This window comes from Danio aesculapii, chromosome 7 (assembly GCF_903798145.1).
Source record: "Danio aesculapii chromosome 7, fDanAes4.1, whole genome shotgun sequence".
In the NCBI taxonomy this organism is placed as follows: Eukaryota; Metazoa; Chordata; class Actinopteri; order Cypriniformes; family Danionidae; genus Danio; species Danio aesculapii.
In genome coordinates, this window is record NC_079441.1 from 18,369,541 (window position 1) to 18,513,719 (window position 144,179).

Here is a 144,179-nt window from a genome sequence, read left to right on the forward strand (position 1 = left end):
TACTCACCCTTCTGTTTTAATTTCCTGAGACCTTAGTTTATCTTCATTTATTCATTCATTTTCTTTTCAACTTAGTCCTTTTATTAATCAGGGGTTGCCACAGCGGAATGAACCACCAACGTATCCAGCATATGTTTTACACAGCGGATGCCCCTCCATTCGCAACCCAACACTGGGAAACACCCATACACTCTTGCATTCACACACATACACTACAGCCAATTTAGCTTATTCAATTTTTCTATAGCGCATGTGTTTAGACTTGTCTGGGAAACCGGACACCTGGAGGAAACCCACGCGGGGAGAACATGCAAACTCCACAAAGAAATGCCAACTAGCCCAACCAGGGCTCGAACCAGCGACCTTCTTGCTGTGAGGTGATCGTGATACCCACTGTGCCACTGTGACGCCCTTTGTTTATCTTCAGAACACTCAATTTTAGATGAAATCCTGGAGCTCTCTGAGCCTCCATAGACAGCAATGGTCCTGAGACCTTCAAAGTATGAAAAAGCAACCAAAAACATTGTCAAAACATTTCATGACCTCAGTGGTTCAACTGTTATCATACAAAGATAATAAACTCCATAAACTCTTTTTTTCTGCTGCAAAATAATAATAATAATAAAAACTGTAAATGACTTTGTTTGCCTACACTACCTGACAAAAGTCTTGTTGTATATCCCAGTTGTAAGAGCAACAAATAATAACTTGACTTCTAGTTGATCATTTGGAAAAAGTGGCAGAAGGTCGATTTTTCTGATGAGTCATCTGTTGAACTGCATCTCCATCATCACAAATACTGCAGAAGATCTATTGGAATCCACATGGACCGAAGATTCTCAAAAAAATCAGTCAAGTTTGGTGAAGGAAAAATCATGGTTTGGGGATACATTCAGTATTGGGGCATGCAAGAGATCTGGAGAGTGGATGGCAACATCAACAACCCGAGGTATCAAGAGATTTGTGCTGCCCATTACATTACAAATTCTTCAGCAGGATAGCGCTCCTTCTCAAACTTCAGCCTCCACATTAAAGTTCCTGAAAGCAAAGAAGGTCAAGGTGCTCCAGGATTGGCCAGCCCAGTCATCAGACATGAACGTTATTGAGCATGTCTGGGGTAAATGAAGGAGGAGGCATTGAAGATGAATCCAAAGAATCTTGATGAACTCTGGGAGTCCTGCAAGAACGCTTTCTTTGCCATTCCAGATTACTTTAATTATAAGTTATTTGAGTCATTGCAGAGATGTATGGATGCAGTCCTCCAAGCTCATGTAAGTAATACACAATATTAATTCTTTTTCCACTGCACCATGACTTTATATTATATACTGTGCATTATTTCTGTTAAGTGACTAGACTTTTGTCTTAGCAAAGTCAGACCTTACTGTCCTAATTAAATAATTCAAATCAAGGCATGATCATATTTTATTTTGGTAAAATAAGCGTAATCTAGAGGCCTTTGCCTTGTATATAAGCCACTTCTGATACCAAATCATCAACTAAAAGTCAATTCATTGTTTGTTATTCCTAAATCTTGGTTAAGCTTTTTTCTTAAACAACCATGTCAGAAGATCTATCACACTGTCATATTTTAGGATGACAATACCAAGATTCACTGCACTCAAATTGTGAAATAAAGCTTAAGTTTCACATTTGAATTGACCACCAGTTGACCTAAACTGACCGGAATGAAGCAACAGACCTGAAATCTTTGAGATGTCCTGGAGCAGACAGTCCATGCCTCAGGGTTAGACAGTAGGGGTGTTCCTATTAACAATACAAATGAATGCAACTCTTGATGAAAATATGCTTTGTGGTATTGTAATAGGTTGCACACTGTAATCAAAGTTAAAGATATAAAGATGGTCACTATCTGAAAGCCTGAGGAGAATCACTCTGTTAAGTCTAATCCAGCACATCTCAAGATGTTCACTGCGGTTCCAGTGAATTGGAAAATCAATACATCAGTTTGAACCTGATAAATCTTTGTATTGGACTCCTGAATCATTGGGTATTTTTTTATGCTTACAAATAAAAATCAATACCGCAACAGTTAGATTTACAAAGATTAATTATGCTATTAATTATGCAATTGTATGAAATAAAAGATATAAGAATACAAAGCTTTAAACTGAAAGGCAAAATGTATTGCAACACCTAGCTGGCAAATGTCAGAGAAACAAAGATGAATATTAATATTAATATTTCACCTTTAATTTTATTTGGTTTAAAGGAATTTAAACTTAATTCTCAGAATAATGCTTGATGTTCTCTTTTTGTGCTGTTTTGTTTTGTATGACGTTCTGAAATATAAATGAATTAGTTTGTTTAATGGAAAACACTCACATATCATTGGCATTTTCACTTACATTACGTGTGAATGTGGCTGAATGCTGTACAACACCAGGGAGACTCATGTCCAGCATGAGCTTCTTCACAAATGATAATGAGTCCCTCTTGTGGATGATGCACATGAATACATCAGAGACCACTTCTGATTACATGGCATGTGCAGTACTTTACCTGTTTAACGAAAATATTGCATATTAAATCAGAGTTCTTTACAGATATTGACGACTGGCATCAATATTGCCAAAAACATGTGATAACCTGCACCTGATATTAGGGTTTGTGGACACATGTGTGGCAATTTGTTTAAATAGGAAACAGGTTCATTAATGATGACTTGTTAGAAATATGAAATAGGCTCAGACCTCATATCTACAGCTCAAAGAATGTGTTGTTTGTAGGGTATTGCAGAATATTAAAGGGATATTTCTCCATTATTAACTCACCTTTCACTTCCAAAACCTGTTTAAAGGTCTTTCTCCTGTTGAACACAAAATAAGATGCTTTAAAAATGCTGGTTGCTGGGTCTCACTGACTTCCTGGAATTATTTTTTTCTTATGCAATGGAAGTCGATGGGTTCACCAATGAGCATTCTTCAAAACATCTTCTTTTGTGTTCAACAGAAGAAAGAAACTCAAATAGGTTTAAAACCACATGAGGGTGAGTAAATGATGAATTTTGGTCGCTTTTTATTTTTATTTTAACAATTGCTTTTTATTCACATACTGTAAAAATAAATGAAGTCAATTAATCTAACATAATACAATTATATGATTCATATAAATGATAAAAAATCGTTCCTTTAAAATGTATGAACAAATCGTCATTGATTATATAATTATGTTTATGTAATGAATATTTGTATTTCTTCTAAGACTTCTTTTTTAAATTTGACTTATGTCCTTCAGTGTGGTGAGCAAATAGCATTTGAGGATGGGCTGAAAAGAATTTCATTGACGCTTTTGAAAAGTTTGCGTCTCCCCTCCTTAAAAAGTGAAGCCAAAATAATTCATTGCCCCTGGTGGCTGGCTGCAGTATAGGTAAAACAAATGGGATGTAAGCCAAAGTTCATCTCTATGTATCTATAGAAACAGCATATTTCTGGGTTACTGCAGTATATGCTTAAAATGCAAGGTTATTTTAACCCAGCATTAGGTAAAGCATGAACCAACTCAATGGTTGGGTTCTGTTTATAAATGGAAAAAATAAACCTCTTTTAGTGTTAATAGCCTAGTGGTTAAGTACGCTGACATATCGCACCATGGTGCTCACGGCAACCTGAGTTTGATTCCTGGCTTGAGGTCCCATGCTGATCCTTCCCCTCTCTCTATGCTCCCAATGCTTTCCTGTCTCTCCTTCACTCTCCGATCTCAATAAAAGGTTAAAAACTAAAAGTAATTATAAAAAAATTAACCCATTTATTTGTTAATACAACTATATTTATGTTTATTAATACATGCATAGATGTGAATTAAAACAATACAGAATTTTGAGAGTGTATAAAAAGTGAATACAATAAAAAGACTTCCATCATTAGCAGGCTCCAAATATGGCTTCACTTTTCTACACTCTCAGGAATAAAAGTATGTGAACTTAAAGGGTCCATATTGATACCTCAAAAGTATATATTAGTACCTAAAAATTTTAAGAGGAACACTTTTGTACTTTTTAGGTACTAATATATACCCTTGAGGTATTAATATGGACCTTTTATGTTTAATTAAATTTTTTGCCTTTATTAGATAGGACAGTATTTAGACAGGAAGCGAAGTTGGAGGGAGAGAGATGGGGGTAGGGTAGGAAAATGTCCTCAAGCCAAGATTCAAACTCGGGACGCCCTGACGTACTACTGCACCAATGCGCTAACTACTAGGCTATTGCGCTGACAATATGAATATTTTAGGTTCAAATTTGTACCTTTTGAAAAGGTACCACCCCAGTGACAGCTCACGTACCTTTATTTCTGAGAGTGTATGTGAAGAGGTGCCATCTATCTTTTTTATTTATTTAATAATCTTTTACATTCTATGGTTATAAACATCAGCTAGGCTTGCAGAGGCACTGGTGTTTACAATACCACACTCCTTCATGAATGACGATGTTGGTTAAATTCTGCATTAACTGGACGTTGCTGTGACTTTTTTCCAGAATGTGCGCTTCCAACTTCTTATAGAACATTTGAGTAGGAGGCGGGGCTTTACTTTTGCATTACAAAGTCCCTAGTTAATCGCGGGAGTTATGTTTTAAAATAGAATTCAACAGGTGAAATCCGCGAAGTATTCAGCTTTATTTTTTACAATTATTATAGATGTTTTAAGGCTGTAAAACCCCTCACTACTCTTTTCTCAGATGGGCATTACCATTTCCACACTTTTCTCTCGTTTAAACACTCGCTTAACTTCCTTCCTTTAGCATGTCCAGAAGTTCAACTTTTTGTGCGATGGTTAGCATCTTCCTCTGCCTTTTGGGTGCTACTGTGGATGCCTTTGACAGTGCAGAATGTTTAGTCAACATTATGGGGTTTGTTGGGGAAAAAACTTGCAAACATACAGTACAGCACTTCAGAGTCACACTGCTAGCGATAACAGATTTATGTAAATTTGACAATCTGAGGACATTCTGTACTATACAGGTTACATTGCACGAATGAGATTGATTGACAATGGTCTACGGCCAATCAGGATGCAGATCACAATGCGCGAATCAGGACGCAGAACTCTGCAGAACTCTCTTTTTTGCGCTGTAAAAAAAAGCATGTCAAATTGCACAAAAAAAAAATCCACAAAACCGCAAGACAGCGTGAACCACGTTAAGGCTAATTTATACTTCTGCATTGAGTGACCACCATGACCCACGGCGCCTGCCTTGCGCATAGTTGTGCATTTATACTTCTGCATGCTGTTTGTGTTGTTCTGCAATAACACTTCCGAAACACTAGCGGGCAGTAGGTTTTTATGTTCCTCTGTGTCGAGTTTCTACAAGACTGTTTTGTTTTTTCGCAGAGTTTGCGATATTTGTCATTGCAACGTGTTGTTACATTTTTGAGAGGTCAGCGTTGGCGTCAGCCATGGCAAGGGCTATGCAACTGCACAAACGCTGCGCCAGATCATACGCATGCGCTTGACTCAGAAGTATAAATCAGCCTAGTTTGCTATTTCCTCATAGCAAACTAACGGTAAGAGGGGCGTTACTAAAAATACTGAGGGCAAAGCCATCAAACTGACTTAGCAAATGTGCAAACTTGGATTAAAGATTATCAAATTAAACTTTTTTACTCCAGTGGACTAATTTGCACAGATTAATTGTTTACTTTAAAATAACAATGTGAGCAAGCAAAATAAACTTTTGTTCATTTTGATTTCACACGGACTTCGCAACGCAACAAATGGCGTAACGTGTAAAAATAACTCATAAACGAATCTTTGTAGTGAACTGATTCTGAAGATTCAAATCACTGGGATGAATCAAGAGTCCCACCGCTATCTAGTGCCACAGAAACACTCGTGTGGACTTGCCCCAATACAAGAGAGCAGCGGTGGGAAGTCCTGGGTGCCGCTCTTTCGTCACACGCCGCGCTGGCCCGAGCCGAAGAGAAGTATTTCAAACCCCCATGTGTTTTTGTAGGGGGGGATGTTGTTACAGGATAGCTGGCTGTAGGTGTGTTTTTAACATTTTAGCAAACTAAATCATGAGACTCGACTCTGTCCAAGAGACCAAAAGTTAGACACAACAGAGCAGTTTTCTTTGTTTTTGCTGGATGCTGTGGCCCGGGCAGTGTTATCGGATAGTAGTATTGTGGTCTAGACGACTTTCCTCAACCCCCTTCTCTCCGGAGCGCTGGCTAGCGTTAGCAGGATAAGTTAGCCGCTGCCTCTTCCATACTTTCGCAGAACAACGGGAAAGTTGAGCAGAGTTGAGAGACATGGCGGAGACCAAGATAATTTATCACATTGACGAAGAGGAGACGCCGTACTTGGTGAAGATTCCCATAGCGGCCGAGAAAATCACTTTGCTGGATTTTAAGCAGGTCTTGAACAAGCCGAACTACAAATTCTTCTTCAAGTCTATGGACCAGGACTTCGGGTAAGTGATTGTGGGGGCAAAAAAACTCACAAAGATGCATGAGTAGTCGAATAAAAGTGATTTTTCTTTCACTGTAGGAAAGTTACCATTGCCTAAATTTGTGTCAAAAGTTGTTGTGAAGGAGTTTTATGGGTTTTCCCCCGACAAGGACACTGGTCTGGGTGGTCTGTTATTCGTATCAAGCCATCGTCGCAAAGTAAATGTGTGTGCAAGTCCAAAAGTGTCGATTAAGTGTATCACTTTCTGCAGTCTCTGACTTTACAGTTCTGTATTTAAATAAAAACTCTAAAAAAAAGTTGTTCATAGTTGTTGTATACATGTATGACGTATGTATACATAATACGCTACTGTTTTGAATCTGGACTCATACAATCAGTATAGTCATGACATATTATGTATGTATGAACCATATTTTCTCAAAACTCTTTACTTTAATATACACCACATAAAAATAAACCTCAATTAATTATTTTATTATATTATTATAGAAACTTAATCAAAAGTGCCGTTTGTGTGTTAAATAATTTTCATTTGAAATGCAGAATAATGAAAAATAGTTACCACAAAAATATGAAGCAGCACATGTATTTCTAACAATAATAATCATAATAATAATAATAATAATATAAAAAGTTTCCTTGAGCACCAAATCAGAGCACTAGAATGATTTCTGCAGGATCATGTGACACTGAAGGCTGTAATGGCTGCTGAAAAGTTAGCATTGCCATTACATGAATAACATTGCAGTTAAGTATTAATTTTAAACTATTACTTCACAATATTACTGTTTTAGCTGAATCCTTGATTAAATACAATCTTTATAAACATTTCTTACTGACGCAAACTTTTGAATGACACTATATAGTTTGTAGCTTATTCTGTATTGTACCTAAACATCTCATATTCCCTGTGTAGTGAAATCATCATCATCCTTTCCCTCACTTGCTTGCATACAGGCCAAGTTTGTAGTGTCCCACTGCAGTCTTGCCAGACTTTTTTTTTTCATAGAGAGTGGAGTTCTTTGTCTCAGACCGCATATTTGGCCTGAATCGTCCTGCCGTGGACAGAATACCGTCCACTAAATCTCAGCCACGTACTTGTCAGTTATGCATTCTCCAGATGCTACTGGAATGTCTGTGGTAATCTTAGCAAATTAGGATGTTATCATCTGACTGTAAATAGTCCATCAGTGTGACAGCTTACATTGTAGTTCACATGGAAATGGGTTGTAGATATCGATCTAATATAATGTGTAGTAATATAGTCAAAGTGATTCAAAGACACACTATGCAGTTTTATTTCTGTTTTTATTTTGTGCCTTTAATTTTTTACGTGTTATGTGAAGTCTTGTTAATTTACAGTATTTACCTGCTAAAAACTGTAGTTTAAATCAATAGAGCAGCAGAGGTCTACATGTTCTGCTGTTTTTTATAAAGTGGAAGTAAAATGGTTTTACAGGTAAAAAGATTTACAAGTTTGTATCTTTTAATCCCACAGACAGACCATTTTGAGGGATGTAAACAAAAGCAATGGTCCCGAACATATTTCCTGGTTTACATTTTTAATTTCTATAGCTTCCAACAATCCAAAAAGAGCAACATATTAATAATGTTATGATAGCTGTTTTAACCTTAAGTTACAATTGAATTGCCTCTTGTTACAGTTATGAAATATTTGATAACAAGCAGGAAATGTTCATGGGCCAATAATGTCACCACATTGAAATGGTCTATATATCATATTGTTGTTACTGCTTTACTGGGATGTGTATATTGTAGAGCTGCACAGTTCTGGTCAGGTTGAAATTCACAATTCTTTTTGTTTTGGATATAACTCATGATTCTGAATGGTATTAGTTTACACAACTAAACAAAATAATGCATATTTACCAGAGATACTGTCAAAATTAGGTTTTATGTTCATCCCACTTAAATTTGTAAGAATTCTGGAGATTTTTTTAGATGACTTGTTTTATATACATCCCACCTAAATTTGTAAAAAATAAGTTAACTTAATTCCTTCATGTTGTCTCAACTCAAATCTCAAAGCATTTTTAGTGTGAGTTAGGGCTGGGCGATTAATCGGAAAGTAATTGAAATCGACATACATAACCTAAAGTCCATCTAATTGTTCCAGGCTTTGTGATGGGTCATTTTGTGATTTGTCATTTCAGTTGTTCAACATTGATGTTCAAATAATCATAGATAGTAGATGGTGTGTGTTTCCTTCAATTATTTTAAAATCCAGTAATACACCCTTCATTCAATCTCTCACTTGTAAAATGTGAACAAAACTTGTCAGTGAACTATGAGGGCAAAAAAAATAAATAAATAAATAAAAGAATCGTTCATTAATCGTAATCGAGTTAAAATGTTCAATTAATCGAGTTTTTGGTTTTAGGCCAGTTCGCGCGCCCTAGTGTGAGTTGAATAATAGTTTGGAAAGAATTTATGATTTTAGATTGATTAGGATGTTTATGTAGGGGAATGCAAAAAAACAAAACAAAACAATAAATAAATTCGATAAAGAAAAAGATGCAAATTAAATAAACAATGTCTTATTGTTTTCAAAGGAAGTCGAAATGTATTCAAGTACAGCAGTAATTGAATAATTAAATGCAAAATAATACTGCATAGTCTTTGTTTCATAATTAATAGTGATTAATTTTTATTTAATTGTTTTTTCAAAGTTGGTACAATTTCTTATGCCTGAATGCTTTTAAAACTCTCACACAGCCACAGGCCTCAAAAAACACTGCAAAATGATCAATTATAATCATCCAGACTCAACATTGCGTTTACTTCCGATGTGTCTTGCGAATGATCACATTGCGGTATCAATACTAAAGAAATGTATTGCGCAGCCCTAGATGTAATTAATTCTGAAGTCATGATTCCATTCGATTCATGATTTTTATTTCACGGTTTTTCTCAAGATTTTTTTTTAAACAAAATGATACCAAAGACACTTCATGAAAAGGTGTTCTTTTATTGAACCATTTGTTTGTTTCTTTGTGTAATTGAATTTAACAAAATAAATCTCTTCATATAAACCATAAGGTTTTGATTAACACATTTTAATCATGATTCAAATAAACATGCAGTTTGTAGTCTAAGTTATTTTTGGCGTTTTTGCTTGTATTGGGATAGCACAGCATTTGGACAAGAAATGATGTTGAAGAGACTGTAAAGGGTGTGATCGGGAAAGTACTTATTACGTCTGTACTTATTACTGCCCATGAGAAGGTCGGTGCTAATGGGATTTCCAAATTGGAAGGAAAAACAGTATGGTCTGATTTTGAGGCAAACAGCAGATGAGCTGTATGATAAGCAGATTCACTCTCTGCCAGCAGGCGGTGGCTATGAACAGCTATGATAATGTTTCATGGGTTTACCCCTGTAAACAAAACAGCACTCCACTTACTTGGTTCAGAGGCAAGATGAACAGAAAATACAACATAGAATTTTCTAAATACAGTCAGTTCCACCTACAGATTCAATAATATAAGACTCCAATTTGATTGAGTTTTGTTTAGCATCTCAAACGATTTGAGTTGTCACGTTTTTGAAATTATTTTTAGCAGTTCGCAGTTCATCATTACATCACAAATTAAAATATATTAATATGAATGAAGAAATAAAATAATGAAAGCTTCCCTTGTTAATATTTTTTTAATTAATTGATGATTTGTGTTTATGAAGTTAGTTTGTTGCCACCTACTGGTATAACTTTGTAATTAATGTGATTTGGTGACAACATCAATTTGCCAAACTGATAAGTGATGACATACTGTTGCATATGAGAGATACATGTGTTGGTGACACCATTAGTATAATTTATGGGCACCAGTCCCAGTTCTCTCAAATGTTAGTCTGGAGCCCTGTGCTTCTACCTGGTAATACCATAGGTTTTCAGTGATCTGATTGCAGAGATGCATTACCGTTTCCACCTGGTATTTACATGCATCTTTAGTGACCCCTTATGTATAGGTGCGTACCAAATCGCATACATATGTACTATTCTACGCCATTTTGTAGTATAAATAGTGTAAGCAGTGCATTCACACTTAAATCTCTAAACAGAATAAGTGCACTTTAAATACCCAGATGATGCACTTATTCAACGGTAATAAAGAAGTGTGGGATGTTGGTACTTCACGCACTCTATGGCCACTGCTTTGCTCACGTAGCGGAAGGTGCGGAGCTTTCGGACCCTGATGTCGGATTACTTTATTTATTTTGGATTGTGAAAGCAAAATTCTCCTACGAGAGTTATTACAGCGCCTCTTGATGGTGAATGCAGTTAAATGCACGGGAAGTGTTATTTGGTAGTTGGGTAATTTATTTCACTAATATAGCAACCGTCAAACGTCTTCAGGGAACCGGTTTGGATTTCCGCTTAGTAAAAAAAACCCATTAATGTTCCATTTGGGACAACACTACAAACAAACTACGCTGTTGAGTGTGTAAGTGCATAAGTACATATTGGATAAGGGCATAGTGTATAGTGTGCCATTTGGAACCCAGCTTTTGTGCGTCATTGAGATCCATCTCTCTTATCTTGTCCCATTCCGCTTCATTCTTTTTCACTGTGTCCTAACAACATGTGATGTGGCAAGCAATTTGTCATACCACACTTGGTATGATCTGCACTGATATGCTATAATAAACAATTGCCAATTATCGGTGTCTGATAACAGCGCTCTATGTTAGCGGGAAATGGACATTTTTAAATGTTCACTACCGAAATTCACTAGCTCTGGCTCTATAATATAATTAATGAATACTAAACCTCAATAACATTATTATTATTATATTTTTAAATAATTATTTTAATAGGGGTTTTCACCTTTATTGATAGGACAGTGTAGATTTACAGACAGGAAAGTATGGGGAGCAGAGAGAGGGGAAGGATGGGCAAAGGATCTCGAGCCGGGAATCGAACTCGGGTTGCCGCGAGCACCTGGGTGCTATATGTCGACGCACTAACCACTAGGCTATTGTCGCTTAAGTGGTGTTTTAAGTACAAATATAAAAGTTAGCTAGTTCTTTTATTTCCTAGACCGGAGGTAATCTGCTCCTGCGTTCAATAATTGTCAGATGAAATGTTATAAACTCATTCTGGTAACATTTAACACTAAATAAATCACATAATCCGCATCTGATATGATCATTTTTAAAATAAGTTTATGCTGTTCCAGCTGTGATGTTGCAGAAATAGAAACTTTGCATTTCACCACCATGGGTGATTAGGACAAAAACTCCTTTTAACATGGAAAAGCTGTAGGGCTGGGCCTATAAAATCGAATTGCGATTTAAAATTTATGTCAACAACAATGATAACCTCTGGACTTTCCTTTTTTTAACCATTTATTGATACAAGAGCAAAAATGTGCAACAATGGGAATCTAAAAGTGTGTTGATATTCGGGATTTCGGCTACCGAAGATTTATTGGCTGAAAATATGTTATGCTATTTAATGGACCCTCTAATCTTTGTGGCTTCAGTCATTGTTGTGATATTCTTTTAAATCTGGAAGCATTACCAACTGATATCGAAACATATATTTTTATCGTTTAATATAGAAAATAATTATCAAGATGGCATTTTTGCCATATGGCCAGCCCTAAAAAGATGTCTTTTATTATGTGTCGTTGCGTGTACTTTAGACACGATGTTAGATTGCTTTGGTGTGAAGTGCGAGTAATAGGCATGGGACGATAACCATTTTCAAGTGGTTTGGAAAAGGCAAGTATTTTTAAACCACCAAACTTTTCAGCTATACCTTTCCTAAGGTATGTGTAAGATTTTTTTTATTTACGTTTTTCAGGAAAACAATATCTCCAGCAGAAAAGATATCCAAAGATGCCATTTTAAATTGTGAAGAAATCTGTGTTTTAGAAACTAATGAAGACAGCAGAAGTCAATGATTCATTTGAATTATTTATCCTGACATGTTCACTGCTCCAAAATATTTAAAATGTTTCTCAAAATAAAATTTATTCTGTGCAAAAGGGGAAAAAAGTTTTACCCAGACATTAAAAAAAAAAACATATTTTAGAGATGTAATCACAATACCGTCAAATTGTGACACCGTCATATTTTTATCCAAGATTATCATACTGTCAGAAGCTTATACCAGCCTATGCCTACTACTGAATGAACAAACCCATGTTATACAACGTGTGATTGAGTGGAAAAGCATGCATATAACAGGAATGTGAATGGCAGCCACCGAAGCACGAGTACCTTGTTTTGGTGCTTTTTCTCACAACATGTCTCGTAATGGTCAAATGCAAGTAATCTTTTGTGGGTTTTGGGATACTTTCGACCCAAACATAAGTGTGTACACTACAAAAGTGATCAGAAACTGATCAAACCTTTCTGAAGGTGGCCTAAAGTTCAAAATGGTTTAGACCTCGTTTATAGCTATATTTATTGTCGACCACTCGTGATCAAATTGATAAAAATAAACCTTGAAAATACCAGGAACAATTGGTGTCAAATGAGTGTTTGAAGTGACATTATATTCGTTTAGCAAGTAATAAAGTATTTCCAGTGCTATAAAAAGGTGACATCAATGTACATTTATCAGATTTATAACTAGATCAATTTACTAATTCTGAAGCCAACATGTCTGTCTGATATGTCTATGTGGGTTTTATTGGGAATACAAAATCTGAATCCTCTTTGCTGCCGTAGATTGCATGTCTCGCCAGTTTTTGGCATTGCGGCAAAGGGTGGACGTGTGTGTGTGTTATTGTTGAACGGCATTGCATGTGAATGTAAGCTGATATGCTGGAGGAGTGAGGCGCTGTGATGCTGCTGTGTGAAGAACCAGCTGTCAGTCTGACTGTGTGTGGCAGGGGACGGGTTGGGGTTTCTGGGCCACGTTTGAGGAGGGATATGGTTGGAGGTTGGAGACGGGCCATTTGCTTAGTGTCTGGGATTGAATCAACAGAAAGAGAGTGAATGAGAGAGGGAGAGAAAGGAGCCGGGACCCCTTGGTTCTCTCTAGGGCCCCTTAACATTCTCTCTGCTTAAGAGCACAGACCTGATTTCAGGGTTGTTTTATTTCTCCTACCTTGTTCCTCTGCCTGTGTAGGCGCAAATCGTTCAAATTAAAATAAATATCCACATGCTCGCCGTGCCAAATTGTAACATAATCTGCAGATTTAGCCATCCTGAGCTCGTTCTGTTGTAAGAGCTTTTGTTTTGTTGAAATCAGGTTTTCACGAGAGGCTGTGGATTGAGTGCGTGTTTTTCTGTGGGTTGTGTTAGAGGTCAAGGGTTGTTATTCAAGTACAGTTGTTGGGCTTAATTAGCGTCATTAGAGATCTTGGGGGTGGGATTGTTTCACAAGCGTTAAAATGGAGCTTTGCTTTTGGGAAGTGCTTTTGTGAAATCGGCGTAGAGTTGCGTCATGTAGGCAAATGTGCAGTGCTGGGATTGGTTTTTACACTCAGACAATAGAAGACGAAAAAAAGTAGTTTCTAAAAACTCATTTAATATTACAGGGTGTATATATGTTATATGTTTCTTTATTTAACCAGATAAAAACCCATTGAGATTAAGATCCCGTTTACAAGGGTGACCTGGCCAAGAGGTCAGGTTATTATAAAAAATAATAATATTAATAATAAATAGAAAATTAAGATAATAGAAAAATACAGTTTAGTTGTTCAGCTATACCACTTTACAATGTTAAAAACACACACTTTGAGAAATGGACTGTTGTTGTTTGTTATAAAAGGATAGAGCGAAAAGATGTAATTGGGGTGTCCGTGGGGTCTTACAATGTATAAAAAGTTGATAAATCAATTTAGAGAAATCTTACAAAAAATCAGGCTCCACAATTTGGAGAAAAAAAAAAACGAATCGTGAATTAGCTGATCAAATTTGCGATTTTAAAATACGATTTACTTCCATTTCACAAAAGAGCTACAGATTTGATAGGGGGGTTTTAACAGCCAAGCATATCAAGCATAATCAAAGTATGCTGATTATTTAAAACTTCTTAAACATTTGATGATAGGCCGATATCCTATATAGGTTTGGTTGGTAATGTTATTTATGCCATTGTTCGCATGTTAAAATAAATCAATATTTTAAAATGTAATAGCCTTAATGTGTCAGACACAACATAGACACAGCAAATATTGTTATTTTTTATTATTAAGGGATAATTAGAATTCTAATCTGATCAGTTAGCAGTTAATGTTCAATTAACAAGCAACGGTTGTCGGTTGCTAAAATTTATTTAAATGAGCATCCCTAAAAGATATCCTTTATAAAATCTACGCAATCTTTACATTTAGATTGTTACACTTTACACATTGTTCAGAATATGTGCTTATGAACTGACAGAACTTTCAAAAACTATATGCATGTTACCGTATTTGATAGCACATCAAAATGATTGCAGCTTTTGCGAATTTGAACTAAACTAAACTCTGAAAACTGGACTGACACCATTTCAATCTACTAGAACTTCTATGTTAAGTTGCTTTGACACAATCTACATTGTAAAAACGCTATAGAAGTAAAGTTGAATTGAAAATCGCACCCTTTTAAATCACGATTTTGGTTTAAAAATGATTAATTGTGCAGGCCTATTAAAAAGTCTCTTTAAAAAGTATTAAAATGTCTTAAATGCTGTGTTACAAGGTAGTGTTATTATAAGTATCGTGTTCGGTACCAAAGTTGATACTTTTAACATCACTATGTTAGAAGGTATTACATTTTGTATTACTTTAGATTATACAATGTATAGACCATTTCAATATGGTGATGCCATTGGCTCATTGACATTTCCTGTCAAACTATTTCATAACTGTAAAAACAAAAGGCAATCCAATCAGAACTTTATGTTAAAACAGCAATCATAACATTATTTATCAATATGTCAAACTTTTTCTAATTTCTCGGAAGCTATAGAAATGAAAATTTATAACAGGAAATATGTTAGGACCATTGTTATTTTTTACATTCCTCAAAATGGTCTATTGTTTGCTAAAGGTTGCCTATTCCTGCTGTTTTATAGGTTCCACCTGTTGGATTAGCATTGCTATTCAGTATATAAATAATGTTGTAATTTAAGATTCGTTTCTTACTACCTGAATGAAGTAAATATACTGCAAATTAAAATGTTGGCAATGTTACCAATTAAAACTTAAAGCGGCGATGACGTTTTAAAAAGTAAAAAAAAAAAAAAAGAATGCATACTCGCATTAGTTACAGTTGCTTTGAACCATGCCGAAGTGCGATTGTCCCCCTCTCCCCCGACGGCCTGCCCTCACACTACATTTTGCCTTCCAAAGCTGAGCACGCTTGCGTCATGGGTGATGCGACTGTTCAGTTAAACAGGAAGAGAAGTGCTCTCGCTCAGCATAGTAAAGATTGCTTTAGTTATATTGCTTTAGTGACTGCAGTCAAATATTTTGCCGAACAGATCCACCACTTTTGAGTCTCATAAATTATCAGGAAAGTCATCGTGCTGCACGTATTAGGATGTTTGATGAAGGTGCAGCTGACGTACAGCATGGGCTTTGCGTCTTTAATAAACTATGACAGTTCGCGTTCATTGAAATGTAAGAATGATTTATAAATCCATAATAAACAGTCCCTTAAAAGTGACATTGCATCTTCAGTTTCGAACCGTGCTGTGGCACACCTCTTCCAACTGGGCCAGGGCCGGCCAACTGAACTGTGCCTGGGCCTGATTCGGAGCACTCACACTTGTCAAATTAACCGGGAATTGTGTCTGGGCACGGTTTGGATAACACAGTGTGAGTGCAGTGCACCCTTAAAAAAAGTCTTAAAAGGTATTGGATTTCACTCTCCGATTTCTGTATATACCGTGTATTATTATGAGTTAATAGTGGTAGTTCCTAAGGCCAAAATCATTATTAATTTAGCTGAAACATGTATATATTTATGTCCCTAACTCTCATTATCAATGTTTGTCAGTTGGTATCTGGCTGGTTGACAGAACTGTCACTCACCCTATTCAGGCCAGTGTTGCATGCTGAAAATTTCACATCCGTTGGGTTTGTGCATCCATTTTTATGACAAGAGATCATTCTGTGCTGTATTCTGCATTATTATGGCAGTGGGAATACTGCTGAATCTTTAACAAGATAATGTTATTTAGCTAGCTAACTAGATACTTGTGATGAGCCTTGGATACTTTTGTAAGATGTGATGTTCGTTCTCAGTACTGTACGAACAGAATCAAGTGTGGGTTTTCAGGATCCTTTTAATGAAAGTTTTTTTTTTGTAATAGAAGTATTTTGTATTTTATCCAGAAGAAATGAATTTGTTAATTATAGATATTAATAATTTAAAGAATTTGTCCTGACTGTAAACTATTAATAAGTAGTGAATGTTTTGCATTTAATGCCATCATTTTCATCAATTTTGTGCAAAGTTCAAAGTTTTCCAGCTTGCTTTTTTTATATGAAGAAATGTTGACTATTAACAAAAATAATGACATTTCAGACCCATGTCAACCAGCATTGGTAAAGCTAAATGTGAGTAAAGTAAAGAAAAGTACTGGCACAATTAGTCAACAGAAAAATAAAACATATTTATGATTGAGCCCTCTGGTTTAATGGCTTGTGTATGATATCTGTGCTATTTCTCTTAAAAGGAATGAATAATACTGTTTCTGATGTTAAAGCATTGGTATTATTTTGTCTAAACATGAATACAAGCATTGTCATTTCAACTTTTATGCTCTGAATAAATGACACCTTTTTACTTTAAATTTTGACCAATAGTCAATTTCCGTTTGCACAATGAGATGAAAATGAAGACAAATTTAAACAAATATACTATATAAATTGAAAACATTTAGAAAAAACTATAAATTGAGAATTTACAATCGGCCTCCTCATTTTGGATTTTAAAATTTGGAGAAATCATGCCTGTCAAATATGTGATCTTTAATTTTTATTCTGTTTTGCTTTGATAATTTGTGTCTCAGGGTGGTGAAGGAAGAGATCTCCGATGACAGTGCCAAGCTGCCATGCTTCAACGGAAGAGTTGTCTCCTGGGTAAGAACTATTCCTGTTCTCTCTTACTTGCATGTTTTTCCCTAAACAAATGTTTTACTGAGAGATACGCTAGCGTCATAACTGTTCTTGTTTTTTCTTTAAAGTGCAAACATTGAAACTTTTCAAAAATGCCCTCTAGTTGCATTGTTGATTGTATTCTCTACAATTCCAGCTGGTGCTAGGTCTTGAACCTGCAACCTTTTTTGAATCCCACGTCCAACTCTCTAACTCTAACCTAAAATACGCCGGGTTTGACCCACCTAAGTCCTTAGTATCAAAGGCAACCTAATGTTCAGTGTCAGTGTAAATGAAATGTTAAACAGCGCTGTTCTCGTAGTCATTGCAACCCAAATGACACCTGTCTGTTCAAACCAAAAAACAAGTTGCCTACAATATAAGTAAGCTCAGTTTGTTTTAGCTTGTTAATTTAGAAAAATGACTAGCAATAGGGGAAATATCTGGTCAGACACAAAGTAAAAAAAGTCTTATTTAATAAGAGCAGAGGAAGAAAAACCAGCAAAATGTCACGAGCATAAATGGGTTTCTATTCTTTTTTTTTTTAGAGAGACCTTGACTTCACAGTGTGTGAAGAGATAAGATGCAGGTTAGGGCCAAGCTCAAAAATCTTAAATGTTTTTGCCTATAAATAAGGAGATGCGCATTATACAAGCTTTAGTTGCAAGACAAGCCCGGTCACGTAGACTGTTCCGTTTAAATGGGTCATAATTCATTCAAATTTCTTATATAAAGACCAAATGGACTGTAGTTATCTTATGATTTTTGTTGACACTAAATTCTGTGCCTTGTAAATAAACAACTTTTGCTAAACATTTAAGCAGATGAATAAGCAAATATCTCAATACTCTCAAAAATGGAGTTAAACAAATTAGGCTACTTTAGGCTCTAAATCATTACACAGAAGTGAAATATTTTTGGTTTTGTATGTTAAGTTATTATTAATGTCTTTGTATAATTTTTTTAATATACTTCAGAAATAAATTTAAAAAATCACATTTGAGGCCTTGAGACAAAGAACCATATAATCTAAGATTTTTTTTCATTTGGATTGTGAACATTATATTAAATATTTTTATTTTACCCGAAGATGGACAACGAAAGCTTCTCAATTCTAAGGAGATCACATTTTTCAGTGTTGGCTTTTTAAAATCAAATTATTGTGATATATATTTCTCAAATGTGGAAGAACAGTATATGTCCAGTTAGTGTGGTCAGTATAACTCCAATTCATCAAATCACTTTAAACCACTAAAGATTCATGTTTTCAATTTATGTTTATTTATATAGCGCTTTTACAGTGTAGATTGTGTCAAAGTAGCTTAACATAGAAGTTCTAGTAAAGTCCAATTTTCAGAGTTTTTACAGTTCAGTTCAGTGTGGTTTAAATTTCATTGCTGAAAGTTCAAACACTGAAGAGCAAATCCATCGATGCGCAGCTCCGTAAGTCCCAAACCAAGCAAGCCAGTGGCGACAGTGGCAAGGAACAAACTTCGTTAAATGACGAAGTGAAGGAAAAAAAAACCTAGAGAGAAACCAGGCTCTGTTGGGCACGACCATTTTTTATCTGGCCAAACTTCCTGTGTGGAGCTGCAGTCTAGGTGCCGGAGGTTGGAGAACGCTGGACGTCCATCGTGGAGAACTGCAGGTGTGAGTAGGTCACTGGGGGGTGATCAGACTGCCCCACAGGATCAGTGCAGGGACTCGTCTGTCACTGTCGTCTTTCAGGAATCAGTCTCATGCACTCCCCTCCTCCATGACCACCACAGCATCAGCTCAGGATACGGCCTGGTCCAGGATTATGGATACCTTGGCATCATTTCTTCACAGGTCTTGGATCGCATCAATAGATAAACATCTGATTCCTTTGTTTTACTTTTAATACAGTAACAGAAACTGCAGTTTAATAATAAGGATATTTTTCAAGATTATTATTATTATTATTATTATATTTAAAATTCTTCCACTCACCTCTTTCGATGGATTTTTCGCTGATTTTTGTTCTCCTCTTTGATTCAAATATGGTTTCCCATCATCCTCAAATCCTTCCTTACTCTGTCCATTCCGTTTCGTTCATGTCGGCTCTCCTTTTTTTTGCAGAGGATTTGCCTTTTAATGTCTGAACAAACTGTCCAGTGAACGATAGCACGTGCTTCAAATTTAATGTCATTATGAAATGTTGTTTTTATTTATTTACTGTTATATATATTAACAGTTATTTAATATAAAAAAGCATTTGTTTTTGTGGAAACTACTTTTATAATTGTACTATTTATTTTAAGAGGTATAGTTTCCATCATTTTAATTCCGATGTAAATGCATTTATAGCACTTTAGAACCACATTAAATGGTCTGTATCATTGCTGTGGTTTTATGTCAAGTCAGGTTTGGTTTCTGTGACGCCTTTGCTGTGTAAAAATTGCTCTAGTTATAAAAGCAAAGAATGTTTTGAACAGATTATTTGAATACATTAATCAGTAAATTATATAGTTAGACGTGAAAAAAAATTAGTTAGATGTGCACGTTTAATTGAAGGTGATAGTTTGCTCATTTTGTCAGCTGAGCCAATTCTGCCTCTAGCACATGCTTTCAGATGGAGCAACATTTACTACACCAAGCCATAGTTTCCTGACAAACTACCCAAAGTCACATTCATAATTGCATATAATATATTCAGGCGATTACGAAAACATTCTGCGATAATGGCAGCTTCGTGTAAGCTCTCTGTGAACTACTGCTACATCTGAAAGTATGTTAAAATCCCACATTTAATAACATACTTTACTCCAACCTCACTCCATAAATTCATAACAGTGTTTGAAATAAATCTTTCCATAAGATGATTCCGTAGTTGTGTGATTATTAATTACGTTGAATCAATGAAAGCAATTAAATCTTTAACCCTTATGGGGACATTTTGATTCACTATGTGGTTGTGTTGAGTTTTAGTTCAGCCCCAACTTTTTCTGTTTGAGCAAATGGAACAATTTTTGGCGACAACCCTTATTTTGACACAATTTGTGAAAAGACCAGTGCTCCTAACTTCAGAAATGTAGGCGCACCAGACAAAATTTAGTCGCACCCACCAAAAATGATGAGCACTTGATGAGATATTAACAGATTTATTGCATTTGAAATCAACACTAATCAAAACTAACAAATAAACAAAAATCTGCATGCGCTCACTGGCCCTGCTTGACGTTAATGAGATGAACTGAATTAACAATAATAACTGTGCTGTTCTCACAGGTGGTGTCTGATATTGCACAGATGAAATTGACATATAACTTATTATTTGCATTCGTCATCTTAATAGCATTAACGGTCTTTTCACAAGCTGCAATATTAGTTTGCAAAGATGCTTAATGTGTGAATACCTCCTAATTCCACGCATGTGGTGAACATTTTGCTGTAAAAACTGGTCACACGACAACAATTTTATGCACAAATGCTCACAAATATATTTTGAGGTTGCATAGATTAAATTTCGGGCGCATATGCGACTAAAACGGTCGCAATTTTGATGCCTGGACTTTGAAATTTTTAAATAATACAACAAAACATTATGGGCCGATTTATTACGTTCTTGGCAGTTTTTGTCTCGCTGACTTCCATTGTAACAACATTATTTGATTGTGAAGCCTCGACACCATATAATTAAGTGTTATTGATTGTTGGTGATTTTCCCTGGGAAAAGTGTAGATTTGACACACGGCTGGCCGGAAGTGCAATATGCACATCAATATAGCAGCATTTTTGACACTGTATAACAATAATGAATATTTTTACAGTACTTTGACAGTTTGGTTTAGGGTTGGGGTGGGGGTAAACAAAAAAACCTAAAACAATTTATTGCGTAATTTAAGTAATTAAGTAAGTAATGTGTATTTTTATAGCGCATTTATCGTGTATGGCCATACACCCAAAGCGATTCACAATCATGAGTGGGGTCTCTCCACACCATCACCAGTGTGCAGCATCCACATGGATGATGCAACGGCAGCCACAGGACCAACGGCGCCAGTTCTCTCACCACACACCAGCTATAATAGGAGTGGACAGACAGTAATAGAGCCAGTTCAGTGGATGGGGATGATTTGGAGGCCATGATGGTAAGAACCCATGGAGGGAATGTGGCCAGGATACCGGTGTTACACCCCTACTATTTACGAGAAGTGCCATAGGATTTTTAATAACCACAAAGAGTCAGCACCTCGGTTTAACGTCTTATCCGAAAGATGCCGCTTACTGACAATTCACCTTACTGGGGCATTAGGACTCACACAGACTGTAGGTTGTGCACCCCCTGCTGGCCTCTCTAACACCACTTCTGACAGCAACCTAGTTTTCCCTTGTGGTCTCCCATCCAGATACCGACCAGACTCAGCCCTGCATAGCTCCAGTGAGTAACTGATCTTGGGCTGCAGGGTGATATGGCTATGGGCATTAAAGATAACATAAAAAATACTCAATACAACTGCTGTTTTTACATTGCTTTGATGGTTGGGTTTAGGGTTGGGGTGAGGGTAGACGTTAATAAAACACAATAAATGTGAAATTTATTAAATAATAGAAATAATTCTTGTTAACTTCCGGTGCAACCGTATCCAGTCTAGCAGCAACTGCGAATACTGGGAAGCTGTGTAGTTTATCAAATCATAATTTCAGCCACAACAATATCTGATCTAGCAACAACCTTTTCCCTGCTGGGAAGAGGGACAATTTCCTGGGTTTCTTCTTCATGGGTGTTTGGAGTTTCCATGCAAGAGCGCCCCCTGGCCTGCAGAGGACATTTACTACTGGTCACACAACCATGCTTTCTTGGCGTGATGTGCATGACAATAACAGCTATCGATTAATTTAATTTTGACTCATTGTACAGCTAGATTTAGTGTCATTTATTTATCCATGACAGCAGACATCCCAAGTCTCTCGAAAAAATTTTGCGGGAGAATCCCGGATGCCCGTAAACGAATGATAATCTCCCAGAAGGCGCGTGTCTTCCGCCCGGTCCTCTAATACATCGCACACCCCTCTCCACCGTATCCCTCCCTGCTTTTCAGATACGTTGCGCTCCTCCATCCCTCCAATCCCTGGTTTTCAGATACGTTGCGCCCCACACATCTCCCGCATATCATCTCTGTCTCCCCTGAAATTACTTTTCCCAACTTGGGATGTCTGTGACAAGCCTAAACCATCCGAGATCTCAATACAGAAATATGCAAGCTGTAGTTAATTCTCATTATCAAAATGCTAATATTTTGAGATTTAATTTTGATCAGTACCTTTACTTTAACCAAATCTCCACATCCTGTAGTGACGCGTAACAGGCCTGTTTTTAATTCATGTCACAGTGAATCTTTAAAGAATCCTAAGTGTGTGTGTTTGTGTGAAGCGCTTCACACGGAGACTGAAATCCAGCCTCATCTAAAAGCCCTCAAAGAAAGGCAGGTGCTTAAGTCAAAAGGCCTGGACGAAACTAGAGCCTCTGAGATGGAAACAGTAGACCACCGTCACGATGGCTCCAGGTCTCTTGAGAGAGTGGCTACAATGCAACTGAGCATACATTAGCATGAAGAAAGGCCATGCAGTGATACTGTACGCTGCCTGTTATGACACTGTTGAGGTTTCTTTCTCTTGTCAAGTACACGACTTGAACTTTAACACTGTAGCGTACTGAGATTGGGAAGATTATTGATGTTTTTTTTCCTTCTCTCATGAAGTAAACATTTCCCTTACATTTCTGTTTAAACTCCAGACAAGCCTGAATAGAGTTTTTTTGTCTGCTTTTACGTCTCCAGCTTGGTGTTGTTGATTTAATTCGTAGTTACGTAAAAACTCAGACACTTGATATGTTTGACCTGAAGCAGTGCGCGATCAGTTTTACCTTTCTCAATGAGCTTCAGGAGTATGTGATGGGGACAATATAATTTGTGTTATTACTGTCATTAGATCTTTTCCTCTTAGTTCTTTTTAGTTGCTTGTTTTTAGTGGATCATTTTCTCTCTCTCTCTCTATTTCTCTCTGTGTGTTTGTTAGCTGGTGTCCTCGGATACCCCTGCAGCAGAGCCTGTAGCTCCTCCAGTAGAGGTCCCGTCTCAGCCCTCACCTCCCCCTCCACCCCTGCCTCCACCTCCTGCTGAGAGGATGGCGGGCATTGGAGACTCCAGACCCCCTTCCTTCCAGTACGTTACTGTGAATCTCATTATGTGGTTACTGTATGAAGGTGTACTCTTGAGTTTTTAATATTATGAATGCGTGTTCCAACGGCCTTCCCTGAAGCTGCATTTGTGAGTAATTGCATTTCCAAGCAGAATGGGTGGAAATGTCCCTACTATACAATATTATCACGATACTTGTGTGATGATGCAATGTTATTGCCATATATTAATATATTCTGATATCTGCTATATATTGAAATTTATTAGCTTTTCCCAATTTATCTCTAAAGGAAAACATTGGCATCATCCTATTAAGCAAAAATCACTTCTATAAGCTGTTTAAACACTGTTCTGTGACAACATAGCCAGCCTTTAATGTTTCAAATTAATTAATACTATTTTTTATAATCTCAAGTCTGCAGAAACATTTTGATTGACATTCCCTCTTTGTACATGTTATCACAGGGGAAAATCCCACCCAATAGTGAAAATCTCTCGCTCATTAGAATAGCCCTTAGTGAGAAGCAGCCGTCTGATTTTTCATACCATACCTGCTCATGAGAATGTCAGCAATAGGCCTGTCACCATATCTGTTTTTTGTTGTGTGATATATATCGCGCCAAAATACATTGCGATAAACGATATTATTGTCATATTGACAATAAGACCATTTATGCCACTCATTATATAATGGCAAAATGACAATATAATAGTATCATAAAGCAAGTGTACTCATCCAAAGAACAAATGATATTTTATACTTAAGTATATTTAATTTAATTACAGTCATTTTAATAATTTAATATTTAGGCATTGGAATCAGAATGTGAAAACGCACATCCTAAACAAACAAATGAATAATAATAAATGTTAACAGAAAAGTTAAAAAGTAACAGAGGCTGCTATATCTGCTACCAGATCTATTTTCAGTTTGTCAGACACCCACATGAAAATATACTAAAGTAATTTATATTAAATACTATAATGTTTTTAACCATTCTGACACTCACATCTTCAATAGAAATAGAGATGTTGAACAATCAGCTAAAATGCTGCTGAATTGTTTTTTATGTATGGGCGATGTATCAGAGCATCAGAAACTTATATGCATAATAAACAAAACATTTCTCAGATTAGTTTTATTGCTGCAGTGCAAAATGGGATTGTCAAGCAGAGAAATTGAGCAACACTTTAATGAAAAGCTGTCATAATTGCTGCATGCACCTTTCCACTTTGCCTTCCACCTTTCTATGATGAGGCACCTGTATTTGACTATCTTACTGCATGATGAATATGTACAAGCACAACAAAAAAACCAACATCATCTAGTGTACTGTAAAAAAACAAAAAAACAGATTTTGTTATTAAACCAAAAGGTATAATAGAATATTGGTGGTAAAATGTTATGGGTGTCGGTGTATCAGTATAGTATTGCAACAGAAAATATTGTGATGCTATGTTGTATAGATATTTTCCTTCGCACATATCAAACAATTAAATTGTATAATAGATTATTCAAAATAAGTTAAAAAAATTGTTTTCTAGGATAAAATAAAAGTTTGCTGTAAAATATAGGTGATGCTTTCATTACCAATAAGCATTAAATAACATTTATTCATTTAATTATTTATTTTTTGCTTTTTTATGATTTTTAAGATGCGTGTAAATGGTGACCTGTATTTTGAAAGTTATAAATAAATAAAGGCAAGACTAAATGAATCCCTATTGCTCTTGAGTAGTGCAAGGATTACTGCAAAATACTGAATATTATTTCTATGATCGTCCACAAATAATGAACTTTGAAGTTTAAGGAGCAGAGGAAGGATCATGTGTTGTACAGTTCACCAAAATGGATAACCTTAAAATATTACAAAGACATGCTTTGAAATAAGATACAAAAACTTTTCTAAAAGTCTGTGGCACCTTGTGAAAGAGTAAGAAAAATATGACAGTTTAACATTGGTTAATGATAAAACAGTTGTTATAAATGATAATGTTCCTTAATACTACTGTTTAAATCCAATCAATAATGAAGCAAGACAGTGTGGTTAAATTGAATTGTCTGTGAATCTCTAAAAGGAGTTAGATTAGATTAGATTCAACTTTGTCATTTCACATGTACAAGTACAAGGCAACAAATGCAGTTTAGGTCTAACCAGGAGTGCAGTGCAGATATAGGTGTACGTTATAAAGTGCAATTATAGAAAAACTATGGTGATATTTACAGATGGATGTACTATGAACATTATTTATAGGATGTATTAACTATGTTCAGACATTTACAATAGATTCATATATGTACTGGTGCTATTAATAATCAGAAGTGTGCCGATAGATGAACTTAATTACAAATGTGTATGTACAGTGGGTATGTGCAATTCAAAATGAATTGAATGAATTGGTGCAATGTAGTTTGATGAATGTACGCTTTTTGTTTTTAATTGAAATTATCTAAGAATTAAGAGCCATATATTTTGTTAATGAAAATAAAGTCTTTTGATTATGAAGGTCATATTCGTTTTCTCCGGTGTAGCTCTCTCTAGCTCAGTTTCGTATCAGAGACTGGATTGCTAAAGACAGCTGGCTTTTAAAAATTTTAAGATCTCTCAGCATGCAAAGATGTACAGATGTGTCTTGAATGTAAATCACTGTATTGTGTGTGTGTGTGTGTGTAGTCCCAACACCACAGGCAGCCTGGAGTCTTTAGATGATCAGACAGAGACCGAGTCAGTCGTGTCTTTCAGGAGAGAAAGACCTCGACCCAGAGAGAGCTTGGAGCCACATGGTATGTTTCGCCTTGCTTGTTTGACATTACATAATTCTTTTTGAGAGCTGTTGTGTTGACAAAGCAATCCACGTTCATTTTGCTGGATCTTTTTTTTGTTTTAGGGCCACGTATGAATGGACAGTCCCGTTTGGACAGACACCTGGCTGGATATGAGAGCGCTACAACAGTGATGAGCAGTGAACTGGACACCACAAGCTTCTGCGACTCCGATGACGATGATACCATGAGCAGGTCAGAGGACATTTTGTGATGTCATTTTTTTTTTTCAAGTATCACCTTTAAATATTTGAGCCAATTTGCATTTTGTGACCCCAAAACACTGTTGTTGTGTAAATCAAAGAAAACACATTCTATTTTTCATTGAAAATCAGCCGCTGAATGCAACGAATTAGAATAAAATGTGTATACCAAAAGCCATATTTTATCATAAGTCCAAGGCACTTGAAAAGTGAAAAAATGTAAGAAGCCTTGATTAAAACGTGAAGTTTCATAAACCAATTTCGAGAGGAGCACGTGATATGATTGAGCACGTCTGGCCACTCATCTGTAATCAGTAATAATCCAATCAGAGTGATCCTAGTTTACTATAAATGGATCATTTTCTCCCTACTGTTTCTATCTTCGTTTGGAAGAATCCCCCCTTCCACCCCTTCTCCTCCTTTTCCTCCCTTTTCTAAAGGGGGAGCTCTCGAGACCTACCTGATCTCGGATCTCCTGATATGCTTATCGACCGGGCGGTAGCCCTGGGCTCAAATATCTCCGAGCTCAGGGTTCTCTCCCGGGACAGCATGCCAAACCTGCTTTATACACCAAGCATATCTAAGTGGGAACTCTTGAACTATATTTTATTGAAGCCTATACTGGCGAAATGCGTAGGTGCTGTTTTATAGAATAGCCATGTTAAAAAAGGCTTAAAAAAAAAAATTCACTTTGAGTGTCTTGGATTTCATTGTTTATCTTTTTGAACCCTTACCCAAAGAGCACCGACACATTAACTACCTCTGAAGCACTTTTGATATGATTTTGAAGCAATCTTTTATATTTTGATGACATTTTGACAGAATAGATTAAACTTTATATTAAAATCAAAATCAACTATTCTTAATTCACTTCATACTTATGCAATTTGACTATTTTTGTTATAAATTATTTGTGTGCTTGCGGTTTGCTTTATTTTAAAATTAATTTAGCTGATTCATATTCAGCAGAAGGGCGGGACAATAGCCTGTCACTCACAGCAATATCAATCCACAGCAATCCAGTCAGTTCTTGAAAAACAATATGAAATCCTGTTCAACATTTTTTTCAAGAAGCCATTTTCACTTAGATATGGTTTACACAAGATGCCATATCGGACACACAAGCCTCACTCCTAGACATTTACTTCAGAATCAGAATCAGTTTTATTGCCAAGTGTGCTTCACACACACAAGGAATTTGTTTTGGCTACAGAAGCTTCCAGTGTACATAAAGTGACAACACAAAATAAATCTGAAAAAATAAAATAATAATAATAAAAAAAGATAAACATTAAACAGATGCGGTTAGTGAAGAAACCTGGATGTTGAGTTGTATGTACAGATTGTTATAATATACAGGTTATAAGGTGCTGTGTACAAGTGCGAATGTAGAAAGTATTGCATTGTATATTGATATAAGGTGCTGTGTACAAGTGCGTATGAGAAAGTATTGCACATATTACTTATAGGAGAACCCCAAAGTGTCAATATTGCAACAGAAACTAAACTGTTGAACCCATACTTGTGGAATGCCCTATTTTTAATGTTATCAGACAACCATTTTTATCTGGAGAGACTTTAAATGAAACGCTTTATAATGTGAATCCTGTGAAAATTGTACAGTTTTTATCAAACCTAAACCCTAACCATTTGACTGTCCCTCTACCAAACGGTTTTTAACATGTTTAATTATAAACATTTTTAATTTTATTTTTTTGTAATAAATTGGTCTTACACTTACATATTTTCACATTTTTTATAGTAAATGTATTAAGCCTGGTACTTTTAACATAAACCAACATATCAACAATTTGACAGAGGCTGATATTTTAGAATTTATGGGATGTCTTGAAAAAAATCCATTCAGTGTGTTAACTAGTGACATTAGCAGTTAAGAAATGCGTTTTTTTCCAAACATTTTTTTCTTGGTGAAATAGTTAAAGGTTTAAAAACTGTTTTAGATATAAAATATCTAAAAAACTCACTATAAATATTCTTCTTATGTATTTTATCTTTTTTTATAATGTTTATCACTGTCAATGTCTTTTTGTTGTTATAATTCTTTATTATTATAGAAAATTTATATTTATAAAATGTACATTTGATCTGGTTTTGCTATAAAAAAGTTAGAGAAGCTGATAAGGCAATAAATTCCAAACTCTCTCTCTCAGTTAAATATGTACTATTACAATAGTGAAGAAAAATTCTTAGCATCTGGTTTTAATTAGACACTTATTTGTAAAAAGTTAAACATTCAATAGAAAAACTTATATTGAGCTATATTTATGCTGTTTTGCCACTTGGTATCTATTAGGATGAAATCTGGATCCTGAACCAAAAGCAAATGAAAATGTAGTATTTTAGGTTGAGCATTAGATCTGAATGTTTATTGTGCTGAATGTTTGTGATCAGGTTCAGCAGCTCCACTGAACAAAGCACAGCATCTAGATTGCTCAAACGCCACCGCAGACGCCGGAAACAGCGGCCACGACTGGAGAGGGTAAGAAACACCCATGCGATTTAACAATTCTGTCATTTCCTCATCTTCCATTTGTTACAGACCTGTTTGTGGAAAATATACTGAGAAATGTTGATAACACAGCATTTGACTTCCATAGTATTTTTTGTTTCCGCTATGGATGAGAGAGTGTCTGCTATTTTCAGCATTTTTCAGAATATCTTATTTTGTGGTCAACAGAAGAAAGCAGGGTTCCCACACTTCTTGAAAGTACTTTAATTTCTGACATGTGTATTCAAGGCCTGGAAAGTACTTAAAAACAAACACAGGTGCTTAAAAGTGCGTGGATTAAATTTGAATTACAATTTGTTTATGGTTTTATTTCAACAATTGCACTCAATTCTCAAAGAAATTCGTATTAAAAAAAAATTTTTAATCTTTTACAAGACCACTGACAAATAACGCACATTTTATTAATATTCATCCATTCATTTTCTTTTCGGCATAGTCCCTTTATTAATCTGGGGTCGCCAGAGCGGAATGAAGCGCCAACTTATCCAGCATATGTTTTACACAGCAGATGCCCTTCCAGCTGCAACCCATCACTGGGAAACATCCATATACACTCTCATTCACACATACACTACGGACAACTTTAGCTTGCCCAATTCACTTATAGCACATGTTTTTGGACTTGTGGGGAAAACTGGAGCACCTGGAGGAAACCCACGCGAACGCTGGGAGAACATGCGAAGTCCACACAGAAATACCAACTGACCCAGCCGGGGCTCCAACCAGCGACCTTCTTGCTGTGAGGCGACAGCACCACATTTTATTAATATTGATTAACATTAATATATTTTATTATTTATTTATTAATATTACCAGTATTGAATTCAACAAATTTGATTGCATTTTGTTGAACATGACCGTTTAAAAAGATCAAAACATATTTGAAAATTACTCATTGACATGTTTAACTTGCTTATTAAGTGTAGGTGAAATGTTAAGTGCGGTAAGGACTTTCATACCACTACATATGCTGGGATATGAATTGAAAAGTTTGCTTGATTTAAAATAACGGGGCTTCAAAAAGTCCTTGAATCTGCTGTTCATGAAAGTGTGGGAACCCTCTAGATTTTTCTAAAAGTTTAGAACAATGTGAGTGTGAGTAAATCATGACGAAGTGTTCATTTCGGGGTGAACTATCCCTTTAACCTAACAGTTGTTCTTAATCCAAACTATTTAGTGTTCATCATATATGAGGTGCTTCATGTAGGTGTGTTTAAATATGAATATAAGTCTTAAGAAGACTCATGTTTTTGTCAAATAAACTACAAAAATTCTATCAGTGACAAAAAAAGGTTGGGTAAAATACATTTGATGTTTTTTTTTACACACCGAACACTTTTTGGGACTCAATTTTGTTGCTGATATGCCTATGTGTGCTTATCGACAAACAATTGCAGCATGAAAGTCTGATCACTTTGTTTTTCATATGAAAGTGATTCAAATAAATGAAATAATACTCTCTTTTACTGAGTTGTTGATTGTTTTGCTTCACAGGCTTCCTCTTTTAGCAGTGTGACTGATTCAACCATGTCCCTCAACATTATTACAGTCACTCTTAACATGGGTCAGTGGCATATATAGATTTATACCAGCTCTGTCATATTCTCTTTTAATATGGCCTGTGCTTTCCTACTATTGATTAAATATGAGTTGTGTTTAATTCATAATCTGTGCTCCATCTGTTTGTGTGTCCAATAGAGAAGTATAATTTCTTGGGCATCAGTATCGTGGGTCAGAGCAATGAGAGAGGAGATGGGGGAATCTACATCGGCTCTATTATGAAGGGAGGAGCTGTAGCTGCAGATGGACGTATTGAGCCTGGAGACATGCTGCTGCAGGTGTGTGTGTGTGCATTTATAAGAAGAAGAAAACTGATTAGTGCAAGGATGTCAGAAACCGGGTAAGATCTGTCATTATACAGTATGTACAGGATGGAGGACGGGATGATCTGGTGACTGACGTAAATGTGGTTTTAATTCCTGTTAGACTTCAATGGCTTGGTAGTAAATTCGACGGCATGTACTTTAGCTACACCCAAACACATTGCGATTCTTTCACTAGTAATTACCTGTAAACAAAAGATTAGTACTTTCACTGCTGCAGGGCAGATTTACGTCTGTCTTAATGTCTGTTAAACAGCTTGATTTACTGTTGTTGGTGTTTTTTTCTGTGCAGGTGAATGATATAAACTTCGAGAACATGAGTAATGATGATGCGGTCCGGGTGCTGCGTGAGATTGTCCACAAACCTGGGTGAGCCTATAAAAATTGCATTTGAGTCCTCACAAGTTCTCTATTTGAAAAATGTTCAATCTCCTATTTACTTTTTGGTATGTTCTTTTGGGGACATGTTTTTATTGCTAGTACATAGGGCTGGGCGGTATGACCAAAATTATATTTCACTGTATGAGAAAGTTAATTTCACGGTAACTATATCTGTAAGGGTATGGTTTTGATTTTAAATAAAGTTAGTTATTCCAGAAAATGTACAATAGTGCTTTATATAGTACACAAGATTGGATATTTAAGAAAAGAAAATGACTTGATTTCTTATTTGATTATTTTGCATTTTATTTTTAACCTTTAGATGAGACTTTAGAGACTTTAGACTAATTCCACTGTATGTCACATTTCTCACTTATGTGGAAAGACCTTATCATTAAAAACATTTCTTAAGTACATAATACATAAGAACATAATAAACATTTAATCTTCAAGTAATCTTCTCAATGAAATAAAATATATCCCAAGTAAGTAACAGCAAAAAGAAGGCTTAGATATGGAAATTAAAATATGTAAACACTTTAAGGAAATATCAAACTAAATCAAAATATAAAGAATTTCAGTTCTTGTATAAATATTTAAAATGAGTGATCATTACTTGTTAAAAACAAATAGCGAAAATGCCAGTCTCCTCTAGGCATGGGTTGGTATAAGATTTTTACGGTATGATAACCTTGGATAAAAATATCAGAGTATTGTGATTACTGCTCCAAAATCACTTCTTTTTCAATATCTGGGTAAAAAACAACAACTTTCCCCCCATTGAACAGAATATATATTTTTTTTAGGAAACATTTAAAATATTTTGAACCAGTAGCTTTTGATGGAGAGGTTCCTTTTCTGCTGAAGATACTGTTGCTGTAAAAAAAAGTTGTGAAAAACATGTTAAAAAAAAAACAAAAAACTTGCATATACCGTAGGAATGGTATTGCTGAAAATTTTGGCGGTTTTAAAACCTTGACTTTTCCAAACTGCGGCAAACCTTAAACCGGTTATTGTCCCATGCCTAGTGTCCTCTCATGGAGTGTCTTTCTCAGCCTCACTCATGCTGCATGTGAGTTGGCCACGCCCACTTATTTGCATTTCACAGTATATACGGAATAGGAAAAAAAATTGCTTATGGTACACATTTCATTCCATGGTAACCATATACAGCTCCCAATGTGATCTTCTGGCTAAATAAAATAAATAATAATAATAATAATAATAATAATACCGTCATACCATCCAGCTCTACTAGTACAACAGAATGAAGCACAAAAAATACATAGTGATTTATATGGAGGTTTAGCTGTGTGTTTTATCATCCAAGTGTTTTCACAATTAATAAAGGCTCAGAAAACTGAACTGGGCCCGTTGGTATCCCACTAATGTTTTTGTAAATGCAATCATTCGCTTTAAGGTTTACTGTAGAACTACAGAGTGTGGCATATTATGATTGAAAAAAATACATTTGTACATAGAAATCTGTAACCTGCAACGTTGTATTGTCACTTGAATCCTCTTAGACCCATCACCCTGACTGTGGCCAAATGTTGGGACCCTTCTCCACAAGGGTATTTCACCCTGCCACGCAGTGAGTCACATTTGAATCTCTGTTTAATAAATACTCAATACACTGCTAGTTAAAAACTTGGGCTCAGTATAATATTTTATTTATTTATTTATTTTGTTCATTTTTTTATGAAGTCAGTGCTTTAATTTAGCAAGAATACATTTTGACCAGATGATATTCATATGTGTTTTTTATTTTATTTATTTTTAGTATACTTTTCTTAGGAAGAGAACAAAACTTAGCAAATGCTTTAAAAAATTTCAGATACACACAGTTTATTATTCTTTTTACTTTTTTTCCTGATTTTATTTTTATTTAAAAATGTTTTGCAATTCCAGTTTAAATCCAGGTAATTTTAGATTTGGTGTATATGAAGTAGTTCATATGTCAAAAAACACTTCTTCTAAAATGATCTCTGAGGTTATATCAGTGCCAAATAAAAGGCCTTTCCCCTGAATGTAACATGCTTTTTTACCTTGAAAATGTAAGCCTATCCACAAACCATTGTAGCATGCAAGCAAATGTTTATGCAAGTAAAATTAGCTGTTTCTAAGAAAAAAATTGTACAAAAAAAGCATTGATTTTTCATAAAATGACAAAGAAATATAAAAATAGTATGCACATTTTAACGCATTATAAGGGCTCAAACATTTTAAAATACATTAAAATAGCAAATATTTATTTTGGATTGTAAATATATTGTAATAAATATATAACAATATTACTACTACTACTATAATATTACTAATTACTAATATTACTAATTATGCTTTATTTTTTATTAAATAATTATATAGATTACAGTTAATTAAACAGTCAAAATTAAAGCATTCTTTCAAAAACATAAAACTCCTGTCATCAACAAACATGTTTGTTAATGTTAAACAACACAATAATAGTTTTATTTTAATGTTAATATCTCATTTAAATATTCTACAACACTTTAGTTTAGGCCACAATACAATCTGTTTACTACTGACGTATTACCTGCCTGTTATTAAGATATCAACTGTTCATTAGTAGTTATAAAGTATGATCTTATTCTCCATCCCTAATATTACCCAAAACCTAAATCCAACTTCAATACAATGCAGGATTTATTTATAAAGCACATTTAAAAGAAACCAAAGTTGACGGAAGTGCTGTACATAGGAGTACTAAAGACAGAAGAAAACAGAATATAAAAGAAAACATTTATTAAATAAAAGCAATAAAACTGTGATTAATAAAAGCGAGAGAAAATAGACAGGTCTTTAAAATAGACCTAAACACAGAGATTGAGTGGGGAAAGTCTCATTTGAATTGGCAGAGTGTTCCAGAGTTTAGGACCAGCAACTGCAAACGCTCGATCACCTCATTTTTTTTTAAAGAGTGTTCTAGGCACAGAGAGTAAATTGAGATCATAAGATCTCAATGATCGAGAGTGGATATATGGACAGAGCAAGTCTGTAAGCTACTGAAAAGCAAGAATGTGGACTGCTTTGTATACAAATAATAAGATTTTATAATTAATTCTCTATTTAATGGGTAACCAGTGAAGTGCAGATAAAATAGGAGTGACTGACTCATACTTGCACGTGCCAGAGAGTAGTCTAGCAGCTGCATTTCGTACCAGCTGCAGACGAGAGAGAGAAGACTGAGAAATGCCATAATAGAGTTACAGTAATCCAGATGAGTTGTAATAGAGGCATGAATCACTGTTTGAAAATTTCCCTGGGATAAAAACGGCTTGACTTTAGACAGTCTGAGATGGTAAAAGCAGGATTTTATGACTGTACTGATGTGTTTGTCAAATTTCTTCTACCTTACTGACTATTAATAAACAGCAACAACAGTGGTTTATTAAGCTAGTAGTGTTAGTTAATGGTTTGTTAATGGTTACAGTGCATTGAGACCTAAACTAAAGTGTAACATTCTTGCTTGTCTTTTCCATCAGATGAGCCAATCCGGCCCATAGACCCAGCAGCTTGGGTCAATCACTCAGTGGCTCTGACAGGGGCGTTTCCGTCCTATCCCAGCAGCACAATCACATCCAGCTCATCAGTCACCGAAACCGAACGTAAATATTGTGCTTATTTAGTCTCCTTCACTCTTTCTATAACTCCTAGTCTCATCACTGAACCTCTGTTTCTCTGTCCGCAGGCTTTGATGAGTTTAACCTGTCTCTTCGCTCAGACATGGCCTCAGTTGCTAAAGCCATGGCGTCTCCAGAGTCCGGTCTGGAAGTCAGAGATCGAATGTGGCTGAAGATCACCATTCCCAATGCTTTCCTGGGTCAGAGACCTGTGTAGTTATTATTATTCAGAAGTATGAAACTGACGGGCCTTCATTCTGATCTCATGTTTGTTTATCTGTGGCTTTGTGATTGTGGATACAGGTTCGGATGTGGTGGAGTGGTTGTACCATCACATCGATGGCTTTCAGGACAGACGCGAAGCTCGGAAATATGCCAGTAACCTACTGAAGGCTGGTTTCATTAGACACACTGTCAACAAGATCACCTTCTCTGAACAGTGCTACTACATTTTTGGAGACTTCAGCAACTGTGAAAACTGTAAGTAGAATCAGCTTTTCTTTGAGTGAGATCAATGAGATTTGACTGATGTCTTTTCTGCTCACAGAAGCTGCATTTAGTTGAACAACAATAAAATAAAGCGCTAACTTTCTGACAAATGATCTTCATTACAGAAGTTATGTTTTCTCTTTTAATATATAATGTAATGTCATTTATTTTAATGATGCAAAACTCAATTTTCAGGATCATTATTCCAGTCTCCATTGTTTAGTTGGCTGGTTTGCTGCTTTGTTATGATCAGTTGTTGTTATTATTATTAGTATTAGTACAACTGCTGCTACTACTAGTACTACTACTAGTAGTAGTAGTAGTATTAATATTAGAACTAGTAGTCAGTAGTATTTATAGTCTATTTTTCATAATTGCTTATTGCTTAGTATTAGTCGTCATTGTCGTAGTCAGTATTATTTATAGTCTACTTTTTATAATAGCTTATTAGTAGTCATCAAAGTAGTCTAGTCAGTATTATTTATAGTTTACTTTTCATAATAGCTTATTAGTAGTCATCATAGTAGTCTAGTTAGTATTATTTATAGTCTACTTTTCATAATTGCTTTAGTAGTCGTCGTCATAGTAGTCATCGTCAGTATTTAGTCTACTTTTCATAATTCAGTTGTTGCTGTTATTACTAGTATCAGTACTAATTGCTTATTAGTAGTAGTAGTAGTAGTAGTCGTCGTCAGTATTTATAGTCTATTTTCATAATTGCTTATTAGTAGTAGTAGTCGTCGTTGTAGTCAGTAGTATTTATAGTCTACTTTTCCTACTTGCTTTTTGCTTATTAGTAGTCGTTGTCAGTAATATTTATAGTCTACTTTTCATAATTGATTATTGCTTATTATTATTATTATTATTATTATTATTAGTAGTAGTAGTAATGGTATTTATAGTCTACTTTTCATAATTGATTATTACTTAGTCGTCGTCAGTAATATTTATAGTCTACTTTTCATAATTGATTAATGCTTATTATTATTATTAGTAGTAGTAGTAATAGTATTTATAGTCTACTTTTCATAATTGCTTATTACTTAGTGGTCGTCGTCAGTAGTATTTATAGTCTACTTTTCAAAATTGCTTTTTGCTTATTAGTAGTCGTCGTCAGTAATAATTATAGTCTATTTTTCATAATTGCTTATTATTAGTAGTAGTAGTCATCGTCAGTATTTATAGTCTGCTTTCATAATTGCTTGATAAACAAACAGACATTTTAAAATTACAGCATTTATTTGATACAAATTAAATTTTGTTAGTTCTCATATTATAAATGGCTTTACTATCTTTTTTTATTTGAGTTCCTGTAGAAAAAAGGTTTTATTTAATGTATTTTTAAAAGATTTTTGAATGTTACTTTTGAAAGGTTTACATCATGGTTTCCTCAGAAATATTAAGAATCACAACTGTTTTAAACAAGTAATCATATTAGAATTGTTATGATAAGGATTGTGTGTAATGATGCTGAAAAATAAACTTCAGATAAATTATATTATAGAATATATTTAAATAGAAACCGTTATACATTTAAATATATATTTCACAATTTTACTGCTTTTATTGTATTTTGGTTTAAATCAGGGTTGTCAAACTCAGTTCACGGTTTTTTGCTCAAAAATGAAGACCCTACTCAAAGTTTGTACAGCACAATTCCCCTAACAGTAAAACACATTTAACTGGATTGTCTTGCTTTTAATGATTCCAGAAGACTTTTTTTATAAAATGAACTCTCTTAAGGATATTTTTAGCAAAGCGACACCAGGAAAAAAAATAAAAATTGATCATGTATTGGTGCTAAAAATCTTATTTAATTTTTAATTCATTTGTTTGTTGATTTATTTATTTATTTATTTATTATTGTATATTTATTATTAAAATGTTCTTGCCTGGAAAATAGCCTTGGTTGCTGACATGGCATTAAATAAAAACTGCATTACATTACATTACATCAAACACACTTACCTGTAGGTTTCAAACCTGCCTAAAGGACTCAAAAATTTGATCAGGTGTGTTCAATTAGGGTTGGAACTAAACTGTGCAAAGCTGCGGCTCTCCAGGAACTGAGTTTACCACCTGTGCTTTAAATAAATGCTGCCTTATTAAAATTGATTTGATTTAGTTTGTTATTGTGTTTTTGTTTTGTATTGTGACAAATATTAAATGGCAGAGAAAAATGTGATCACATTTGTTTTTAAATAACATACCTTTGTTCATCCTGCTACACTCAAAAAGTACATTTGCTGTTTGTCCAAACTACTTATTTAAAATGAGCTGAAACAACACAATTATTGAGGTGTTTTTGTGGATGACTTAATTGTGTTCTGTTCAAGTAAATTTGTAAAAATTAATGTTAACTTAATTCATCATGTTGTCTCAACACAAACCGACCATGTGGAACCCAGCATTTTATTACAGTGTACAAACAAGAAAAGAATCGTTCATATAAATACTGCCTCAGTGAGCATTTATTTGGTGAACTTCTTCTCATAAAAACAATGAAATGTCCCACTGTTCTTAAACCTTTGACCTTTGTAGTGTACACACAGCATAATCAATGAAAATAGATGGGTCAATATAAAAACAGCAATATAAAATGCTGTTGTTGTTTTTGACTGATACAGTCTCTTACTATTACTTGTTTCAGACATGGCCAACCTTTCTCTCAATGACAATGATGGATCCAGTGGCGCTTCAGACCAGGACACTCTGGCTCCTCTTCCTTTGCCAGGGGCGACACCGTGGCCTCTGCTCCACTCGTTCACGTACCAATACCCTCATCCCTACTCCACCCAGCCTCCTCCATATCATGAGCTCTCCAACTACAGCTATGGCCCAGGCAGTGCAGGCAGTCAGCATAGTGAAGGTGAGGAGCAACACTGACACCCTGTGTTACAATATAAGCTGCGCATGTAAACGGAAACATTATTATGATGTAGCATGTTTTTATATATATATATATATATATATATATATATATATATATATATATATATATATATATATATATATATATATATATATTTTTTTTTTTTTAACTGTTTTTATAAACATAGTATACACATAACATTTACTTACAATGTTTACATTCACTAAAAAAAGTACTAATAGATAAAAACAATACTAGATAAATTATAATAATTAATAAATAATAGTGACAGCTTAAATAAAGATAATAAATTACATTTAAAAAAGGAAAAAATAAAAGTAGATAAATAAATAAACTCCAATATAAAGACAATGACTACAACAAAGCCCCTGAAAGCATTTCAAAGATTAAGTAAGTATGTTTAGATTATTGCATAGGTTTGTTGGAAATGTCTAATTTCAACTGCAAATCTGCTGTCATTTTCTCAAATATAAATATCTGACTCAGCCTCTGTGTCCATTCTGTCAAAGTGAGTGGGCGAGTCTTCATCCAGTTCACTGTAATGTAATCTTCATGGCTGTTATTAATAATAGATGTAGTTCAAATAGGTGAGACTTACTGAACTGTTTTTATCTATATTGATCTTGCCGTAAGTTGCTGATGTGTCAATAAATAAACAAACAAATGGCAACAAGATGCATAAAATTGATCAAAGATAACAGTATTTTGGCTAAGTGCTTTTAAATAGAACAGTTCATTAAAGAATCCTGAAATTAAATTTTTTCCATGTGGAAATATTAAGAAGCTAATGGTTTTCAACGTTTATAGTAATCTAAAGAAAGATATCTTGACTTAATCAGCATACGAGTAGGATTACTGAAGGAGAATTTTGCTTCAAGTTATACAGTACACAAATAAATGATATTTTCATGTTATTTTAAAGTAGAAAACTGTTATTTATATTAATAATATTTCACAATATTACTGTTTTACTGTTTTTTTTATTTAAAAACATGCAGCCTTGGTAAGAGACTTGTTAAAAAATAAATAAATCTATATGTATGAACATACAGTGCTCAGTATAATTGAGTAACCCCATTTTGAAAATGAATATTTTTATCCATTTCTCAGTCAATATAGGTAATCTATTTTGGTGCATTTGAACATAACATATTTATTAAACAGATATATTTATTAAAGTAATATTTTAGTCACCAAACATATTTAGAAATTGAAAGATAATATAATTAAATTCAAGCAAAATATTGCAAAAAAATAAAAATAACAGTACAACCTACAAAATTTCAACTAAATTTACTTTTTTTTGTTTGTTTTTATAGATTTTTCCTCTTTTTAAATTTGTATTTAATATTTTTCTATAACATAACTAGTTTATGGACCGTTATTGTAAGTTATTTTGTTAGATAAGCTCCAGATTTGGCTTCAGTACTGACTAAACTAATGTATATGCACAAATATAATATTGTATAGCTTCCTATTAAATATATGAATTTAAAAGATATTTTATTTTAAACATTGCAACTTTATCTGAATGGTAAACCTGATGGTTTTTAGGGCACTCACTATATAACCAAAAAAACAATTTTCATATAAAACAGACATGCCTTTGTTATTTGCCAGATGAATCAACTTCTAATCAATGATTTCTGATAGTTTTAGTTTTTTTATTGAATTTAGATGTTCGAATTCGATTTTGGAATACAAAAAGAATTCTCTGTTCTCTACAGCGACTGATCATTATCCAAAAACACAACAATTCAAATTAGCATTTAATGGCAAAGTTTTTTGCGCTCCGAGTACATTAATAAAGATAACCTTTATTTAACCAGGTAAGTCAATTGAAAACCAGTTCTCATTTACAATGACGACCTGGCCAAGAGGAAACATAAAAAGCAGATACAAAGTAGCAGGGACACAATACAATAACAATTTCATAGGTGCAGATAATAACATATAAAACCAAGGAAAAACTATAAACAAGCACAGCGATCTCACACTATTAACTGGATTTCATTTTTAAAGGATGATAGTGGAATAAAAGTGTTGAGTTTTAAGGTATGCTGCAGATGATTCCAAGAATCAGCAGCAGAAAACTAAAAAGAGTAGCGACTAAATGAAGTGCGAACTTTGGAAATACAAACGTTAATAAAACTTCTAGAGTGCAGATTTGGACATGTTTTCTGAATGTTAAGAAGTTACTGTAAATATAGTGGAGTTTTACCTATAGGTTGTTTTCACATGATGTCATTGATGATGCGCGAGACTTAAAAGGAGGGCAAGAAGGAGTGATAGAAATCGCTATCAGAACATCAAAATGTTTCTGTTTTATGTTGTTTATGATTGTTTAAATCGGCCAAAATAAGAAATGCTGAACTGTTTTTATGGACTTCCATAAGTTTTTGCTCATAAAGGGGAGAAAGTTCAAGAAACTGGCTGAAAACGGAAGAAAAGGTGGCATGAAATAAACATTTATTCAATACATCCATGTGTACAAACATTTTTTTGAACGCGATAATTCGTTTGACGGTATCAATAAAGATTACAGGCCTAGCTATGTGTATATTTATGTTAGTGTGTTATATAAAAATCAGATACAAACACCACCACACTTATAACAAAATCCAGGAGAATATAAATAATTGCAATAATCTATGTCTTCACTGGTGTTTCCGGGGAATAAACTGTAATGTGAACATCGAGAAATCAGACGTTATTATTGTGAGGCAATTTTCCCCTTTACCAAAATAAATAAACAATAATGTAGACTATGCGACACGCTTTTGTAAACTTTCACCTGTTATTTTGTGATGTCTGGAAGAAAACTGTATCCTATTGAATAATTTGTTTATTACTACAGTTGTGTTGTACCACAGCAACAACATAATTACTGTGACAGTTAAATTCAAGTAATTATCTATAGCAGTGTTTTCCAACCCTGTTCCTGAAGGCACACCACCAGTACACATTTTCAACCTCTCCCTAATCAAACACACCTGAATCAACTGATCAGAAGATTAGAAGAGACTCCAAAACCTGAAGTTAATGGGTCAGAAAAGGGAGACATCCAAAATATGTACTGTGGGTGTGCCTCCAGGAACAGGGTTGGGAAACACTGATCTATAGTATGCTTCCAAACACTATAAAATTGATTTTACATTTAACAGCTTATACAGTATCTACCATCTCGATGACAGGCAAATATATTTTAGTTCAGTAGAAAACTCTGACCTCTTCATGATATAAGGATCATGCGCAACATATGTGCTTATTTTCTATTTAAATCTCCTTTGAAATATGGTATAAATCGCAAAAATATGGACTTTCCTTTGTCTCCCATTTAGTTTTTTTACTTCCTGCCCTCCATCTGAATTTCACGCCTCAGCAGAACCACGTGATTGAAAACAACCTATAGGAGTTTTGTAAATGAACAGAAACCAATGAATTTGTTGATGTGATGCGTCCAGTAGTGCTAACAGCTATTTTGCTTCCATCTCTCTCTCAGGGAGTCACAGCAGTGGCTCCACACGCAGCGATGGAGAAAAGAGAAGGGGTCCTAAAAGCGTTTCCGAGAGTACGGTGGGTGGAAGCGTGCGTGATGATAAATCTCCTGGCGGGGGCGGAGCTGACTCACGTTCTGGCAGCGGCAGCGAATCAGATTACTCCGTTCGCAGCACCCTGAGACGAGATCATGGCTCAGCCACACCCAGCGAACACAGCCGCTCGAGTCAGCGCTCGCATCACCGCGTCCCGCCCGCTCACCTCACCCCGTATCCGCCCGGAATCCCCATCCCATACAACCCAATGATGGTGATGATGGTGCCCCAACACCCACATCTGGCACTTGGAGCACCACATCCGCAAACACCTACTCTGCCGCCCCACCCTGGCTTACCCCCCACCGGCATCCCCGGTGGGCCTCCAGGAGCTCCCCCGACACGAGACCTGGGCTCCGTCCCGCCCGAGTTGACTGCTTCCAGGCAGTCCTTCCACCTGGCCATGGGCAACCCCAGTGAGTTTTTTGTGGATGTGATGTAATGAAGGATGTACCCGAGTGAAGGATGGAGGTTTGTAATCACGTGATAACTGTGAGTTCTGCTCTGCGACGGACAGAGATGTAGTTTACTGTATCAGTGCAGCTCTTTAGAGTTAGTGTTTGTCCTTGACGGTAGGAACAGGGTTTACGGAAGGGTAGGAAGTCTTGCATAGCACAGACTTCAAAATGCATTTGGTTTTTGTGGTATTATCCGCAACAGGGTTTGGCCTTCTTAATAACTCTTCTGCAAAAAAACTAAAGAAAGAATTTAAAAAAAGCCTTGTTTTCGGAGTCCTGTTATTTTCTTTAAATGCTTCCACAAATGGCTGGAAGGCCTTTGATTGAGATCTACAAGGGCTTCTCGTGACTTACCAGAAAATAATGCTCAAAGGAAGTTCAAGTAAGCTTTACACACCTTTTATAAAGACCAACATTAGGACACGATATCCACAGGAACTCGAGCTTTACGGGCATAGTTCACCCCAAAATGAACATTTGCTTTTAATTTACTCACCGTCAGGCCAGACAAGATGAGACTTTTCTTTTTTTTCTTCAGTAGAACAATAAAGACGATTTTGAGCTGGAACTCTGGTCCTCCATAGTGATTCATAAAATGAAAGTCTATCGCTACCAGCACATTTATAGAGCAAAAAAACAACATGTATGCAAAATAGAAATAATAACTGTGGCTCCTGACTATACATAGAGGTCTTATGAGGTTAAATGATTGGTTTGTGCAAGAAACTGATCATTATTACCTTTTATCCATATTCAACTGGTCTTGAGCATGCTCATTTAAGTCTGGATGGACTTCCTATATGCAGGCACAAACTTTACTGTGGCTTTGCGCTATTTGTATACATTTTTATTAGGCTTCAGCATCCAGGATAAGCGCAAGTACCACTTTGCTGAATAATTAACAACAGTTTTTATCCTATTAGCCCATATGTTGTTATGCAACAAGAACATTTAACCCCAGACTGTCATCAACACACTGGTTAAGACTGGATTAAAGGTAATGATGTTCTAAATAATTGTAAAAATCAATCATCTAGCTTCAAAAGACCTCAATGTATGATTGATGGGCATTTATATTGTTTCAAAGCACGCACATCAGTCTCAAATCAATGCTCAACCAAAAAAAATACACGAATACAAAGAATAAACGCTTTCATGCTGGCTTTACATTCGTTTTTTTGTATTTATATTTCTTTTGCCTACATTCTTTTGACTCCATGTCAGTAGATTTCATTTTATGAGTGACCAAGGACCACAGTTTCAACCAAAAAATCTCCTTTAATGTTCTACTGAAGTACAATTCACCTATACTCTGGATAGTCTGAGGGTTATTCAATGGCAAATGTTCGATTTTTAAATGAACTATGAATTTAAGTGATAAATTATAACCTAAAATGTAACTTTTGTAAAAAATAAACTAAGAAAACTGAACAAAAGGCATGCCTTCAAAGACCTTTAAAAGGACTCAAAACATTTGAAACAGTGGGTCAGATGTATAATGTTTCTAAGTAGTGCTTTAAAGTGTACCAAGGAATTCTGAAAGCTTTTCTCTAGTGTACGATGTACTGTATGCTTTAAAATCTGTCTTTGTACTGCTGAATGGAGCCAGGGATTCGTATTCGGTTATCATTAACTGAGATGTCAGAACTCTTCAGATTCCTGGTTTTAGAAAGCAGTCCCTTGCTAGTATCCTCACAAAATAGGCAGATTATAAAATGATTGTACTAAAACGGTACACACGGAGGATGTTTTAACCCCATAATGGTACTTTCTGGGTAGAATGGGTTGTTTAATTCTTCTTCTACTCCAGAGCTTCTTTTTTTTTGTCTCTTTATATGGCTGATAATCAATAGCGCCTTTTTTATATGAGTTTATAGAAAAGTATGCAGGTGCTACATAAAGACTGAATTTCAATGGAATGCCATGTTTAAGTGTTACATTTTTGAATATCATCAGATACTGTCACTTTTGCATGTCTTCACTCTAATTAAATGTATGATAGAATTAACTCTGAAACTAGTCATTTGTTCTCTTTCAGTAGTTTTATTGTCTCGTCTTTTTTGTTTCAATATGCTGTTTCAATATGTTTCAGTATCTATTATCTCATGCACTACATAATAGAGGTTGGTGTTCATAAGTATATTGCATTTAAACAACTTTAAATCAGATTCTTCATCCTGCATAATCAAACACTTGCTTTGGGTTCACTTACAACACACATAGGACTTATTTTTTAATTGATTGCACTAATTAGACTTAAAGAGAACTAATTGGTGAACATTTAAGTGCTTTATTGGTATTTCTTTTATTCCTTCTGCAATTAAAAAAACTTTATATGCCAATAATAAATACATCAATGAATGAATAGCATTGTATAGTCTAAATTAAATAAATAAATAAATTTTTTTTAAATAAAATATTCTATGAAGTCTTTAGTTTTTGCAGACCAGTCACTAACATACAAAACTATAATTATTCAAAACTGTATTTGTATTGCTGAGTTCCCATGTTGTCAGGTCAATTTTCTAAATCGATGGTCTCAAATTCAATTTCTGGAGGGCTGCGGCTCTGCAGGTTTTAGCTCCAACCACCTTCAATTCACACCTGCTTAATAATCTCTAGTAGTCTTGAACACCTTGATTAGTTGGATCAGATGTGCTTGATTAGGGCTGGAGCTAAACTATGCAGAGCTGTGGCCCTCCAGGAATCCAGTTTGAGACCCATGTTCTAAATGCAATAAGTGTATTAAATGTATTATTGTTTAGTCAAGACAATGGTTTGGTATTTGGTCATTGTACTCAACCGCTAACATGTTATGAAACATTTATTTTAATCAAGACATAGTGTGCCTTTAAATGCATGAAGAAAAGAAGGGAAGTTTTCCCTATTGCCTGGTTGGAATTTTCTCATTGAATGAATAAATTACATGGAGAATTCATTATGTGAATACATTTAATGCATTATAGATTTTATGCATTAACAATTGGTTTCCACTAACATTTTCAGAACTACATACTTTAAGGACACCTATGATGAAAATCAGCTGTTTGGACAGAGCTGTGTGTATGTATAATGTGTCCACAGTCGTATTGGAGTGATGTAAACCCAACAAGTCTCTCTTTAAATTTTGTGACATTAAAATAGGATCCAAATCCCTCCCATCACCGCAACGTGATGTAGAAGTGCGGTTTCCCTGCCCACCTAATTGATTTTCAGCAGTGTATTAACATGTCTCTGTAGTAACGCGTGTAATCATATCAACAAAACAGGATGTGCTCAAAGCAACTGGGATTAAAAAAGATCTGTTCAGCTCTCTGTGATCATCAATCATCAGATGTGATCAAGAATCAGTTTTACAAGTTTAACCGTTTTTAACACAGTGCATGTTTGTAATGAATAGCAGAAATTTTACCATCTTTACTTTTTCACCACAGCCGCATGTCAGTGCAATTATAAAAGAAAATGCTTCAATCACGGTTTGTGGATGATAGATCAGGTTTATTTTGTACATTAACATAATGGATATCCGTACAGCAGTGGATATTAGCATGTATCCTGTCACATTTGCCTTGCAAAAACAGTGCAAAGTTTTTACTGTAGTATTTCTCACAAATGTTATGTGAGATCTGCTTCCTTCATGTCTGTCACTGTGCTGTTTATCGGACTCATCAAAGGTGGAGATTGAGGCACCCTCTGACAGGCATGTGGGAACGGTGGGCGGGGCGAACTAGCAATAAAGGCACAGGCAACAAAAACAGCTACTCTATGTTCAGTGCAGAAAATCTAATATTCTTAAAGATATAATAAATAATCTGATGAGTGTTTTTGAGCTGAAACTTTACAGACACATTCTGGAGACACAAAAGAATAAAATAAGTGCCCTTTAAATATTGTACCAACAAAATGTAATCTCATAGACTTAATATTTTATCTGTATTTTATTTTGATGCACAAATACACAGCTTATCTGCTAATTTATAAAGTTATCCAATTTGTTACCTTAATGATAAACAAGCCTGGTGAAGTCATTTTACAGTGAATGTATAACATGGGTGTGGTTAACCCCTCTTTGATGTTATAAATGTTCAAACGGTTATTTTATATACGTAGCAAGGGTTCACATAACAAAACAAAGCTAATACATTTTTTATACTGCAAACTGAACCGATACAAAGGCTATAGAATACTGAAGCTCATTGGGGGAACTCAAGGCTTTCCACTCACACTCGTACGGGTACAGATACTTCATATACCTGAAACTCACAACACACACATACACAGTAATTTCTATTCCATCATTTGCCACTACTCTGACACATAGGCATTTGTAGCTCCGCCCTCCTCTGAAAAAGCACAATCTCATTTGAATTTTAAGTGACAGTCACCAAAACGCCACAATTAGGATCTAAGCCTAAAAGAGTCCGTTTCAGAGAGCTAAAGAACATCATCTGTGTGTTATTTTGAGCTGTTTATACAGGGGGCTAATCATTCTGACTGTGTACTTCATGAGTTTCTTTATTCTGTTGAACACTAATTTTGTATTTTGAAGAAAGCTGAAAATTATTGACTTGTATAGCAAAAACTAAAGAAGATTTTTAGAAAAATGTTGAAAAGTGGCAACCATTGACTTCCATCGTATTTGTTTTTCCTACTATGCAAATCAATGGTTACTGGTTTTCAACATTTTTGTAAGTATCTTCTTCAGTTTTTGCTATGCAAGAATATCTTCAACATTACTGATAGTGGAATGGTTGCCAAGCAACAGTTACCTATGTTACGCGGCTCAACCAATAAGAATCAAGAACCAATGAACTAAATCAAGACACTATCCGTTTTATGATGTAACATCTTTTATACCTTGTTTCATTTTGTTTATACGTGTCGTTTCATTGTCTAAAAAAAAAGAAAACTTAAGTAGCGGTATTGTAGCGCCTCCCCCGAAATGTCTGTAAAAGCTGATCTGAGATCAGCGGTGTTACATGACTCTTCCTTCAGTGCTAACGTAAAGGATATGTACTTCCGGTAGTCGGTAAGCAGCGCAGTGACTCAGGGCACGTCGTTTCACAAGACTTTTTATATTTCGACTGCCAGTTCAGTTTTCTTTTGTATCAGAAGTGTCCGTGTGCCGCCATAATTGTGCACAGGAGGAGGGTCTCTGGTCTGCGGTGGGAAGAGCCACTATCTGGAAGAGAAGAGTCACTCAAGGACGAAATAAAACAGGTTCTGCTGCATTGTAGGACACTCAGTCTTGACCAGAATTGATTCACCTCTTGCTGGACGTTGTCGTCTTTTTATCTATCGACATTTCTTGACTTTTTAATTCGTCTTCGATCCATAGGCAAGTTCCACACTTCCGGTTGAAGGGAGATAAACAACGTTCGGCAAGAAAGAAGAATCTCGGCCTGATCGTCATCATCATAATGCTGCTGCGTAAAGTTACGTGTCCTGCGATCTGCAGCTCCGTCCTCCGTCTGCAGCCAGTCATTAATGGGTGAGAATCATTGTTTTCATTCAGCCCGAGAAAGCGCATTGTGTTTAACGTTATTAAAAGATGATCACAATCTGTTTTCGTTAACTGATGGTAAGAAGTTATCGGGTAAACAAGGCAGCTAAAATGAACTTGAGGTTGACCGTCAAATAAAGTAGTTAATTTATTATGTATACGCTAGTCAACATTTGAAGTGGATCAAAACCTTTCAATAAAAATGTTAAAATACTATTGAACAACACTCAATTCTGTATGACAATTTGAAAATGTTTTAATCCACTTCAAATGTTGATTACTGCTTATATATACTATATAGCCTGTTAAGTTATTGTAAAATAAATAAATGATATCAGCTAGGTTTATATAAACAAATGGTAACATGCTTATTATTGATATATATTTAGAAAATTGTATTGAATCACATTTATCAGGATAGCAATGCTAAAACAGGAAATTACATTATGTAATGAATGCTTAAAGGTAATTAAAAGTTTATTTGTGTGTCATTGTGTAATAATTATGATTATGTTTGATTTTCTCTGCTTTATCAGGGCAAAGCGGCAATCTGGAGCACTTGTGGGAATTCAGAATGTCCGTCTTTATGCGAGCCAAACTGCAGAGGTGAGACTATTGGCTTCATGTCATTATTATGTATTTATAATTACTTTTTGTAACTGGTTACATCACTCAAGTACTTTGTGAACTGCTCTGGCCAATCCGATAAGGTTCTATGGAAAAAAACAGGTGCTTGTCCTGAGACACCCATTAATATATATCTGGAGTAAAGTTCACATCCAGTTCACATGACACACAAGCTTGGCAGTCTGTGTTTTACCATGCGGTCTTGTGTGTTACGTAAATATTATGGTTAAACTACAGCAAGTCTACATGTTAGAAATTATAATTGGAGATGGTAAGGAAAATATGCAGTTATTTAGGATTGATTCACTATCACTTTGTTTTGTAAAAAGACATTATTTGTTTTGTTTGTGTGAGTGAGGGCTTATCAGGAAAGGTTATGTGATCCTTGTCATTGCTCTTTGCTCTACTTGGCTGCCATGTTGTGATGCCATGGAAATTATGTCACTTTGTCACACTGTCCTTGAACCCAGTACTTAGGAAGTCCATACTAAATGTGAGACCTTTCTCGTTCTTCGTTTTTACCTCTACTTTCAATAAAACGATGATCTACAGTGCATCTGGAAAGTATTCATAGCGCTTCACCTTTTCCACATTTTTTTATGTTACAGCCTTGTTCTAAAATGGATTAAATTCATTTATTTCCTTAAAATTCTACACACAATACCCCATAATGACAATGTGGAAAAAGATTTGTTGAAATTTTTGCAAATTTATTACAAATAAAAAAACCCTGAAAAATCACACGTACATCAGTATTCACAGCCTTTTTGGCGAAAAGCTCTAAATTGAGCTCAGGTACATTCTGTTTCCACTGATCACTCTTGAGATGTTTCAGCTGTGGTAAATTCATTTGATTGGACATGATTTGAAAAGGCATACACCGGCCTAGTTAAGGTCCCAGATTTGACAGTGCATGTCAAAGCACAAACCAAGCATAAAGACAAAGGTCTGTAGACCTCCGAGACAGGATTGTCTCGAGGCACAAGGCTGGAGAAGGTTACAGAAACATTTCTGCTGCTCTGAAAGTTCCAATGAGCACAGTGACCTCCATCATCCATAAGTGGAAGATGTTAGGAACCACCAGGGCTCTTTCTGGAGCTGGCCAGCCATCTAAGCTGAGTGATCGGGGTAGAAGGGCCTTAGTCAGGGAGGTGACCAATAACCCGATGGTCACTCTGTCTGAGCTCCAGAATTCTTCTGTGGAGAGAGGAGAACCTTACAGAAGAACAACCATCATGCAGCAATCCACCAATCAGGCCTTGTATGGTAGAGTGGCCAGACGGAAGACACTCCCCGCCTGGAATTTGTCAAAATCATCTGAAGGACTCTTAAACCATAAGAAACTAAATTCTCTGGTCTGATGAGACTAAAATTAAACTCTTGGCTAATACCATCCCTACAGTGAAGCATGGGGGTGGCAGCATCATTCTGTGGGGATGTTTTTCAGCAGCAGGAACTGATAGACTTGTCAGGCTCTTGACGTCAAACTGGGGCGACGGTTAATCTTTTAGCAGGACAATGACTTAAAGCATACCACCAAAATATCAATGGAGTGGCTTCACAACAACTCTGTAAATGTCCTTGAGTGGCCCAGCCAGAGCCCAGACCTAAATCCTACTGAACATCTCTGGAGAGATCTGAAAATGGCTGTACACCGTCACTTCCCATTCAGCCTGATAGAGCTTGAGAGGTACTGCAAAGAGGAATGGACAAAAATTCCCAAAGACAGGTGTGCCAAGTTTGTGGCATCATATTCAAGAAGAATTGTCATTATGGGGTATTGTGTGTAGAATTTTAAGGAAAAAATGAATTTATTCCATTTTGGAATAAGGCTGTAACATAAAAAATGTGGAAAAAGTGAAGCACTATGAATACTTTCCGGATGCACTGTATGTCAATGGTTCCCAAAGTGGGGGTTGTGGGACAATGACATGGCAGTTGCTTGGTGATTTCCAAAAATCAAGTTAATATTGTTAAACTATTAGAATTACCATATTTTATCCATAACCTACAGTTATATTAAAAGAACATGCAAATAAAAAGCCATCAGCCTTTCAGTTTTTATTTTTTTGCGACCCCTGGTATGATTGCGTTATATTAAAGACACAGCACACTGATTTTTATGGCACCAGGTTAAACTTTCTGACACCTTAATGGCACTCACATACATAAAAAATAAATACAGGCCACAACTTAACATGGAGTATAGTCTCTGAGTGGCATTCTTCAAAATTAAATGATGAATAGACTTGGGCGGCCTATTGGTATGTGTGCGCCGGTGTGTAAGGTTTATGTATTTATAACCATCTCATAAGATATTAAGGGTCACAAGTCACTGGCATTGTAATTGTGTGGGTCGCTGGCTAAAAAATTAGTCATGTACAATCATAACTAAAGTCATGTTCAATATTAACTTAATGTTTGTATAGTACAGAAAACATGAGAATACTGTAGATTTGTTCAACACATGTGAACAGACTGATAACTTACTCTTGTTATTTTTGCTAAGGCTGTTCTGGACAAGAATGTAGTCAGCAGGGACACCACCGCGACAGCTGAGACGGTTGATAAAGCAGCCGTTAGTGTGGTACGTGTGTGTTTATGCAGATGTTCATATTGTGTATATATTCTTTTATCCATATGTATTTGCTTATAAATTCAAACACACTTAATCTGTGTTTAAGAGTCTGAAATATGGAAATGCTGTTTTATTTACTTGAGATCATTTCAATTATAATAAAAGTAATGACATGCTACTGAGATCTTTCGATAATGTAGAAAGTATTAATGTTTTGTTTTAATTTACTAGGAATCAAAGTCTTTTGCTGTCAACATGTTCAAGGGGCAAATCAGCACTTCTCAGGTCTTTCCGTATCCCTCAGGTGGGGTTGTTTTCTTTGTGTCAAATTCACGTTTTAGATGCAATAATGGGCAATATGCACAGCTAGTGTTTTTCAGCCAATGATAAACTTCCGGTGAAAGGTTTATGTGAGTCTTTTCAATTTCATAAGGTTCCTTTTACAGCATCAATTATGGATGCACCGATACCATTTTTTGGATCTGATCCAAGTATAGACTGATACAGATCCGATCCCGATACTTGCTGTTTTTTTTTTTTTTTTTTTTTTAAACATAAAACAGTTTCTACAGTTCTGATGATCAACTCAAATAATATATCTTCTTTAATGAAAATAACAGACCTATAGGCCTGCTGTATATGACAGACGGCACAATCTAACTAAAAACATGATGCTTGCCATAAACTATAGGCTACAATATTTAAGCATTCGTTATGACATTGATCTGTTGTGGTCCAGCTTATGTTTCCTTTTTTCTTTGAAATCTGTAACATGCTACCTCTATTGACCCTAACAGTTGGTAAAATACCCAGCCTTTTAGCAAAGCCTTATATTTTCCTGCAGGTTTGAAGCAGACTTAACTAAACCTTCTGAAGCCAGTTTTATTTAATAAACATTCCCTCGCCTAAACTCGCCTCGAGAGAGATGGAGAAACTGAAAGCATGTCTGAAAAATAATTTTTGTCTGAAAAATTATCTTTTTGAAACTAATTTCGTTTGGCATAATTTGTTGGTTATTTTATTGTATTTTTTGCAGAACATTTGGGATATTGTAGGCCTACATGACAACTTTTTAGTGCCTTATAATAGGCTACCTTAGTGGCTTTTGTTGGCTTATAAATTACTTAAAATATAGTGCACGAGCAAAATCGGATTTGGAACGGTCATGGACCGCTCATCACCAGGCTAATACCATCCCTACAGTGAAGCATGGTGGTGGCAGCATCATGCTGTAGGGATGTTTTTTTGGGAAAGATGAATGCAGCAATGTATAGAGACATCCTGAAGACTGGGGCGACAATTCCAGCAGGACAGTGACCCAAAGCACACCGCCAAAATATAAATGGAGTGGCTTCACTGGCCGATACCCGATCCAGCTAAAATATGCGATATCGAACCGATATTCGGTACAAGTATCGGGATCAGTGCATCCCTAGCATCGATGTTGAAATGTAATTCAAATATAATCAGGTAAATAGACTTAAGCATCCATTTGGTTGTTAAGGCGTAAAAAGAGACGAAAACCCATATAAATGAAGGTGCAGCCATTAGCTGCAGGCTACCTCAGAAACTTCATTGAAAATACTGGGGTAAAAATCATTTCCGTATTTTAAAGAGATACGTGGAAAATATAATTTATTGTTCTTCTTGTTTGGTCTGAAACTTTATATCGTATCCACTTTATATCATATCACTGCCAAGCAGTGAAGATTGCAGTGATTTTGTATGGGATGACAATTCACTGGAAGCCTTGGAGCTGGCTGACTGAAATTAAAAGTTTGTGTGCATATACACCCATTGGAAATGGCCCAGCAGGAATTTTTCAAACAATAAAACATTGTTTATTTTATCCTGAAATGACCATAATATTTCTTTTAGATTTGTTATGTTGTTTTTATGCATTAAACACACACATCAGTGTTGTTTGCTGCATTTAATGTAATTTTATTCTGAATGTTTACTCTTAACCCTAATAGTGCTCAATGAAGAGCAGTCACAGTTCCTCAGGGAGCTGGTTGGACCATGCAGTAAGTTTTTTGAGGTAAGTTCATTTCAGTTTTAGAATCACTACTTTTGTTTAATGGACAGGTTTCTTTTATTATTTGAACATATTCACAACATATATTGCAAAAATCAACCAATGGACAGTTGTGAGAAAATTAGGAGAAAAGTTCAGTCATTAGATGGTGTCCACAACAGGACAAACCAATATTGATTCACCTTTAGGCACATCATGTTAATTATGTTACACATTATGCTTATTATATTAAACTATGGTCAGTGTAAATACTCAAATCCTGAAGTGCTAAAACCATATTATCCACAGAGAACTGGAGTGGTTTAGGAACCATTTTATATACACATGTTCTGCCTTTGTTGATGGAAACACAAACATCCAGGACACAAGATCTTGCTCCCCTATAATGTTTATTGAATAAATTAGCTTTGTACTGATTGGCTACATTATATTGCTCAGCAATGAGGAGGTGATTTATATGCTATGTAAATCCATCAAATAACTGCAGTCTTACCACATTACTTTGTGTCTGATTTAAGGCAGACAGAATTGCCATTGACCATTTCAGTAAAATTTTATTAGAATAGCAGTTTGTTAGTGTAGTCACGTGACCCTAATGTAAATGGGATAAACCATGACTAGGTGTGCACAATTTGAAAGCAAAGTTCACTTCACTTCACCTTTATTTGTATAGCGCTTTTACAATGAAGATTGTGTCAAAGCAGCTTCACATATAAGATCATAGTAAATTGAAACAGTGTAGTTCAGTTTTCAAAGTTTAAGTTCAGTTCAGTATGGTTTAATAATCACTACTGAGAGTCTAAACACTGAAGAGCAATCCATCGATGCGCAGCTCTACAGACCTCGAATCACGCAAGCTAGTGGCGACAGCGGCGAGGAAAAAACTTCACCAATTGACGAAAGTGAAGATAAAAACCTCGAGAGAATCCAGGCTCCAATGGGCACGACCCTTTCTCTACTGTCCAAAGTTATTTGCATCCATGTTGTACACTTAAAATAAAGTTGTAGTAGTCTTTGAAGTGTGGCTCTGTGGCTTTCTAGGAGGTGAATGACCCGATGAAGAATGATGCTCTGGAGAAGGTGGAGGAGCACACATTGGAGGGCCTGAAGGAGATGGGAGCTTTTGGTCTTCAGGTGCCTGCAGATCTTGGTGGTGTGGGCCTCACCAACACCCAGGTTAGATTGCAGATTCATCAACACTCTTCTCTCATTGGGCTATAAGACGGGTACATGTGGTTAGTTGACATAAGGCAGTCGAAATGCTTGAAACAATACAAAAAAAAGTACAATATTTGAAGAAAGAATAGTTTTATGTAGTTTGATGTCTGATGTTAGAGAAAATGTAGGGGGTCACCGACTGACTGTAATTGTTTTACAGTTTTTGTTTTTTTATATCCTTTTTACTAAACTGTACTGTAAAAACATCCTATGGTGCAAAATGAAGAAAAACAACTCTTATTAGTCTTAGTATGTGTATATGTGTATGTATGTATGTATGTATGTATGTATGTATGTATGTGTGTATGTATGTGTGTATGTATATATGTATGTATGTATATATATATGTATGTATGTATGTATATATGTATGTATGTGTGTGTGTATATGTATATATATATATGTATATGTATATGTGTATATATATATATATATATATATATATATATATATATATATATATATATATATATATATATATATATATATATATATATATATATATATATATATATATATATATATATATATATACACAAATAACATGAGAGTGATTTATCTTTGTTGGACTCTCTTATCTTCATAGAGTGCTCTTTATTTAATATGAAATTTGGAATAACATTTTATTTCACATGACTTATTGGACAATTTTAATAAATGAGGCTGGCACTTCAAAGTACCTCAACTTCACAATTTTATAGTGGTTTAAAAAAAGTTAAATGTGAAAAATTTATGCAATTTTCACAGGTCATGGGCTTCACATGGGACTTTAGTCACATGATCTTGAATGGGATCCTTAAGCAACAAAGAGGACATGGTTTTCAGTGACAAAATTAATCAATTTCCTATGTTTTTAGAAATATATGGATGGAAAAAATGATTGCCATTTATTAAAATATCCCATTGTAAAATTAGCCCTGAGGTGTTTATTAGTGCTGGGCAAAAATTTTTCACATCCAAAATAAAAGTTTGTTTTGACATAATATGTGTATGTACTGTGTATATTTATTATGTGTATATATAAATGCACACATGCATGCATATATTTGAGAAAATGTTTATTTATATTTAGATTTAAAATATATGTATATGATAGAAATTATATAGAAATGTAAATATCCATGTAACATTTGTTTTGTTGTGTTATTTCTATGTACTGTATGTGCGTGTATCACATATACATATATAACACACACAAACATATATTATGTCAAAACTAACATTTTATTTTGGATGCAATTAATCACAATTAATCTTTGCTCGACACCAGTATGTATTAATGATATTAACAGTTTTCATTTTAATTTATAGGAGATGTAATTTACTGAACTGTGCTTGAGACAGTCACTTCATAGGGTGGTTTTATGACTTGGTTAAAACATGTATCAAAAGTTTAATGGTTTGTATAACAAGAGGTCCATGGAAGACCAAAAATGTTTACCTATTTACTGCATTTTAAATAAAAATGAATATAATTCAGTTGTCATGTGTGACCATGAAAATGCAACATCTCGTCAACAACCCATACATTGCTCTATTTACAGTATGCCAGATTGGTGGAGATTGTGGGAATGCATGATCTGGGTGTGGGCATTACGCTTGGAGCTCATCAGTCCATTGGCTTCAAGGGCATCCTGCTTTTTGGTAACCCTCAGCAGAAAGAGAAATACCTTCCAAAGCTGGCTACTGGTAAGTGAACTTTTGATAATGTAAAGGCCATGGAGCAACTTTAGTTATTTTAACCAGCTAGCTTTGATTGGTTTATGCTTATTTATAAATGTGTTATGCTGTAATATACTACTAAAAGTATATGAGTTTATTTTACAGATATTAAAGAAACTGTGAAATAAATAAAAATGTTCACATTCCCAATGTTATCATTATCATATGACATCTTATTGTCAGTTATGTCTCTTCATTCATAAATCGTGTCCTATTGAGTTGTGGCATAGTAAAACCTCCATCGAATTCAAACTTCAGAATGTCAGTGGAAGTGGTAGTAACACAACCTGATCTCACGAGGAAACATAACTGTTTTACATTTTGTCAGTTTAGTGGCTTATTCGCACAGTCGTGCGACAATGTAAGATTTTGAAAAGGAGGTGTTGCACTCAACCCCACCCCTAAAGCTGACCGTCATTAACCGATGAGATCGTATGAATTAGTACAAATTAGCCACTAAATCAAAAAGTTACGAATTGCAGTGAGATTGTTTTGGGGTATCTGTGAACTTCTTGCATAATGTATTTTAAGTATTATGAATTTAGACATACTTCCAGGCCCGGATTGGCTAATCGGGAGTACCGGGAGGATTCTCCCGGTGGGCCGGTCCGTTTTTTGGCCGCGAGGACCAGTGTCCCTAGCTGCTTGCACTCTCAGCAGTCGCACTTTTTTCATTTATTCATTTATTTAACCATAGCCTCGCTCTTTTTATTCATTATTTTGCCGCAGCTCCGCTCTTTTTTTAATTTGTTTTCTCGCAGCCCCGTGAGCAAAATGCAGCCTGCAGGTTAATGATGACGTAACTATCATTCGACCCCAAACAGCGGCACCTTAGTATATGAATATATATATGAATTTAAATAATTGATATTAATGAATATTACACCTGCTCAATGAAAATCAGATGATTCACTACATTAATAAATCTGACATAACTTGATCAGAGAGAAATCGATCGGGAAGAAAAAGATATAGCCATCAATAGAAAGTAATGCAGTGTTTAAAAGAGTCTTGAAGATAAGTGCAATAATAATTTTTTATTCCAAATGCACCAGCATAACAGCGCCATTGTGGTCCAGTCGTCAGCACGTTTCATTACGCTGCCGCCAACCTGAGTTCGGATCTCACCTGAGTAATTTAAAAAAAAATTTTTTTTTTTCAGTGTTAAGACATAAAATACTGTTTGGGTTACTTATGTAGGTGTACATATTTTATTTTTATTTTTTGTGTGACCACCGTTACAAGGGACTGGATATCTATAAAGAATTTTGCACAGAATATATATTCAGATATTGCAGGAAAGGACATTGTGATGTTTTAAAGAATATTTAAAGAATAAATGGAGATTTAGCTACACTTTAATGCTCTCATATTTATAAAAAACATTTGAAGTTCTAAAGCAGCTGTGTCCTTGAAAAAGACGTGATAGTGTCATTAGAAACTGAATTGGAAATGACGTTATTTTAATATAGTCAGTGATGAATTGAGTTGGGCCGGTCTAAGGCTTGAAACTCCAGGCCTGAAAAGGAGTCCTACTCCGGCCCTGCATACTTCTCAGCTAACATGATGTTTTTTTATATGCTGTAAGAAAGTATTTAAGATTTATTACTGGTTTTTTGACTGCACACACAAGATACAAAGCTGTACATTCCAAATGGTGCTGTCATGTGTAAAAAATAAAAGATCTGACTGATATATAAACATTTCAAACTGCAATTTAAAGTTTTTCTCATTTTGAATACATTTCTTAAAATACATGACATTACGGCATTGTAAACAAAATAGGCTGTGCGGATATAGTTAGCTTATGGTGATGTTTACATAAATACAGATGTTTAAATGGGCTGTTCTTGAGGTGGAGAATGTCTCTGCTTTCAAATATTGAAAACTAAAAATAGGCCAAATCTGAAACTTATAAAACATAACCTTCCAGAAAAAAAAATGGTAATATTTTTATGGGTATATGAAGTTATAACTGCTTTAAAACTGCTATTTTCTTTTTCATAGGAGAGAACATTGCTGCCTTTTGCCTAACTGAACCTGCAAGCGGTTCTGATGCAGCCTCCATTAAAACCACTGCAGTTCGCTCACCCTGTGGCCAGTACTACACCATGAACGGAAGCAAGATCTGGATCAGGTGTGTGAACTTACCCTTCATATCAGGGGTGTTAAACTCAGTTCCTGGAGGGCGCAACTCTGCACAGTTTAGTTCCAACTCTGCTTGTTACCTATAGGATTTAAATAAGCCTGAAGGACTTAATTAGTTTGATCTGTTGTGTTTAATTATGGTTGGAACTAAACTGTGCAGAGTTGCCGTTCTCCAGGAACTGAGTTTGACACCCGTGCTATAAATACACGCATGGAGACACAAACACACGGTATAAAAAAAGATGTTAATGTCTTTTATGGACACTAGGGGGCATTATCTCCAAACATCATTTTGGAATAGTTTACCCAAAATGGAAAATCCCTTCATCATTTACTCACCCTCCACTTTTTCAAAAACTATTTGAGTTTCTTTCTACTGTAGAACACAATAGAAGATATACTGGTGAATGTTGCATTGAACTGCCATTGATTTTCATAGTAGTTTATTTGTTTTTTCTGTGGATATCAATGTTTGCTTTTGTCAGCATTCGTCAGAATATCTTCTTTTGTGTTCAACAGAAGAAAAAAATATATTAAGAACCACATCAGTTTCAGTAAATGATGTAGAAATTTAGCATTCATGGTGAACTATCCCTTTAAGCTTGTCCATGTCCACTTTAAAAAGACGAATAATGCCACGTTACTATTATTTGCCTTTCCTAGCTGTACAGTCATTCAAAACAGTGTTTCTGGTCATTGAGCCATTTCTGTTGATGGGGGGGGGGGGGGGGGTTTCTTATTGTGGTATGACAAAGATATTACTGTATCAGAAGTATCGGTATCTTCCTTTAGTCATCTTCTTTGAAGTCTAGAAACAGCCAAGCGACTTTACAGTGTATTTTAGCTTCTTATAAATGCACGTGAGTTACTAAATATACATATAGTTGTAGTGTTCTTATTAGTGGCACTTAGTAAGCATTGTGGTTTTTGTTGCTCATACTTATAATTAAGGGGGTGTTCTAAATTCTGTTACTTCCTATTCCATCGAATGGGCAAAAACTATGATGCTGGAGGAAATCTGAGTAGAATAGAGACTCAAGATTTGCTTTCAGATTGATTACCCAGAACACAAGAGATCAACAGATTGTGGATTTCGCTGATAATAAGTATGTTGAACCTCACAAACTGATAACCACACAATCAGCCATCAAGCAAAAATACTCTGATAAATTATATTACAAAGATGTACTGTAGATTTGAAATGAAATGTAAACATATAGAGATTCATTTATTTGTTATACCTTTATAATTCATGTTAGATCCTATTTTATGACCTCATTTTAACAGATTCTGTTAACATTATGTAGCTGAGGCCAGCTAGCAAAGTGCTATGCAGGTAAATCTCACTCCACTGACCTCTAAAGGTTCTCTAGGGACAGACGCTAGAGGCCATGGTCTTTAACCTCCTTGTTAGAGCAACTGACTCCAATACACATAATCGCCAGTTTGATCCCAGCGCAGACCAGGTTGGGTGCAGAAGGACTGTTGGTGGTGGGTTAGAATTATATAATTACAGTTAACGGATATTTTTTTTAATATATGAATACATGTTAAAATGATCAGTGAATAACACTTTTATTTGTTTACCATGGTTGGTTACAAATTTAATCTTATTATAAAGTTAGTCTATTTCGTGTAAAAATACACATAAAGACCATAGTGTTGACATTAGATATACAGTAGTTACCATTTGAAGTGGATCAAAAAAAGTTTTTCAAAATTATCCCAATTATCCTAACTAGAATGGGGGGTGTTTTAGGACACTTTAAAAGGTTTTGATCCACTTCAAATGTTGACAACTGAATATGTGCACTGTAAACCAATATATATGATCAGTAAGTCAAAACAACGTATTTTATGTTAATTATAAGTCCTTAAACTAAGTTAATCATGTTTCTATCTTTTTTTAATGTTATACAATCTGTTCAGTCAAGGTTAATTTAAAAGGACTCGTAAGGTTAACTTAATACATTTATCTAAAAATGTAAAGGCAACCAAGAATTTTTTAGAGTGTATGTAAAATCTCACACTTTATTAATTATTTTTTTTAGAAAGATTAATCACAACTATCATTAAAATTGTGAAATATGTAAGATGAAGTAAGATGAAAGAACAAAAATTTTCATGTTTCTCCTCTATATGAACAACATATTCATTGCCTAAGTGACCAGCTGACTATATATATATATATATATATATATATATATATATATATATATATATATATATATATATATATATATATATATATATATATATATATATATATATATATATATATATATATATATATATATATATATATTAACGCAACTGTTAGCATCTTATCAGCCTTAATTGAACATGTACAACAATTCTCTAAATTATGTGTTCACTAGATGATACGTTAGTACTTTTTAATACTGTGTTGCCACTTTCATGCTGTGTAATAGCGAAGTTTCCTTTTCAGCTGCTAAATAAAGCGATATCTTCCGCTTAATCTGCAAAATCGGCAATCAAGCAATCATTTAACCTCTACAGAACACCACATCAAAACAACTGAGAATGCCTATTAGCTGCAACATGATGATAACTTCCCTCATCACAGCAAATTTTAAACTGTCTAATGAAAATGTGAGTGATGCTTCTTTAATGTAAAAATCTAATATATATGTGGTCGTTTTACATTTTAACTGGGATTCAGTTATATCTTGATCTCAAAGTAATTGTAAAAGAAAAAATGGAAAGCAAGAAATTAAAAATGTTGATGCATTTTGTAAGAACAGAAATGCGGTCCTATATTTATTAACTTGACAAGTAAAGCGACAGCAGCTAAATTAATATATATATTCGGTCACTTTACAAGGTACAATTCTTGCTATTAACACCTTTAACTATTATTTTACCTCACACAAATTCACACAAGATGGAGCCCATGATGATAGATGCCTCCTTGTCATGCTCTGCAGTTGTTTTTGTTAGTTTGTTTCACCTTAAGTAACATTCCGACAATTAATTTAAATATATTTATTATCTGTTGTTTTTTGTCCTGTCTTTGTCATTCTGTTGCATTGTAGAAGCTTCTGTCGCAAAAACATATTCTTCCTATGTGTGAACATACCTGGCAATATAGCTCTTTCTGATTCTGATTCTTCTTAATTAGCTAATAATTATTAGTAGTTATTTAGGTATTGGTCCATGCAGAATATGTGCTTATATAAGTATACAGTGTTTCAGGAAAGTATTCGTAGCGCTTCACTTTTTCCACGTTTTTTTATGTTACAGCCTTATTCCAAAATGGACTAAATTCATTTATTTGCTCAAAATTCTACACACAATACCCCATAATGACAATGTAAAAAAAGATTTTTTGAAATTTTTGCTAATTTATTAAAAATAAAAAAGCTGAAAAATCACACGTACATCAGTATTGACAGCCTTTGCCATGAAGCTCTAAATTGAGCTCAGGTATAATCTCTTTCCAATTGATCATTCTTGAGATGTTTCAGCAGCTTAATTGGAGTTCACCCGGGGTAAATTCAGTTGATTGGACATGATTTGAAAAGTCATACACCTGTCTATATAAGGTCCCAGGGTTGACAGTGCATGTCAAAGCACAAACCAAGCAGGAAGACAAAACAATTGTCTGTAGACCTCCGAGAGATCTGAAAATGGCTGTCCACCGTCGCTTCCCATCCAACCTGATAGAGCTTGAAAGACAGGTGTGCCAAGTTTGTGGCATCATATTCAAAAACTTGAGGCTGTAATTGCTGCCAAAGGTGCATCAACAAAGTATTGAGCAAAGGCTGTGAATACTGATGTACCTGTGATTTTTCAGGTTCTATATTTTTTAAAATTTGCAACAATTTCAAAAAACTCTTTTTTCACATTGTCATTATGGGGTATTGTGTGTAGAATTTTGAGGAAATTAATAAATTTAATCCATTTTGGAATAAGGCAGGAACATAAACAGTTGTGGAAAAAGTGAAGTGCTATGAATACTTTCCAGACGCACTGTAAAAAAACAAATAATATATTATTAATAAGCACATAATAAGCGTCTAGTTAACAGTGAGAATTGGTACTTGAACTAAAGTTCTGATATTCATTGTTAATACAATTTTAATAAAAAAGTATACAAAAAGATTAAAATGCTACCGTTTGCATGTTTTAATATAGCAAGCTTATGTCGAGTTCAGACTGCATGATTTTAGGCCTGATTTTGACTTGCCATCAGGTTTTGAGAAATCGCAGACAAATGCCTGAAATCAAAGGCAAATCGGTGCTCGTTCATGTGAGTAACAATCACACAGTGTGAACTATCAAAGAAGCAATCTGAGAGAATCGCAGATGAGTCGCCAACACCCATCAGATATTTGGCATGCTAAATATCTGGACCTGTTAAAAGCACTTAGTTTCAGTCTATTTGGATTCAAGAAATAAAGGAAAAACTAGTGGAAATTTGACAGCAACACCCGCGTCTGTTTGATGTGTCATGTGAGCAATACCATCAAAAAAAACTTTGAGAAATTGCTAATTCACTTCAAACCCAAGCGATCAAAATAAGTACAGTTTCTTCCCCACTAAAGGCTTCTTTCTCATTATGTAGTTAATAAAAACAAAAGATATACTACGTGACCTCGCGTTGTTTACATGTCACTTCTTGCATGTGTTGTGAGACAACGTTGTCGGCGATTCTTCCTATTTTACAGTCATGCAGAACCCCCTGTCGCTGATCCATCTTGCAGTGTAAGCACAGCACAGACAGAATGCTACACCAGATAGTCATGCAGTGTGAAAACATCTTTGAAAATTGGGCAGTCTGAACTTGGCATTAGAATACACTTTCATGCAACTTTAATCTTTCAATCTTCAGCTGAAAAGTTTAAAAAACGGTGTTGTATTGTACTTTTAATATAAGCAGTAAAAATAATAGTAATTTTTTTTCTCATCCCGCGCCTTTCTCTTAGTAATGGAGGCACTGCTGAGATCTTCACTGTGTTTGCCAAGACTCCTGTAAAGGATGAGAAGACTGGAGAAATGAAGGATAAAATCACAGCGTTCATCGTGGAGAGGAGCTTTGGAGGAGTCTCCAGGTCGGTGCTTGTTTTTTTTTTTCCAATACACTTCTTTTAAGTATGGAGACACGGTGGCTCAGTGGTTAGCACTGTCGCCTCACAGCAAGAAGGTCGCTGGTTTGAGTCCCGGCGGGGTCATTTGGCATTTCTGTGTGGAGTTTGCATGTTCTCCCCATGTTTGCGTGGGTTTTCTCTGGTTTCCCCCACAGTCCAAGGTATGCACTATAGGTGAATTGAATAAACTAAACATAAATTGGCAATAGTTTGTGTGTGAACGGGTGTATGGATGTTTCCCAGTACTGGGTTGCAGCTGGAAGGGTATCCGCTGTGTAAAACAAATGCTGGATAAGATTGCAGTTCTTCCATGGCGACCCATGATAAATAAAGGGACTAAACTGAAGGAAAATGAATGAATGAGGAAATTTCTGTGTTTACATTCTCACTGAGCATGTTTCTTCTCTCCCTTCACCTTTCTGTTCACTTTTATCTATCCATATTCACCTCATCAACATTCTCTTTCAGTGGTCCTCCTGAGAAAAAGATGGGCATCAAAGCGTCCAACACCGCAGAAGTGTATTTTGAGAATGTGCGCGTTCCGGCAGACTGTGTGCTGGGAGAAGTTGGAGGTGGATTCAAAGTGGCCATGAACATCCTCAACAATGGCCGCTTCGGTATGGCAGCTGCGCTCTCTGGCACCATGAAGGGTGTTATTGCTAAAGCGGTGCGTATGTGTGCAAAAGTACACCGTATCAGATGTTGGTTCTGTTTGTCAGTAATGCTGAACACACTTTTGCTCACTTTCTTTTTCGTTTCCTCATCTCTCGCCTAGTTTGTCTAACATGCTTTTTTTTTTCAGCACCAATGTAAGGCCACATCCTCTCAGCCACAAACACCCCTATCATCCTCACTTCCTCTGCTTATTATGCAGGGAAATTCCTAAGCATACATTATACAGTCCTTGTCTTTAACACCATCTGAGCTGGAGATGGCACACTCCTCATCTTTGCAAATTTGTGGCGCATATATGTGTGCACGGTTGATGGGATTCACAGCAAGTTGTCTAAAAAAACAACTGGAAATGCAAGCTTTTTTAAAATTGGTCACACTTTATAGTAAGAGGCTTTAAGTAATATGTGCTTACAATGTAATTTTAAATCATTTGTTACAATTAGGGCTGTACGATATTGGAAAAATTTTACATTGCTATATATATATAATATATATTTATATATTTTATATATATTTATATATATATATTTTTCTCTCCTCTCTCTGCGATTTATACACTAATGGTCAAAAGTTTGGGATCAGTAGGATTTTTAAATGTTTTACAATATGCTTGTCCTGCTCACCAAGACTGCATTTATTTAATCAAAAATACAGTACAAATAGTAAAATTGTGAAATGTTGTTGCACTGTAAAATAACTGTTCAAAAGTAGTTTATCATTTGATTTATTCATTTATTCCAGTGAATTTAAAGATGAATTTTTAGCTTCATTACTCCAGTCTTCAGAGTCACATCTTTAACACCGTTGGAATCATTATGCAAGAGAGCACTTAAAATTCATGATAAAAAGCCTTGGTTGTACCATCACTGCAATATCTTTAAAAAAAAACATAGTCTCTTAAGTTTTGATAATATTATTAAATATTCCAATACTTGTTTTATTTTTTAAATTAATCACAATCTTTCTGCTCCATCATTAAAAATGTAAAAATGTTTTTAATTCCAAATTAGAGTGCGAACTGCGAAGGACACGTTTTATGGTAAGAGGGGAATGTGTTGTCCCTAGACGTAAAACCTCTTTTGGTTAATCTTCTTTTATTTATAAAGTCATAACATCTATGGAATTCTCTCCCAACAGAAATAATCACATGCACAAATTATAGGATGTTTTTATGCCTGACTAGGAGGTTTTTTTTTTTTCAAATCAAATTTGTACAGACAGTGAGATGTTTTTGATTTATCAGTGTTTTAGTTTATATGCAAATATGCCTGTATGTTTTAAACCATCTTTTTAATTAATTGAATATTATTATTTTAATTTTTACTTGTCCAGGCATTGCAGGCGGAAAATAGCAATCCTGCAACAACCTAGCACGATGCATCTTTCCTTTTTGAGGTTAATGTAATTTTTGTGCATGTCCCTGTTAAATAAATAAATTCATTTATTCATTCATACATGAACCTTCACAAATCACTCTAATATTAATTATTATTATTATTATTAATGTTGTTGTTATTATTATTATTATTATTAATGGCAATAGTAATATAATCAATAATTGCTGGAGTAAGAAACTACATACAAAAAGAAAGCAATTATATAAAATGTTAATAAATATTTAACAATTTATTTTACATTAAACATATGCCGACTTGATGCACAGAACAATTTTCTTGAAAAAAAACAGAGAGAGAGAGAGAGAAAAAAAAACTGACCCCAAACTTTTGGCCGGTAGTGTATATTGCAATATAATTTCACCAGATGACTTAAATATCTCTATTTGCAAGGTCATAACTTGGGATGATTTTGTAGGAGAGTGAAATATAAGTATATTCAGTGTTGAGCAAGCTACTTGGAAAATGTAGTGAACTAAGCTATTAGTTACTCAAAATGTAACTTAACTACACTGAAAGCTAGCCTCTGGAAAATGTAGCAAACTGAGCTACATCTAAGCATCTAAGCTAATTTTTCAATCGAAGCAACTTCAATCCAAGTCAATTCTGTCTCAGTGATAATGTCAATGAAACCTATGTGGCATAATTGTTCAGTTTTAATTTTCAATTAATTTGCAGTGAAAAATCACATGTGCATAAGTATTCACAGCCTTTGCTCAATACTTTGTTGATGCACCTTTGGCAGCAATTACAGCCTCAAGTCTTTTTGAATGTGATGCCACAAGCTTGGCACACCTGTCTTTGAGAATTTTTGCCCATTCCTCTTTGCTGTACCTCTCAAGCTCTATCAGGTTGCATGGGGAGCGACGGTGTACAGCCATTTTCAGATCTCTCCAAAGATGTTCAGTAGGATTTAGGTCTGGGCTCTGGCTAGGCCACTCAAGGACATTCACAGAGTTGTTGTGAAGCCACTCCATTGATGTATAGAAAAAGCCAAGTGCTATGAATACTTTCCGGATGCACTGTACTTATTAGGACACTTCGCTTAATCTAAATATGTTAACGTGTCTTAAACTGTGCTTATTTTTGCTTGCTAAAAGGGTATGAACACTGTTGCAGTTTCAGCAATAAGCACTCATGTAGTGTGCTGAGGCTGAATGAATGTGAGCGGCAGCAGTTTTCTTGGCAGTGGAGGAGGTGATTTCTTAATATACTCGGTGTGATCTCTTACCACAGGCATCTGTGTCTGTGTTTTTGTCTCAGACCAGGAACTTTTGAAAGCGGAAGCCGTGTAGTCCTCATCTACTGTGCTACACTCGCCCTGTGTTTTTAGGCAGAGTTCAACAAAGCTAGAGTCAAACCAGTAAACGGAAATTGCACTGATGAAATCTGCTAAATACGGTCTCTGATGTTTGCACATTTTTTTTAAAGTTGCAAATGAAAATTCTAGTCATATTTTTGAAGCAAAAAAAACTAAATTCCTGCAAAGTTTTGTGTCAGTTTAATATGAGAGTTTTCACATGTACACTTTCAATGAAATCTAAACCTTTATTATGGGCTCTCTTTTAAAATTAATTAATTCACTTGTTTTCCTTCAGCTTAGTCTCTATTTCAGAGGTCCACACAGTGGAATGAATTGCCAACTATTCCAACATAGGTTTTATGCAGAGGATGCCGTTCCAGCTGTAACCCAGCATTGGAAACCACCCATACACACTCATTGAAACACACTCATACACTAAAGACAATTTAATTTATTCAGGGAAACTGGAGCACCCGAAGGAAACCCACATAAACATGGTGAGAACATGCAAACTCCAAACAGAAATGCCAACTGCAAAAGCTGAGACTCGAACCAGCAACCTTCTTAGTGTGAGGCGATAGTGCTAACCACTGAGCCTCCATGCTGCCTCTTAAAAAAGTTTTGACAATTCAACAAACCAGTCTCTATATTTCTCCTCTTTCCTCTCAAACAGGTTGATCATGCTGCTAACCGGACCCAGTTTGGCAACAAGATCCACAATTATGGAGCTATTCAGGAAAAGATGGCAAGAATGGCCATGCTGCAGTATGTGACAGAGGTGAGCTTAGAACAAGGAAGTTTCTGAATGTTCTGAACGGCATCTATTTATAGGCTTTTGTAAATAGAGCATTTGTTTGATCAAACACACGAAGCAAATTTGCTCAAGATGATCGGCATCAAATCGTCAACAAGTGCTTAATGCACTTTGCAGATACCAGCGCTTTTGCTCACACTCTGGCAGTGCTCGTTTCATAAATGCGTTTCTTTCACATGACTTGGGGGAAGTGGAAGTTTCCTGCTAATTTCTGTGTTATTGAGTGGGTCACGTGCGAGTGAAGTACAAAAATAAAACAGTCCATCTCCCATCTGTTGTCTTTCCATGTCTGTTTTCCATTATATTAAGGAGTTTGTTTGTTCTCAACATTATTAACAGTGACCCCTCTCTTTTTTTATCACTCCATTTATCTTTTCTCCATGGATTTAGTCAATGGCCTACATGGTTAGTGGGAACATGGACAGTGGAGCCACAGAGTTCCAGATCGAGGCGGCCATTAGTAAAATCTTTGCCTCTGTAAGTATTTGTCTACCCAGTTGTACTAGTTTTTGTTATTGCAACCCAGATTCACAATTAAAGAATTCTTTGCATCAGATTGTTAATGTGGTTTGTTGTGTTTAAAGAATGTATGCACATTCACCTTATCACTCTCTGGATCCTTTAGGAAGCAGCTTGGTTGGTAACTGACGAATGCATCCAGGTTATGGGAGGAATGGGATTCATGAAGGTGAATATTTTCTGTTTAAAGACTGATTTCACGCTGCCGCCATTTTAAAAGCGAAATCGAGGCTGTGTTTGGGAAGAAACCTGGAAGTATCACCTGAGTCACACAGGAATATTGTGTACCTGGCTTTATATCTTATCAGCGACGAGAAAGTGACACAAATTTAGCATTTCACCGCCTCCGAGTGACCTGAAGGTCCTTTCTAAATGAATAGTGAAAATAAATAGGGATATCAGACCTCATGTTAAGTTAATGGAAATGGCACTAGTTAGCTAACGTTTTCTTTCCCAAACGCACGTTTTAGATGCCATTTATCAAACTCAAGTTAATGAAGAGATTCTTTCACTATATTAGGCTTGTCAAGATACTGAATTTCAAAAATAAAAACCCTGTCAATTTCCCGCTAACATTTATGCGCTGTTGAGCTTGTTCTTAAACACCACTGATTTGCCATAGTGTTCACCAGTGCTCAACAAAAATGACTGTGATTGGCCATGAAGGTCATCAGTTCACTGCACTTCACCAGTGTTTACCAAGTGCAAACACAGAGGAGTGAGATGCTGATGACTCAACTAATCTTTCCGGCTTTAATACGCTCCAGTGTCTGTGTATCTGTGTTTGCACTCGCGGTGAACTGATGACCTTCACGGCCAATCACAGTCATTTCTGTTGAGCACTGGTGAATACTATGGCAAATCAATGCTGTTTAAGAACGTGCTCAGCAGTGCTTAAATGGTTGCAGAAAATTTATGTTTTTAAAACTTCAGGATCGAGACAACACTATTACAGATAACACGAGGGTGTGCTACAGATGACTGCATTGTTTTATCACTCACCAGGTTACATAGGCTAAAGCAGGGAAGCCCCCACTTTGTTTACCTGGTGCCATGAACTGCAGCCTATAGGAGGACTCTTAAGCGTATTACTCTTAAAGAGATTGTGATGTTGTTTGATGCCTGATATGCTTTTAATTGTTTAAATTAAACTTAACTGAATGATATTTAAGTGATGTTTACACCATTTCTGCATTTTGAAATCGCGGCAACTGCTGGAGGTTTGTAGTCCACAGCATGTTGTTGCAATGTTGTTCCCACCACAGCCTCGCTTTCGTTCTTTAAAATGGCGGCCGTGTGAAAAAAGCGTATTGTATTGTGGATGTTTTGTGATGTTTAATCCTTCATGGAAAGGTACAAACAAAAAATGAAATGCATGAAGCATGATACACACACACAAAAATCACCTTTCGTTTGGTCAAAACTGTGAATTTGTCTGGGAAATGTTCAAGGGGAGAAATTTCTCCTTTAATTTCTCAGAATGCCATTTAAAGGACTTGCTTCCAACCATTGCAGAATAACAACAAATAAGTCTGTTTATGTCTTCAATGACTTGCAGTTAGTTATTGGGTATTGTTGGTATTTTTTTATGCTACCCGTGGCAAATCTATAATTCAACCCTAAATTAATATTTCAATCTAAAAATAAAATAAATTAAAACCACAAAAGGAGAGTGAATGACATTTAAATAAAGGCTTTTTATGGAAAAAATATAATATAAATTAATAATAACAATTGTACATAAATTCACAATAAAAACTAAGCCAACTACAATAATGTAACACAAATTAATAGCGTACTAATAAAAACAAAGAAGTCTGATTTCTTTCTCTGCTGCAACTAAGGCTTCAATTTTAGCCATTATTTTGCAGAAGTATGGCATTTGCCTTCTCTGGCGGAACAGGAAATACACAATGCATTTCATTAAAAAGGTTACACTTTTGACAGAGTAGTTGCACTAGTTGACTCAACTTTTCACAAACACGGTCTGCCCTTATTAACATGACCTGATAACTATTATTTCTGTAGCACATGTACTTGTTTACTCATTGTGTCTAGAGTTATTGCTTCCAATAGTTTTTTGTTCTGACTCTAAAACTCATTCAAGACTCAAATCTTCTGGACAAACCAAGTAATACAGTGCTCAGCATATATGAGTACACCCCTTAATGTTTTCTATTGGAAGCTTTACAATATTATATTTGTGCATGTACTTTAGATTAGTCAGTACTGAAGCCACATCTGGAGCTTGTCTAACAAAATAACTTACGATAACGGTCCAAAAACTAGTACACCCAAATTTATATGTTATAGAAAAATATTAAACAAAAATAAAAAAAAATAGCAAAATTCAAGGAAAACAAAAAGGTATAAAATTGTTGAAATTTTGTAGTTTGTAATTTATTTTTTTTGCAATATTTTGCTTAAATTTAACTGTACTATCTTTCCATTTCTAAATATGTTCGGTGACTAAAATATTATTTTAATAAATCTATCTGTTTAATAAATCTGTTATGTTCAAATGCACCAAAATAAATGACTCATATTTACTGATAAATTAATAAAAATATTCATTTTCAAAATAGGATGTGCTCAATGCTGAGCACTGTATAAAATGATTCAAAGAGTATATCAAACTGCTGAGACATTGTGTGCATGGTTAAAAAAATGGTCTGTACAGTTTGCAGATTTTACTATCAAATACACACAATGTCTCAGCAGTTTTATTTCTTCATAGAAAAAGACACATTTCCAACTTTTGGGCCCTTAATTTTGGTCATTAACTCTGGTATTTAAGTGGCACTTACATACATTCAATATACATTCTGACTGGATCATGTTAGTTTTCACTTCCCAACTTTACTAGTGTTACCAGCGTCACCTAGATTAACTGCAAAAAATAAAGCACATTTTCAATTATCTAATTATTATAAGATCATTTTTATCTTACAGTTTTTTTATGTGTTTATAGAACTTAAAGGGCACCTATTTTACCTCTTTTACAAGATGGTGTCTCTAGAATGTGTCTATAAAGTTTCAGCTCAAAATACCCGTCAGATTATTTATTATATATTGTAGTGTATATTGTATACTTATTATATATTGCAGTGTAGCTAAATTAGCTCAGTTTATGAATAATAATGATCATTAATAAAAAGTTATTATTAATTATGAATATTCAGAATTAACTTATAGATAATTTAACAAAATAAATAAAACAATGACTTCGCCTGCTTGTCTGAGCGGACTCTGTAATTATTTATTTATTTATTTATTTATTTACAAAGGGAATTATAACTACTTCTTGTGAAGTAGATGAATAGTTTAGAAGTTTTAGTAAAGCTTGTAGAAAGGCTCCATCATTAAATTAATCTTTTCTGTGAGGCAAAACAAAGACAATCTAGCGTGGTTATAGCGTGATTTCTTGACTAGTCTAACATATAACAAACAAATGTACTAAACATAACAACAAAAACGTAGAAAAGAAAGCAAGGAAATAAAGAGTTTAGATAAAAGAATGGCAAATCTAGCTCAGTTGCACACAACTATTAAGAACCACCAAGACTATAAAAACACCTTTTTGAAGAAGGGGCACTGCTTTAAATGCACAACTAAATATCTGGATTTAGTGGGTCTGTTTCTCTCTCTTGTGCGAGTTTCTCTGATGCATGGAAGATGGAGTCTTTTAAGAAGTCCCTTCTCGATGCGTGGAGCTTGCGACGCAGATCGGAGGATATGCGAGACGCAAACTTAAACTGAGTTTAACTTGTCGGACAATAAGAAAACGTGGACTCTGCTGAGTCACTTGGGTATAGAAACAGGGTCTGCCAGCTCGGGCACTTCTGTGGAGACCTTTTTCCGAGACCTTTCTGCCCAGATTTTGGGGAGAAGATTGGTTTTAACTATGGGTCGAGACACACCCATTTTCTACTGACTGACCAATGGTTTCATGGTAAAGATTTGAGAGGGAGATTTTCTTTGTCTCTGGCACTAGGAGTCATAAACGTTGCAGTAGGCCTCAAAATCACTGGGATTTGGGTCCTGTTTTAACATCAGTAAATTAAAAAAAGAGATTGTTGGGTTTATATCACTCCAATATGACTGTGGACACTAGACCTACACACAGTTCTGTCCAAACAGCTTACAAAAGTTGATTTTCATCATAGGTGCCCTTTAACAGTAAAGAACTAGCAAGTATTGTAAAAACTTGAGTCAAGTTTCCTCTCAACAGGTAACATTTAACAAATTTGACATCTAAAACATTTTATACAATTTCACTAACTTGCAAAAACATCTTAATGTAAATTAAATTTCTCAGATTACGCATTAGACGTGATGCTAAATTGACTAAACACCCTCTGGCCTAGCCTGCCTCCCACAGGAGCCACGCCAAAGTCCCTTTAAGGCAAGTCATTTCACTCGGCGGCCATTACACTTTTCCCCGTACAAAACAATATGAGTGACATGTCTTGTTTATTCTGTAGCCTTTGGCCACGCCCTAAACTCTCACTATTAGTTGAACTATACCTAGTAATCACATTCTTATAGTAGGTAGTCAATAAATTGGATATAAAATATACTACAAATATTCAAAAATTATTTTATTTAGACTACTTTTATTTCGTGAATCAGAATACAAAAAATAACTAATAAAATATGCCTAGAAACTGCTCTTTTACTTCTCTTTGGAGTAATGAAATAGCACAAATTATGTACATGTAAGGAATGTAGGAAATTGTTTGTCGTTTTTTATGGTTTGGATTTACCACATATATTAATGTTCGCAATGTCAGTAAATGTTGTCAAGACAGACAAATATAAGTCTATTTTTACTTCAGAGGTTTGTCTTTTTAGAAACCTCACTCTGTCAGGTCTCTCAGGTTGGAAGTCTAATTTTAACACAATAACGTTGCAACATTATAGTCTGTGCACTGTGACTCAAAGTGTGAGCACTGAAAAACACCTATTGTGTGGGCACATTCAGTCACCCTTCTCAAGGCCTGAATGCTCTGTCTTGCACTGGTGGAAAAACTGGAGGAGTCTTGCAAAGGCGCAGTGGGTTAGCGAAGGGGAGGACACAGCTGCGCTAACCTTTTCGTCTCAAACCATACACCGCTAAAGCTGGGCTGTGCTAAATGTAGGTCATGTCTTCGCATCGATTGTGTGGCTGTTTTTATGTTTTCTCATGGCCATTGGGATGCCACATTTGCGCTAGTGTACTAGTCTTTTTTTCCAGCCTGAAGGTTCTTGCTCATGCAAATTGATGCAGAAAATGATCAAGATGAGCAGTCGAACTAATTTCCAGAGAAGTCTTTCATCATTTTTTCAGTATCTCCCTTTTGTGGGCTTTCAGTCAAATCAAACAAAATCGAAACCGCACGTCTCTCAGCTGCACTTATTTTTATTTTTCTATTTTAAAAATATAGCATGCATTAAAGGAAAGTGAAATAAAAAAATGTGTGAGATATCCAATAAGAAGAAGTAATAGGAGTAAGATTTCATTATGAAGTAAGGGTTTTATGCTAATGGAGAGTTTTTATGAGGTAATTTGAGGCTTTTGAGGTAATTTGAGAAATGCTATCTGCTTTTTTTTTTTTCTATTTTTTGTTTTTTTTGTGTTGGAGAGTGTCTATTCAATTCTATCTAGTGTCATGTCATTTAGTGCTTAAACATTTCATATTTTTATCAGCATATTTTTAGCTTTATCTGTTTGTAGATTGTTAGTTCAACTAAATTCAGGGTAATCAAGATTTGTTAAAAGATATAATTTTATGCAATGCTGCATAAAAAAGCACCTATGAGGGAGAAAGAGAGACTTTTAGTGTTTACTTTACATTTTCTTCTTCTATTTTTATCCATATACTTATTATATTTATTTATTATTTTTTCAGTTGGTTTATTATTTATTTATCTGTGTCTTGATTCATCCTTCCGTACTTATTTAATGCCTCCGAAAATTGGGAGGGGTGGGAGATGGGAGGGATGGTGCATAGAAGGCGGTAGAAAAGTGTAAGTTTGATTTAAGAGTTCTACAGTTCTCTTGTTTTTGTTGCTATATTTTTCATGTCATCTGTTTGCTGATAGGGCCTTCTATTTTTCATATACATTTCTAAGTTTGTATATTATCTTGAAAAAATGCTATAGAAATATTGAAAATAAAAAGCACCTATGAGGAAAATCAACTTATGTAAGCTGTTTGGACAGAACTATGTGTAGGTCTAGTGTGTCCACTGTCATACTGGAGTGATATAAACACTCTGGGCCCTATCATACACCTGGCGCAAGGCGCGACGCAATTGTTGTTTGCTAGTTTCAGCTTGGCGCAAGAGTCGTTTTGACGTTTTGCGCCACGCTGTTTAAATAGCAAGCTCTTTTGGGCTCATATGTGCGCCCATAGGCGTTCTGGTCTAAAAACAGAGGCGTGTTGAGGCCCATTGCTGGCGAGTTGCTATTTTAAGAAACTATAATAGATTATTCAATAGACCAGAACAAAGCCGGCCTATTGTCCAGCGCAGAGCGCGTTAGTTGTGCGCCTCGCTTACACATTGCTTAATAAAGACAGGATGTAGGCTACAGCAACACGAAAATATCTTTACAAATGAAAAAGAATTAAAATATTAAGAATATATATATCTTTTTCAGTTCATTCATGACAATTTGCTTTTGTATAATGTTATCATTATTAGCAGTATTATTTTTTATATGCATATTTATATTTGTTTTATTAAAAACAAGCTTAGACTTGCCCACCTGTCAGGTTTTGGACCATATGGGGCATAGCATGTGGATTTGGATATAACTCAGTTTTTTGAGCACACTTCATTATTATTGTTCATTTATTCATTTGCTGGAAATTAGAACTGAATTTAGAAAAATTTTGAATTTTGAAACAAATCTTTGTGCTTGACAAACGAAATTAATTATTTATAGGCTAATGGATGTCTGTGCATACAACACGTTTCCCTTTCCACGAGAGTGAAAGCGAAAGTAAATAATGAGGAGGCTCATCTCTCATTCTCGCTCTGTAAGTGGGAAAACTGAACGCTTCACTAGAGAGAAAAACAGTTAAACAAAGTCGCCATGTAAATAGCAAATGCGCTATGGCGCGACGCAACTGATTCTTAAAGGGAATGGGAGATGAGACTCTGATTGGTTTATTCTCAAAACACATCTATAACTCATTAAGAAAATAAGCTCTACCCTTTTAGACCATACGCCACAGCGCAAAGCGGATTTTTCTGTCCTTAAATTAGCAAAAGTGGATTCCGACACGCCCTTAATGCGTTTGCGCTTTGCACTTTGCGCATGGATCGTCAAAATAAAGCCCAATAAGTATCTTTTTTTTTTAATAATAAAATAGTTAATAAAATAAAATAGTTAAAATAGGATCCAAATACCAGTGGTTTTAAGGCCCACCGCAACGTGACAAAGGAGTGCGGTTTTCCCTGCCCACCGAATTGATTGACAGGTGCCATGTTTTAATAGTAACATGTATAGAAGTGTCCACAGAACATTTTTGAAAAGAAACTGGGATTAAAACATGTTACAGCTCTCTGTGATCAGCTGCACCTGTTAAAATAGGATCCAAATCCTTCCCATTTTGAGGCCCACTGCAATGTGATATAAAAGCGCAGTTTCCCCGTCCACCGAATTGATTGACAGTGTATTAACATGTCTTCATAGTAACACATATGATCATATCCACAAGACAGGATATGTGCAAATCAACCGGGATTAAAAGATCTCAGTTCTCTGTGATCAACTGCACCTCAGGAATGAGTTTTACAAGTTTAAAACCTTTTTAAAACAGTGCATGTTTGTAATAAAGCCAGTAGAATTGCTGTAATTCATCACCACAGCCGCATAGTGTCAGTACAATTATAAAAGATGATGCTTCAATCCTGGTTCGTGGACCTAAATGAAGTTTATTTTGTACATTAACATGACAGATGTGCACACAGCTGTGGATATTAACCTATATCCTGTCACATTTGCCGTGCAAAAACAGAGCAAAACTAAATGTGTGTGTGTGTGTGTGTAACAACATTGTGTGTGACTCATCGTTGCAGAAAGGCTTGAATTTACTCTATATCAAATAACTGTTGGTAAAATTCTTACTGTAGTAAAGGAGATTCACTTCATTCTTGTCTGTCACCTATGCGTGAGATGCAGCAGGAGAAGCTACACCCATCAGAGTAATAGTGAACAATCTCTATAGCTCAGACACACACGTGGGATCGGTGGGCGGGGAGAACCAGCTCATTTGCATTAAAAGCACAGGCAACAAAAACAGCTACAATGTCTTAAGAGCTCAAATTTCCAATATACACAAAGGTATAATAATTAATCTGATGGGTATTTTGAGCTGAAACTTTACAGACACATTCTGGGGACACAAATGACTTCAAATAGCAAATAGGTCAAATAGGTGCTTAAATCGATCATCAATGGCAGTAAAGATATTTAAAATGTTACAAAAGATTAAAGTAATTGTTATTTTAAACTTTACCAATCAAAAGATCCTGAAAATTAAATAAAGGAATAGAGTTTCCACCAAAATGTTAAGCAACATTGACAATAACATTATTAATACCAATATTTTATAAACTGTTCACCAAATTAACATTCTTTAAGATCACATGACAACTTTACTACACTCTAAATTAGGGGTTTTCAAACTTTTAGGACACTCGATTACCGTCATGTAGGACTTTTCGCTGCATTTTGTGACAAGATCCACACACACGGCTGTCAGTAAAGGACCACGCACACACACACACACACACCATTTAAATGCGAAGGTTTTTTTTTTCTTTCCATTCAGCTTTCCATTAAAACAACACTCTTCCGCCAGTCCTTACTTTATATTCGCGTCTAATACCCCAGGTTGTCACGGGGGCGTGAATGAAATGTTCATGAGTGAAAGTGAAACTTGAAAATGAACTTCAATAAAGTTGAAAAATTAAAGATGAAATACCCAAAAATACATGATTACAGGAAAGGTGAACAGCCTGGTGACGCAACATTCAAACAGCACTTCACGTAACACCTTAACTATATTATTGTCTTATTAAGGCAAATAACTGATGTCCATGTAAACATAGTCAGTAGTGTCTTCAAAGTAAGTGAAAGATCCAGAAGGGAATCCTGCTGATTTGATTTAGAAGGGCAATTTTTTGTCAGACGGCTCACTGGTTTGACTTTCATTCATTCACGGTTATTAATTTTAAAAAGCACCCACTCCATTTTATTTATTATATATATTATATATTATTATGTGTGTTTTACTGGAACACAATAACTCTACAGGTGCCTGATAGTTAGCTGTGAAGCTAACATTAGTCAAATTCCCTTTAGTGAAAGCGTAAAAATCGTCATCATAATTTACTTGAGTGCACCCTTCAATGTCTGGCGCCCCCTTTAATAGGTGCTGGCGACCCCCTTTTTTTTTTTAAGTCACATGGCTTTTTTCCCATCATGAAGATTTTCTCAAGTATTAGGTAGTTTCCCTTGGGGAACTTGACCAAAATAATGAATTGATTAGTTTGATGACACTTTCACTTTCTCATTTGCCTCACACTCACAGTTTAACATGTTGTGTTGCAGGACGCTGGTGTGGAAAGGGTTTTGAGGGACCTGCGAATCTTCAGAATATTCGAGGGGACCAATGACATCCTGCGCCTGTTCGTAGCTCTCAACGGCTTCCAGGTAAACGGGGAATGAAAACACAACTCAGAACCCAACTGCCTGCCTCACGGCTTCCTGTTCTGTAAAACCACCTACGAGTCGCAGCACGTGTGGTTGTTGACATCTGTCACTGCTTGCATTTTGCTCTTGGTGTTTTCCACTGCATGCGCTCAAGTGTGAAGATGGTATAGGAATTACATTTGTGTATGTGTGTTTTTTGTTGTTCATAGAATGCAGGCAATCAACTGAAGAGTTTGCAGAAAGCGCTAAAAAACCCCTTGGGTAATGCTGGGATGTTGGCGGGTGAAATCACAAAGCGAGCCAAGAGGTTAGACCTTCATATCTGTAATAACACTTCTGCAAGACATTAGTTTGGTTTTGCAGTGTCATGTGTTTGCATCAGCTTGATAAGCCCTGGCCTTTATCTTCCGTTATCTCTCTGTCTGGCAGGAGGGCAGGTTTGGGTTCTGGACTTACGCTGCAGGGAACCGTTCATCCAGAGCTTAACCACAGTGGAGAATTGGTAAGATTAAATTAAAGCAACAGTGCTCGGATGGCATTAAATTAAATAATCCTATAAAACAGCCACTAAATTAAACAATCATGCCAAAGCCTAAATTAGAGGTTGATTGCAGGCCAAAAAACGTTCATTCTCTCTCGCTTTCACTCTTACAGACTGTTAAAGCCATCGAGCAGTTTGGAGCTGTTATAGAAGAGCTTCTTCTGAAGCATGGAAAGAAAATCATTGGTAAGTGATGTGTTTGTGCTAGAGCAGAATTTCTACATCGGCTTCGAGTTCACGCATTAGGTCAGACATAGCCTTCACACAGTCGCTTACTCTGATGTGACTCTCTCAAAATAACATAACCATGTGCAGCGCAAAATCTGTGATGGACCCTTTTCACATTTCCGGATTTTTCAGCAGCAGAAGTCGTCATAGTTGGGTAAACTTAGAGCGCGGTAAATGGGAGAGTACAATAAATATTTTTTTTACCATCCTAGTTGTTGAAATAATAAAAGAAAAACTCCACGATGGTGTTATAAAGTCTTTCAGAAAAAAAAATTGTGTGAGACTGATGACGGCAGCCAGAGGAGAGAATAACATCAAATTTACTCTCCCCATAGACCCTGCATTAGAAATGCCTCGCATAAGCGGGAATTCCTTTTTTGTAATTTGACACAAAAGTATTATACACACATGGATGCAAATAAATGTTCATACAATTTCTTAAAAATCTAAATATTAAAAACTGTCAAGGATTTAAGATTATGATGACCTATAAATGTGTCATAACAGTCTTGTGAAAAGGGTCCATTGGTAGCTGTAAGCAGTGCGGGCGTGTCCAAGAGCACTGGGGTGAATTAAGTGTGTATTTTTGTATGCGTTTAAAAAAAATCATGTTCAGGAGCTCCAGATTAATGCTTTTTTTTGTATTTATTTTATAATTCAAGTTGAAAATTCGCCAGTTCCCGCCTCTTTTGTTACTGAATGAGTGTGAGTTTGAGCCAATGCCACAGTAGCATTGCATGCATTTCTGGCATAAACCCAAAACAGCAGCAGAGAAACTCGAACACTGAAAGTAGAGCATGGAAACCCCGCTTGCCTACAAGCATTTTTTGAGTTGTTATTGCAGAGCAACACAGACAGAATGCAGAAGTATAAACACAACAGCGTCTGCTACATGAATGGCATGCACTGTGTGGTAGTGCGATCACTCATTGCAGAAGCCTAAATCAGGATTTACTTTTACAGTGCAAAATATACTTTAAATCTTCAGATTTTTTTTATTTATAATTTTTTTTAAGTAGTTATTTTTTAAGGGGATTTTCACCTTTAATTTGGATAGGATAGTGGAGTTTATAGACAGGAAAGTATGGGGAGCAGACAAGGTTATTATAGACCTTTTTCTTAAAATGCAAAATTACCCATTATGCTTTTCGTGTATGCGCAAGGAGAATGCTAAGAACTTCCGGTCGGCAGCTGATGCGTATAAACAGTCACATATGGACAGCTGTGAAACGATAGTTTTAATCTATTTTATTTCCTTTAAACGTCTTTGAACTAATACTGCTGTTGATCAGCACCACCTCCTAGACTGATCATTTTAAAAAAATGTGATCTAAAATGATGGAAAACAACTCCTGCGAGGTATTTTTCCCTCATTGTCAGATGGCATCTTGTGCCGTTTAAATGAAGCCTCGTCATCGCTAAAGTGAATATTTTCTCTTTTTTTCAAATATATAACCAACCCAAACAAATGTAATTCACTAAAATGTTTGACACACACACACACACACACGTAGCCTGTACTGTCCCACTGACACATTGATTTAATAAATGTCACAAAGTGAAAATAACGTGCCGTTTTGCAATGTTAGAAAAACACAAACCGTGGTAAATACTACACAACACAAACTAACTAAATGAAACATAACTGCTCCTGATTAGAATCAACGAGCAAATCAGCCAGAATAGTATCAGTAACGGACATTTATTGGTCATTTTTGGAAATTGCATGGCTTAAATACATGCCAGTGTCATGCCAGTAATATGGCTTGCTCTTTATAATGCAGTGAGGTATTGTGTGTGCGTGCGTGCGCATTGAAGAGCTGCGGAGTATAGTATAACAGCTGACAGGTCGGGAACACTGACGCTGTATTTCAGCATCTGATCTAATGGCAGACACTGAATTAGGAGAAAGTTTTTCTCTCGCGCTTGAACCGTATCTGACAGAAGCATAATGGCTTTACCACACACCTTCAAAATCAAAATTGTGGATCACAAAAACATCCCGCAAGCCACTCAAAACTGTATTGACAACCATTTTCGGATCAAGATTTACCAGTTGTAAACGCTGTAAACGGAAGTTCATAGCATTCTAGCGGAAGATGCTGGACGCTATGGCGGCCTCCATGCAGCAACAAAGAAAAAGGTCTATAGTTAACGAAAACGAACAAAAAAAAACGAAAAGTAGAATTTAAAATAATTGTCGTTAACTGAAATAAACATAAAAGGGAGAGTTTTTTTTTTTAACTAGAACTAACTGAAACTGTATTGTGTACATACAAAACTAACTGAAACTAACAAAAATATATAGCAAAACCTTCCTTCATTTTCATCTTTGTAAATGTGTTTAATACATAATCTTACTGTAAAGCTTTTACAAGTATATCTATTAACTTCGCTGCTGGTGTTTGACCTGTACAATACAGCACCTCAGAGTCTGTAGTCCTGCTGCCTCTGGCTGGATCGAGTCGGTTCTCCTCCAGTCTTCCTCGCTGTTGCTCCCGCGACAAAAACAATGAGTGGACATGACAGCAGCATGGTGACAGCATTAAATACTGAGACTTAAAACTATTACTTTAACACATTTAAGCCCAATAATGGGTTATATCTCTGTATCGCGATCGCGAACAAATCTTTTTAACCGGATCTTTTAAGTGAAGCGGATGAACTAGTTCACCAAATCAAACCGAATAGTTTGAAACAATTCGCCTTCAGTAAGCATTTAGCCACAAACTACCTACTTTTTAACAAGCCTATTACCCCCTCTGACTCTAAATAATCCAATATATACTCTTATTTAGTTATCAGAACAATAACGTTACACTGAGGTCAAATTTGAGAAGTAGTGAACCGATGATACTGCGTATGCGTGATTCAGTGAACCAAACACAAACAGTACGATGCTGTGACTGAACTAAACTTGAAAAACTGCACCATGGGTAAACCGAGGGCTTAAATAAGAGAATCTGGCGAAAAACGCAAGTTTATTTTATAACAGAAAATTGTAATGGAATTTAAATAAGTGAATCCTGCTTTAATTGGGTGTCAACTTTACTGTAAGACATTTTTCAGATCATGGTGATGTTTTAACTGACTGAAATTAATATTGCTGACTACATAATTTTGGTATGTTGAGTCCTAACATCCGTGTTAAAGATCTGAACTTCCCATCACTACTGTGTATCTAACCTCAGAAGCAGCCTTGCACACATATTGTACTTAAGGCTGCTGTCTTGTGGGCTGTTGTATTTGAATTTGAGGATGGGTAGATGGTAGTGGTAGATGATGGTGGTCATGTGTTCTCTGAATACAGGTTTCAAAAAAATGTATGGCTGAATTTTTATTATACAATATTTATTCTGTTGAATTTATTATTATTATTTTTTTTTTATCTTGCACCTAACAAATATCGTTATTTAGAAAAAAAAGCTGATACTGAAACTAATAAAAACCAAACTAAAACTAAAGAATTTCAAAATATAGAAACTAATAAAAACTAAATCTCCCTCTAAAAATTAATTAAAACTAACTGAATTTAAAAACAAAAAGTCAAAACGAAATAGAAACTAAAACTAATGAAAAATCCAAAACTATTATAACCTTGGGAGCAGAGAGAGGGGAAAGGTCGGCAAAGTACCTCGAGCCGGGAATCGAACTCGGGTTGCCGTGAGCACCATGGTGCTATAAGTCGGAGCACTTAACCACTAGGTTATTGGCGTCGATGAAAAAAAAAAAATCATCTGATTTTTAACATTAATAATGTTTTCATATTGTATACTGTCCATACTGCAGCAAAGTAATTTGTGGCTTGAACGCTTTTGATGGGCATGCTAATGAGATTGCACCTTTTCCTGTGGTAGTTGTGTGATTTCTGTATGTTTTTCTCTTTAGATGAACAATTTGTTCTGAAGCGAGTTGCAGACTGTGCCATTGATCTGTATGCCATGGTTGTGGTCTTGTCCAGGTAAGATATATAAAAAGGGTTGGGTACTGAAACCCAGTGCCATTATGGTACCGGTATGCACCAGACCAAATCAGCATATGAATTTCGGTGCCTAATTTTGGTGCCGCTGGTGCTGCGACAAAGATGTGGATTGCGTGCTGACACAATGACGTTAATCAAATATTTTTTTATGACATGTAAAACGGGATCATGAAAGGAACATTCAAAAAGCAGCTCATGTAAACACCTTAATCATATTATCGTCTTATTCAGATTAAGGCAAATAAAGTGAGATTACTGATGTCCACAAACGTGGTCACAAGCCCCAACCCTAGAAAAAGTGTTCCCTGATTTTGATGACAGCCTTTCCACAGGTTAGTAATAAGCTAAGTTAATGTTAATTGCATAATGCAAATCTTAAATTCATGCTAACAAACAAATGATCAAAAGAAATATATGAATGCAATTCAATTCATCATCAAATCATTTTTAATTCAATTCAATTCAAATCATTTTTATACTTTTCATTTGTTCATTTAAAATGATTTTTAAAACTCAAATAAAGGTTTTTCTAGAGTCATCCACAATAATGTTGTGGTTTGAAAGTATCGTTGCAGGCACCGTTTTGGCACTCATACCATTTTAAAAGTATCGATTTAGCACCAGCATCGAAATAACCCCAAACGATACCAACCATGTATATAAATGTATTATTTTACTGATGTTGTTCACCATACGGGGTTTAGTTCAATAAGTACCGAAAAACAGATGAAATGAACCACAGACCAGTGGTTAGGCTGTATTTTTAGTTGTGTGCATTGTTGTATTTTGTGGTCAATGCAAGAGCTGTCAATAGCTGTGTGTCCTTGCACCTAGTTCTATGTGTATTTTAGGATATTGCATAATTGGTGAATTGAGTCAAGAAGATGTAAATTTGTAGAATTGATTTGAAATTTATTTTCTCATTTGAGCCTGGTATTTTATTCAATAAAAAAATAACAACGCACAAACTAAGATGGAAGCACATTTCAAACTAATTGCTTTGTGTGCATTATAAAAAGTCATGTGATTTCAGAATATGTGATTATTGAAAACTTGACAAACCAGTGGGACAATCTTATCTCACACCATTGCAAATGTAGTGCAAACATCTAAGTGAAAGTCAGTCATCAAAATGAATTTGTAGAATCACCTCTTGGAACTTATGCAAATTTTTCTAAACACATCCTCCAAAAGCAAGATAACATGTAATAAACAGAGCGTATTACATGTACCATCTACAGCTCTCAGGATGTCCAATGCATACACAGAGCACACAGTCTGCGATTGGTCTTTGCTTAATGTCTCTAACCATTATACCCACCACACATTCACCACAACTGAGATCCACTTTCCAAAGTTTTTAGATGCTGTTAGATCAGATCAGATCTCCGGTCCTATAGTTTTAGCAAAGCAGCATGAAATGACACTCAGTGAGGATTATCTTGAAATATACACACTGGGTTTGGGCTTGTTTGAAACACGAAAACCTGCTTAAAAATGTGTTTTTAAAATTAGTTTACTTCAAGTTTAAAATCGAAAGATAGCCCAAAAGGCATGTGTTTACTGTTTTCCATTTACAATATGTACTGTTAAACTGTCTGACAGGTATTCACATTTCACATATTTAAAGTCACATTTTTATTTTTTATTAAGGCAAATATTAAAGCTCACTTTCTTGCTCTGACATTAAAACTGCATTATAGTTTTATTAGAAAGTATGCAACCACGATTCTGTTTCTATACTGTAAAATGATGTATATCAGTTTTAGTGTATAAAGCCCATTCAACTTTTTTCTTGCTTGTTCTTCCTCAGAGCTTCCCGTTCTCTCAGTCAGGGTCATACTTCTGCTCAGCATGAGAAGATGCTGTGTGAAACCTGGTGCACTGAGGTCAGTTTTTATCCTTTTGAATTATTAGTTTTTTTGCTTTATCCCAGTTTTAAAGGCCTGTTCACACCGAGATGATTCTCACTCATGCTTATCATCCATATTTAAAGCCTCATGACTAAATAAATGGAGCCAATGTGAGCATGCACAACACACCAGTGTGCAATAGTGGTAAAGCATTATTTTTAAATACATGCCACAGGCTTGTATGTATGTATGTATTTATTTATTTATTTATTTATTTTTTAATTAGTTTGACTTGCTGGATTTGAAAAAAAAACATTAGATTGACCAGGTTGGCACTTTTCCCTCATGTCCCCGGAGGTGCTAAAGTTACCATAAACATTACTTTGTGGCTCTTACAGTCCCCGTGAACTGGAAACTGCGTTCGTTATTCTTTTCATATCGTGACGCAGTTCCTAGAGAAACGGAATTTTAAATGGCTTGGGCGTGGCTTGTTTTTATTTATTTTTCTTTTTTGTTTTTTTACCGTGTGCTGAATGGACGTAGTAAAGTCGGCATTTCATTCAGAAAGATCGGGATAGGGGTTTTAGAAGAGGTAATACAACCTAACACACACCTCCTGCTTACCATTCCTGCTTGTTGTCAAAACTGACAGTTGAACCAGCGTTAGCCACGCCCATTACCTCAAACTCATATTATCTGATAAATTAACTGATAACAAACAGGAAGTGCATTTTCAGATTTCAATTAAAGATTGTAATTTCAAACCATTTTTGACATGCACAGATAATTTGTTCTCCACGAAACTAGCAATGTGAGCTAACAAAATCATATGGTTGGTTTTGATTTCTTGGGGACTTTAAGCACAAACCGGACTAGGTGAGCACACATTTCCAATAACAAAGAAGATGCATAAATCATGGGAGCTGTCCATTTTATTAGTGTCTGAACTCAAAGAGCGCCACAGCAAATACAAAAATGAGGACAAGAGGGAGTTATGGAGAGGAATTGCAGATCAAATAGGATTTGATAGCTAGTTTAATTTCATTGAAGTGAAGTTTGGGAGTGATTTTGCACATTTGCTCTGCTCATCGCTATTGAAAATCACTTGGTTATCAAGGGCAAAATCATCTCAATAAATGCAATGATAAGTGTGTGTGAACTATCACAGTGTACATGAGCCTTAAAGGCCCCGTAAAGTGCTTTAAAATAAGCATTTTTATTCGACGTTTGACATAATCTCAACCAAAACTCAAAGAGAGGCTGGGACATAGAGTAGCTCCTCCCCTTTAAAAAAACAGCCAATAGGGTTTTGTTTTATCACCGCTCTGCCAGTGAGAGAGGTTGAGCTCATGCGCAGCAAAAGAGAAGCGTCTTGAAGGGGGCGGGGCATGTCAGATACTAGAGAGCATTTGATTGGTTATGATTTGATGAGAAACTGAAGTATGAGGTGACGTGAATAAAACCGTTGATCCATTTTGACGGAAGTGACAAAATGACAAGCTTTACATGTTTATATCAGTTTTATATCTTCTAAAATGTTTCGGAACACACTACCTTATAGATATCTTAAAAATGAGCAATACTGATACTAACATCTAAAAAGCTTTAATTTCATGGGACCTTTAAGCATTAATCTGTGATTTATTTATTTTTTATTTATTTATTATTATTCTTCTTCAGGCCCACGAGAGAGTCATGCAGGACATCAAGTTCCTCAGATCAGGGGTGTCCAAGCAGACCTTCAAGAACTTGCGTGCCATTTCTGCGGCTGTGGTAGAAAACGGAGGGGTCGTTGCTCCTCATCCCCTGGGCTTTTAAAGCTTCTCAGGCTGTTCTTCCTCTCATCACCCACTCATTACCTCTCTCTAACCAGTTAGTCACGCTCATGTTTTTCTACTGGGACTGTTCAATGCTCCAATCCTCAGCGAGTGGGTTCCATCACGTTGTGTTCTTCAACCACAGGAGTGCTTTAATACTTCATATTAAAGTATTGTAAATGAACAAGTAGGATGTTTAGGTGTACAATTAAAGATTGAATTTGTGTTAATTAATTTAGCTTTTTATATGTAATCAAGCTTAAAATAACAATACAAAAGTAATAACAGCTAGAGGTGAAAGGGGGCTGCATGTAGAATACAGAAACCCTAGTTTTTAGTGACACCAGTGGCCGTTAAGTGAACTGCAGCTAGCTACTTAAACGAAAACGAATGCACAAGAAACTGAATGTGATGTGAATGCAAAGCTCTTTTTCTTTTTTGATTAGAAGTGAAAAGAAGTTTGAAATGCCTTGTTAGCAATATACTGAGCACTCCGACAGAATCCACCCTGCTGAGAGAAGAGTTTAGATTAATATGTAAATATGTTCTGCGCTCTTTCCTCTCAGTAACATAATAAATGCAACGAAACAATAACAGCAGTGAGAAAACAGCTGTTAAGAAAGCATAGAATCATTGCGATATTGTCTGGCCTGTGAGGAAAAGAGCGAGGAGTCAATTGCGAACTAAGAACAAAAACTGGCTTTATTTAATTGTGAAATAAATACAAAAGCAACAGAAACGACCCTAACAGGGAAGTGTGGGTGTGGATATGTTTAGCTGGCATCATGTCAACAGATGTATGCAATTAGACAACATTGTATTTTCTGTAATATATCTGAGGCTTGTTTAGATCTGACTAAGTGAGACTTTAGTTTGAGTTAAATCCCTTTTCTTTGCATCACATGCTGATGTTAAAGTACAGAACAGCACTTTCTACATTATCCTGAGCATTATTCTTGTGTGCTCTTCTCTTGGGAGTGTGTGTAATCATCACATCCTTTTGATTTTCCCAGCAAAAACGTCTTGCATGTAAAATAACAAACAAATTGACAAGCTTTTATAGATGATCTTGAAAGCTTGGGAAAGTGTTTTTTCTCTCATCTTATTATAAGCTTTTTTTAAACGTTTCTAATTAAAAAACTATAAAACTAGATATGAAATGAAATACAAGAATCTTAATACAAGAAACTTTTCAGTCCAGTGTCGCGTCCAGCTGCCAGGACTTTCCAAATGTTTTCAGTTTGTCATTGTTGGTCAACATATTTATTAGTGGTTTTACACACTGAAACTTAAGTTTTCCCATGGTCATAATGAGGAATGTCTGATCTGCAGTTACTCAGAAGTTTGTTCTGTTCTCTTGACTTTCAGATTATGAACACATGTTTGTCTCAGTTACTTATAAAAGTCTTTTGGTAACAATTTTTACAGTGTCCTTGTTGCATGCACTTGCCGTAGTTGTAGCTGTAATGTGTCTGGGGTATATGCACACGGACTTAATTTCAGCCAGTCAGCCTCAGTGGTTCCGGTGACCTGTCTTTCCAATATAAAACTGCCACGTTTAAGGTCTGATATCTTCTAAAATCAGTGATCTTCACTACCTGTTAGATATACAATATAAAGTGGGTCTCCGATTGGACAAGAAGCACTGCATTAATTTCCATTTCCCCCTGCCATGTCTTTGAAACATGAGTTTATTTTACCCCAGTGTTTTCAATGGAGTTTCTCCGCTTTCCTGCTGATCCTGATGTCTTTCATCTCGTTTTACGCTTGAACAACTAAATGAATGCTTAAGTCTATTTAAATGAATGTATTTTAATTACATTATAAAGCTGCGGTCACACTTGACTTTTCTTCCCATAGACTTCCATTCATACGCACGCGAATGCGTCAGACCGGAAATGCGGGGTCATGCGTCAAGTTTCGCATGTTGCTGCGGTGCAAAGTTCAAGCTTGGTGAACTCTGACCTGCGAAATCGCATCACTTGACTGCGTGAGACCAATCGAGGATCAAAACATGACCTCTCTGAACAGAAATTTAAAACATGGAGCAATCGCTCGCTCGCTTTTTTTAAATGTCTAATCATCTTGTTTAATCCCGCCCCTTTTCGCAGCGCCGCACGACAGAATTTCGCACACACAAAGCCCGGTGTGACCGTAGCTTAACATCAGTGCTGTAAAAGAAACCTTATGAAATTGAAAATAGTCACATTTAAGCTTTCATTGGCTAAAAAACACTAGCTGTGCATATAGCCCATTGCATGCAAGAACCCCAAACCGAACCCTATTATTCAATATCATTTTTTTATGTGACTGAGTAACTTAAACCCGTTATTTTTTTGCATAAATACAAAAGGTTTTTATTACAAGTGCACAACAGCATGAAATCCAAGACCACACGCAGTACAAATGGAGAAGTGCAGATGAAATGCTTATTGCACCATTGTTTGCTAAACCAGACAATGACAGAAACCGTTGGTTCTACTGTTGCACGTTTTGGGTGAAACAGTTTCTCTTAAATGTATATTTATTGTTCGTCTGATACTGCAGCATCTCTCGAAAGGCATTAAGCAAGTATACAGAGAATATCTGTTAATATCACAGTTGTATCATGCAAAAAAAAGGCATTATTATTAATATGTGCCCTGTTGCAGTGCTTTAAAACCATTATGCATTATGTTCTTTCACCAAGTGTACTGGCTTCTGAGGGAAGTGAACATATAATGTAAAGTGAGCGTTTACAGGAAATTGTAGATGAACGTTAGTGACCTTATTAAACAGTGTATCTTGTTAACTCAGGATGCTGCAGTGTTAGAAATAATATATCTAATTCTACAAACCTTACAGTTTTACAACATACATGACAAACGAATCTTGCTTCACAGTTGTATAAATCCAAGTCTTTCTTGGGTCGTTAGCTTATTTATACATGGTAATGACTGCAAAATATGTGCTAAATCAAGCGCTAACAGAGAAAACGTTTGTGGCGCTTTTACAAAAATGAGCTTTACATCTAGGCATCTTCCCATTGTTCACATGACGCATCACATGAGTAAGTCATTAGGACTATTTACAGTTAATGTTGCTGGTGTGAAAATCACGCTTTTGGCAAGAGTGACTCCTGAACACGTGGTCGCGGTATTGTATCCAGACTTGATGAACTCGTGTCTTGAAGTTTTGTGAGTCAACAGTCGAAAAATGTGCTGCCTGAATTTCGGAGATGATTTCAAAAAAGGTTGCATTGCAAAAACCTTAATTCAGTATTAGTTTGTCTTGTTTTGTGCATATTCCATTTGAAGGAGCCAAAAGTGGGCTTGTCTCTTAATCCAAAGGTGGTCAAACAGTGGTTTGAGAGATCTCTCGAGATAATAAAGTCTCTGAAGTCATCCTCCGCTCTCTGAAATAAACACAATATGTTAGATTAATCAACGTTTAAGCATGGATGTTGTATTTAGCATAATTTGTCAGACAGACACCTTTCATTAGGGTTTCTCATTTTAAGGGAACCCCTCCGTTAGTTGGTTTTACGGTTTATAGATTGAAGATGGTCTACCACTATCTTTTTTTTTTATAATTTATATTGATAGTTCCATGATGAAAAATAATAGCCATGGAAACTTTTCATACCACAAAAGGTTATGTTGGAAAAATGTTCTTTAGATTCTGAAATTGTTCTTTACATATTGGTTAAAAAAGGTTTAATTGAAGAACTTTTTACTAAAAGGATCCCAAAAACATTTTCGGAATCACTGTGAAAGACAAATAAAAACGTATTGGTTCTTTTTGACACCTTAATTTACTCCGCAAACCCCCCCTCCCCCCTGACACCAGTTGAAAGGAGCGTAATTGTTTTGTTAGTAGCTGCTCTGGTTTGAAAACAAGCATCAGACATAAGCCTGTGGTTGCAGGTGTGAAATGCGGCTTTAGCCTTTGATAAAAACCACCAACTAAAAGTGAGGCACGTTTCTAAAACTATAGCGTGAGATCTACACAAACCTCCAAAAATTAGGTATAGTTAGTTTTTTTAATCAAATAATTACTTTTACCCAATTTGGATGCAATTATATTGATTTAAAAAAGCATGAAATATGTTTCCTAAATGCTGTTTTAGATTAGTTTATTTGTTTACAGGGCCAATGCGCAGTAATAAACATTACTGTAAAATGTACCAGAATTAGCCAAGAATGGCTATTTGTCCATCTGCAGACCCCTTACAGAATGTTAAAAAGTCACACCTAAAATAGCAGCACAGCATAATAACATAGACTACACTATCATATATAAAATACAATTACATTTATTTATTGACAATTAAATAAATTTATTGACAAAGTATTAGATTTCTGGTTAAAGATCTTGGGTAGCACTGAGGTTAATTAGCTATCTAAGCACACTGAAAAAAAATATTCAAAGATGATTCCTTGGATTTACCATTTTTTTTACATTTAAGTGGTTGTAAGCAATTTATATGGGCTAAATTTAAACAAAGTTGGACATTTTTTTCTGTGCACTAATTGGGTATCTATATATTTTAATAGAAGTAAAAGAAATTTTTCTTCAGCTTTAATTTTTTTTATTGGAGTGATCATGTGGCACTTTGGAGATTGGAGTACGTTTTAAAATTGAAAACCGTTGTGATAGTTTACAATATTCAGCCTTAATGCCAATAAGAGTCTTTACTAACATCCTAAATCGTACAGTCAGCAAACATTTGAAGTGTTGTGCAGATGGAGTGGGCCAAACTATAACGTTGATTCGTTTACTATTGGATGTGGAAACAGATTGTGCCTCCCACGCAGATATTTATAAAAATGTTGGTCTTGGCTACAAAGTATATTAAAAATACGCATGCTTTAAAAAGTTATGGTACGATGTTACACTGTCTTTTAGCCAACAGGCGATGTTATGTTTACATACAGTATAATGTGGTTATATAAAATTATATTGGGCCACGCCCCCGAAAACATTTGAAATGACAGAATTTCCCTTAACTTGTCATCTTCATGATACAAAAACAGCCTGCCAGTATCATTCGTGCAGGATAAAAATGAATTAATGCATCACAATCTTTAATTGAGATAAACATTTTTGTTTAATCATTTATTTTTACTTTTGTTCACAGGGGAAATCTATAGTTGAGTCATAAAATGAGTAAACCTCTGAAACAGGAGGATTGCTGGGTTCAAACTTACTTTTCTCCACCTTTGAGAGTCTAAAAAATGACCACGAGCCACAAGATCACACAATAAAAAAGCTAAATATAACTTAAAGCAGCTTAAAATGTTGTACATGTGCGTAATGCGCCTTGGCAAAGACAAATGCGCAGTGAATTACTACTCAACCATATTCTCTTACCGTTGTTGGCGACATCGTTTGGGATGAGCGACGTTGACAGTCCACTCCAAGATGCGTTTTAACCGGCCGGATAAACACGGGAACCGGTGACTGAGATGCTCCAGTAGTTCCTCTTTACGCAGTCCGTACACTATCGGCGCGAAACACTGCGCCAGACTGAAGAACACAAAACTTATGACAGCAAAGAGCTCTTTGGTGTCAGGCTTGAGTTTGTTCTTGAGAATATGCAGGAAAAAAAGTATGAAGTTTGGGAGGATGTAAACGGCGAGTTGCGTGCCGTGGAGAGCGATAGTCCGACACGCAGCTCGGTTGCGCCGGTTAAGCACACCCAGCCGTCGCCCCTCGTATAAGATCCGCACATAGCTGCACACGATAAGAGCAGTGCAAATCGATATCAAAATGATTTTTTGTAATTCCCCGCCCTGCAAATCTTTCCTTCCGCAGGTTCCCGTGGCGTTCCTGCGGGCCACAGTGAGAGGAATGACTGATGCGAGTCCCCATGTCAGGATCCCGATGAACCAGGGCCACGGCTTGAAGAAAACTTTACCATAGTGCATCGGGTAGCAGATGGCGAAATAACGGTCCAGTGCCATCGCCGTGATTGTGAGGATGATGTTGGAACCGCTGGTCATCAGACCTCTTATTAGCACCGTGCATATGGTGGCCGTGGTGGCCGCATTCAGATAGTTTTGTAAGTAGAAGCTGAAGCAGAGCCCGAAGTAAACCAGCGCGGAGAACAGCAGGTGAAACACGAGGACGAAGCGCGCGTGGCTCCGCAGCCGCTGCTCTCGCACGATGGTCCAGTTGATGACCAGGTTGAAAAGAGCCAAGATGACCAGAGAAACCCCCGACGCCCAAACGCGTATGTGGGGGTACAAGCTGTCATGTGTGGTAGCATTTGACATCCTACCGCTTCTTCAGTCCCCGCTCGTACAGTAGAGCCAAAACTTTCCGTGAAAACAAAGCGCGCTCGGTTGAAGCGGACGGTTCATTTGGATAGACGTCTGCAAATGTTTCTCCAAAGCCTTGGGTGTTCATCTGAGTTCTGTTGATGGTCCTGTTTCAGTCAGAATCCCCTGCGTTTCTTCTCATAAAAGTCGGTCTAGTGCTGGAAGAAAGAGTCGAGCTCACGTTTACTTCCCTCTCTAGAGAAACAGAACAAGAGGGCGTGTTGGAGGAGCGCTCGTTTCGGCGCGTTGTCTGTGTTGCCTATCATGTGGCAGGTGTGTGTGTCTGCTGCTAATGTTATGTGGCAGCAGGTGTTTGGCAAACATTGAGAGCCGGAGGATTATTCGAGTTTTGCGTGCATTTGAAAACGTTTGTATGATGATTTCAAACTTGTGTTTATCCTTTAAACTGGTGAAGTAGGAAGTAGCTGTATTGAGCAATCAACACCGGAAAGTGTTGTAACGTCTTTTGTCACATTAACTGAGGACAAACATTGAGTGTGTTAAAATGGTCTATGAAAAATGGCGACATTTGTCTGCTAAAATAAGTTTACACTCAAATATACAAATAAGGATTCGTTAAGCTTTGCCTATAGATTACAATAAGAAACTAAAATCCACGCAACCCAATGAGTTATTTGGGTTATAAAACAATTGCAAGATTGTTTAAAGATTTAAATTACATTTAAAGTTTTTTAGAGAACGCAAAGCGCTTCTTATAACGCTGTAAAACATGTTCAGGATCATTGCAGTTCACATCTTGTATTGCAATGCTTGTATTGTAATGCACAAATTGGCTACATCATGTTTACGCTAAATTAGCCTCTAAATTATAATACACTAAATTATATCCTCGTCAGCGCCTTCCGATTCATTTAGATGTTTATGTAAAAATGCATTAAACAGAAATACAATAAACTTGCAATCTTTGTTGCTAAAAAGTTATAGGCCAGTCAAAAAGCAGTATTTACTGTTGCTAAATTAGTTCCAAAATTGTCAAATATATCCCATCGTGTGCAATTTTAAATTTTATTTGTAAAGTCGGTTCATATTCTTTAAACATGCAAATTATTTAATGTTAAATCAATTTGAGTTAAGTTAATTTATGAAACACAATTTATTAATTGAAAGGAACTTATTTGTCTTGGAAGGTTTAAAGATGAGCAGTAAAGATCAGGAAGATGGCGCCACCCAGTGTCTGAAAGCTCAGAGGTCTAGGAGGGGATCACATGAATATAGCATATTTTGATGAATATAGCATAATTTTTGTGACACTACAATAATTAATATTTTTACATTACTGTGAGCGTTGAGGTAGGCATTGATAAAATACAATTAAATGGGTAATGTAATAAATTATATAAATAATTCTTGTTTACTTTTGTCTGCAACTTCTAGCAACAACCAGTGGATGGGCACACACTGCGGCAGGGCCCTGTGTGATGGGGCCCTCAAAAAGTTAGGGTTGTTAAGTTCAGTAATTTTCTTGAACAAATTATGCTCTGTAACCATGCTAATAGATTGTTCAATTTGGATACATTTTTTCAATTTAATTTGAGAAAAAAAAAAGGAATTTTAGCTGTTAAATTTTTAGCCTAATAATTTTGTCTTTAGCTGTATTGTATATTAAAATTGTCATGCAAGAGTGGGAGTTGTTGAACAATTTTGCTGAAAGGTTTTGATCAATTATATGTGTACTGTAGCTACTCCTGCAAAAAACAACTTAAGTTGCTTTGGACAAAAGCGTCTGCTAAATGTACAATTAAAAATATTAGCCTATGCAGCACAACTGTTTTTAGAGCATTAAATAAGTATGTTTTGGTATTTCAGCTGTCATCACAGTAGTAAACTACGTTTTAAATCATATTAAATAGAAACAGAACATTTTAAATTGTAGGGTTGCAATATTATTTTATGGCATATTGGATTAAATGAATTCAGCCCATATTAAACAGATGCTATACTAATTTATATTAAATACTGTATTGTTTTAAAACCATAATAAAGTACTTGAATTCATATTTTGTGGCAAAACAACAACTATAGTAATATAAACAATCAAATACTGAATATCTTTTAAATTATACATGACAATACACCCGTAAAAACTAAACACTACAGTATTAATTACAGTTTATTAGTTCAAGATAGTTAGTGCTACAGTATGCTGTTCATTAACTATAAAGTACTACAACATTTTTTTCAGATGGGGCTTTGGTGCAGTATGCTCAAATATGTAAAAAAATTATATATATATATATATATATATATATATATATATATATATATATATATATATATATATATATATATATATAAAATACACTCACGGCCACTTTATTAGGTACTATTAACTAGTACCAGGTTGGACACCCTTTTGCCTTCAGAACTGCCTTAATCCTTCATGGCATAGACTCGACAAATACTGGAAATATTCCTCAGATATACTGGTCCATATTGACATGATAGCACCACGCAGTTGCTGCAGAATTGACAGCTGCACGTGCATGATGCAAATCTTCCATTCCACCACATCCAAAGGTGCTCTATTGGATTGAGATCTGGTGACTGTGGAGGCCATTTGAGTACAGTGAACTCATTGTCATGTTCAAGAAACCAGTCTGAGATGATTCACGCTTTATGACATGGTGCGTTATCCTGCTTGAAGTAGCCATCAGAAGATGCGTACACTGTGGTCATAAAGGGATGGACATGGTCAGCAACAATTCTCAGGTAGGCTGTGGCGTTGACACGATGCTCAATTGATACTGATGGGCCTAAAGTGTGCCAAGAAAGTATTCCTCTCACCATTACACCACCACCAGCCTGAACTGTTGACACAAGGCAGGATGGATCCATGCTTTCATGTTGTTGATGCCAAATTTTGACCCTACCATCCGAGTGTGGCAGCAGAACTCAAGACTCATCAGATCAGGTAACAATTTTCCAATCTTCTATTGACCAATTTTGGTGAGCCTGTGCAAATTGTAGCCTCAGTTTCCTGTTCTTAGCTGACAGGAATGGCACCAGGTGGTCTTCTGTTGCTGTAGCCCATCTGCCTCAAGGTTGGACGTGTTGTGCTTTCTGAGATACTCTTCTGCATACCTCGGTTGTAACGAGTGGTTATTTGAGTTACTGTTGCCTTACTATCAACTGGAACCAGTCTGACCATTCTCCTCTGACCTCTGGCATCAACAAGGCAGTTGCGCACACAGAACTGCCGCTGACTAGATATCTTCTTTTTCGGACCATTTTCTGTAAACTCTAGAGATGGTTGTGCATGAAAATCAAAGTAGATTAGCAGTTTATGAAATACTCAGACCAGCACGTCTGGCACCAACAACCATGGCACATTTAAAGGGCACATAGTTTACCTGTTTTTTATGATTTAATAATAATATTATGGTTCTTCTGAGTGTGCCAGTTTAGGTTCAGTTTAAAACACAATTCAGATTTTTTTATTATAATGTGTTAAAAAGTGTCATGTTGGGGGCGTGTCCACAGTTCGCTGATTTAGGGGTGTGTTGCTTCACATGTAAATTAGTTTCGGCTTCCGGCCAACGTAACAAGGGGGCGGGGCCATGAGCTCACCCGCTCTGCGTTTGCAACAGAGTCTGACAGGCAGACTCAGAGAAGGAGAAGGAGTGAGAGGTACATGTACGACTCTGACACAGACCAAGCAGAGAGTACAAAATCATATGTGTCTTTGTACAGTTTTAACAGCCAACTGTGTGCTAGTTTCAAGTGCCGAGCTTGTACACAGAAACTAATAACCACGCACACTGAATTAACTTTGACTGAGGCACCGGATGCGCCACTCGAAGCCGCGACACGGCACACCAGACACTCTCTGTGGTGCACCAGAAACATGAAGTGTCCCGAATCGTCGCGCCACGCATTTTTGAATTCTAAACATAGGTTTCTGCAGCAGTCCGCGGCGCCCAGCCGTCGACTTGTGTACCCTGATAGAGACCGATGTTTAGAATTCTAAAACGCATGCTAGTTAAGATCATGGGGAGCTTCTGGGATCGCGAGAAATGCAAACGGCTGAAGTATAAGGTAGACTCAATGAGAAGTACACGTTTGCAAACCTACCTAAAGATACATTCAATAATTCTGATTAGAGCGATAATGTGGAGAATATTGCTCTTGTGTTGAGCCCAATGAGCCTTGCATCTAAAAATAGAGCAAGAGTGTTCCTTTAGTGATATCGCTTCGACTCACGCTGAAAATGGCGTACGTGAATCAACAAACTGAGGATATGATGACGCGCCTGTCAATCAATATTGGTGGGCGGGGGGACCGCTCTCCTACGTAAAGTTGCAGTCGATTTGAAAACCGCTCCAATTGGTCCACTGTTTTTTATGTTGTTAAATTGAAAAAAAAAAAAGCACTGGGTGTGCTTATATCACCCCAATATGACAATCTATACACCATACATGCACATATGGCTGTCCAAACAGCTTGAAAAAGAGATTTTTTACCATAGGTGCCCTTTAAAGTCACTTAAATCACCTTTCCTCCTCATTCTGATGCTCAGTTTGAACTGCAGCAGATCGTCTTGACCATGCCTAAATGCATTGAGTTGCTGCCATGTGATTGGCTGATTAGAGATTTGCGTTAACGAGCAGTTGGACAGGTGTACCTAATAAAGTGGCTGGTGAGTGTATAGATATGTATGTATGAATTGCCCTCAAACTTTTGAATTGGTAGTACGAGTCATTAAATGATTGAATAATTAAATATGAAACAAATTACTCCCAATATTACATTAAAGCGTTTTCAATAAGCCTACTAGGTTGATTAATTCTGTCATCACAATCCTTTTAGGAAAACCTTTATCTGAGTATGAGATTTTATCGCATTTATCATAATAATTCTAATTATTGTCAAGCTGTAAAGCTGGAGTTACTGCTAAATAAAGGACTGTTAAAAAGTAATCTCTCAACCTCTTATCAGTCTCACACAATTACAACTCCCCCTGTTCACCAGCAGAGGTCCTCCTTATTACAGAATTAAACACGTCTTTGTTTCTGTTTTCAGTACAAGAGGAGACCAAAAAGCCTTGTTAGCTTCAGGTGTTCTCAGCACGTTTCTATGCGCTTTCCAATCATTATAACATTTGCATAAAACAGATACTTTCATCTAATGCTCCTCTTTTTGATATATTATGTATGTTATATATTTATAGTGCTATTCAGTTGAAATAAAAAACTATTCATAATCCAAACTAAATATAAAATGCATCACTATACACACCCCACATTGCCACATATGACATTTTGTTTGACCTTTCATTTTCACAGAGGAAAATAAATCACACGGACAAGGACAAGAGCTGGACTATCATGAGGTAAACTCCAAAAATTCCCTCTAGTCACTTTCAGAAGAAACAAAATTGATGCCTTTTGCCTCCTCGTCATTGAATGTTACTTGTTAAACCTCGGTGATTTTCTCAAACCTGTGACAGTTGATTATTTAATCTGATTTGTTTGAGTAAAACCACGAGGTTCGCTTTTTTGATGTGTGACGCAGTCTGTTTCGCAAGACTTCAGTCTCTCATATTCCCTTGAAAATTGTAACAAATTTAAGCATTAGCTACATATCTGTTGACAGTTTACCTCCTCTATTTATTGTTATCAATTTGTTGTATTACTCATATTTGTGTAAATAAAACTGTACCTCTCAATGTATGTAAAGTGATGGTAAATGAGATGCCTCAATATAAATCTGTCTCGCAGAAGCGGTGGGTGTTACCTTTACATTGAACACGCCTTCTTTTCTTTTCTTTTTTTTTTTTTCAAACTCAAATCATTTTTCTGTCGTGTGCATGTGTTTGTTCGCGGTAAAACACCTTTGCTCTTGAGTTAAGTTTCAGTTTCCTGAAGAAGACCACCACAGCTTGCTCCACCAGACAGAAGACAAGGTAAATTATCCCGTTATTTAATTTTTTATATCTATTTCGATATAGCAAAATGTATATTAAAAATTCTATTAGACACTTTTATATTTTGCAAGGAAATGTAATATATACGTTTTCTTTCTCTAAACGATCGAGTGCTAATTGTGCAATTCTTTGCCTCGCTTGAAAATGTCGGACAATTAGCCTATCGCAAACCTTTACGTTGACAATATAACAACACAGTAATAAGATATAATTGTTACTTGTTAAAACTAACTTTGTATGAGTATATATATCACTCTTATGTCTCAAATTGTAGCTTTCCCCCCCTTACTCACTTGAAGCAAACCTTTACTTTCATAACCACAAAAATAAGTTTGCATAACAGATACTTGTAAAAAGAGAGTATAGATGTATACTATGTTCAGTGTACATCTCGATTAATCTAATCATGGAAAATTAACCCAGTCAAGTTAACGTGCACGTGCAAATCTGCATAGCTGACTCTGTTAGTGGAGTTTATAGGTTTCATTTCTGGTTAATTCTGCATAAATGCAGAACTATTTGAATAACCTCGTTTATTGTTAAGGAATTGTAGAAAATGTAATAAATTACAAACATTGATAAATGCAAAAAGCAAAGATAAAAGTGAGGTAAAACATGGATGCTTTTGTAAATGTAAAATTACACCGCAATGTCCAGTTGGCATTGCAGATCTATGCAATGTGACTATTGCAGATGCACACATTGCAATATCAATGCTGATATATATATATATATATATATATATATATATATATATATATATATATATATATATATATATATATATATATATATTGTTATATATATATATTGTTATATATATATTGTGCAACCATAACCTTAATAGTACAATTAGTAATTACAATAGAAATAGTTTTAAATGAAGATTTAAAATTGTGGCTTTCCTGCCATTCTCTGTCTGAATCGCTGGCTGCACAATATATTATTTAATCATTGATATTGCAGTGTGATCATTTGCAAGTCACATCGCAGGATATGCAATGTTGAGTTTGTATTATAATTTATCATTTGCATGTGTTTTTGATGCCTGTGATTTGTATACGTATTCTAAAAACGAACGAAATTGTACCATTTGTGACTTTAACGATGATTCAATTTATTGAATTATATTATTTTTATTATTCAGTTATTGTACTTGAATACTGTTAGACTCGGGAAACAATAAAACACTATTTCAATTGTATCTATGTCTTGATTGTATTTATAGATTATGCATGAAATCTTGTGTGTAGATATAGTGTATAGACCGTCATATTGGGGTGATATAAACACACCCAGTCCTTTTTTTTTTTGGACCGGTTTTCAGACCGACCGCAACTTGACGTAGGAGTTCAGTCCCCCCGCCCACCAAAATTGATTGACAGGCTGGCGTTAACATGTCTCCGTAGTAACACATATAATCATATCAACAAGACCAGACGTGCGCAAAGCAACCGGAAGCAAAAGGTCTGTTCAGTTCGCTAGGATCATCAATCATCATCAAACGTGATCAAGAGTGATTTTCACATGTTTAAAATGTTTTAAAACTGAGCATGTGTGTAATGAATTACAGCGATTCACTTCAGCTTTACTTAATCAGCACAGCTGCGTGTCAGAACAATTATAAAGGAAGACGCTTCAATCCCAATTTGTGGACGTTAAATCAGGTTTATTTTGTACATTAACATAACAGATATCCATACAGCAGTGAGGATTAACCTGTATCCTGTCACAAATGCGTGCAAAAAGAGTGCGAAGCTAAACGCGCGCGCTGTCTCTGTCTCTCTCTGTGTGTGTGTCCTCGCTGTGTGTGTGCGCGTGAACTTTTTTTTAACGACTTTGTGTGTGACTCATGGTTGCAACTCACTAAAAATGCATCAAAAAATCATTGTTAAAGTTCTTACTGTAGTATTTCTCACAAACACGACGTGAGATCTGCTTCCTGAGGCAGCCGAGGGCGGCGACTGAGACATGTTGCTGACAGGCACATGGGAACGGTGGGCGGGGAGGACTAGCCTTAAAGGCCCAGTACAAAAAAAACAGCAACCAGGTTTTACTGGCTATAATACAGACACTTCAGACAGCTATAACAAATACTCTGATGGTTGTTTTGAGCTGAAACTTTACAGACACATTCTGGGGACACAAAAGACTTATCTTAAATCTAGAAAAAGGGGTAACCTAGGTGCCCTTTAAAATACATTTGGGCCACTTAATATAATGAATGCCATCAGGATTAAGAGACTTTCAGCCATTATATCAAAATATCTCCTGAGGACAATCACCTATTGCACCTTTAAGATTTAAAGGTGCATTATCATTATTTTGTATGTGCTGTGCTGAAAAAAAAAATCAAGTAATAATATTTCACAAAAACATTTAATATTAACAAAAAAGTTGGTAACACCAGTGATGAAAAAACAGTACATGGGATCTTTAAATAAATGTACAAAATATATATATAAATCATTTAGCTGTCATTTATGTGTTTTCATAATTTCATAAACGTTTTAATAACCAAGAATATTGAGAAATTGGAAGTCAGATTGTTTTTAAGGCTTGGTTGTATGTATGGGTGCAAAGCAATGTGTGTTCATGCTACATTTGTAAAAAAAAGAATAAATAAATTTTAATGTTTTTTTCAACATACTACAAAAAAAAACAATGTAAATTTTATTCTGCTTCTCAGCTAACATGAAAATGACTTTTCTGGTTCTGTAATGTCAGTGCAGCCGTATCAGTTTGAGCCTAAATCAGACTCAGTAAATGCCTGCCTCATGCCTGCTCTCTAAAACAAAATTTGACAAGTCTTTCATATACGTATATTCAGGTTATAAGCATGTGTAGTATAATGAAGCATTCACATATCTTTTGCGAACTCAAGTTCATTATATCAAATGTAGAACTCATAGAAAGCGGCCGCATAGAGAGACACTGCATCGCTGGTGAAAATTGTGTATGTTTACAGGGGTTTGATGGATTAGTGAAGTTCTATTAACTAATCTCGACAGGAGCACGTGATATGGTTGATCGAGGCTGGTCTCTTGTTCGTAATCAGTGATAATCCAAGCCTACAATAAATAGACCAATTTCACCCTACTAGCCTCATCTTCATTTTTGAAGAATCCCCCCTTCCACCCATTTTCCTCCTTTACCAGGGGGAGCTCTTGAGAACTACCTGATCTCAGACCCCCTTTATGACCAAGCAGAAGCACAGGCTCAATTATCTCCAAGCTCAGGTTTCTCTCTTGAGACAGCATGCCAAACCTGAAAATAGTGTCAAGCAATATCAAAGTGTGCACTTTTGACATGCGAAATTAAGTGTCAAACAGCATTTCCTGTTGTTTACATCCTTGTTAATGTCTTTGCTACAACATACAGTTAACCCTAGAAACTGCATGTAAAATATGAATTTTAACAAGTAAAAGCTTCTTCCTTCATGGTTGGAGCTGCTGCTTCTTTGAGGAGGAGATTATAGCCAAATCCAGCACTGAACTGGGAGAGATTCTGGAAGCTGTCCTTATGTAAAATGCCTTGCACAGCGAGCTAGACTATAACTTCTTTTATAGATCTCTGGAACATAATTAAAATTGAATTGTAACCATTTCTCTCTTTGTGTCACGTGGCTTGGAATTAAAGCTATGTGATTTATCGAAATCACGCTTTGAAACGTTGCGATTAGCTAATCAATTTGCGAAATGTAATATATATGTGTTATTTAAATTCCCTTGCCTGCAACTGAAATATGCGGAACGCCCACGATAAAAACAAAACAAACAAACAGAAAAACGTGGACGAGTGGGATGATGGCATTTACCGCTTCAAAAGCCTTAATAGACGAAATGATATCAAAGAAAAACAGCACGTCTGTAATATGGGAATATTTTGGTTTCAAAGTCACAGACACCAAGCAAAACCAGGTGATTTGTAAGAGCTGTCATAGAATTGTTGCCACAGCACAAGGAAATACAACAACCAGCACCTAAAAAAGTACCACAGGTGGCTAAATGACGAGTGTCCTGCTAAAAAGTCAACTGAAGTGTTACAATGACTCTCAATCTTGTAGCAAGCAACAGCAAAGTACAATTTCAGAATTGTTTCGGCCATGTTAGTTTGTTGTGCTCTATATTTTTATCTCCCTAATTTGAGTCCAACTTGTTTAAAGAAAGGTAAGGTCATTTTATTTGTTTACTGTTTGCTCTAAAGAAAAATTAGTGTTTCATTTCTAAATATTTTAAAAACAATTTGACTAAATCTTTAAGTTAATATTCTTTCAGTTCCATTTTTAACTAACACTCCTTGCATTATAGCAGTAAGAAGCTATGAAACAGATTGTTGAGCTGAAGCTTGACTACAAAATTAAATCGCAAATCAAATCAAAATCACAATATATGTCAAAACAATCACAATTCGATATCTTCCCCAATCACACAGCCCTACTTGGAAGCCCAAATACAGAAACAGAACAAGCTCTATGAAAATAGCACTATTTGGATAGCATTTTAACAACTTTTGATGTGTATTAGCAGTGGGCAAGCCAAGTTTTAGGTACATTCGGCATTTTACCTTTCTTTGCTACTTCAACTTTACAGCGCTCTGTGACCTCGCCCCTCCGCCATGCATTTCTTGAGGAATAAACTGAAGGGTTTATGACATCATTAACCCAGATGTATTTTTTGTAGTCCTCAAACTTTGTTTAATGTAGGCTTTGCTAAGGTAACTCTGTAGAAGCGACCGTCTCCCTTTGTGTGAACTTTGAGCGTCTTACATTGAAAGATTTATGTTTACATTACACAAAAACTAAAGTTTAAAATATGATATCATAGTGGATTGCCCCTTTAAATGTTACCAAAAGAGGTTGAATAGCTCTTCTACAGGAAACTAAAGTTTAAAAAAAAGTGAATAGTGAGGTCCTCGCCCACATACACACAAAATGTCTCTCAAGTCTCTAAATCATGTTTCTGTAATGCAGTGAACACAGTGTGCCGCGATATTCTAACCTCAAATCAGTCATCTTCTCTGTCACCTTATCTTTCTTGTTTCCTTCCAGCAGGGATTCCTTTCTTTGGAGTCATGGCAGCAATTTCTACTACAGTTGTGAGCACCCAGCAGACCTCTGGAACCTGGACCACAGGCATCTGCGACTGCTGTTCTGATTTGAGCACTTGTAAGTCACCGACTGACCATGGGCTTTCAGCTCCCATTATTGGTCACACTTTACGATAAGGTTCAATTATTAATGTTAGTTCATGTATTTACTGTTTAATGTATAAAATGTATTGTTAAAATCCAAATTCATGTTTGTTATCATTAGCTAAAGCACTGTGAGTTAACATGAATAACAATGAACAACTTTAATTTCATTAACTGAAGTTATATATTTTAAAATAATAAAATATATAAAAATGATAAAAATGTAAAAATGATTTAAGGTAATATACACTCACTGGCCACTTTATTAGGTACACCTTACTAGTTCCGGGTTGGACCCCCTTTTGCCTTCAGAACCCCCTTAATCCTTAATGGCATCGATTCAACAAGGTACTGGAAACATTTCTCAGAGACTTTGGTCCATATTGACATGATAGCATCACACAGTTGCTGCAAATTTGTCAGCTGCACATCCATGATGTAAATCTCCTGTTCCACCACATCCCAAATATGCTCGATTGGATTGAGAGCTGGTGACTGTGGAAGCCATTTGAGTACAGTGAACTCGTTGTCATGTACATGGATCCATGCTTTCATGGTAATGATGCTAAATTCTGACCCTACCATCTAGTCTTTTACTGCTGTAGCCCTTCTGCCTCAAGGTTGGATGTGTTGTGCATTCAGTAATTTGTGTTAACGAGCGGTTGGACAGGTGTACTTAAAAAAGTGGCCGGTGAGTGTATATAGTTACGTAAAGATTTTATTTTGGACCAATCTTTTTAAAAATATATAAAATAACAAATGTTCAATTTGATCATATTTTTGATGATATTTTAAACTAGTTAAATATCTAAAATACAAATTGCAGTTTTAAACTGTGTATACTTTGCCACTCTCCTTCATACCACAGTTTTATCCATTCATCAGCAATAGGTTTGATCATTTCAAATATAATCAGTTGTCTATTTATGTGCCTTTTTTAAATATCCCTGTCAAGATATTTTGATGTGTATTTTGATTTATATTTTCTTATTTTGGTCTATAACCCATATATATACTATTTTTTTGACATATATACATATGTTTTGACATATACATATATTTTGACATATATCAATGGATTTGCTCTTCAGTGTTTGGACTTCCAGCAGTAAAATTAAACCACATTGAACTGAACTAAACTGAACTTTAACTCCAAGAACTGGACTGACACAGTTTCAGTTTACTAGAACTTCTATGTTAAGCTACTTTGACACAGTCTATTTTGTAAAAGCGCTATAGAAATAAAGATGAACTGAATTGAATATATACCACATTTGTTTACTGCTAAATAAATGCACAATATTTGCATTAAAAGATATGCTGTAATAATTCACAAAAAGAACTAACAAATGAGTCTAAGAAAGTATAAGTAATCTATAACCAAAACAATCAATGTATTATAACAATCTAAGTATCTGAAATTTGAAATCATGTATGAGTTTAATACACTTACACTATAGAAAATAAAAGAACAAGGCCTTGGTAGCATGTGCGGAGAAAATTTCATAGTTATATAGACAGGAGAAATTGCGTCTTTCTGTCAGCACTAGAGGGTTACACGTGTCCTAACTATATTCAATTCATCTTTATTTCTATAGTACTTTTACACTGTAGATGGTGTCAAAGCAGCTTAACATAAAGTTCAAGGAAATGAAAAGGTTAACATGGAAGTTCTAGTAATACATGATACGTGGTGCTGTGACATGCTATAAAAATATATTTACCATGTTAAAATTAGTTTTTGTCCTAACCATCTGCCATGTGTGATTTTTCGTGAATATCTGTGATGTGATATTTCTATTTTATAAATGCTTTCTATTTCTGCAACGTTGCAGCAGAACAACAACAACATGCACTACAATGACAAAGATCACCTCAGGTACTGATTGGGTGCTTTATTCTGCGTTAAATGCTCCCAATGTGTGTTTAAATACCATTGAACATGACATTTATTGTCATCCTACTGAAAAGATAAATAAAATAACTAGCAGACGGTCAGTCACAAAACTGTGATTTAGTGCAAACCAACAACATCAGTCACTCAGTAGCCTATTAATAATGTTAAAGAGGTTGTATATGTAATAATTAGATTAAAAACCCTTACCATTTCATTGGGAATGCAGTGGCTGGTATTTAAATGTTTCTGTCGGGTTTGGTGCAGACAGACAAATTGCTTGTTGCTGGAATTTTGTCGCATTGCATGTTATATAGAGCAAACCTATCCATTATAATGCATTATTATATTCTCTCTAATTTACATCTACAGGGTGTTTAGTTTAGTGTTTAGTCCGGGTGAAGGCTAGATCACGTCAACATGACACATGAAGCAGAGTTTGATCAATTTAGAGAGGATATGAGTTGCGGTTTTGACACTCTTAAAGCAAAAATAGCAGATCATCATTTGGCAAATATACCAGCTTTTGGACTAAACATCTAATACAAACTCAAAGACATGCATGAAAAAATTCAAGTAATAATATCTGAATAATTTCAGAAATAGACGTGAACTATTTATTCATTCATTCATTTTTCCTTCTGCTTAGTCCCTTATTTATCAGGGGTGGCCACAGTGGAATGAACCGCCAACTTAACATATGTTTTATGCAGCGGATGTCCTTCCAGCCAGTACTGGGAAACATAAGTGAACTAGTAATAGACATTTTATTAAAAGTACATTCATAAGAATAATAATTAATATCGAAAATAAAACGATGTTCACATTTTTCAAACACCAGAATGATCACATTAGCGTGACCATTTAATGATGAGTGCACCCCTGGATTAGCTTGCACACCAAGATTTTAGAATAATAGAGATAATTATTTATATTGCAATAGATTCAACCTCCACAAAATACTGCATTTTTATTTTTGATAACAAATAAATATTTACAGTCAACTTTTTTGTGCTGAAAAAATGCATGAAACTGTGAGAACATTTACAACAACCTCATGCTTAATATTCTTTTATGTGCTTTTGTATTTTTGTATGTATTGGTGCAGATGTGAAGGGGAGGAATTTATAAATTCATCCTATTAAAATTACAGTATGTCATTTTCATTGCTAAAGGTCGCGTACTCGCAACAAACAAAGGCATGTTCTAATGACACTGTAACTGAGTGTGAAATCTGGGGAGTTCTGGTTTTCATTGCATCCTATGGGACTCCTGCAGAATCATGTTCATGGATGAACAAAAGTATTTAATACCTTTAAACCTATGATGAAAATCATCTTTTGTAAGCTGTTTGGACAGAACTGTGTGTAGGTATAGTGTGTCCACAGTCATATTGGAGTAATAGAAACGCTCCCCACTCAAACGTTTTCCCAACCCAGGCACATTCTGAAAACAAACCCATAAATATATTTCTGGAGAGCACCAAATACGTCCCAGGAGCTACTATTTTTGCAGTTTTTGTTTTTGCGAATCCACCAGAGGCCGATGCGTACACTTATTTTTTTTATTATATATATTTTTTAGATCACACATTTCTCTCTAGAATCTGCAATTTAGAATCTAGAATTTTAGATCTGCCATTTGCGCATGCTGTTCTCGCGTAAATGTCAACTGTCGACTGAATGACTGACTGACCAATCGACTGTCCCACCCTCTTCCTCCGTTAAACTCAACCAATAGTGTTTTCAAAAGCACCGATTGACCTGCCCTCCCACTTTCCTAAACCCGTCCATATGGAAAAGCCATCCATACAGAGTTAAGCGGTCAGCCGTTCTGGCTACATAATTTGCGATCTCCAGAAATGTATATAGGGCTACGTTTTCTGAATGAGCCTGTGTTGGGTTTTCCCCACCCACTGATTGATTGACAGATGCCATGTTTCTATAATAACATGTATACACATGTCCACAGAACATTTTTTTGCAAAGAAACTGAGATTAAAATGTGTTTTCCAACTCTCTGTGATTATCTCTCTGTGAAGTTTTATAATTTAAAACGTTTTTTAAATTTTTAAATAGCGATTTTACTGTTTCTATTACAAAAACGCTCTATGTAATTCTTAATCGCTATAATCCCCATGGCTGCATGGTGTCAGTAAATGCTTGTGTGTGTGTGTGTGTGTGTGTGTGTGTGTGTGTGTGTGTGTGTGTGTGTGTGTGTGTGTGGGTACTGCAAACGCCATTTGTGTGAGACTCATCGTTTCAGAAAGGCTTGAATAAACTCGTATTACTTGACTGTATTTCAGCTTCATTCGAGTCTGTTTCTGTCACTGTGCTGTATATCTGACGTAACACAGGAGAAACAGATGGTGGGCGGGGAGAAGCAGCTAATTAGTGTTTAAAGCCACAGGCTGCAAAAACGGCTACATTGTACTCGGACACCAAAATTTCTCTTTAGGGCATTCTAGAGGCTATAATAAAGTATCTGATGGGTATTTTGAGTTGAAACTTGAAAGATACATTCTGGAGACACCAAAGGCTTATTTTACATCTTAGAAAAGGGGTAAAAAGGTGCCCTTCAAGTTCAAAAATGTTTGAATGGCTTTTAAAAAAGTGCCTCGTCTGCCATGTATTCATTCATTTTCTTTTTGGCTTAGTCCATTTATTAATCTGGGGTCACCACAGTGGAATAAACCGCCAACTTATCCAGCATATCTTTTACGCAGTGGATGTCCTTCCAGCTGCAACCCATCTCTGGGAAACATACACACTCATTCACACTCATACACTACAGACAATTTAGCCAACCCAATTCACCTGTGCTGCATGTCTTTGGACTGTGGGGGAAACCGGAACACCCAGAAGAAACCCACGTGATCGCGGGGAGAACATGCGAACTCCACACAGAAATGCCAACTGACCCAGCCGAGGCTCGAACCAGCAACCTTCTTGCTGTGAGGCGACAGCACTACATACTGCGCCACCTCGTCGCCCTCATCTGCCATGTTAACATCAAATAAAATAGTTACTTGTTGCTGTAAACACTTGCCCCGCCTCTTGAGTTTTTCTGATTGGTCCGCTGCTTGGGAATTGACATTCTGCACCAATGCTTGTAAAAGTTGAAGCGTGTTTCCATGAAGCGTGTGTTTACATAGAAACACAATAGGAAAGGATTATGGAAAAATATGTTCTGTGTGAATGACCCTGTCTGAAAGCTGCCTAAGCGAAACGAGACCACTCAAGCAGTTGCTGATGAAAGACGAAAACAACTCAACACAAAAGCAGCAGAGCGTTCATTTTGCCACACTCCACCACTTCCTGTAAGAAGCAGTACTGTTTGATCATACTAAACACATTTTAAAGGGTCATGAACCCCTTTTGTCTCAGCAGGGTGTTTTCACACCTTTGAAAAAAGTCAGAAAAGTGGGTGAGTCCATCTCTGTTTAGGTGGGAGTGTCGAGTGATGAAAGAGGGAGGGGTTTGCCTGAAAAGGGGAGTTTCAGTGCCTGCACTACAGCTGATTTTCTCAGTGGCAACACGTAGACAGTGACTACGTTTACATAGACATCAGTAACCGAATAATTTGTCTTGATCTGAACAAGACAATAATATGATTACGGTGTTTACAGGAGTTGCTTTTGTAATGTTCCTTTCATGATCCTGTTTCACATGTTATAGCACATAATTCGACCAATATTGCCACGCTTTCCACATTTCCTCCAGAGTTTCATGTAATTTCAGGTGTTTCATTTTTAATTTGTTGACTTTAACTGCAGTTTGGCACTTTCACTTTCATTCAGGAACATTTCATGCATGTCCCTCGTGACAAACGAGATATTGGATGCGAGGAACTGCTGAATAAGTGTAGCTTTAATGGAATTTTTGATACCACATACCATATGGGGAAAAAAAAAACCCTCCACATTTCTCGGTAGATGCAGAGGCTCCGTAGGTGCAGAGAATAGTTTCAAACTGCCATGTGTGTATAGACTATTCTGTTACAAAATGCGTCGTCCTACACGACGGTAATAGTTTGATTAAGGTGTTTACATGTTTGCATTCGAAGAGCAGCATTTACTTCGTCCACAATATTGTAGTTATATTATAACGTGCTGTAAACTTGGTAACTAAATCATTTTGACTAAGGTATTTCTTTTAAAAACTAAAAAAGTACTGCTGACGATACTAACTAACTTTGCCATCTAAATAAACATAAACAAAGACCACTGATCACACACTTACCAAATCTGTAGAGAAAGGACAATCAACAACAATTGGATCTGCATCTTTTTTAAAAGAAGACGAGCGGCAAATCCGGATTTCACCATTTCTAGATGCGGAAAGCTCTCGGATAAAAAACGTTCCTTACAAACGTATTTTTGTTAGCAGACCACTGTAATCCACACATGAGTCCAGCTGCATAGTGGGGAAATGGAAACAAAACCTTCGTTGCGGCACATTTATAAACGCAACACTGACGACCTATGTCTCTAAACAATTCTTCTTCTTCCACTTGTTTTAGTTACGGTTGGCACACAACATGGCATCTCTCTGCCGTCTGAACATTGTAACAGGTAAAAACAGTCTTCGTAGCTATATCATGCATATTAATGAAGTTGCACCTCATGCACAATAGAGTGCGCTGATTGGTTTGAACCAAGTCTTTTCCATAAATTAATACTGAAAGCTCAAAGATATCATGTTGTACCCGCCGGTACAGACATCCAGTCTACACGCTGGAATTTACTCAAGGATCTAATCGCCGTGACGTAGCTTTAAAATTTACCTTTAAACCGGAAGAACGAATTTGCTCGAACATAATGCAAAAACAACGAATTTTCACTGTTTAGTGAAATATGTGTCCTAATAGTGTTTTTTAGCAACATGGGACACACACACACACACACACACACACGCACGCACACACACACACACACACACACACACACATATAAATAAATAAATACATACATTTTATTAATAATAATTAATAAAATACATTTTATTAATTAATAATACTTTATTAATCCCACCAGGGGCAATTAGATTAGTGTAGTAGCATTTCATGATACAGCAAACACATAGAGAGACAAATCACTTACAAGCAGTATTAAAAAACACAATCCAGCATGCTTCATAATAACTTCATAAATAGTACTAAAAACATAGGAAAGACCCATATATTAAAAAAATTATTTAAAACTTGCTAAAATGTAGGTTGTAAAGCCTTATTGCCTCAGGAACAAAGGTAAATTTATATCTGTTAGAAGAGTATTTGATGCTTCTGAACCTTCTTCCAGAGGGCAACAGAACAAAAAAAAAAGCTTCAGAGAATGGGAGTCATCTCCTATTACACTTTCAGTTTTCCTTAACATTTGCTGTTAGTGTAACTCTGCTAGACTCCGCAGAGGTAAACCAATAATCTTGGAGCAAGTCTCGACTAAGTTTTGAAGGCGATTCTTGTTTCTAATGGAAAGTGAGGAGAACAAGCATGAAAAGGAAAAGCTTAATGAGCTCTCGATATAAAAAGTTCTCCGTATATGTTTTTCTACACAGAAAGAGTTCAGTTTTCTAAGAAAATACATTCTCTGATGCACTTTCTTCGCAACAGCTTCTGAGTTCTGCTGGAACTTTAATGTTGTATCAAATATTGTACCAAGATACTTATATTCCTGTACCCTTTCAACTTGTTTTCCGTTAAAATACACTGGTTTCAGAGAACTATTTATTCATTCGTTCATTTTTCCTTCGGCTTAGTCCCTTATTTATCAGGGGTGGCCACAGTGGAATGAACCGCCAACTTAACATGTTTTATGCAGCGGATGTCCTTCCAGCCGCAACCCAGTACTGGAAAACATAAGTGAACTAGTAATATACATTTTATTAACAGTACGTTCATAAGAATAATAATTAATATCGAAAATAAAACCTCTAAGGCATTTTTTCTAAAACTTAATTACCATCACTTTAGTTTTTGTGATGTTCAGCTTCTTTGCACCACTTGAAAAAACTCATTACGATCATCGCTGTTACAATCTGTATTTGTTCAAATTTGACTGTCAACATCTTAAAATATGTCTTTTGGTGTTTCGTGACCCTTTGAGGTTTTTTTTTTATAAAGCTGCTTTGTGCAGTTTAATAAAGCATAACATATTCAAGCATATTTGGTGTTTCCCTGTTTTCTCTGAACCCAAACTTGAAGGTGTAGAGTGTGTGATGTCGTTGGCATGTCGCAAGACGTGATCTGTTCCACTAATTAAATAAAAGCTTTTTTCTTTGTGTTTTGAGCGCTTTCTGGGTCATAGGATGGAGGGCGGAGGATAACAGGAAAGTAATTAAACAGGAATGTGTCTCCCACGTCTGCTTGTGAACTGAACTGAACTACACTGTTCCTATTTACTGTGACCTTTTATGTGAAGCTGCTTTGACACAATCTACATTGGATAAGCTCTATACAAATAAAGGTGAATTGAATTGAATTGAATTGAATTGAAACACATCACCAGCTAGAAAAGCCCTAATACAACAAGTTTTGCAATTTGTTCATGTATTTTGTGTGTTGTGGGGGCATTTTTCTGAGGAAACTACATATTAATGATGATGTTTTGAAAATGTGCAAATGCTAAATTGTTCCAGGTGGGTTGGGGAGTAGACTATATAGGTATAAAACAAAGCACGCAATACTAACATGTGTGTGTTTGTTTAGGTTGCTGTGGCTTCTGGTGTTTCCCATGTATGCAGTGTCAGACCACGCATCAGTTTGGCTGGTGTTTCTGCATGCCATTGCTGGACTGCTGCATGGTGGTGTCCTGCTGTCTCCGCAAGAAGATGAGAGAACAGTTTAACATTCGTGTGAGTTCTCTCACACACACACAGACACACAGACACACACACACACACACACACACACACACACACACACACACACACACAGACAGACACACACAGACACACAGAAACAGCCATACATTTTTGCACATAAGTCATATACAAAAAAAGAAAGTAGATGCAAATATACATGAAACACTTGCTGCTTTCTGTTTGCTTATTATGAATGACGTTATTCACAAGTGAGCTAGTAACTTTTAAAAATAATTAGCTGCTGATAACTCAGAATGTGATATATTTGAGTTCAATAATGAAATCATAAAGAATGCATTAAAGATTTACGCTTTTGTAAAGTGATGCACGACATGCACGACATGAGCAGCTCATAACACAGATTTTTGAATTGCTTTGGTACTATTTTCATAGGTATAGTGTGCATTTTCGAATCTCTTAGAACAAAACTTGAAACTAATCACATTTGTGAACGCCACTAGTCATTTTTAATAATCTGGTGTCATGATTTCATTGTGTTTGCACATAATTTCATTCCACTTAATCGTTCTTTCAGAACACAAGATCAAATACATGTGATGTGATAAACAGTTGAAGTCAGAATTATTAGCCCCACCACTGAATAAGTGTTTTTCTTTTTTAATTATTTTCCAAATGATGTTTAACAGAGCAAGGAAATTTTCACAGTATGTCTGATAATATTGTTTCTTCTGGAGAAAGTCTTATTTGTTTTATTCCGGTTAGAATAAAAGCAGTTATTAGGTTTTTTTAAAACATTTTGAGGTCAATATTATTAACCCTGTAAGCTTTTTTTGATAGTCTACAGAGCAAACCATCGTTATACAATAACTTGCCTAATTACCCTAACCTGTCTAGTTAACCTAATTGACCTAGTTAAGCCTTTAAATGTCATTTAAGCCGTATAGAAGCTGCTTGAAAAATATCTAGTCAAATATTATTTACTGTCATCATGACAAAGATAAAATAAATCAGTTATTAGAGATGAGTTATTAAAACTATTTTGTTTAGAAATGTGTTGAAAAAATCTTCTCTCCGTTAAACAGAAATAGGGGAAAAAAATAAACGGGGGCTAATAATTCAGGGGGGCTAATAACTCTGACTTTAACTGTATATTTTTTGTGACTAGCGCACGCGAGTCTTTTCAAACCCTGAAGCCCCGGTCAGACCACACGAATTTGTCATGATTTCAGCATGATTTCTTTGACGTATGGTGTCATGGGGATTCGTAAACGACAAATGGGTGTCGTGACACAAGATTCAATCGTTTCTTCTCATGTAATGTGGCGTAGTTCACGACAACCTATAGCATGTCTGCGACACCTCATATGACTGGATGTGGTGGACGGTCATGATTTTGGCTACTGCAGGACACTACTGAATGATGCGTTGCAGAAGGGATTTAGAAGTGGGTAGCCTCTACTCAAAGCCGCCTGATAAATAAGTGGTATACCGTACCATGCGTCAACCCGTTCTCACGGATTGCCTGCTTATACCCTCTAATACACCACTGATATTATTGTCATTTTTGATTGTGACTTGTAAAAAGCATTTACGTCCTTGTCCTTTTTTTATGAGCCATTTTCTGAAGCTTTGAATGCACCATGCGCATATCTAAATGAATGCCGCAGTAGACACCTGACTCTTCATATAATAAACACTTTATTCGTGACACACTTTGGCAATTTTAGGTTTTTAAGTAATTTTAAATTATAAGTTTACATACAACTTGCAGAATAAAAGAGAAAAAATATATTTCAAATCGCATGATGTATTTAGCAGGTCTACTGGCTTAAATAAGTTTTTTGCATCACACAAATCAAGCAGTTTAAAAGTTTACGAACATTTAATGTTCCTTTTGAAATTACTTTTAATGCAATAAATAATCTTGAATAATTGAAAGTGTCAATATTCGTAATGTATTTTATAACTATGAAATTTAATTACTAAACAAATTGAAGCATTAAGAATTTGCCAAGAAATGCTCCACTTTACCATGGTTAAATAATGCCCCCCACTTACGCAATACTAGAACCTGGTCTATGTAACCATTGAAATATATGTACACACATTAACATCAAAGTTGTGTATTTGTAAAATAAAGACAATAAACAAGATGGGCTTTCTGCAGTCTCATGCAGCCTCTGTGAAATATAGCGCGTCACAGCAACAAACTGGCTGCTTGATGAAAAGAAATCCATAGAAACCTTCAAATGTATGCAGCGCTGGCAATCTTAATTTTTTCAGCCACTGACTGAGAATAATGCTGCACTATTTTATTAACAAATAATTGCAATGTTTTCTTTTCCCCCAACACATTCATAATCTTTACTTTTGCCGGTGCACGATTTTTGCTCGCGCTTGAGCGCGGAAGAGGCTATAATCATATATACAGTTGAAGTCAGAATTATTAACCCCTGAATTAATAGCCCCCCTGTTTTTCCCCTAATTTCTGTTTAACAGAGAGAAAAAAATAATTTTCAACACATTTCTAAACATAATAGTTTTAATAACTCATCTCTAATAACTGTTTTGTTTTATCTTTGCCATGATGACAGTAAATAATATTTTACCAGATATTTTTCAAGACACTTTTATACAGCTTAAAGTGACATTTAAAGGCTTAATTAGGTTAACTAGGCAGGTTAGGGTAATTTGGCAAGTTATTGTATCACAATGGTTTGTTCTGTAGACTATCGAAAAAAACATATAGCTTGAAGGGGCTAATAATTTTGACCCTAAAATGGTTTTTAAAAAATTAAAACTGCTTTTATTCTAGTCGAAATAACACAAATAAGACTTTGTCCAGAAGAAACAATATTATCAGACATACTGTGAAAATTTCCTTGCTCTGTTAAACATCATTTGGAAAAAAAATTTAAAAAGAAAAAAAAAAAAATTAAAGGAGGGCTAATAATTCTGACTTCAATATATATATAACAGGGTTGTGCTTATTCTCTTAATGATTTATGGGTGTGTTTTGAGCATAACGTGCATTAAACCAAATCAGAGTCTCATCTCCCATTCCCGTTAAGAGTCAGTTGCGTCATGTCATGGTGCGTTCACTATTTACATTGCAGACTTTGTAAGTGGAAAAACTGAACGCTTCACTAACAGGAAAACAGTTTTATAGAGCATCTGCAGTGCAAGGATAAGGAACGAGCCATCTCCATTCGGCCTCTTTACTTTCTCTTTAGTTTACTTTTACTCTTTCCTTTACTCCTTTAATTTCATGGATAAGGAAACGGTGTTGTACACACTCGACTGAAGACATTCATTAGCCTACATATTCGATTTCATTTGTTAAGTGCAATGATTTGTTTGAAAACTCTTTCTAAATTCAGTTCTAATTTCCAGCAAATGAAAAAATTATATTGAATGAGTTATATTCACTCATACATCTCCAAAACCCGACAAATCTAAACTTGTTTATATTAAAACAAATATAAATGTGTAAGCATTATGGACCTGCACAGGCGCATAACTAACGCGCTCTGCGCTGGACTTTAGACTTGCTTTTAGATGGTCAATGACGCAGTCAATTTCAGTTCTTCAAAATAGCAACGCACCAACGATGCGCCCTAACACACCTCTATTTTAGACCAGCACGCCCATGAGCATGCACAAAGTGGCGCAAATGGATTTGCTATTAAAATTATGTGGCGCAAAATGTGAAAATTAGGGATGTGATGGTCTGAAAATAGCAACAAATCATGCTAAACACATCTTGCGCCTTGCACTGGGTGTATTATAGGGCTCTCAATCTCTATTGGAGGTGTTTTGTCAGTATGGTTAAAAACAGGGGCGTAGCAACCAGGGGGGATGGGGAGATCCATCCCCCTCACTTTTAGTGACAGACCATTTAGAAACAGGTGATTAATAATTATATGAACATATGATCTCAAACAGCCATCCACCACCCTTTTAAAATGTCCGCTACGCTCCTGGTTAAAAATACTATAGTATTTACTAAAATTTACCTCAGTATATTGTCATGTGAATGTCTGACATTGACACATTCTGGCATTATATGATGAGTGGCATAAAATGGTGTTAAAATGACAATAATATAATTTATCGTAATATATTTCGGTGCAATATATCTCACAACAAAAAATAGATGTGGTGACAGGCCTACTTGAAATGGGCTTGAAATGGAAGAGCTGTGAGTTTTAGTTGTGAATTTTATAATGTGCATCTGGTAATGTAATTTTGTAATAATTTAACAAGTAGGGCTGCACGATATTGAAAAAATCTATATATTATATAGATATATTATTTCGATATGAATACAATTTCATCAGATGGATTCATTTAGATTGGTTAAGGTAATTTTGTAAAGGTGTTAATTGTGTATAAAAAAACAAAAACAAATTGCCAGCAGGAATTATTACAAAAGAACAATGAAAAAAAGAAAAATAAACAATGGTTTATGGTTATCCGTAGAGTAAAAAAATATTCAGGTACAGAAATGGAATAATGAAATGTAAAATAACTCCCTATGGTTTTCATTGTATCAATTCGGTAAAATTCTTACAAGTGTACTTTTTTGTGCCCAAATGCTATAAACTCTCTTGAAAATGCCTTTACAACACATGCAGATGATAAAGTTTCACTCTGTTATTGGTATACTTTGCTATGACTCCAGAAATGTTATCTAATCTCAGCTGTTGTGCTGATCAAGTATAATCCCAACTCAACATTGTATATCCTGCGATGTGACTTGCAGACACACATTATGATATTGATGCTGAAACGAAATATTGTGCTGCCATTGTAACAAGCACAAAGCATCATATGAGCAGTGGTGGACTAAGTACAAAAGTACAGCAACCCTAATAAAATATTACTCTAGTACTCCTTATCAATTTGATGTGATATGGGTTTTTGATGCACTTAATAATTAATAAGTACAAAGTGTTTAATTGATTTAATGTTTATTGATTTTTTTTGCTCAAAAACACTGTGTGGTGTTACCAAAACTTGTTAGAACACATATAACTACTACTGATAATTCATGATAATTTAAGTGTGCAAGTAAGTGAAACTCTATAAATGTACCATATAGCCTAGTCTATAAATATAATTTGCGTGAGTGTATGCTTATGTAAATATACATACAATAGAAAAGCAGATGTGCATTTGAGGATCCTACTGTATGTAAACATGCTAGTTTAATATCTATGATGCACATGACAGTGAGTGAGATGCATGGTGAATAATATGTATTGATATAACACCTTAACATTTATTTAATTTAATTTTTAAATAAAAACAACTCTAATGTGGACATGTGCATTTTTGTGTATTACTATATAAACAAAGGAATTTTTAGACTGTACATAAATGTTTTACAGCAGACTTTGCCCAGAAACAATTGACTATTCGTGACTGCAATGATTAATCCTAAAGTTAGTCTTTAGTTTGTGCTATTTCCAAAACCAGTCATGTATGTAGCCTACTCAAGACCCTTAGGTCATTTCTGAGCTAAACTTTATGTGGAGAATTGCTTTGATAAGGTCATTTGAGTCAGTGAATCACTAACTGGAGATTTGCAGTGGCAGATTAATTGAATTAGTGAGTTGTTAACTGGAGACTTGCTGTAACATAATGGCAGGGGAAGAAATGGAGCAGAGAGGATCACATGGCAGCCATAAAAATTTATTCCAAAAACACAAGCAACATAATCTAACTGACCAGAAAACAGAAACAAAAACTACACCCATGCAAAGATAAATCCTGACAAAGAACAGAGGAAACACAAGGGCTTATAAACTGCAATTAACAAGAATTGAAACCAAGGACAAGGGGAAATAGAAACTAAACAGAACTACAAACTAAACGGCTACAAAACAAGCAACATGACCTTCTTGAATTGCTAATTTAAAGGGAGATTTGCACTGTAAAATCAGTTAAATGATCTGTTATACCTACTGTATAAACCAAAGTGTGTATTTCATTTTCTGATTCGCCTGATGCAAATCACTCTCAGAACTAAAAAATCTTTGTGAATGTGTTTCCTGGTCAAATACACATCACATCTTTGAAACTAAAAGACTGGAAATGTTTTATGGAGGGCAAAGCCACATAAAGTCTGTGTGCATACAATAAAAATGTGATTTAAACCTTGTATGACCACTATAAACCTCGATTAATGATTGAAATGTACTATACTCCTGAACCATGTGTAACCTCCACATGTAAGCTGATCCATCTGAACTTTAACTAACTTCGTTATACTGCTTGAAGTCGATTGGTTTAAAAACATGTTATGATTTGAAGTTCCACAATAACCCTCTGGTTGTTTATTTGTCAAATAGGTGGTGTTTTCCATGTGCTTAAGTTGACCTGTGTTTGATATGTGCTTTTTCTCTAAACAAATATAAATGTCTCTGTAATCATTTATATTAGAGTCGCAGATAATCTCAATTCTCTCAAATGTGCACTCATCAGCATGAGCATCTGTTAATTTTGCTGTCTTCAGTAGTTTGTTGCTTCTGTTCTGTCGCAGTTTCGTTTCTGACTGTTGTCTTTTCCATAACGTGTGGACAAACAAAGTATTGTATGAGGAATTTAAAATACACTGCACATACAGATTTCTCTGAAAAAGATTATTCAAAGATGATTCATAGGATTAACTAGTTGTTTTTTTTAAGTGGTTGTAAACAATCTATTTGGGCTGAATTGAAACAAGAAATTAAGTTGAACATTACAAAATTTCATTAGTTTGTTTTGCAGGAATATTTTTTTTCGGTTTTTCAGTGCTCTTGATACACTTGGCAGTAGATTGTGCTTTGCTTGTACATTATATGGTTACAAAAATCAGATAGTACACTTATTCTAGTAATGTTTGCTTAACGCACTGTATGTTCAACTTTCACATCCTTATAAAAAAGCTCCTTTTTTTTTACTTACTGGAACAATGATGCAAGAACATTAATCACTCATCCTGCACTACAGGGTGTTTGCACCAATCAGATGCTTTGCAGAATTAGGATGTCCCTCTGTTTATCCACCCTTAAAATGGATACAGACATTTGTAATATAAGGCTGCATTTACACTGCAGATCTTGATGGTCAATCCCATTTTTGTGACTGTATCCAATTTATTTATTTATTTTTTTATCTTTTTTTGATGACCGGCTTTTATCATCTTAAAAGTGACTCCTATCCGATTGTCTGCATTTACACAGCACATGGTAATGGCACAATGACCAGGAAAAAAAAGAGCGGGCACTGACCGACAGCTCATAATAAAAGATTGCCTCTTTTATCCATTCTTGTATGTAATCTCTTCACAGGGTTTCATTTTTTAAAACTCTTTTTGACAAGTTGTTTTGCTTTAGTTTATGACAGAAAAGTTCTCATTTTGGCCATCTTCTTTTAATCTAGGCCTTTTTAAATCAGTAGGTATATTAGTCTAATGTCCATGGTGTGATTTATGCATGCGGAAAAAGTGGTGGTAATTTGTGTGTAACTTAACTTTTATCTATTTATGATTTGGTTATGGGTAAAACAAAGACCATGCAAGTCAGGTTGTTGAAACAGTAGGCTACAAATAATTAATTCATTATGAATTAATTAATTATTATGTTATCGTTCATTTTGATGTTTAACATTAGACATCATACGATGCCAAATTGGTCGACATCGCCTAACCCTAATGAATAGGATAGTTTAGATCATTTACTCTCTTATTTTTTGTTGTTGTTACTTTTGTTAATAACCCTTGTTATATTTGTTCACTGAAGTTTTTATTAGTCTAATATTTTAGCCAATGTTTACATGAACCTGTAGTATCATCTGCCTGCACAAAAACTTTTCCAAGGTCTTAAATGAACACCCTTCAAGTGGTATTCATGCCAAACTACTGATATCATCTTTAGAAAGTGTAATACAAAGTTCAGGTCAATTCAAGCTTATTTCACAATAATGATTGTTTCAAATCAGCTTTACAAAAGGTGCATGTTATTGCATAACAATCAAGATCATAAAAGTTAAGGTGTGGCGGAACCAAACGATTTCAGCACATTTTCCTGACAAGCAATGTGTTCATTTTCCTCGGAAACCTTGTGGCAACTCCAATGACCACATTTATATGCACTACAAGTACTTCTACTGCGCTATTAGCGGCATTTAAGGCTTACTATATCACTGTCAAAGTCAGAAAGAGCTTTATTGTCAATTATGTGGTGTTTAGTAATGCACTCTCTTGCACTCACTCCTTATCTCAAGCCTTTATGATTTCCGGGATCTTGTGTCTAATTTGCGGACATCAGGGAGCCATTATGAATATGCAAGAGACAGAAATGCGCATGATTAGCTGTAAATAAGGGTTTAACATGAGCAGTGTTAAATTATGTTTTTCTTTCTTCCTCAGGGTTCATGTTGTGATGACTTTTGCACTCTCTGCTTCTGCTATCCATGCGCCTGGTGCCAGATGTCCAGAGAAATTAAGACTCGGGCACGTTCCGGCACCACCACCGCCACCGTGGTCACCCAGCAGATCAGATATTAAAGATGCGAGTTTGCTGTAAGTTTTCTTAGTTGAGGCAGGTGCTGAAAGTGAATGTCTCCACCCAATGTTGATACATTAGCAGACCAAGTTTTTTTATATACATATCATAGGCTTCACTGCTTTTTTCATAGTTTGTTTTGCAGATTTTGTAACACATTTATTGTATTTTTATACCTTTTTAATTTCAAAGTTTATATTCTGAAGCTAACGAATGTTCTGTTAGATCACTGTCAGTTAAGTTTGTGATCGCTGATATTAGTTTGTAGTTTAAGAACAAAAATAAAACACCTTTAATCATTCCACCACCCACACAGTAATGGTGTTTGTCATCTTCACTTTTTTTCTTTCTTTTTTATGTTATATTTAGACGATAGAGTGCCAACAAACAGGCCCTGTGCAAAGTGACTAGCTTTTTTTTAAAAAATTTTTTATCATTCTGATGCTCAACTGGAACTTCAACACATTCAAACTTCCAACCCAGGCTCATTCTGAAAATGTGGCCCTATATACTTTTCTGGAGAGCGGCAAATACATCCCAGGAGCTACTTTAAAAAAAAAAAAGTTTTTGTTTCCGTGAATCCACCAGAGGCCGATGTGTATTTAAAATTGTTTTTTTTTTTTTTGAGACCTCAAATTTCTCTTGCGAGTGCCATTCGCGCCTGCTGTTCTCGTGTAAATCCAGGCCGTTGTCAACTGACTGACTGACCAACCAACCAAATCCACTTCCCTAAACCCAACCAAGAGTGTTTTGAAAAGCAATCCAGAAAAAGAAAACCCCTCGACTGATTTTTACCACATTATCAGATTTTACCACATTCTCACCCTGTTATTTACTCGTTTATTTTATTTAATTTTTTTGTCTTACGTGCTTTTTTGAACTGTTCCTTCCTGGAACCGAACCCTGTGAGCCAGTGGACAAACTGATAGCAGAGGGAAAGCAGTCCATACCAACGCAAGCGGATAGCTTCTAGCGAGAAATAATTCGAGATCTCCATATACAGTATATATATATATATATATATATATATATATATAGGGCTACATTTTAGGGCTGTGCATTTAATCGAAAATCCGGTTTCGATTTTGGCTTTAACGATTATGAAAAACCATTAATCGAGATAAAAGATTTTTGCATCATATACTGCCCGCTTTCCAGTTGTACACATGTTGCTCTGCAAAGCTCAGCTTTACGTGAAAATAATTGAAAGCATGTGCTGTAATGTAACGTTTGCTGCACGGGATTAATGTTTTTAAAAGTGAGAATGAGACCGCATGCTTCTGCCAGATTGGGCGGTTTTGAATTTATTTTTGCGGGTAAAAAATGAAATAGGCGGGTAGTGAAAATTTGGGCTGTTTTGCAATAGAGTGCCCGCCAGCCCCGGTCTGCCCTTATAAACCTGTTTTGATCTCTCAAAGAGATGCCATAGCCCCCGTTCTTCACATACATAAGCTTAGAACAGTGTAGAAACGCATGTGATCTCACTCCCCGACACGACATCTCAATCCCTCCACCCCATTCGTACACTGAGACGAGCAGAGCACACACATCTAAAGTCATCTTAACTTAATGGACAAATAGGTGTCAAAACGCTGTGTTTAGTGATTCTTCATATTAACCCTGATTTGTGTAATAAACAAACGAGTTGAGAACCAAAAGACACGTGAAAGAGAAACCATTAAAGTGACAGCGCGCAAGATTCCTGCTGCCGCCTGGTTTTATTATTAATCAAACAACAAAAGGAGAAAATCCTTCACTGCACTTGACTGAAGGACTTTTGTAGCTAAAGTGTTTTTCTGACAGTGAAGATGGTTAAAGCAGTTTGTTTCATATTTTTATTTTATTGTATTTATTTTTCTTTCCTTTGCAGGGAGGAAAATAACTGCATATATACAGCTAAAATCAGAATTATTAGCCCTCCTGAATTAGCGACCCCCCCATTTCTATTGGAAAGATTTTTTTTCAACACATTTCTAAACATAATAGTTTTAATAACTCATTTCTAATAACTGATTTATTTTATCTTTGCTATGATGACAGCACATAACATTTTACTACATATTTTTCAAAACGCAAGCATTCAGATTAAAGTGCGATTCAAAGGCTTAATTAGGGTAATTAGGCAAGTCATTTTATAACAGTAGTTTCTTCTGCAGACAATGAAAAATATATATTGCTTAAGGGGGCTAATAATATTAACCTTAAAATATGTTTCAAAAAATTTAAACCTGCTTTTATTCTAGCCAAAATAAAACAAATAAGACTTTCTCCAGTAGAAAAAAAATATTAGAGGAAATACTGTTAAAATTCCTAGCTCTGTTAAACATCACTTGGGAAATATGTATTTAAAAAACAGGAGGTCGAATAATTTTGACTTCAAGTTATAATCGTTTTGAATAATCGTGATTAAAATGATGACCAAAATAATCATGATTATGATTTTTCCCAAAATCGAGCAGCCCTAATCTGTTATATGTTAACTGTCATTTTCTGCAAATTGTGTTCTGTGAAATCCAGAAGAAATTTTAAGAGAATATATAGAACAAAACTAATATTATAATTACTCATCTTCAAACACATACCTGTAAACTTCACACTACAGGAAAACATTCAGGGAAACTGAGAATTTCCAAACATGAAAAGTGGTATTCTATATACAAATGTTGCTGGCAAAAATGCAAATAAATGAAATACCAATGAGGTTTGGAACATTGTGTTGCCCTGGCAACAATATACCGATCGTGCACATCATGATTCAACAGTTTGATGGAAGTGCTGTTGGATGATTTGTAAAATTCTCTGGAAATCTCATTTTGGCCTTGCCCAAACCCATGAGACCCTTTAACAGGAGGTGTTTACATTCCTCGGATGATGTTTGATGTTGGTTTTCTTCTTTTTAGGTTTCACGCTTTTTTCTTCTGTTGTTTTTCTGTGAAACACCCTGAGCAAAAATTTTAGTCCAAAACCTTTGTTTTAGCATTTTTTTCTGGCCTCCTTGGTATTTTCAAGATATTGTGTGGACTGTAAATTATTATTATTATTATTATTTTATTTTATTTCTTTTATTATTATTATTTTTTTATTATTATTATTATTTTTATTATTATTATTATAATTCAGGTTCATTTTATTAACTTTGTTTTAAATTATATTATCAAATCTACAAAATCCACATAAAGAATCTAAAACAGCTTTGAATATTAAACGTATAAGATGTTCATTAACTATATCACCACTGTATTGTAGTTTTATTATTATTATACATTTGTTTTTGATTTAAATGTAAATGTTTTAGTAATTGACATGAGGGTTTTCTGTTAATATACGGTTTGAATTTCATAATGATGCCTTGATCTTGAATTTTGATGTTAGACAAAGTGATTTGTATTGATATTTTTGTTGCTTGAAACAATATATCGTCTAGTTTGGTTGTATAAATTATGGTAAAAACCAGGTAATGAGCTGCCAATATATTTTTTGTTTACTTTTTGCAGATTTCTATTATTTATCAGCTTCTATTATTTTTATTTTTGTTCATTTAGTACAATATAGCAAGTTAAATATCAAGTGTTTGTTTGCATGAAAAAAGTTATTTGAAATAGCAAAATAAATTATGTTGTGAGCGCTTTTGCATATACACTTACCGGCCACTTTATTAGGTACACCTGACCAACTGCTCGTTAACGCAACTTTTTAGTCTGAGTATTTCAGAAACTGCTGATCTACTGGGATTTTCATGCACAACCATCTCTAGGGTTTACAGAGAAAAAGAAAAAAGATCCAGTGAGCGGCAGTTCTGTGGGCGCAAATGCCTTGTTGATGCCAGAGGTCAGAGGAGAATGGCCAGATTGGTTCGAGCTGATAGAAAGGCAACAGTAACTCAAATAACCACTCGTTAAACCGAGGTATGCAGAAGAGCATCTCTGAATGCACAACACGTCCAACCTTTAGGCAGATGGGCTACAGCAACAGACCACACCAGATGCCACTCCTGTCAGCAAAGAACAGGAAACTGAGGCTACAATTCACACAGGCTCACCAAAATTGGACAATAGAAGATTGGAAAAATGTTGCCTGGTCTGATGAGTCTCGATTTCTGCTGCGATTCGGATGGTAGGGTCAGAATTTGGCATCACCAACATGAAAGCATGGACCCATCCTGCCTTTTATCAGTGGTTCAGGCTGGTGGTGGTGATGTAATGGGGGATATTTTCTTGGCACACTTTGGGGCCTAAGGTGTTAGTACCAATTGACCATTGTGTCAACGCCACAGCCTACCTGAGTATTGTTGCTGACCATTTCATAAAGCGCAAATCATCTTAGACTGGTTTCTTGAACTTGACAATGAGTTCACTGTACTCAAATGGCCTCCACAGTCATCAGATCTCAATCCAATAGAGCACCTTTGGTATGTGGTGGAACGGGAGATATGCATCATGGATGTGCAGCTGACAAATCTGCAGCAACTGTGTGATGCTATCATGTCAATATGGACCAAAATCTCAGGAATATTTCCAGCACCTTGTTGAATCTATGCCACGGAGGATTACGGCAGTTCCAAAGACAAAAGGGCGTCCAACCTGGTACTAGTAAGGTGTACCTAATAAAGTGGCCAGTGAGTGTAAACTAAATAAAATACTAAAATATAGATTCTCTTCTGTAGATCATGGTTAAATATTTTAGTCGTAATTTTTGAGACTTGTTTTAACTATACTTTTGACCCTTCTGACTGCAGTATTTTTCCAGACGAAAAATGTGTTTCTACTGTGTGAAGCTGATATGATGTGAGCACTGGAATACTTCTGAGATGTAATCTTTTCCCAAAAACATCCACTGCATGAAGTAATCCAAGCAAAGTAGATTCAAGGACACCACATAGCACAGGCTCTTTCTTTCTTTCTTAGCACGTCTTCCTATCAGTCTGATGACCTTGAGCTGCTGTAATCACACATTTCACAATATGTTTACAATCACATTCAGCATTGGCACAGAATCATCATTGTGCGGCACCACAATACTACTTCTGTCTCTTAATAGAAACACACATTTATAGGTTATTAATAAGATAAGATTCATAAACATGTTGGCAGCAGCATAAGCAGATCATTGACAAACATATAATTATCTGATCAGCACTACGCTGAAAAAAATTAGTTATTTGATTTGCTCATTTTTTTAAGGTAAAAGATTGCAAACTACTTATATTGGCAGAATTTAAGCAAAAAAAGGTTAAGTTACTAAATTAAACATTATTCATTTTAATTTGTGTAAATTCAGCCCATATAAATTGTTTGCAACAATTTAGCATTTTTTCAGTGTAGAACACGCCCCTATAAATAATCAGATATGTCCTGCATTATCCCTCCACCACCCTATCTCTGCACTTTTCAGTGAATTTAATAAGTGGGGAGCTTTCTGAGTTTCTATACACTGCTCTCTCATTCTCTCTCCTGACAAGGGGAATAAGATGAAGAAGAGTCCTTCTGAGCTCAGAGCCCTCTAACTGGACAGCACACCAAATACGCCTATAAACCTTTGTCAATTATCTGTAAATGCAAACTTGTGAATTGCCTATTATTCTCTGGTATAGACTAATGATAGTTTATGACACAAGCTCTCCTTGTGTGTAGATACAGAGGAGAAAAAAGTAGTGTTGAAGCACATGCTTGGGCGATAGATTGTGGGAAGCACAGTTTGAGATTAATGATGATAAACCGTGGGAAATTTGCTCGCTCTTACGAAATATGCAGCAGGAAATGTGTGGGGCGGAAAACAGTTGATGCAAGAGTTTTTGAAACACAAATAGTTTTCTTTCTGTTTGTAAAAAGCAATAGTTCACCCAAAAATGGTAATTCTGTCATCATTTCATCAACTGCTTTAGAGTCTTCTGCTGAACTCAAAAGAAGATCTTTTGAAGAATGTTGGAAACTGTCTATGGAATTTTAAGGCTTTCAGTTTATAACATATTTCAAAATATCTTCCTTTGTGTTCAACATGAAAAAAATGGGTTTAATTTCAAAGGTAGATAGATTTATTTTTTTATTAATTAATTAATTTATTTTAGTGTCGGAAATATTTTAAACTTTACAGTTGCAGGTAGATGGTGATCTAAATTTTCCATTCATTTAAATAAATTTGATTTTGAGGAACTGCATTCTCAAATAGTTTAGATCGACATAAAAATAACAACTGAACAAATGACATACAGCTATACAAATATAACAATAGTCTTGTACAGTTACAGCGACGATCAATAAAAGGTTTCCCTATGTTTCCAGAGAAAAGCATTTTCTTTGCTTTACACATTCATTCATTCATTCATTTTCCCTCGGCTTAGTCCCTTTATTCATCAGGCGTCACTACAGTGAAATGAACCTCCATCTTATGTTTTACACAGCCCATGCCTTTCCAGCTGCAACCCAGTACTGGGAAACATCCATACACACTTGGTCACACACATACACTGCAGCCAATTTAGTTGACCTAATTCACCTATACCGCATGTCTTTGGACTGTGGGGGAAACCGGAGCACCTGGAGGAAACCCACACGAACATGGGGAGAACATGCAAACTCCACACAGAAATGCCAGCAACCGTCTTGCTGTGAGGCGACAGTGCTAACCACTGAGCCACTGTGTCGCCTGTTTTAGACATATTAGATATTTTTTAAAATAATAATAGACACTAAAATGCCAAAAGATTTGGGACGCCCCCCAATTAATTTAATTCAGGTTTTCAAATCATTTCTATAAACACAAGTGTATAAAATCATGCACCTAACCATGTAGACACTTCTACAAACATTTGTGAAAGATTGGGTCACTTCGAGGAGCTCAGTGAGAATTGCAACTATTTTTATTGTATTATAGTTGTATTAAAGTGGAAACAACAATTCAGTCATGAAGTGGTAGCCACATCTCTCAAAGAATGACATTTGCTGATCTGTTTGCAAACTGCTAAAATTGCTGAATCAACACAATTCTTGAGCGTTTTGGGGTGGACAACGTAATTGTTTTATGATCAAACCCCTTAAATTTGTAAAAGCTAATAAGCTAACTTAATTCCTTCATTTTGTCCCAACACTAAGTAGACGTTTTACAGTGTAGAATAACTTTCAATAGACTCCAAACTTTATGTAGGATACAAGTAATCTGAAGAACAGCATGTAGAGAGCTTTATGAAAGTTCTTTTTTATGACAGAGCAGTTGCTGTTATGATCACTATCTAGTGGCTGCAGATCACAGTTCGCTAAAGAACTACAAATTCACTTGTATGTGGACTACAAGTTCCGTCATGCACCTTGCACACAGCTGTTCCTGTTTCAGTTTTTCAGAAAACACACACACATAGCCAGATGATTGTTACGGACTGATTACAGGAACTTTAAATAGGGCGCACACACACATCTTGGCTGAGTCTTGTTATACTGTCTGTGAACATTACGATGCCCTTTCCTTCCCTCCCCTTTCCTTCCCTTGTTTTGCCCTGCCCCTCGCCTTGTTTGTTTGTTTACATTGCTTGCTGCCTGTACTGACCATTCGCCTGTTTAAGGACTACCACTCTAGATTGCCTATATACATCTGTTTGACCCTGTTGACAGTTGCCTGCCTGACAATCAGTGGTGGAAAGAGTACTGAAAAATCATACTTAGGTAAAAGTACCATTACTTGCCTAAAAGTGTAGTGCAAGTAGAGTAAAAGTATCTGTTGTAAATATTAATCAAAGTATGAGTAAAAAGTAGCCCTTTCAAAAGTACTCAAGAGTAGTGTATAGTGAGTATTACACTGATGCATTTACATGTAATTTGTGGATGTGTGTAAACGTAACATTCTGTTGTGCATTTAGTTATTGCTCAGCAGGCAAACAACGTCATACACAATGTCATAAAACGTTAGTATTAGGTTAAATTTAGGTTGTGATGTCAGTTGACCAAAATTGCCAGCGTCTAAGGACAACGTTATTTTGATATTCAGTAATGACGTGAAATGACGTTGATATTTGGTTGATTTTTAGGTTGTGTTGTAAAGTGACTAAAATTCAACGTCAAGCCACCATCTTAAACCAACGTCATATTGATGTCAAATACTGACCTTTATTCGTCAGGTTTGGCAACCAAAACCCAGCATCTAATAGACATCATATTGGTAACGTCCACACAACATTAAGCTGTAACATCATTAGACAATGCATTGATACCCATAGACAAGAAAAAATAGTGACTGCAGGTTAAAGGAAAGTAGTGTAGTCAAAGTACAGCGGGAAAGTAAAAGTACAGATTTTTAAAACTACTCCGTAAATTACAATTCCTGAGAAAAACTACTCAATTACAGTAATTTGAGTATTTGTAATTAGTTACTTTACACCACTGCTGACCATCCTGTTAATAAATCTGCATTTGGGTCCACACTTCCATTGTCCAGCATCCCTTACATAACAGTTGCATCCAAGCCTTACATCACTGCAAAAAAGCATGGGTGGGTCAGTGGTGGAAAGCACTGGACTCGAGAGCCGTGGAGGCATTTTCAGGAGTTGAGCTAGGTCTCGATTCCAGTCAAAGTAACTCTTAAAGGGATACTTAACCCAAAAACAAATATTCTGTCACTAGTTAGTCTCCTTTTCATTGTTTTAAATCTGTTGACTTCCATAATATTTCGTTTTTTTCCCCTATGGCCTCTATAGCCTACTATAGTCTCTTTCACACAAACCGGAAAATTACCGGCAATTTTCCGGAAAGGTCTGTGTGTGTGAACAGGACCTTCTTGAAAATAACAGTAAATTCATTCTGGCAATTTTCAGAAAGAGAAGTTGTAACATTACTGGTAATTTGCCAGAATGCTGCACTTTGTGAACGCAGAAAGAAATTGCCGGAAAAAGCACGTTCACGATTAGAATGCGCTGACGTGAGATGTCTACTTTAGCCAACTAGAACATTCAGACGCACTCACGTCCTCGCTGTTTACGAAAATAAAGCCTTTTGAATATTTTTCCAGACACATTTAGCTGCTAGATGTTAGATATGTTAATGAGGTGTTAGTTTCTATGTTCCTTCTTAATGCTAACTGTGAAAACAATTATCGATAAATGCTTATGATAAGCCGTTGTTTGTTTACCTTCAAGCTCAGCTTCCTTCAGTTGCTTGATGCGTGTGCACTTGAAGCAGCCGGTGAGCGCCAGCACACACATATTATGTACATCTCAACATACGAAAGTGTTCCTCCATATGTTTTCATCGATGTTGTTCACAATACTTATCCATCCACAGAGTTTGTAATGTACTTAAATGTTTACAAATACAAGCTCAGTCATTTAGAGGTCACTTCTGGTTAATGGTGATTATTTTGGGTTCTGGTTATTTTAGAATGTGTGAATGGTCTTTTCCGGAAACATTTGTTGCCTGTGTGAACAGCGCTTATTTGAATTTACTGGTAAATTCGTTCTGGAAATTTTCCAGATATTTGCCAGCATCACTCTGTGAAGCAGCTAATAGTGACTAAAAAATTTTTTGTATTAAACAAAAATAAACTCAAACAAGTTGGGAACCACTTGGGGGTAAATAGTGAGTACATTTTAATTTTAGGTGAATTCTCTCTCTAATTCTTCAACAAACAACATTTTGGACAATTTCATGATCCCAACTTTGTGGGATGGTCCGTCCTGTTCCAACATGACTGCATACCAGTGCACAAAAATCCCTAAAGACATGTTTGAGTAAGTTTAGTGTGGAGGAACATGATTGGTCTTCACAGAGTCCTGACTTCAACCCTACTGAACACGTTTGTTCTTTGAGGATGAATTAGAGTGGAGAATGCGAACCAAATATTCTCATCCAAAATCAGTGCCTGCCAAACATGTTTCTTGTAAATGGCAACAAATTCCCATAAACACTTTGTGATCTTTGTAAAAAGCCTTCCAAGAAGAGTTGAAGTTGTTATAGCTGTAAAGTGTCATATTAAACCCTATAGATTAAGATTGGGATAAATCATTATCATTCATGTGGATGCAAAAGCCTATTTCCAAAACTTTAAGCAATATTTAAAAATTATTAAAACAATAATGTATACATTGGGGATGTCCTCATTTTTCAAAAAGCTTGTAAATCCCACAGAATGAGTTTTTTCAGAGAGTAAAGCTGCACACTGTCTCCTGTGATGGTTGGGTTTAGGGGTAGGGTGGGGTTAGGGCAATACAATATACGGTTTGGACAGTACAAAATGAATGGAAACCTATGTAATGTACCCACTTTTCACAAAAACAAACGTCTGTGTGTGTGTCTGGTAAAACAAACGGGGAACTAGATTGAAAACAGATGGGTGCTCATATCCTACAGCTCTCAGTGTGGGGGAAGTTTGGGGTTTTCCACAAACTATAGCACACGCATACCTTCTTTGGGAAGTATTTTAACTTAAACATTGTAATTTACACTAATTTCTCTTGTCAGATTTTTGCATAATGCAAAAGAGTGCACTGTATATTAACATTTGTTTATATTTGTTTGTTTCAAAAGAAGACCAGAACTTTTCCAGGCAGCCAGTTGACACTGTGCTCATTTGTATATCTAATTTCCATTAATTGAGATGCATTTTTGATTGGCTTAACATGGCTTCCAAACCAAATTACCAAAAGGGTTACAACAAATTATTCATCATAAACAGGCAAATAAACACGAGAAGTACTCATAATAACATTTCAGAAAAAACACAAGACAGAATTGGGAGGGTTTTTTTAAGCAGGAAGCAGGAAAAACCTCAATTCTAAATCTGTAAACCGCCTGTGCGTGCACTATGTACCCTGAACACCCTGTAGTTCATTTGCTAGCTTTCAGTTCTTGTGTTTGCATTTAAGATCAAAAGTCATAGAAGTGATTTTATCTTCTGAAAAATTATTTTGATGGACTAAATGTGTAAATATTATGAACTATGTCTGAACACAGAGCTTTTTATTTCCAATAATCTTAAAGCTTATGGGAAAATCTATGGGAATTTCATTGAGGGAAACAGTGATAATGCTAACTGTCGACTGGCCTGCAATATGACGTCATAGTTTCTACTTTAAACATCTACACCTGCCCGTCCCCTTATCCTAAAGCTGCGGTCACACTAGAGTTTTCTCCCCATAGACTTCCATTCATGCGCATGCGAATGCGTCAGACCGGAAACGCACGCTTGTGCATCACATGACTGTGTAAGACCAATCAAGGATCAAAACAAGACCTCTTTGGAACGAAATTTGAAACATGGACCAGTCGCTCACTTTTTAAAATATCGAATCATCATGTTTTATCCCGCCCCTTTTCGTAGCACCGTACAACAGAATTTACTGTGTTTGAATCACAGATTTTCTGGTTAGTATTATTAGTATGTTTATATTTATTGATGTTCCAAGTCATTTGCTCAGTTCTACTTCCTTTGTTTTAGGTTGTCTGCGGGGTCTTAAAAAGTCTTACATTTCAAAAGCAAAATTTTAGGCCTTAAAAAGTCCTAAATTCACTGAAATATTGTGTTGTTGGTCTTAAATCATTTTAAAAAGGTCTTAATTCCCTATGTCCAAGTAAAGATACCCAATCTGGCCAACACCCAATCACCTATAATCCATCTCAAAACTTCTTTTTTTATATTTAACTTTTTTTTTTTTGCAAAGATACAATTCACAACAGCTGTTAGACATTTTTACAGCGAATTCTCCAAGTGAAATTCCCTAATCAGAGAAAAAAGCTAAAGCAACACATCCCTTTACATGGTCTTTCTTTAATACAAAAACTATTTAAAAAAGTAACCGGGCCATTATAAAAAAAACCCTTAGTGTTTAGCCCTGTATAAGTCTAAAATCTCATTCATAGTGGTCTTAAGATGGTCTTAAAAAGTCTTAAATTTGATTTGAAGAAATCCTGTGTTCATTGACATGTATCCGCCCCCACACATGTACTAATGCTGGCATTCAAGCACAATAGACTGAGATGCTATGAAGCTGGTGTTTGTAAGGTGTGTGTGGATACATGACTGATGCACGTTTGTTTTCTTCTTTGTCTTATTTTATGTTGTGCGTCTTTGATTTGTAACTATATATGGATCATTTTATTTCCTTATTTGTATTTCTGTTTTGTTTAGAACGACACACACATACAGTATTTCTTGACTCTTGTAGAAACCCCTTCTGGACTCAAGCAAAAAAAATTTTGTTGAGTCTAACGTGTCTCTACATGCTTGTTCATGTTGAACATCTTGTAAATATTGCTTTCAACCCAGTTTCTCTTGTCAGTGCAGCTATCTGATTAAAGTAAATCACATGACAGTACTTGAGATTGGATTGTTAAATTTCAGTTGAAGATCTCGGTCTGCAGCCTCAACATCATTCATTTATTCATTTTCCTTTGGCTAAGTCCATTTATTCATCAGGGGTCGCCACAGCAGAATGAACCACCAACTTATCCAGCATATGTTTAACACAGCTGATGCCCTTCCAGCTGCAACCCAGTACTCGGAAACACCCATACACACTCATTCACACACATACACTATGATTTAGTATTCAGTTATTCAATTCACCTATAGTGCATGTCTTTGGACTGTGGGGAAACCGGAGCACCCGGAGGAAACACATGCAAACTCCACACAGAAATGCCAACTGACTCAGCTGGGACTCAAACCAGCGACCTTCTTGCTGTGAGACAACAGTGCTAACAACTGAGCCACTGTGTCGCCCCCAACATAATTCATTGTGTTTTTTTTTCTTCATTTTTATGACATATTAAAATGTGACCTTGACACATCATCCCTTTATTTCTTGGTGTAATGACAAGTGCAACAAATGGATCCTTTCCCTCAAAGTCCATTCCAAGTTTCATTGTGCACTGCTGAAGTCAGGATGTTTTTAAAGGAAATACCAGATCTAATTGAAAACATATTGCATTGATTTACTCAGATATCTACACATGCTAAAAACAAACACTTTACAGATGTAGACTCCTGTACTCCTCGTTTAGCTTTCAGACAGTTTATCATATTCAAAGTCCAAAACAAGCATTAATGTCACTCGTGAACAGCAGCTGACACAGTCTCTTGACGGGTTCTGCCTTCATGAACTTGTCAGGCTTTAACTTTTGTCTTGGGACACAAATAAAGTATTATAACCCTAGCTTTTGATAGCATAGATGAAAACAGCATGCTATACGTGGACACAACGTCATTCTTTTCCAGTGATTTTCCTTTTTTCTCTTTAAACCAAGGGTACCCAAACCTTTTCTTATGACGGTGTTAACTCATGAACACCTCGATTATTTGGATCAGCTGTGTTTGATAGGGTTAGAGCAAAACTGTGGAGAGCTGCGACCCTCCTGGAATTGAGTTTGAGGCCTATGCTTTAGAATAGATATACAATACAGACTGCTTTGCTGTCGGTAGTTGAAGCTCTATATTACTGCCGACTGCTTTTGACACTAACCACATCCTCCTGGCAACACTCATGACAGTGAGTATCTCAGGAACTGCGCTCCACTGGTTCCGATTTTGGCCACGCCTGTGTAAACTCTGGCCACCCCAATATGATTTTGCTGTTGACATTATTAATTTAAATGTACTTACAATATTTCAATAAATAAATAAATAGCAGCCACTAAATTATTGTGGATTGATTGGTACCACTGACGTAGCTGATTCACCCCCCCCCCCACCCCACCCCCTGATCGTCGGTGACAGCACGCACACACCTTCAATATAGACAGCAATAGAAATGGGCCAAAGCGGAAGAATTTATTGCGGAAGAAAGTGAAGAGCGGGTGGGGGTTGGGGGTGATTGCGGAAGAAAGTGAAGAGCGGGTGGGGGTTGGGGGTGATCGCGGATGAAAGTGAAGAGAAGGGGGGGTATGGGGGGTTGATGATCGCGGATGAAAGTGAAGAGCGGGGGGTTGGGTGATCGCGGATAAGAGAGAAGAAGGGGGGGGGGGTGATTTTGCAAGCCCCTGATAATGTCTTTGGTGAGCCCCTAAAGCCTGTTTTATATTTCTACGTCAAGTGATCGGCGTGACCTCCAGCGCCTTGCCTTGCACGTAGTCATGCATTTTTACTACTGCGTCAAGCGCAAGCATATGCTACGGCGCAGCCTATGCGTGGACACATAGCCCCTCGCATCTCTCAAAAAATTAACCGCGTACGCGTAGCGCAAGCTCTGTGATTGATTGGCTTGGTATCGCTGACGAGAGTGGGCAGAGGTGAGAGCCGCGCGACTGTGATGCAGCGGGTGTTTACAAGTTAGGAGTTCCGTGAAGGAGAGACTGCTGTTTTGTGTTTACCTTATGATTAAAGTTGTTGCACGTCTGCTGGTTCCCGCCTCAAAATGAGCGAATTTGAGCCACTTGTACTTTAAGAAAGCGTACAGAAAAAACAAAACACCAGCGAAGGAACTCGACAGAGAGAAACAGAGACACCCACTGCCAGATAGCATTTCGGAAGTGTATTGCAGAGCAACAGAAACAGCGCACAGAAGTATAAATGCATGGCTACGTTCAAGGCTTGCGCCGTAGGTCACGCCGATCACTTGACGCAGAAGTATAAACCAGTATGCATCCACACGTAGGCTGCGCCGTAGCATATGCGTGCGCTCGACGCAGAAGTATAAATCAGCCTTAAATGTATATGCTCTTAGAATTGTCCTAACTTCCCACCCCTAGCAGCGCCCCTGCCTGCAGGGCTACATGTGGCTTAGGGTATTGGGAGAAATTTGCAATAGTATCTGGATGCAGACTTGGATTTGCAAGCTGAGACTGCATATCTCAGCCTTGCAATATTAAACACAATGCACTCAATGAAGCTAGTATGAGGGGTGAGCAACTGCACCAACTCTGCATCCAGACCCCTGCTCGAGGGTTGTGAGAATAAGTGTATAGTGTGTATATGTCAAAATATATAGATACACACAGGTTTTGCATTTAAATCCCTGTTTTGTCTTGCTATTCCTGTCTAACTCCACCTGTCAATTTATTTGCATTGTACAAATGGGTTCAATAACTTTTTAAATCAAACTACAGCTGGATTCAGGTGAGTGTGGAGCATCAGGTGATGTATTAGTAATATTTTTGAATTGCAAATAAGAGAAAACACTGGGTTGTGTTAGATTTGTGCACAGCTTTACTGTGTTAGCTATAACAATAATGCAGTGATCTCTGCAAAGAGAAATATGATTGTTCAGAATACTTCACTAGTTTAAGGGGTTAATGTGGGTAATTTAAGATCATCCATTTATGTTCCTTCACCTTAGTCCCTTTATTTATCAGGTTGTCGCCACAGCGGAATGAACCGCCAACTTATCCAGCATATATTACACAGCAGATACCCTTCTAGCTGCAACCCAGTACTGGGAAACAGTACTCTTTTTAATTATAAAAGTTATTTACATATTATTGTTTTATCATTATTTTCTGACACTGACTAATGTCATTCCAAAGAAGTTCATTTGTGAAACATAAAAGAATAAATAATTTGAGAAATGTAAAGTTTTAATTGCAATATGTAAGTGTTGCCTAAAATTGATCTAGAAACAATGCAGCATTCTTCAACAGATTATTAGTGTTTCTTAGAGTCACAGGTGAATGTGAGGGTGAGTAAACCAGTGCTGCGTTCCAATTCGCATACTATCCATCCTAAATTGTATTTGAAAATAGAATTAGTATGTCTCAAATTGTAGTATGTTGAAAAGAGTATGCCAAAGGTTCCCAGATGGTTTACTATTTCCAGTAAAAATTTAGGTGTAGAACCGTTGATATTGCCCACAATACATTGCACGTTGGACGTGAATTCGATTAGAACTGCAAATGCGGGTGAAAAGTGAAAAAAATAAACTACAAACATGGTGGACACCTGAGACCAACTGTCAAGTAGAGAGGCTTCTGTAAAGATGTTTGTTCATTCATTCATTTTCTTTTCAGCTTAGTCCCTTTAAAGATGTTTGTATGACGGTTAATTAACATCTAGCCAACTGGAACATATATAAATCATGTTTTCTGTGTTATATTTCATCTGTAACAACAATACTGAACTTATATAAAGATGTGTTTGTACATCATTACGAATTATGAATGCATAATTATCCAAAGACCTGAGGAGATTTCTCTGCATGAAAGACTCGTGAATGGGAGAGCAACCTACTGCTTCTTCTCCAATAAGGTAGGAAATTAAATATGACAGAAATGTGGAAGATGTGTGGATGATTACAGGGCTCATAAAGTAGCATGTCCCTACTGTTCTGTTACACACTCAAAAGAATTTTTCTTCACAAAAAAGTAGGCTACATATACTTTTAGGGTGTAGTATGCGAATTGGGACGCAGCCTAAGAATTTTTAATTTTTAAAGATGAACTATCACTTAAACATTGTATATCCTGTATAAGATAGGCTACTGTATAACTTCCTTATTAGTCCTTGCAGATTTTCATGCACCTCAGTTTTTACTGTTAAGTCTGAGGTTACGTTAGCTTGCACATCACTATTTCCAGCTCAAAGTGCACACATCAAATGTTGAAAGATCTTATAAAAATGTATGATCCTCAATATTTGTCTCAATATTAAAACTCAATCAACCCGACTGGTAAATGTGTGCTATAAACAAATAGTGCTGAAAATGGCTGTTGATACAGGATTCTGAATTAAAATGCAAGTAGAGACTTGGACCTGTAAACCCATCATGAGCCACAATTAATCAAACAGATTCTTTAAACTTTAAAGACTCTTACACTATTTTTTGTTGAGTTTTTTATTTATTTATTACATAGTGTTAATTTCGTGTGGCACGGTAGCTCAGTGGTTAGCACTGTCACCTTACAGCAAGATGGTTCGAGTCCCGGCTGGACCAGTTAGCTTTTTTGTGTGTGGAGATTGCATGTTCTCCCTGTGAAGGTGTGGCTTCCTCTGGTTTCCTCCACAGTCCAAAGACATGTGGTACAGGTGAATTGGGTTGACAAAATTGGCCGTAGTGTATGAGTGTGTGTGTGAATGTGAGAGTTTCCCATTACTGTGAGATGTTTCCCATTACTGGGTTGCAGCTGGAAGGGCATTTGCTGCATAAATTATGTTGGATAAGTTGGCAGTTTATTCCGCTGTGGTGACCCCTGATAAATATGGGACTAAGCCGAAGGAAAATGAATGGTGTTAATTTTCTCCTTGCTTAGTTGCTGAAATACTGTTTTGACTATAAAGTGTAATTGTCAGTAATAATAACCAAAACTATTTAGAAATTACAATTCATAAAAATTTTCTCTTTATGTTCCGCAAAAAAAGGAAGTCACACAGATTGAAAAAACAGAAAGAAGTTCATTTGTGGGCAAACTGTCACTTTAACCATTTAATTCAAACTATCCTCTTTAACTCTTTATCCTTACATCATTGGCCTTGAGCTTCAGGATTCAGATGGTTAAGTGACATCAGGAGTCATTTCTGTTCTAGGGTCCTAAGTGCTGTATCAGGTGAAAATGTGCTAATATATGCTCAGATTGTGGTGTAAATTATGATTCTACCACTTAGTTCCAAATTAATTAGCAAAATAATGATACATATTCTCCTCTGTTCTTGTCCGGATAATAGTAACAATAATAAAATAACTAAAAAAACTTTGTTGGAAACTACACAGCTATATGTTGAGGTTCTCAATTTAAATTATATATAGAATCTTGATTGCAAAATTTAATATATTATCACTTTATTAAATCATGATGTTGTCAACGTTTTATTGCTGTTTTATATTTATTATTTGATACTTTTTGTAATTTGCTGAGCATTAGACGAGACAATTTCGACCATGTGCATTTGAAGGCATCGCTGCCCACATCAGTTGCGCATGACGTCAAAATCGACACCTGTGGCGCGTTGTTTCCGAAAATATCAAGGATGTATCCAAACCGATCACTATTTAGTGCAGCAGTGTAGTGTTAAAAAAACTATCACATGGTCTGACTAAGAGTTTACAATCTAAACCGTCTGAGAGAACACAAGCCAGAAAACCAAACAAAACGGCATCCCGTCCGGTGCAGTTCACTCGCTCGTTCTCATCAGTGTGGTGTTATGCAACTTTACGTACTGCGATTTTCATTCACTCTTTAAGCGGACTATATTACTGGACTAATGTAGAGGATAGTGAATGAGGGTATTGTGGGCGGTTTCGAATACAGCCATAGAATGAGAGTTCAGTGGAACTTGTGCCATGATTGGACTGATGGGAGTTTCAGACCAGAGTGTGACGGCGGTTCCCTCTTCTGGACAGTCCAGAGAAACACAGCAGCTTGCTGAACTGATGCGACAAAACCCTTCAAAACCGCCCAGGATTACTGTAAGTAGCCTATGTATGTTTGTTCTGTTGTGTGCCAGTTATACAAATTTCAACAGTTGAGGTGAAGGAACCGCACATGAGTAAGCCTAAATTCATTAAAATTAGTAATAATAGAGCCAACACATGCCCGTAGCCAGCTTGGTGAAAGGGGTGGTTCTTTTTTCCTCAATAAGTGGACCTTTTTGCAATTATACACCTCATTGTTTATTGAATTATGAAATTTAAATACTGCAGTTTAGTAACATTTTAAGTACTATTCTGAATAACCACACTTTTTGACTATTTTAGCCAAAATAATATTCAAATCAATTTTAATATGGTCCCGCTTTTGTTGCTTCACACCAGATTTTATTGGCCATTTTTGTTTCAAAATATTCAAATATTTACAATAAAGTTACTTTTAAATGTTTGCATCATTTAAACACAATACAGTAGCAAAAGAGGACTTATCTTACGTCAGATTGTATGATTTTTGGCACATGAAAAACATGTTAGCATTGATCAAAACTGATTAGCTGAAGTCACACCAAAGCGACAGACAACAGGACGATCCGCTTGGTCTTAAAGCCTTTTCGATGGGTTATTTTCACCATTATGGCATAGCAGTTCAAAATATAACAAATAAGCTCATATATGGGATAAATTATGGATCTTTGTCGGTGAGGGGTGGGTCTTCCGAACCCCCTTATGCTTTCATTAATCTGTATATACAGCATGTATAGCTCTAGGCTCAGTAAGTTCTCAAAATGTAAATGTATCTTACATTTTTAAAGGAAAACTAAGGTCTAGGTTATACAGGTGGCTGTTAAATGCACAGCTTCTCTAAAAAAAGGTAAAAAAAAAAAAAAAAAACACTGCAAGTTCTGAAAGAGATCAAACCTCAGCCAGGTTAGGAAAAGTAATGCAACTCAAAAGTAATATAACGGCTTACTTTCCAAAAACAGTAACCAAGTACGCAATTAGTTACTTTTTTGGGCGGTAAAATCAATATTACAAATTTACCTCAATTTTTTACGTTAAGTGGTTGTAAACAATTTATTTGGGCTGAATTTAAACAAACAAATAAGTTGGAATATTGCTCAATTTAATTTGTTTGTTTAAATTCAACACAAATAAAGTGTTTGCAACAGTTTTTGCATGCAACACTTTTTTTCAGTGTACACGTGGTTTCTCTGATATGATGGATAGCTACAGTGGGCTGTTCAACGGGGAACCAGAAAAGGCGATATAGAAACTGTTTAATATGTCATTCCTCTTCTTCACCATCAGAGGAGACTGTTGACCAATACCGGACACAATCAGCCCCACTACAGCCTACAGTGTTGCCAACTTAGCACTTTTGTTGCTAGATTTAACCACTTTCATTCTAACCTAGCAACTTTTTTTCAAAAAGCACCTGGGAAACAAATTTAGCATTTTTAAACATTCATTTGGCTACTTTTTACAAATTTTATTAAAAGTGACTCAAAAGAGCAGTGTCTGCCAGGCTTCACTCAGTAGAGTAAATTGCTAGCTCAGATTGTTTTTATACTGTTATATTACTGATATTTGTTTACATGTATATTGTTGGTAATTTGGGTAGCAATGTATTCCAATAGTGCCTAAAATTGTTGTCACTTTCACAAATGTTAAAAGTTAAATAGAGTAAATACACAAGCTATGAATGTTTAAAAGAATGTAACTGTTCATTATTAGTGTTATATAAAAAAATCTATCAAAATTGTATTTACTTTTACAAATAGTCAAATATATTTTTCATACCAGATCATAATGGACATATTTCAAATACGTCACTAATATGCAAATTAGTGCATGACGTCATCTGGCAACATTTAGCTACTTTTCGGGCAGGCTTTAGCTACTTTCATGACTATAGTTGGCAACACTGGTCTTCAAACCTGAGCTTTATTGTCAAGAAGGTCGATCGGTGTGCTGCACTTTCACTCCCCCTTTGGACTTGTCGAAATAAAGAAAGAAAGACATGTGTCCCGTTAGTTTAATTTACCTTGTTATTCTACGACGGGACTGTGAAAGCCTTGGTTTTGTTTGGCTAGTGAATATTCTAATGAGCGCAATTATTTCTGGGAAGCGCACAGCTCACAGTTCTTAGTTTTCACCATCATATTTAGCACTTTTCAATCACTTTCCAGGTGATTTCCATTTTTAAACTTTTCCAGCACTTTCAACTGTGACAAATTTACATAGGCTGCATATGCATTCTTCATCACATTATATTAGATGCTGTTTATCATTTTACTAGTGTTATTTGTAATAGCATATCAAGTGATTTAACCGACTGAATGATCCATCCAAAGCATGTGAAAATTAGTTTATAAATTAACCACACAAAGATTGAGAGATCCTGCAAGTAACATCTTAACTTTTCAAGTTGTGATGCAGCTAAAGATTTCTCAGTTCCACATATCATGTGATTGAGGAAGTCACCTGTTTCTATTGTATAAGATGGTTTGTCTAGCTAAAGAGTAGAAAAAGCAATAACCTGGTGAGATGCAACAGTCAAGTCAACGCTCTCTGAACTACCAAAAGGGCCGTCAAGGCCGTTAGGGTCTAGATTATGTAATAGCTTAGTAAGTGTATCAAAAACACTGGATCAGAAATTTGTCAATTTAGAGGCAGCCTCTAGAACATATGGAGATGGTTAGCAGGAGACTGCTTACAGCGCTGACAGGCATCACTTCTAACAGACATTTTTTTTGCTAATTTGGCATTGGTAAATGAGCTCTATGGAGCACCTGAGTACTTGACATCTTAATCAAAAAATGCAGCATTGGTTAGATCCACGGCATATTTTTAAAGCAGGTGAGCAGTAGCTTCCTGTCCTAAGTATGTGACTTGTTTTCTTTTTTTAATGAACGTGGACACTTTCCCCGCCTATGTCTTAGAAGCAGGAAAGAACGTGAGCTTGTCAACCACAAACTGTCAGAGTGTGATAGAGAGAGGATTCACATCACAGCTGAAGAGCTGCTCTCTGCTGCTGATGGAGCTTTTTTCTGCGGCTGTGGCATATCTGAAGGCTCATGCGTCTCACCTGGTACCACTGTTTTGGTTTGACGAGTAACTCAACCAATATAATCAAGACTGTTTCTGAACTGTCATCCGGTAATCTGGTGTGTTGTTATATTTTACAGGTGACTGAGGAGAAATGATGGATTCTGACCTACTACATTATGTGTTCCCTGAGGAGTCACGACTGGGGCTCTCACAGCTCCTAGGCAAACTGAACCATGTTTGCCATCCACACCAGTAAGAAATGACAGAAAAATCTTATTAGTGAGGTCCTGTTTGTATGTTGATGCATTTTACTGTCACAAGTGTACCGTATATCAATAGTTCTATTCAAGTGCATAGTCCTTGCCATATATTCTCAGTGCTGACCAAGCAAACAGTTTTGTGTTTATTAGACGTCTAAACATAGACAGATTGGCTAAAACAAGGCTAAACTTGGGCTGTCAGTGTAAATCTAATAGACATCTGAAAATAGCCCAAAACTAGACTATTCGTCAGATAGACAGATTAGACAGACTTTGTATGTGTAGTCATTCATTTCTGTTTATTTGATGACTAGTCTAGTTTTAACCTATTCTTAGACATCTATTAGATTTTCACTGACAGCCCAAATTTAGCCAAGAAGACTATGTTGAGACATCTATTAGACGTCTGTTAGACATCTTTTAAAAACAAAAAAAATGCTTGCTGGGAAATTGAGTGAGTGGATTGAGTAATGTTAAGCAAAATGTGTTTTCAGACAAGCGATAACCCAGATGACCTGCTTCAGAAGAGAATGGTTGTGTTGAAAAGTGTTTTGCTCAGTGAGGAGATCTACCTGATGGAGCTTGAAACGCTGCTTACGGTATTAGCACCTTCTCAACTTGGTATCTACCTTCCAGATTGTCCAATTGGACTGTGAAGTACAAAAAATCACAATTTTGCAAGCACAAAGATAGAAATAAATTACACTACACTAAAATTATACTATTAAACTAGTGCCAAGACTACATGAAGGGCTTTATGGAAAACGAAACTCTTAACATCAGTGACATTTATAGCATCACTCTGGGCTTTTTTATCATTGTCATCTAGCAGTCAGATATTATTCAAACCAAATGTTCTTCCCTTCTGTCACTTCCTGCAGGTCAACTTCTGTTTCTCTTTGTCAAGTATTGCTTCCCTTTCTTGTCGAATCATTTAAAAAGAGAGAGTCCAGAAAGTCCTGAATGACGTGTAACGTAATGGTGAAGTGTATGGTATCATGTTTCTAAACCACTTCCTCACAGGAATAGTGTCAGGCATTTACAGGATGTCAGGCTTGATTTTATTTAACTCTCGTCTGGTGTTTACATTTTTGGAACCACCAATGCGTGTGTAGTGCTTTGGCTTGCTACTTCAGCTTTTATCAGCATGTGCAATTTTCAGTTCCCAATCTATATTTCATTTTGGCATCTGCCTCATTTCTCTCTTTCTTCTCAGCCCATGAAAGCTCTAAAGGCATCAGCAGGTACCTCGCAACCCGTTTTGTCCACTGAGCAAGTTCAGACTGTGTTTTATCAAGTGCCTGAACTCAGAGATCTGCATCGGCAGTTTTACACAAGCCTTCAAACTAAACTGCACTCTGATAACGTGATGGATCAGGGGTCACAGCAAAGCCTGGGAAGGGACGAGGGCCCGGTGATGCAGCACTACCAAGGGGAGCATCATTTATCCGTGGGAGATGTCTTTCTGAAGTTTGTAAGTTATATTATAACACTTACTATATAATGCATGGATTACCAGTGCACAATTGACAGCAGCATTGTTGAT

At 35.9% G+C, this 144,179-nt stretch overlaps 5 protein-coding genes across 6 annotated transcripts in view; 4 read left to right on the forward strand and 1 right to left on the reverse strand.

Moving 5' to 3' along the window:
• The first annotated feature begins 5,826 nt into the window (after window positions 1-5,826).
• On the forward strand, window positions 5,827-42,808 carry dvl2 (dishevelled segment polarity protein 2). The gene is made up of 15 exons (XM_056461201.1): window positions 5,827-6,433; window positions 17,420-17,489; window positions 23,544-23,689; window positions 26,341-26,450; window positions 26,555-26,684; window positions 29,105-29,192; window positions 30,717-30,786; window positions 30,921-31,060; window positions 31,398-31,474; window positions 33,013-33,080; window positions 34,996-35,118; window positions 35,202-35,333; window positions 35,437-35,613; window positions 38,273-38,491; window positions 42,018-42,808. The coding sequence occupies exons 1-15, from the start codon at window positions 6,273-6,275 to the stop codon at window positions 42,548-42,550; spliced, it is 2,244 nt and encodes a 747-aa protein (XP_056317176.1). The 5' UTR covers window positions 5,827-6,272; the 3' UTR covers window positions 42,551-42,808.
• Window positions 42,809-47,573: 4,765 nt separating this feature from the next.
• acadvl (acyl-CoA dehydrogenase very long chain) lies at window positions 47,574-87,764 on the forward strand. The gene is made up of 21 exons (XM_056461202.1): window positions 47,574-47,786; window positions 47,905-48,057; window positions 48,606-48,675; window positions 51,206-51,283; window positions 51,506-51,578; window positions 53,251-53,315; window positions 54,354-54,488; window positions 56,075-56,219; window positions 58,260-58,389; window positions 63,350-63,475; window positions 63,980-64,178; window positions 67,557-67,661; window positions 68,088-68,174; window positions 68,323-68,385; window positions 77,823-77,924; window positions 78,134-78,231; window positions 78,354-78,426; window positions 78,579-78,651; window positions 82,582-82,654; window positions 84,489-84,564; window positions 86,209-87,764. The coding sequence occupies exons 2-21, from the start codon at window positions 47,987-47,989 to the stop codon at window positions 86,344-86,346; spliced, it is 1,980 nt and encodes a 659-aa protein (XP_056317177.1). The 5' UTR covers window positions 47,574-47,786; window positions 47,905-47,986; the 3' UTR covers window positions 86,347-87,764.
• Window positions 87,765-88,875: 1,111 nt separating this feature from the next.
• zgc:194312 (uncharacterized protein LOC794943 homolog) lies at window positions 88,876-93,005 on the reverse strand. Its single transcript, XM_056461203.1, has 2 exons — window positions 91,698-93,005; window positions 88,876-89,739 (listed from the first exon to the last, which is right to left on the reverse strand). The coding sequence occupies exons 1-2, from the start codon at window positions 92,600-92,602 to the stop codon at window positions 89,679-89,681; spliced, it is 966 nt and encodes a 321-aa protein (XP_056317178.1). The 5' UTR covers window positions 92,603-93,005; the 3' UTR covers window positions 88,876-89,678.
• Window positions 93,006-98,299: 5,294 nt separating this feature from the next.
• ponzr1 (plac8 onzin related protein 1) lies at window positions 98,300-121,366 on the forward strand. Of its 2 annotated transcripts, none has more exons than XM_056461205.1 (4): window positions 98,300-98,570; window positions 103,645-103,758; window positions 112,384-112,529; window positions 120,916-121,366. In XM_056461205.1, exons 2-4 carry the CDS (start codon window positions 103,665-103,667, stop codon window positions 121,051-121,053), a joined length of 378 nt encoding a protein of 125 aa, XP_056317180.1. In that variant the 5' UTR covers window positions 98,300-98,570; window positions 103,645-103,664; the 3' UTR covers window positions 121,054-121,366. The 2 variants fall into 2 exon arrangements, with proteins under 2 accessions (XP_056317180.1, XP_056317179.1); XM_056461204.1 differs by having other exon boundaries at window positions 98,354-98,570; window positions 103,642-103,758.
• Window positions 121,367-142,230: 20,864 nt separating this feature from the next.
• Window positions 142,231-144,179, forward strand: part of si:dkey-33c9.6 (active breakpoint cluster region-related protein) — a 27,782-nt gene continuing 25,833 nt past the window's right edge. The window contains 3 exon segments of the mRNA XM_056462662.1: window positions 142,231-142,413; window positions 143,128-143,232; window positions 143,850-144,107. Of these exon segments, the coding sequence (XP_056318637.1) occupies window positions 142,231-142,413; window positions 143,128-143,232; window positions 143,850-144,107 (546 nt within the window).

What these genes read in the sequence shown, in the direction of transcription:
- dvl2 (XM_056461201.1), top strand. Translation starts at nt 6,273, where the DNA reads ATGGCGGAGACCAAGATAATTTATCACATTGACGAAGAGGAGACGCCG. An exon ending in AGAGAGCTTGGAGCCACATG is followed by an intron (nt 26,451 to 26,554) that starts GTATGTTTCGCC and finishes TTTTTGTTTTAG; the next exon opens with GGCCACGTATGAATGGACAG. An exon ending in ATCAGTCACCGAAACCGAAC is followed by an intron (nt 35,119 to 35,201) that starts GTAAATATTGTG and finishes CTCTGTCCGCAG; the next exon opens with GCTTTGATGAGTTTAACCTG.
- acadvl (XM_056461202.1), top strand. Translation starts at nt 47,987, where the DNA reads ATGCTGCTGCGTAAAGTTACGTGTCCTGCGATCTGCAGCTCCGTCCTC. An exon ending in AGCTTTGGAGGAGTCTCCAG is followed by an intron (nt 63,476 to 63,979) that starts GTCGGTGCTTGT and finishes ATTCTCTTTCAG; the next exon opens with TGGTCCTCCTGAGAAAAAGA. An exon ending in GAGGAATGGGATTCATGAAG is followed by an intron (nt 68,386 to 77,822) that starts GTGAATATTTTC and finishes GTTGTGTTGCAG; the next exon opens with GACGCTGGTGTGGAAAGGGT.
- zgc:194312 (XM_056461203.1), bottom strand. Translation starts at nt 92,602, where the DNA reads ATGTCAAATGCTACCACACATGACAGCTTGTACCCCCACATACGCGTT. An exon ending in AAACGATGTCGCCAACAACG is followed by an intron (nt 89,740 to 91,697) that starts GTAAGAGAATAT and finishes TGTTTATTTCAG; the next exon opens with AGAGCGGAGGATGACTTCAG.
- ponzr1 (XM_056461205.1), top strand. Translation starts at nt 103,665, where the DNA reads ATGGCAGCAATTTCTACTACAGTTGTGAGCACCCAGCAGACCTCTGGA. An exon ending in CTGTTCTGATTTGAGCACTT is followed by an intron (nt 103,759 to 112,383) that starts GTAAGTCACCGA and finishes GTGTTTGTTTAG; the next exon opens with GTTGCTGTGGCTTCTGGTGT. An exon ending in GAGAACAGTTTAACATTCGT is followed by an intron (nt 112,530 to 120,915) that starts GTGAGTTCTCTC and finishes TTTCTTCCTCAG; the next exon opens with GGTTCATGTTGTGATGACTT.